General features: G+C 36.3%; 8 protein-coding genes and 3 long non-coding RNA genes across 11 annotated transcripts; 7 read left to right on the forward strand and 4 right to left on the reverse strand.

Annotated features, from left to right (window-relative positions):
* Nucleotides 1-11,460: 11,460 nt before the first annotated feature.
* On the reverse strand, nucleotides 11,461-20,746 carry LOC123870528 (baculoviral IAP repeat-containing protein 7-B). Its single transcript, XM_045913876.1, has 11 exons — nucleotides 20,139-20,746; nucleotides 18,745-18,890; nucleotides 17,850-17,984; nucleotides 17,089-17,293; nucleotides 16,307-16,468; nucleotides 16,097-16,168; nucleotides 15,626-15,728; nucleotides 14,687-14,834; nucleotides 14,251-14,539; nucleotides 13,864-14,010; nucleotides 11,461-13,597 (listed from the first exon to the last, which is right to left on the reverse strand). The coding sequence occupies exons 1-10, from the start codon at nucleotides 20,532-20,534 to the stop codon at nucleotides 13,888-13,890; spliced, it is 1,779 nt and encodes a 592-aa protein (XP_045769832.1). The 5' UTR covers nucleotides 20,535-20,746; the 3' UTR covers nucleotides 11,461-13,597; nucleotides 13,864-13,887.
* Nucleotides 20,747-21,341: 595 nt separating this feature from the next.
* LOC123870533 (3-ketodihydrosphingosine reductase) lies at nucleotides 21,342-37,160 on the forward strand. The gene is given in 6 exon segments (XM_045913880.1): nucleotides 21,342-22,037; nucleotides 22,566-22,807; nucleotides 24,627-24,869; nucleotides 35,369-35,542; nucleotides 36,220-36,375; nucleotides 36,937-37,160. Coding segments are annotated over 6 exon segments (1,458 nt in total). The 5' UTR covers nucleotides 21,342-21,490; the 3' UTR covers nucleotides 37,033-37,160.
* LOC123870531 lies at nucleotides 26,146-32,431 on the reverse strand. Its single transcript, XM_045913878.1, has 8 exons — nucleotides 31,636-32,431; nucleotides 30,801-30,958; nucleotides 30,295-30,403; nucleotides 30,035-30,114; nucleotides 28,085-28,225; nucleotides 27,292-27,391; nucleotides 26,421-26,573; nucleotides 26,146-26,325 (listed from the first exon to the last, which is right to left on the reverse strand). Exons 1-8 carry the CDS (start codon nucleotides 32,240-32,242, stop codon nucleotides 26,225-26,227), a joined length of 1,449 nt encoding a protein of 482 aa, XP_045769834.1. The 5' UTR covers nucleotides 32,243-32,431; the 3' UTR covers nucleotides 26,146-26,224.
* A 1,235-nt stretch (nucleotides 37,161-38,395) lies between the features above and the next one.
* LOC123870532 (protein farnesyltransferase/geranylgeranyltransferase type-1 subunit alpha) lies at nucleotides 38,396-42,886 on the forward strand. Its single transcript, XM_045913879.1, has 5 exons — nucleotides 38,396-38,828; nucleotides 39,866-39,989; nucleotides 40,530-40,620; nucleotides 41,309-41,448; nucleotides 41,888-42,886. The coding sequence occupies exons 1-5, from the start codon at nucleotides 38,699-38,701 to the stop codon at nucleotides 42,390-42,392; spliced, it is 990 nt and encodes a 329-aa protein (XP_045769835.1). The 5' UTR covers nucleotides 38,396-38,698; the 3' UTR covers nucleotides 42,393-42,886.
* Nucleotides 42,887-44,406: 1,520 nt separating this feature from the next.
* LOC123870484 lies at nucleotides 44,407-45,319 on the forward strand. Its single transcript, XM_045913811.1, has 2 exons — nucleotides 44,407-44,424; nucleotides 44,506-45,319. Exons 1-2 carry the CDS (start codon nucleotides 44,407-44,409, stop codon nucleotides 45,169-45,171), a joined length of 684 nt encoding a protein of 227 aa, XP_045769767.1. The 3' UTR covers nucleotides 45,172-45,319.
* A 21-nt stretch (nucleotides 45,320-45,340) lies between these two features.
* Nucleotides 45,341-48,189, reverse strand: LOC123870530 (asparagine synthetase [glutamine-hydrolyzing]). The gene is made up of 2 exons (XM_045913877.1): nucleotides 47,842-48,189; nucleotides 45,341-47,118 (listed from the first exon to the last, which is right to left on the reverse strand). The coding sequence occupies exon 2, from the start codon at nucleotides 47,110-47,112 to the stop codon at nucleotides 45,457-45,459; it is 1,656 nt and encodes a 551-aa protein (XP_045769833.1). The 5' UTR covers nucleotides 47,113-47,118; nucleotides 47,842-48,189; the 3' UTR covers nucleotides 45,341-45,456.
* Nucleotides 48,190-66,964: 18,775 nt separating this feature from the next.
* On the reverse strand, nucleotides 66,965-67,654 carry LOC123870077. Its single transcript, XR_006797000.1, has 2 exons — nucleotides 67,512-67,654; nucleotides 66,965-67,204 (listed from the first exon to the last, which is right to left on the reverse strand). It is a non-coding gene; the product is annotated as an uncharacterized LOC123870077 (long non-coding RNA).
* Nucleotides 67,655-69,117: 1,463 nt separating this feature from the next.
* On the forward strand, nucleotides 69,118-70,566 carry LOC123870076. Its single transcript, XR_006796999.1, has 2 exons — nucleotides 69,118-69,257; nucleotides 70,184-70,566. It is a non-coding gene; the product is annotated as an uncharacterized LOC123870076 (long non-coding RNA).
* Nucleotides 70,567-73,757: 3,191 nt separating this feature from the next.
* LOC123870075 (virescein-like) lies at nucleotides 73,758-80,302 on the forward strand. The gene is made up of 2 exons (XM_045913242.1): nucleotides 73,758-73,919; nucleotides 80,196-80,302. Exons 1-2 carry the CDS (start codon nucleotides 73,803-73,805, stop codon nucleotides 80,274-80,276), a joined length of 198 nt encoding a protein of 65 aa, XP_045769198.1. The 5' UTR covers nucleotides 73,758-73,802; the 3' UTR covers nucleotides 80,277-80,302.
* Nucleotides 80,303-83,292: 2,990 nt separating this feature from the next.
* Nucleotides 83,293-84,285, forward strand: LOC123870078. The gene is made up of 2 exons (XR_006797001.1): nucleotides 83,293-83,781; nucleotides 84,134-84,285. It is a non-coding gene; the product is annotated as an uncharacterized LOC123870078 (long non-coding RNA).
* A 33,802-nt stretch (nucleotides 84,286-118,087) lies between these two features.
* LOC123870023 lies at nucleotides 118,088-127,644 on the forward strand. Its single transcript, XM_045913178.1, has 5 exons — nucleotides 118,088-118,246; nucleotides 122,186-122,312; nucleotides 124,338-124,483; nucleotides 126,729-126,870; nucleotides 127,369-127,644. The coding sequence occupies exons 1-5, from the start codon at nucleotides 118,099-118,101 to the stop codon at nucleotides 127,580-127,582; spliced, it is 777 nt and encodes a 258-aa protein (XP_045769134.1). The 5' UTR covers nucleotides 118,088-118,098; the 3' UTR covers nucleotides 127,583-127,644.
* The last annotated feature ends 16,535 nt before the right edge of the window (nucleotides 127,645-144,179 follow it).

Here is a 144,179-nt window from a genome sequence, read left to right on the forward strand (position 1 = left end):
GCTCAAGTATCATGTTTATATCAGTAGATATTAAAGTAGGTAGATAAGTATTTTTATTTATCGTTCCTTCGGTCGTTCGCCAGCCTTTCCCACCTCGTGTTTGGTTCATCTTTGATTAGCAGTACGCAGGATTCACAAAAGTGGAAATAAAACCGGACAAGTGCGAGTTGGACTTGCACACGAAGGGTCCCGTACAAGATATCACACAATGTGCGTTACTCAATCACATATAGATGGCGCTGTTGTCATTAACTTGCAGTGTTGCATATAAAAATATTAAAATATCTTGTACGATGGTACGGAACCGTCCGTATGCAAATCCGACTCGGTTAACCGGTTTTTTATTATTTGTTGTTATAGCGGCATTAGAAAACACACTGAAAATTTAAACTCTCACTCATTACAGTTCAGGAGATTCAGCCTACTGACAAACAGACGGACGGACAGTGAAGGTAGATAATAGGGTCCCGTTGGCACCCTTCGGCACCCTAATAAGCACAAGGTCTATGCGCTTGCGCAGGACTTCTTTTCAAACCTAAATTATTAGTATCCGCTTCACTCCTTCCCACTTTAGTGGAAATGGGTCCCCTTATCCTGGGCGGTATTTTCATCGTGCATTGTACAATGCATGCGATAGGTACTCCACTACCTGGGTGTATTATTTTACATTCAAGCATTGATGTTATTATAACAAGATCATAGCACATTCCTGACTATATTGAACGCAATGGTGTCATAGGATTCATATTCGAGGCGCGTCGGTGTTGCCATAAGAATGGAATGCGCAAACGATACGGTTATCGGGTGACCCAGCCAGATAGCTGGGAATGCAGATGGCCCTTGCAACAATCGGGTTTCGTTTTACTGAATATGTTTACATTCATTTGAAATCCAAGAGCGAGCTTTTATACCTACGTAGGTGCCTAGGTATAATGTAAAGTAATGATAATTAATCTGTAAGAACCTACCTACTTACCTCTATTATTATATTATGAAGAGGAAAAATTTATTTCTCGATATAGGTACTTACTCTAAAAAAAATTAACTAATTTTAATAATTCTTGCACAATTAGAAAGCTACCTACCTACTATATCCAGAAAGTACCTACCTAACAATAGCTATACCTATATTTTCACCCGGACGAATCACGAATCAGCTGATTGTATGAACAAACAGTTAATTTTGTTCGAGCCTACTCCAGGAAAAATCCTGTAAAAATTTCAAGTCTCTACGGTTACCTATATTTCAAGTCTCTACGGTTATTAGGTAGGTAGTAGGTACGGTTCATGAAATATAGCCCGTTCACAAAAATCGGACGGATCACGGAGGCTTAGCAGGTACCTGTGGTAAGTACCTAATATAATCCTGCTAGCACCCGTCGCGTACGGAACCCTAAAAATTATAAATAGTAAAAGATAAAGGGATTGTAAACGCCGGATTATTATGAACTGATAAAAGTATAGATATCTACCTACCTACCGTATACATTCAATGTACTCTGTGCTACCTACTTCGAAATCCATACAAATATTTAAAATAAACTTTAAAAAAAAAATCATTTGAAAATAGACACAAGTTTCAAAACTGGTCCTTGATATCTCCATAATTACCTACGCTGATTCCTAGTCCCATGGAATTAAGCATGGCACAGACCTTATGGTTGCAAGTTGCAACATTCTTCAAGTCTGCGCAGCCAAGCAGTTTGAGCTGAACTTTGATAGATTAGTCAGGCTGCCAGGGTTGCCTCTGGCTTTTTTTTTAATTTTGTTTAAATAAAAAGCAGCAAAAATTTAATTCGAATTTCGTTTTTCATACCGTTTCTTGTACCAACTAATAAAAACAATAGTAATTCAACTGGTCGATTGTGAAAAAATCATCAATAATATAATTTTTCTTCTCATTCACTCTGCGCCTCTTGCGATCTCCCTCTAAGTCATAGTGACTTCTGTCGGTCTGCATTTTGTCTCTCCTCGGGCCTTCATTAGTTTGTGATCAGCTTTATATCGCGCACACGCCGAGTAGGCTAAGGAGTGTCTGTGACTCATTGCCTGGCGCCCACGCCTAACTTGAGTGCTAAATTCTATTGGGCAGATGGCGCCACTTTGCTTCTAAGCCCTAATATTTCGAGTATGTATCTCTTACTGTATATAGTTATACTCGTACTGTATAATCTGGTAGGGATGCGCATGTGCGTTTGTTTGTTGTTGTCCTTCAATCACGTCGCAAGGAAGGAATGAATCGGCATGGAAAAGTATACATACTAGGAACATTGCAAATTATATTAAGTAATTACTTATAGATAAGATACTGCTTTTAAATAAAGATTTTTAATTAGTAATATTATGAGTTGGCAAATGTATTTTTTATTTCAAGCCCATTTACCCAATTCCTAAATCTAGTCTGTAGACGTACTTCTAAGTAGGTACGTAGCGTCTCGGCGCCAATCCATTAGCAAACTCTCCCATAGGAAGGTACCTATGTCTTCGTAATTGCAAAGTAGGTACGGTCGTGGGCGGACGGCAGTCGGCAGTCGACAGTCATGCCCTTGGTTAAGGATTACCATTAAGAGGTTTGTAAGAAAAATAAATCGTTATTTACACGCCTCAAAGGTGCATAAAGCATTCCTAATGCCAGGTGTCCACTAGCAATGAAACTTGCAGAAGTCAGACCTAGCAAGTCACTTCCACCAGAGTATGCGTGCAGTTGCACTGTACCTATAAATAAAGTACGTATAGGCAACTAAAAACATTCGCGTAAGAAATTGCGCAAGTTGCAATTTCCAATATTCAATTTTAGTAAAATTAGCCATGTTACTTACCTACATTATACCAAATTCAAATTCAAAATATTTTTAATCAATTAGACTTTTACAAGTACTTTTGAATCGTCAAGAGCATCTACCACTGGTACGGAATGCCTTTCCTATCGCGAAGAACCATTAAGAAACTCGGCGGTTGCTCTTTTCGAAGATTTGATATACAATATTATTCCATGTAGGTACCATGTCTAAATCTCCCTTTCCCCTCCAACTAAGCGTACAGCTACAGCTTAATATGTTAAATGTATGTGGGTACGGCAATAATGCAACGGATGGGGTTTGAAAGTTTGAATCGCCGGCCCCGACTGACCTTTCGGATTTCGTTGAGCTATTGAGATTTTGATAAACTGGTGATACGATAAGACACTTGCCAGTTGCCAGTGGAAACTTGGCCTAACACCTATACCTACAGCAAGTCATATCCGTCTCGAAGGATCAAGGTGAGCAGTTCTTGAAGTCGCTTTAGGTACCTACTCAACTCAATAACTGCTACTGGAGTCCTGTTTCTAAAAAGCTGCAACACGTAACTATTCAGTTAGCGCAATTGGTTATCGCTAAAAACGTGAATTTTCAAAAACTGATGTTTATAAAAAAGAATGCTACGCAGGACCGTTATGTAGACGGTACTGGAGTATACATATTATATAACAGAGCGCAGGACCAAGATTTTCAGTCAATTTTTAGTTTGGTCCTGTTTTCGGTTTTTATTTTGGTTTCGGCTAACCGCTCTCAAATAGGACGGCAGATGTGGTTAATTCTGTTGGATACAAAATATCTAAGAGGACATTATGAAAGCGCGTTTAGATCTGTCTTTTAGTTTAGTTTTGTGTCTATCATAGGAATACCTAAGATAAATAACTACTGACTGTTAAGGATGACCGTTGGTGTACCAGGTATTAATTATGTGCCGATGGATAGAACGGAAAAGGCATTCGGAAAAAACGATATAATTTGTCATTTAATGAAGAAACAAAGGAAAACAGGCGCAGGCGCACGTAGTTGTAAAGTGACAGTGCAGCCTTGCAAGGACGTTGCGTCTATGCCGGCAAGTATTAATTAACCCACCTTAACGCTGACTCACCGGTTAAGGCTGAACCGAACAGATCGCGGGGCGGAAACGGCAAGATACTTAAGAAAGAAAACTTTTTTTATTTAATCACTATAACACTACAATGAACATTCCAATAAACCTTAAACTAATTGAATTAATCTACGTATCACACTTATGAGTAAAAATATACTAAATAATAATACGTGTAACCAAATATAGGTCTCCCACTCAGCATCATGCTGCGACAAGCTGCAACGCTGGTTTTCAGACAAAGGTAAATCATGTACGATTTGTGATACGGTTGGTATGTTACCATCTTCATTTCATCTTGCGGATGTCCACTGCCAAATATAGATAGATAGATAGATAAAATCTTTATTGCACACAAAACGTGAAAAATATATTGTAAATAATAATACGTAGGTAAGTCTTTTTCAAAGAGCACCACCATCTCCGGTCTTCAGCCTTCCTCATCCAGCTATTTCACTAAACGCTTACTTGTTTGCTGATGTTGTTTGTGTAGTATGTTACCATATTATACAAAAGAACTCTGAACGATAATAGGGGATTTATGAACCTGCAGCGTGGGAAGAATCACCCACTTCACAGCTTCAAGATAAGTGTTTTTACCTAACGCCAACTGTACAAAGAATTGTATGAAGCACGTCATTGGAGGTCACAATGAAAAGCGTGACGCGGGCAGTGCGTAGTTTCTGGAGTCTTAGTACTGTAATATACTACAAGATTTTACATCTCATCAAGAACTCGAGCATTAAAATCACAGATTTAGGAAATTAGGAGTTCTGTGATTGAAATATTTTAGCGTCAAAGTAAAATGGACTTTAATTGCAATGTTTTAAAGTCTTAGCTCGTCTATACATATATAGTTGACTTTAAATTGAAGTCCTTTATACTGGTCCTTTAGTAAAAGTAAAGTTTTCCTTTATAAAGTTCCGTCAGAGTAAAAGAGACCTCTCTTTTACTCTGACGTTATTATGTTTCTAACGCTGGCATTCTATCATCGTCTTATACTATTGAGGTAGGAGCAATGATGTATGAGCAATCTACCCCTTTAGCCACACAGGACTTATATATGGGAGGCCTCGATTAACAGATTTCCGACGCGTGTTGTTTGTTTCAAGCTTTATTATGGTTAAAATTGCACATTTTATCAGCCCTTGGGTACAACTAGCGACATCTAGCGGACGCTATACGATCCAACAGAAATGGCGGTGCGCAAACCGTTACCTTTTAAAGAAATTACCAATGTTTATGTTAATTGTCTATCTGTTTTTGTAAAACAAAGGAATATTTTCAACTTATATATAAACTAGGTATGTCTTGAGGATTTATATAATTTAAAAGATAAGTGATATTTTATCTCTATGGTATCTAACTGCAAGAATGTAAGTAGGTACCTACAGTTTAAAACTTATGAACCATCTTCCAACCAACTGGACTTCAGTATTGTGCGTAAAATTTATATTAGAGCCTGAAATTTATTATAATTTTAAAATTTACGACGCATCTACCTACTTACATAGTATATACCTCTATTTTTAGACACTTACGTATAGTGATGTTGGTAGGTACCTAGGTATTTTTTTAAAAGGAATTATAGCCAAAATTATTAAATTCGCGGAAAGATTGATTCAACTGTGTAAAAATGAGCGGTAGGTACCTAAGTAGGTAGATTACGTCTTATCTAGATTGCATGCCCATGAATAGATACAGAATGTACCATAAATATCTACAAATCATCCATGTTACAAATAGGTAAGTAACTAGCTACCTTTTATATCGAAGATTCCAGTTCTGGCGATGTTCAAGTCATCGTCACTTCTTTAGTAAAAAAAAATTCTATCGAGCTCAGTCGATTGCCGTTTTGCGATTGTCAGAATGCGAAGTTAAAGTAGGTATGACGTAATGGCATTAATATCCGTCTAGAGTCTAGACGCGAACACACCTACCTACGAGTACCTAGCTATTGTAAAGTAGTACTTTGAACAGGCCCTTCCTTGTTATTATTCTTATCATTTCGCATCGGATCTCCAAACACCCTACGACCCTCGCATTTAAACTATAGCATCGAACGATGCGTCATGTCCTTAGATAGAGGCACAAAGATCATTTTATTGTTATACCAGCTACTTTATTACTAATGCAATAGTAAATAGGTACTTATTCAAATAGGAATATCACTATGAGTCAGCACAGTTTTAGATAATAAGTCATAAATCATTTAATTACCATCATTTTGTGCTCTCTTCGAAATCAAGTCTAGCTGTTATTACCCCAAAAGCTTCTAAATCCGCTTCTTTTAATTTCGAACAGCTATTAGCTAAGTCCTATCCAGTATCCATATGAAGTCCAACCACGTGTTTGGCAGCCTGGAGTTCTCGTGCCTGCAATTCTCCCTTATAACACTAATCTTGGGAATGAGTCTGCGCCACTCTTTGTTTGTGTTCAAAGACAAAGAATATTTGTATTCGATGCGTGAGATGCGCTGAAAATTAGAAATATTTTTTTATCTGACTTTCATTTGATTTTCAGGATATTCTGAAACAAAATAGGAGGCAGACTAACTAAATTCCTAGTCAGGCATAGGATTTTAGTTAGTCGCACTATGAGCTCTCCTACAGATATTGTTCATTTTAAAAACATAATATATATAGTAAGTTTTCCTTAACGTTAAATACAGTACTTAATAAAAACTTATCAGGAAAAGAAAATAACGAAGAGGCTCCTTAAAACCTAGGAACCTCTTCTACGAACCGTGTCTAATGACTAACGTGTAAAGGAAAACAAACTTATCTGCAAAGATAACATATACACTTATCGTTAAAATTCTATATTCATACCATACCCTTATGAAATTGTACCTAGGTAACCAACTATGTACCTATACACATTTCACAACTATCAACATCATTATCATGCTCAACCCATTGCCGGCTCACTACAGAGCACCGGTCTCCTCTAACAGTGAAAAGAGGTTAGGCCATAGTCTACCACGCTGGCCAAGTGCGAACTGGCAGACTTCATACACCTTTGAGAACATTATGGAGAACTCTCAAGCATACAAGTTTCCCGGTGCTTTCCATCACCGTTAAAATGCACATAACTCCGAAAAGTTAGAGTTTCGCGCACGGAATGGAACCCCAGACCTTGCAAATAGGAGGTCGACGTCAAGCTTACCACATTTTATGACGTAGGTACCTATACCTACATAATCAGTTTCCGAATGTTGCTCCTACCGAAGGAACCAGTAAGATCCTGATCATATCTCTCGTTTTCCTTAAAACTTACAACATATTTTGCATATTAATAAAGTTCCAAAAGCGTTCCGTCGGCGTCGGCGGCGTCTACGCTATTTCTGTTCGTTCCCCGGCACTATTCCGGTCCAGACATCGACTTCGGCGCCCCGTTGCATAGCAAAACCGCTCTTCACCTTTACGCCCAAAAAAACCACCTTTGATCTACACACTGATTCGCTTTTGAAGATCGGAGATCTTAAGTGAAGTTGATTTTGTAATAAACTGATTTTTAAACAAACACGCATTTAATTAGCGCTTACAATGTTTGTCCATCTTTTAGTACCTAGTCGTCATACATAACATTCTACTTACTTAGATAGGTATAGGTATTTAATGCGATAAGTCTGCTAAATATTATACTTAGAAAATCTATACTTAAGTAACACTTACCTAGGCCCGTTATCTACCAAAGCGGAAATGGTCGGATGTGTTTGTTCAGCACACATCTTCGCTCCGCTCCGCTTATGTGGTTTTTTTTAATTGTAGTTATAGCAGCAATAGAAATACTAACACATTCTGTGAAAATATTAACTTTCTAACTACTACGGTTCACGAGAGAGTCCGCTGGCAGACAAACGGACGGACGGTGAACCGACAGTGGAAGTAGTCATAGGTCCCGATTCTCGTAGGCATCCTTCGGGTACGGAATTTAAAAACCACGGTCAAGTACGAGTCGGACTTACACACGAAGAGTTCCGTACCATCGTACAAAATATTTTAATATTTTATGTGCAAAAATACTACAAGATAATGACAACAGCGCCATCTATATGCAATTTAGTAAATTAATTTTTTCACTACATTTTACTTTGCTTACTATAACATTATTTTTTTTTTGTGATGTAAGTAACCACAAATTCACGGTTTTCGGATTTATACTATACTATAAGATCTACCACCTGCTTAAATGATTCTAAGTCAACGGGAAGTACCCTATAGGTTTTCTTGACATACACGGACAGACAATAACAAAGTGATCTTATAAGGGTTCCGTTTTTCCGTATGAGGTACGAACTCCTGAATGTTTCAATGCATGCGAAGTAACATACACCTAACAGTTTGGTTAATAAAGACATGAAGGATATTTATGCGTGAAATGCAGTTTGTATGCACAAATAGACGGCAAGTTTACGAGGCTAAAACTAGTGGTGATATCACCGGCTTCAATTGAAAGACGAAACGGGAGATAAACACTAAACAACATTCAAATGACGCAAGCTTTGAGATGATGAGAGAAACGTAAATCATATAGATTTAAAATTAACTTCATTTTCGTTATAGGTACGTACAGGGAACCGGCAATGTGTGAAATCCGTCATTATATACAATTTCTAGGAAACGTGCTAAAATCAGCAGTAAAAATGTGTGAAACTTTCCTATGAATCCTATACATTTCCAAAACAGCAATAGAAAATGCGTTGAATTCGGGATAAAAAAATGTCTCCAGGTACACATATTCGTCTGTATACAAGTGTTGTTTGTTTCGTCTGTATACAAGTATGTTTCGTCATATTCGTCTGTATACAAGTATGTTTGTCTGTCTGTCATCTAGTAATGCTGCGTACAGACCGGCCAAACGAACGCCAACGAACGGGTTTTGTTGACCTTCGTTGCTGCAATCTGGACGGCTTAGCGAATGCCAACGATCGCTCGTTGGCGTGTGCCGGCGATCCGAAGCGTGGCGGTAACATCAAAGAAATCGAGCTATTTGATCGAACTCTGTTTGGACGGTCGCCGAAGGCCAACGAACGAACGCTCAGTTGAAGCAAGAGTGCGTAGCGTGTAGACGTCCAATTTGAAATTTCTCGCCATTTAGATCATGGAGAACCACCATCTTCGCTTACGTTTATTTTTTCTTGTTCTTGCTAACTCGTTTTGGTATATAAAACTAGCAATTATAATGATGTCTTCGTCGTCCACGATTCAATTGCGAATGAAAGAGAAAAGAACCGGAATCAAGTGCCAACGAACGTTCGTTCGAGCACTAAATGTATTTGGACGTATTAACGAACTCCAACGAGCGTGCGGAAGCCAACGCTAGCGAACGATAAATATCCATCGTAGAGCGTTCGTTGGGCCGGTCTGTACGCAGCTTAAGACATGAGGGTCAAATGTGGCCCAGAACGAAATCTGAGCACCCCGACTCCAAAGTCTTATTTGTTCGAACTTTAGCTACCCGCAGTGATTTGTAAAACACGAAGCCAGAAGTGCGTTTTTGGTTTGAATGAAACTCAAGTATCAGTTATTAATAAGTAGGTATATTTTTATTTGATCTGGTATATATCACCATAAACTATTCTAACATTACTTTTCTACAAATCACATAACAGGCTTTTACTACACATAAAAATAGTAACACGACAGTATTCTATTTTCCATAGTTTAAAATATTATGCCCCTCGTATACGATGGGCCAACGTGCTCGGCGAATGTGTTCAGGGCGTATATTATATTCGTCGTTCGTCCAGCGGCCACAAAACAAAGGCGTAGCGTAATTTGCAAATAGGGTCACACGTTGGTCAGCCCTCGTCGAATGCGTTGGTCCTATGTGAACCGGAGGCTTTATACAGCGTGCAAAATATGCTTTGAAAAGAAGCATTTTGCAACATAACTTTGCAAATTGTGGTGAATATAAAAAGATACTCCAAGCGTTTAATTATTACCTACCTAAATACAAATTACCAGTATTGTAAAAAGGCAATAAAACTCACTGACTATATTCTCGAAATCTCCAGATCTTAGATTACCTATAATTAATTCTATTATTTATTACTTTTGTACAATTAATTAACTAAGGAATAGTGTATAGCGATCAACATGATGGATTAAATTATTTAAATTCATGGAACAATAATACACAGACTAAATTAAAAATATAGATGATGCCCCCGACTAAATTAAAAATATAGATGTTGACCCCTTAGCCTACGAGTAAACAACAGTGAAATCAGTTGTATGTGAACTACCAAAGCGCAAGCGTGGAACGCGCGGAGAACGTATTACTAGCTACTTTTTGACACAGTTCTCTTCGGAATTGGGTGTTATTTCTCGGCGGCCTGTTTACAGTCTATTTTAATCTATTATCTGTGGTAATTACACAATAAATATTGAATACAATTTACTATAAATGTGACGTTACATTTCATAATGAACCATGTCCATAAAGTATCATTGGTAGAGAAGTGTCTTTTTTAATTATTCAGTTAAAACTTACTTTATACTGGGGAAAAAGTGGGTATTAACATCTATTTATGTTATTGGATTATGTTATCCTTATAATGTTATTACGTAAACTCGATTAATTAGAACAAAATTCTCATTTTTTCAATGGACTTAGATATTGAATATCAAAAAGAGCCAAGTCTATTGGACTTAGTTTAGTCTGCTGAAATTAACATCGGGACTTAGTGCATTTTGTTTAATCGCAGATTAATGGGACGGATTCAGGCTAAATAACAAGCTTTGTACACTTTTGTAACTTTTTATAAAAAAATATAGTTTTAAAGTTTATAGTCAAAAAATGAATTAACCCTATTAAATTATAAATGTGAAACTTCAATTTGGCTGTTTGGAATAGATATAGCTTATTGCCCATTGCCCAGAACTAACACATAGATCATTTTTATTCCAGAAAATAGCGTTACTAGTTTACAACATAAATGTAACCATTGCTAAATGTCATAAATTAATGTTTAAGAATAAGTGCGCTAAAAATTAAAAAATTAGAACCAAAATGTGTGTATACAAGATATTACATTGTAATATTCAACTATGAATGCGGCCCTGGACGACCGGCACAAACCAACCTATGAACAGCTATTCACTATAACAAACACTTACAGTTTTTCCTTAAATTTCTCACGTTTCTGCTTAGATTTTGGAATCAGTCTTTTGCTAGACTTTTCTGGAGGCACTATTGGTATTCCTTCCATAGCTTTTATCAAAAAATTGATGTTAAAAACAAAATTTATGAGAGACACATAGATCACTAGACAACACTCCGGGAGCAACTGACGACCATCTTAGAATCATATCATGCTGTGATTGGTCAAAATGGATTTGGTTTGTTTTGATGTTACAAAGCACGTGGACTTGGTTCGTTTTGGAAAAATCTACTACTTTTAAGACTAATTTTGATTGAAAATCGCTGGACTTGAGTCACTTTGGTAAAACACGAAATGTATAAATTTAATAGATCTTTCAAAAAATAAAAAAACCTTATATGCCGGTAAAAGTGGACTTGGTTCGTTATGAAATGCAACGTCACAAATATAATAGTTCCAAATACCTAGGTACTCCCGATACCTACGAGTACAAGCCAGATAAAATAGTGTATCATGATATTATAGTGATAGTATTGCACTTTGCGTCAAGTTATCTCGTATTTGGTGTTATATCATTTTTTTGCATTATTATCTGTCACTATTCACTAGTTAATCTAGAAAGTTTAAAACAGTAGTTTCTTCAAATTATTTTTGTGAAATAAACAAACACTAAAATAGATTATAATTTTGGGCGACATAGAATTAATATAAACATGCTTTTTTTTTATTCAGAACCAAGTTAGCCCTGACTGCAGTCTCACCTTGTGGTAAGTGATGATGCAGTCTAAGCGGGCTAACCTGGACGGGGTGACAGTTTTCATTAAACCCATACCCCTTTGATTACACGGCATCGCACCGGGACGCTAAATTGCTAGGCGGTATGGCTTTGCCTGTAGGGTGGTAACTAGCCACGGCCGAACCCTCCCACCAGAGCCAGACCATACCAGAAATTTAGAAATTATAAAATTCCATACCCCTGCCGGAAATTGAACCCGGGACCTCCTATAACAAGACCACAGTGCTTACCACTGCTCCAGGGAGGCCGTCTTATAACAAAATTATCGAATTCGTTTATTTGATTAAAAATAGCTAACATAATATTTTTTAAAAGATAAATTTATTGTTTTTAATATTTTTTAATATAAGTCAACAATACCTATTAATAAATAAACGTTAATCTAATAAATTATTATTTATTATTATTAAGTAAGTAGGTATTAACAGAGCTGTTATATAAAACGAATATAATACATAATTATTGTTTGGACAATAGCTCTATCTAACAAAGATACGCAAAAACGTATTTTTTTTTTAATTTGATAATACCTAATATTCTTATAGTTTGTTTGACAAAACTTCTAAACATTAGGTTTTAATAATAAGTAATTTAATAAAATCACTAGTAGGTACTGTACTTTTGTACAGCAATAAAGTTGCAAAAATGTTTCTTAGGCAAGTGAGCAATGTGAAATGTGAATTAATAAAAGAGAAAATAAATACTTCTCAATTATTATTAGACTCAATTACATCTATAAAAATATTTTTTCATATTTTTATAAATTTTAAAAAGTTTTGAATATGGAATTTATGGAATATCTTAAATATATATGGAAATTATCGTCAGCCTGTTGTAGCACTTTTAGTTTTTAAGTTTATTAATTAAAAGAAAAAGATGGAGATACTCTAAATTTAGTTTACAGAAAAACATCAGAAAGATTTATTTACTTATTGGATTATTAAATTACTTATTTTTTAAATGCTGTATTGTATTCTTAAACAAATGACGAGTTCCTATTTGCCCAAGCGAAACTACGAAGCAAAGCGATTAGTGTTTAGTGCCCGAGTTACACCCCTAGTACGGATATTCACGTCCCGAAAACTATGGGTTTTGTGTTTTCCAAAATTATAATGTCAGAGTTCAAATTCGTCAATGTCTCAAAGCTTAGGACGAAAGTTTTCAAGGAGTGTGTTCTACCTGTGATAAATGTTGACGATGTTTGTAGTGAAAACTAAGACACTAACAGTTTGACAAACCGCTGTGTAGTTTGGCGAGATATAAACTAAAATGTATTTGTTTGTTCATAATATGAATAAATAAATTAAAAAACTTTTCTCTCTCCACAAATTTTTGCCTCTGAGGAATATACCAAGTGGATGCTGGTAAAAGTTCGAAATATAACGATCATATAAGAACAATTCGGACTTTTAAAATTAGGTCTTGATAATTCCTAGTTTATGTTGCAAAATTCAACGATTTTCCATAATTCGAGAGTTTACAATAAAATATATTTGTAATTGGCCACTACATCGAAAACGAATAAAAATATGTATTAGGGATGTAACAGTTAGGAGTGTATTAACGATTTTCAAAATATCACTCATTACTTTTGTTTAAAGTATTATTTAATAGAACAAAAATATTGCATAATATACTTATCGTCTTTCAATAAATCAGACCCTTAATTAGATATAGCGTATTTACTAAGATAATGAATTAACTAGTACACTTCGCTGGACATTGTGTTACGCTGCGTTGGGCGGCATTGAATCAATTCCACGCGAGGCTTGCATTGCAAACATACAACTCTGAAAAGTAAAGAGAATAACATTTCATTAACTTTATTATAATAATAACATTATAATAAGTTCGTAATGATTTCAATATAATCTTAATAATAGAAGTTTCGGATGTGGACTGTAATCACAAACAGTAAAAAGACGAATGGACGAAACGTACCTCCATTGTCTGGGCAACGCGTAACATTGCAAGTATGTATTATGATGATATATGAAAATACAGCTTAAAAGAACATAGTACAGCTTATTTGAAGCGAAGACTGCTTCAGGCTCACCTGCAGTGTCGGCGAGACGGCCGGTCAGGCGAGGTAGGCGCGCACGAGCGCTTTGACGGGCGCGCGGCACAGCGGACACGCACCCAGCGCCGCGCCGCACCCCGCGCACGATACCAGGTGACCGCACGGCAGGAAAACCACGCTCACCTGAACGACAAAGTAACGAATCAATATCACGTGGATATGTTTATTTCAATATCACTTTTTGTTAAAGTAATTTTTTTTAGTAAAAAACTAGCATAAGTGCAATAAAAATTAATTACTTATACTATATCAAAAAGCAAAGAAGAGAGACAAGAAAATGTACAAATACATGAAGAAAGAATATTCAAGAGGCAGCAAATCGCTTAGGTAACTTTACAGGAAGATTTATCATAATTGACTTACTTCGTTATCCATGCACACTTTGCATAATCTTGCTTCTTTCAGCTGCCTGTTTTCCTCTTCTAAGGTAATATTATTCTTGTTTATGACAGGACCGCCATCTGGTTCAGGATTGTTGTCGGTAACGTCGTTGGTCTGGTCGGTCGCGAGTTGGCTGCCGCTGTTTTGTGGTTGGTTGGGCCTGTGTGTAGTTTGTGGTACACTGCTGGGTGTTGGCGTTCGAATTGGGCTGTCCGTTTGTGACGTTTGGCTATCAGATCTCTCTTCTTCTATGTTTGACGCGGGGATTAATCTGTATGAAATAAGAAGTATATTTTTAACGGTAACGTTTAAAATGTTTGAACTGTGAGTTTGCATTGACGAAACATTTTCTCTCTCTACTCTATCCATACTCTCCATTCAGTATTGGGAGACGTAGAATATTTCAATAGTCACTTACCCAGAGCGTGGGGCAAAGTCTCGCAGCGTCTCCGCTAGGATGTCCCTGGCGAGGCGCTGGCTGTGCGGCGACACGGACCACGCCTCTTCGTTCAGCTGCTCATCCAGGACTGCGTCGATGAGAGCTTCCGACGAACTGAATGGGAGACCTAGAATATTAATAAACTATTTCTATCTGTGTGCATAAACAACCATTTCCGTGGATGATAAAAGTTTTTAGGGTCCAATATCTCCAGAGAAAAATAAGAAACCCTTATAGGATCACTTCGTTGTCAGTCTGTCTGACGTCGTCAAGGGAGTCAAAACCTATTAAGGAACTTCGCGTTGACCTAGAAACGTGAAATTTGGCAAGTAGCAATTTCTTATAGGGGTAGACTCGGCCAAACGCCTTCCCATTCTAAGAGGAGACCTGTGCTCTGTAATGGAGCTGGCGATGGGTTGATCATGATAATAATGATGAATGTTTTATAGCACAAGTAAAGAAAAACCCTAAAACCGTGAATATGTGGTTACATCACAAAAAAAAAAATTTAGTGTTATTTCTTGTAAGATGTGGCCCTTCGCGTGCGAGACCGACTCGCATTTTACCCGTTATTTACAATCTGAATTTATTTTAAACCTGGATCATGCCCGCGATTTAATCCGCGTGAAATTAGGTTTTTAAAAATTTTGTGGGAAGTCTTCGATTCTCCAAGGAATATATGTCTCCATGAATATAGATTACTTTTCATCGAAGATTTTTAGTCATCAGCAGTGAAGGGACCGTGGTCAAATCCTGCCGGTTTCGCAATTTTTTATAATATGTATTTAAATATTTATTTGGAATTTCCTTCGAGTGTAGGTAAAACACTTTAAAAAAAACTATTACAAGTTGAACCTAGAACTCCCTTTAGTTATAAAGTAATCCATGAATGAAATAGGTATTTCTGTAAAGTCAAACCTGTAGCTCGCAACCGTCTGACGATGGCGCGACGGACTCGAGCAACGTCCAGGCCCGCGCCTAACGCCGCTAGTGCTGCATTGCTCTCCATACATTCCTCTACCTGGAATTATTATGTATCCTCTATAGTACTACAGATGTTCTACTATTTCACGAAGGCTGTTTGGCTGTTTGTGTGAGTGCACACGTACGCATTATTATAGTGTGCGTGGCGCTCAGTTACAACCGGAACGACGTTACGCACACAAATGCGTTATCGCTTATCGGTATACGCACTACTACAACCAAGGCTGAGTGGTCATCGTGAAATAGAACATCTATACCACTTTTACAACCTGACGCTGAAACCAATATATGGATATGATATGGATAAAATAATATGGATAACGAAAAAGAAAAATCTAAATTTAAAAAAAAAGTCGATGTGTCTGTCTATCTGACTGAATTTATAGATTGTGCGAAAATATTTACCTGACTCTCGGTTATTGGGAAATTCACACCTGGATTTCGGGTTCTTGAACTGAGACCCCTGTCAGCTGAGAACTGAAAATACAAAATGTTTTATAAGTATTTCATGTTTCATTCAGTGCACTTTAGGGGTAAGAGGAGCAATTTTGCGAACGATGGTTGCAGTAGAACCATTTCACCTGGTAATGCGTACATTTGCGTATCTCAACATACCGTGCGTTGCACGGAGGTGCGGTTGCGGCATGAGTCCACGAACTCCTGCCCCTTGACGAGCAGCACGTAGCCGCAGTGCGGGAACCAGTGCGCGTGCTCCGACCACGGCGCGTCGCCCGCCTCCCACTTGCCCAGGCCGCCGTCGCAGTAGAAACATCGCACCTGATCATATTACCACTTTTATTACTGGCCACTTCCAAAACATAACTACTCTAACGTTTAAAGGCCGATTCACACCAATTGCGTACACGTGACACGTGAATAGTGACGCGCGTAAACCCCTAACACACGGGGTTACGCATACGTCCACGCTTTACGCAAGCTGTGTGCCATGTTTCATACAGTTCCATACATTACAACGCAATGGTACACGTTACGTCTACGCTTACGCAACTCTTACGCAGCCTGTAAGAACGGGTTAGCATCGCCTACGCGATGGACCTACAAAATTAAGTCTGCTGTGAGCGGTGTGGTGCACGAGTGTACCAGACTATCGCCGGCAGGGAGCAATGGCGAATGCTCGTGAGGCGCATAACTGCTCCAAAAACGCCACTTCGTGATGACCACGGCCGTTCTACCAAGCGTATTATCACGAAGAAGATAGCTGCGTCTACAAAACCTAGGCAGTCCCGCGAGACTTTGTAATGCGCGGCAGCGTGATCATTGCGGACTCGCTTCGCTGTTTAGCAAACCCACCCACCCAAGTCTGCTAAAGTAAAAACAGCACCTCCTTTCATCCAGCATTTACAGTTAGTTTTGCGTAGTAGCTTTTAGTCAATTACCTGATCATCTATACCCGTATAAAAGAAACCAGCGTCGGCTAAAGTTCTAGGAGCTTGCGCGCGGTCCGCCGGCCAGCGCTCGAACGTCGCCAGCCTCGCAGCGAGCGCGGCTCGGGAGGGATGCCTCGCGCCTCCCCCCACCACTCCCAGAGACCGCCACTCCCCTCCCGCTTCCACTACCCGCGCGTTGTGTTCCGCACCCGACCTAACAAAAACCGGATAACTGCAAGTTGTCTTTTTTAGAGCTCCATACTTCACAAAAGGAAAAACAGAACCCTTATAGGATCACTTTGTTATCTGTCTGTCTCTCTATCTGTTGGTCGTGTCAAGAAAACCTATAGGGTACTTCCCGATGAACTAGAATTATGAAATTTGGCAGGTAGGTAGCTCTTACAGCACAAGTAAAGGAATAAATCCAAAAACCGTGAATTTGTGGTTACATCACAGAAAAAAAATGTGTTTCAATTTTCAAAGTAAGATAACCCTCGGTGCGCGAGTCTGACTCGCACTTGGCCGGTTTTTTTTGTACTTCTACAGTCATTTTTCTGAAATAGAAGTTTCTATGAACCCAAAAAGCAATTTCTTTTGGCAGGTTGTCTATCATGTTGGAACCAAAATACAATTATCTTGATGAATCATATAATTCGCAAGTTTATCTCAAGGATGACAATAATTTTATTTTCGTTTTAATTCCGAATTTTCGGGATCTTTGCCCAGCGTTGCGTTGGACCTTAAATGTCCGAGTAAGTGTGAGTACTTACGATTGGGGTTTATTAACTGTAATTGGGGGCGATTGCAATGGAGGCGTGTAAGAAGGTGATGAGGAGGGCGGGGAGAGCTCGTTATTTCTCCGCTCCAATTCCAAGTTAGCCGCGTGCGCGCAGCGGGGGAAGTACCTGCAATGATAAAATATAAACTAGGTAGGTATATTCTTACTTATTAGAAGATGAATTTTAGTATTTTGTAACAAACATTGTTATAAATAATCCATAATAGCATCCTAAAAACCAAGGTTTCTAAATTGTAGGTGCATAAAATTAAAATAAACCTATATAATTTATAATTTTTACAATAAGAGGAAAATTAATATGAGTCGCTTTGGTTAAAATTAACTATTAATCAGGTCACTCACATGTTTTTTTTTTAAAGTTACAAGCATGTGAGTTAAATAGATAGCAATATTGAAGATATAATTTTAACTATCACATAACTAGTTCAACACAGTTTGTGTAATTTAGTTTATGAATCATTCTTGGGGGAATCACACCTATACCTACAATTTAGAGTAGTTATTGCAGATTAATCTAAAGGATGTCAAATAAATTCTCAGTATTGTTGCCTGTGACTTATAATTTTAAGGCATATTTACTCAATTTTAGAAGCACATTATTTGAAAACTATGTTAATTAAATTAAAAAACTATGTTGTTTTTTAGTGCTTTTTAGACTTCTAAATTCACCATGAAGTAAAAACACGATTAGATATAATTTCTTTGATAGAATTAATAATAAAAACTGCTGAAATATCAAAATTTTAGGAAACGGAAATATAGGTCACAAGTCACCACCTTGTAACAGTCAAAGTATGCTAAGCTAGCAGTTTTATAGGTTTCACCGAGTAAGGTAACGGCAACAGCTTTTTAACAGGTTCACTTACATTCTATGTACTTCTAGTGGGGGGCCGAGAGATCCCAAGCTCCTGAAAGGTGCAAGCTCCCCTCCACACCATGCACAGCGAAGTCTTCCTCCACCAGCATGATAAAACCCTGCGCTTACTAGCTCTTGGCGAGAGACCGAATTATCCTGTATAAGAAATAAGTATTTTTTATTCTTTTAATTTTTTTTAATTCATTATAGGCAAGCGCTTGACCACTATCACACCTGATGAAAAGTGATGATGTGGCATAAGATTAAGTTTATTCATAACTTGCCAGCAATTTTGTGTGGATATAAGTCTTAAAAATCCAGCCAAGCTCTTTGATTTTCCGGCACAAAAAGTAGCCTGTATTAATTCAGGCTATTTACATTCCAACAACAATTTAACAAACATCCTAAATTTCACATCCCATATTATAAATGCAAGTTTGTTTGTTTGTTTGCAAGTTAGGGGTCAAATTTTCAAAAATCTCTTCTTAGCGGATGTCTACAACATAATAGCTATCTGCACGCTTAATTTTAGCCTGATCTATCTAGTAGTTTGAGCTGTGTGTTGCTAGATCAGTCAGTCAGTCAATCAGTCAGTCAGGTTTTCCTTTTATATATTAAGATTTGTTTGAACAGCACTTAGCTATAAATTCATAGCTAAAATCATAGAACAAGGAGCATTATAATTATTTTGTAACCATCACCAATTCAAACTTGTGAACATTAACAAGGTCTTCTAATAGAATTAGTGTTGCATGTAAGGTCAAATAATATAGTAAGTTGTTTACTTTATGCTAAAGGTCAAGTGTTAGGAAACTAAGGCTGAGATCCATAGTGTACTTTGACTTTGGTCAGACTTAAGTTTTATTTAAAATGTCAACGATTCTGTCTCATTTTAGTAGTATCTTAAGTCTGAGCAAAGTCTAAGTATGCTCATATATTTCAGCTTGACATTGTAAGATGATGGTACAAAATAGAAAACCCTGGAGGCAATTATTGCAGACTTATTCTCTAACCAGGGTGCTTTTGGAACCTTTGTAGCTTCAGTTATAAGTTTGTGAAAATAGTTATGAGTTATGACCAACTCTTGAATGATAATAATATTAATTTTTAAGATTCTTGACAATATATTCAGCGACAGATCGTAGAGGCAATTGGGGTATTCCCACCTCATATCCTAATTGCCATCTCAACCTGTTGTGTACTATAGTTTCTAACTTCTTGAATATTATTTCTACATAAAATAGAATCTTTATATTTAATTTGATCATTGCAGAGAAGGGAATAGGCAAATATGAAATTTCGCAGTACTGTTAAGTAGAATTTAAACCCTGTTTGTTAGCTAGAATTTACCAATTAAACAGCTTAATTAATAAAGTAAGTTTGTTGCTATATAAATTTACTCACATCCCAATTGACGAAAGACAATAACCGCAGGGCGTCGCTCTTGTACATATCATCCTCTTCATTGAAACCATAATCCTGAGTATCTGACTCCTGTTGCACATCAGTTGTGGCCCTCTGTCCAGATTGCACGGTACACTCACGGCCTAACACTAGGGGAACATTACCAGAAAGCGTCGGGTTCATGACGAACGCACAAGTGGCATCCAATGTTCTATGTCGCCACATAACCTGATCGCCGTAATTCCACTCCGATATTTTACCTCCACAACTAAAACACTCCACCTCAGTACCCTGGCCTGTGTAGAAAAAACCCGCTTTCGCTAATCTTATAGAATCCACAGGCGCTGAAGCAGGCCAGTTTGTAAAGGTGTTCAATCTATTGGTCTCCAAATTCATTATTGTTTGTTCCGAACTCTATGAACTAACTATTAACACTAATAACTACAAACACGAATAAGGCTCGGTATTTATTATAATACCAGCTCAATTCCATAAAATTGTTTTGGTTTAAAATCTAAGTTTAATATTTTTGTAATAATTTAACAAAACGAATCAAATCAATAGGTATCGCGAATATTAGGAATATTATGTGTAGGGAGGGAGGTACCATAGAGTAGGATGTATTACCAATTGACATTTCTATAATCAGTGCTGCTAACTGCTTTCCAACAAAACGTACTAAACCATGACTAAACTAACCTCTAGTCTAATAATAATTTGCTATCATTGTTTCAACTCTCGCACGAAAAAAGTGAAAAGCAATACGACCTCTTCATTCATCATCTGGGTACTCTCCATTGAAATCGTGGGTAGGTAGGTACGCTATTCTTATTAAGTAATAATGTTTGTTTCAATTGGAAGGCATTCTTAATAAAACAGCTAGATTACGCATTGTAGGCACTAAAATTGAATTTTATGCGGTATGAAGTAAAAAATGGCTAGTTAGTACTAAGTTTATTAAGCTGGCAACATTGTTTATTGTTTGACTTTGACAATTTTTTTTTTCTCTCGTCTGGCTCTACATGGGTTCTACACAGATTAGCCAATGTCACATTCAAAGTACCTCGGGTTCTATTCTAAAGGAACTCACTCACGTCACGGCTCGCAACTCGCGTTGCCCAATCACTTTACTTACCGAGAATGTAGCGATTGCAATACTTTACTCCAATGTGTACAAGATCCACAGACAAGATCCAAGATTCACGGCGAGACGTCGACAAAGTCAATGTCATTTTGTCATTTTAAACTTTGCGCCGCCGGCTGGGCGCTATTTAAACAAGTGGAAAATTATTTAACAAATTATTATAAATTAAAGCGCGAGTTACGGAAGTACAGTCTTATTATAGGTAAAAATGTTCGTTTATATTATTTTGGGGTTAACATTAATAGTGTGCATATTATTAATGGTTTTGCACCAATGTTTGGAGAAGAAGACTGTTTATAGGGACCTTAAAAACAAGCATGTTGTTATCACCGGTGGATCGAGCGGCATCGGTAAAGCTATAGCTTCTGAAGCGGCAAAATTAGGAGCCCACGTTACGATAGTCGGTCGCGACCTCCAAAAACTTATTTTGGCCGTAAGCGATATTAGTGCTCACTGTAAGCCCTATAGCGGTCAGAAAATACAGTACGCCTCCTTAGATGTGACTGCCGACTACAATTCTATTGAGAAATGCTTCTCCAAACTAGAAGTTGATGTTGGCCCAATATTTATGTTAGTAAATTGTGCTGGGATGTGCATTTGCGGGCAGTTTGATAGAATGAAAGTGGAGGATATAAAGCAAATGATAGATCTGAATTATTTCGGCACCGCATATCCCACAAGATATGTCTTGCCAAAGATGAAGGAGCGTGATGAGGGTTTGATTGTGTTTGTTTCTACAGAAGCTGCTTTGTTGGGTATGAAATATATTTATTTGAAAAATAAGCTTTGCTAAAAATTGTATGTATTTATTTAAGTATAAAGGTGCTACTATCTTTATTTATCAATTTTGTATGCTTAGCATAAAAGCTATGCACAAATAAGGTAGTCAGTTAAGATTATTGTTAAAATTCAAACTTATACAATGAAATTAAAAACTCCATTTGAACATAAGAGGGCAGCTACTGATACCAAACAAGTTGTCAGTTTTATCTCAAAACTATATTTTCCATCCATTCACTGTCTGTTTGCTAGCTTTTCACTGCCCATCCATTGGTTAAATGGACATATTTTAACAAAATTTGGTACAGAGATAGCTTGCTTCCTGGGGATGGATATAATTTTTATCCTGCCAAATCAGAGTTCTCACAGGATTTTTAAAAACTCAAATCCATGTGGTCAAAGCCACAGGTATTATCTAGTTTAAAAAAAGAAGAACCTAGTTCAAATTCAATAATGTTTTTAAAAATTATATGAGAACTTACTGGTCTATCTTTTGATTTCAGGTATTTACGGTTACAGTGCATACGGAGCAGCTAAATGGGCAGTTCGAGGTTTAGCAGAATCAATTTTCATGGAGTTAGTTGGTACCAATGTTAGACTGACACTGGCCTTTCCACCAGACACTGACACACCTGGTTTTAAAAATGAAGAGTTGACAAAACCAAAAGAGACAAAACTGATCTCTGGGTCTGGAGGTCTACATTCAGCGGAAGAAGTAGGCAGAAAACTTCTCAGAGATGCATTGGTAAGTAATCCATACCTTCACACTAAGCGGATCTATAAGTAATGAAATGTAATTAAAAAAATTATGATGGAAGTTGACTAGTTTCAAAGAGGTACAGCAGTTTTATTAAAGTCATACCCCTTATTGTGATGCTGGGTATTCTGCACTTGCAAAACACTGAATTGCTTGGCAGCACCACTTTGCTGGTAATGAGCCACAGCAAAAGCCTCCCATCAGACCAAATCAAAGACAATTTAGACGGAATCAAACCTAGTACCTCCCAGAGCAAGACTACAGTGTTCACTACCACACCAGGGAGGTTGATAAAGGTTTATTCAATGATGCTGTGGTGAACATAGAGTCCATTAGGGGGAAATAAAAAATATATTCTTACTCTATGGTTTCCCATTTCGGCAAAGCCCTACATTCTACAGTGTCTGTCTCTTGACCTGTAAATAATTAATTAATATATTATGTACTAGGCCACATTTACTATCAAATGGGTGCTATTTTTGTTCTAAGTACATACATCTTTTACAAAAAATATGCAATGGTCATTGAACACAAATAAAAGTTTGCTCTGTCATTCAATAAAGTCTAATATTTCTTGACGTCATGCCCCAATCAGACATCACAACTGAAATGATTGGTTTCAATGGCACAAATTGAACATACATTTTTATTTGATACTAGAAGATGCCCGCGGCTTCGCCCGCGTGGATTTCGGTTTTTTAAAATCCCGTAGGCACTCTTTGATTTTCCGGGATAAAAAGTAGCCTATGTGCTAATCCAGGATATTATGTATCTCCATTCCAAATTTCAGCCAAATCCATTCAGTAGTTTACTTGAGTAGAGGATGAGGAAGTATGTTGTGCATCCTTATTATGTTTAAAATTTACATTGGCTTAAAAGTAGTAATCCTGAGATTATTCATAGTATTAGGGTGCGTTTCCACTGAAACGGAGCGAAGCGGGGCCGTGTTAGATTATTATAATTACTCCTCCGCCTACTTCTTTGTACTACAATGTTAAAAATTGATTTGTTAAATATATTTCTCTCTAATTTTCAAGCCTTAAGTGTATGTTTAAAACTCCTTGACTACTCTATCAATAGCATCTTTCTATGAACAAAATTGAAGACTCATCATGTGCTCTATGTACAATAAGTACTCAATATATGGAATCAGTATCGATTGACACCAATTACTTTTGTCTTGCAAAAAACCAAATAAATTAACTTCAATATAAGGCGGTTATTAGAATAATAAGCTTATAATGCCATATTGTGGTCTTTAAAATACCTATAATACATCCTTTTAGCAATTCCTTCAGTTTCTGTTTTGTCTTGTTTATTTCATGTTTTGCCTGCAATAAAGTTATCTATCTAGGTTTTTTCTTTATTAGTTACAGGCATATCGCATAACTGAGTAAGTTCTTGCGGTAGTGGCACGGTGCGGCTGTCATTCTTTCCACACCGTTCCACTACCGCCGAGCCTACTCAGTTATGCGCTATACCTATCACACTTCACATCACACTACTATTATAAAAGCGAAAATTTGTGTGTATGTGTGTGTGTGTGTGTTGTGTGTGTGTGTGTTGTGTGTTGTGTGTGTGTGTGTATGTTTGTTACTCCTTCATGCAAAAACCACTAGACGGGTTTGGCTGAAATTTAGAATGGAGATAGATAATATCCTAGATTAGCACATAGGCTACTTTTTATCCCGGAAATTCAAAGAGTTCCTACGGCATTTCGAAAAACCTAAATCCACGCGGACGAAGTCGCGGGCGTCAGCTAGTAATTTAAAAAATATATTCAGCATTGTTTTTGTTATTGTTTCAGAATGGAAAAACATACTCTGTCTTCGGATTTAGTGGGCATCTTCTTTCAATTTTATACTGTGGAACAATAGAAAGCGTGACACAGGTTGTTCTACAAATACTATCTTTGGGCTTCATCCGAGCAATCATGGTTGCAGTACAGCTATCATTTCACAAGATCGTCAGGGAGGGATTGGTAGATAAACAAAATATTGAAGGAGAAAAAGAAAAGACTCAATGATATAAGCACCAAAGGTCATGTCTAGTCTTATTTTTGTATTTTTAGAAACACACTTTTTATCCATAGAAAGTGTATTAAGATTTAGGAATTAATATTATTGTAGGCAATGTTAGCACAATTTGTAAATTGAAACATTTTTTTTAACATGTTAACATTTATTAACATATACCTATTGGTATTTTTGTTTGTTTGTATAGGTTTATTGCTGATTTCTGATAATCTATACTAATAAGAGTTTTTTTTTTTGTTTCTTACTTAGTAATGTTTACATAAAAGGTGGGCAGTAAACTTTATTTTTGTATAGTTTTCATCATTTTAAATTAAAATATAAGAGGATTAAAAAAAGTAAATTATCACATTATAGTACGCGACAAGTCGAGATGGCATGCAAGACATGCAGTTTTATAATTTTGCATTTCTTATCAATTAGGTTCAACAAAGTTTTTGTTGTATTCAAACTTTGTTGTTAAAATAAAAATGTCAAATATCAACTGTCTATTTATTTCATACATTCATGCTGTCTGTACAAACTAATAAGTGATCTCGCTAAAAATTCAAGGATAGCGATAGATGCTATCCTGTATCTGCTATCATAATCCTTGAATTTTTAGCGAGATTTTTTAAGAGACTGGGCGTCTATAGAGATCTGAGGTGCGAATGACTTCTGATCACAAAAGGCTATTTTATAGGGTTCCGTATCTCAAAAGGAAAAACGGAACCCTTATAGGATCACTTTGTTGTCTGTCTGTCAAGAAACCTATAGGGTTCTTCCCGTTTAACTAGAATCATGAAATTTGGCATGGAGGTAGGTCTTATAGCACAAGTACAGGAATAAATCTGAAAACCGCGAATTTGTGGTTAGGTACATCATTAAAAAAATAATTAAAATCTGTTTCAATTTTCAAAGTAAGATAACTATACCAAGTGGGGTATCATATAAAAGGGCTTTACCTGTACATTCTAAAACAGATTTTTATTTATTTTTAAGCATAATAGTTTTTGAATTATCGAACAAAATGTCGGAAAAAATTGCGGAACCCTTGGTGTGCGATTCTGACTCGAACTTGGCCGGGTTTTTTCTATATATATTTATATATTTCTTTGTACTTAATTATATCTTTATTTTTTCGGATGGACAGCGGATTTTATATCTGAATATTTTGCGATCCGAAGTACACACTCATTCTATGATATTTCGAATTTCAGATTGGCTGTATGTGGGGCGCCATAGTTTTTCTTAAGTAGGTACCCTCATATATCTATTTTTTTTATACCTAAAAACTACTTATTAAATAGGTGGCTTAACCTAATTCTTGGTTGTAATTTTATGGTGAAACAATAAAAGATTTATTTATTATTATTATTTATTTATCTTAGTGTTAAGTGGTACAAGAGTTTTGTTGATAGTAAAATCGAAATCCACGTCCGGTATAAACTCCGTCTGATCTGAACCATATCACAATGGGCCCTGCTGCATCATCTGCAATATCAATAATGGGTCATCATCAGTGGCATGCAGCTCATAGAGGTATAGAAGTACTGCCTATCCTACGGAACCCTAACAAGGATTCTTACCTGTTACTGGCGCATCCAAGGAAAAATCCTGAATAACTGAACCATCATTGAGTCGTTCACCGCATAGCCTCAAAGCAGCTATTAATAACCAGTCGCTAGGGCAGTTGAGAATTTCAACTCCTGCTTGCTGGGGTGGTATTACAGGTAAACCATCTGAAAGAGTCATGTGTTCAAAATGATATTGATAACGAACACATTATTTATAGGTACCTACAATATAAGTAGAGGCGTGAACAGGTTTCGAAGTCAGATTAGGTAATAGGTAGGTACCTACTTAGACTACTTAGGGAATAGGAATGTAATTAAAAAGCTATTTTTAATCTAGGGTAAGCAGTGTACTTATGCCTCTGTAGCCTGCACGCCATTGTTATAGGGGTGCGAACCCAACAGTAGGTAGAGTTAGTTGTCTCAACTTTGAGGTCATGCTCATAATATTATTATTTTGATACAACATTTGGATTATTATTGTTATAATAATTATGATGGTGAAACGTTTTTGAAATAGTTAAACTTACATAGGTAGGTACTTTCTTTTAGAATAATTCCTATCCTATGAAAATTAATGGATATATGGGGTCATTTTCAAATGCTAACTGCCGTGGCGTTCTGCTTTGGCGTGGAGCTAGTAGGTAATGATGTAAAATGCTGCTTTGGATATGCGAAGTTGGAAGTTGGAAGCTCCAACCTCTGAGACCCAAGTCTCGTAGCAGAAGGCGCAAAACTGTGCCTGTTAGCAATTTAATAAGGGTCTAGACAAAAAAAAATTATGTTCTTGAGGTCCTATTCTTCTCTTGCTTAGTCTGACATAACTAAACCGGAGTTTATTTACTGGTGCTAATGGAGATTTAAATACTTATAAGTAGGTACTTACCGGTATCATAGTTGACTATTTGCATTTCCCCGACGTTTGTGTATGTAATGCTGCAGGATGCTGTTGCTCTTTCTATGCACATGGCATAATTGAGATTACTCTGAAAAAATAAAAGTAAATAAAAATTTAAATCATCCTCGACATGCGAAATACCCAACCCAGCTTGCCAGAATGCCTGTTAATGTGTTATTTTTAACCGACTTCCAAAAAGGGGGTAATTTTCAATTTGGCTCGCTTTTTTATAGTGCTGATTTCCAGTGACCTTCTTGCTCCATCATGAGACCCTGTTCACAGTACCTACAGGCTTAAATACCTACTTACCTACATTATCTCCCTCCTTAGAATAAAAACCCTCTCCCTCCCCACCTGGGTACCTGATGCACATCGACCACCCGTTGTGCCAGATCCTTTTTTCCACGCACATGCAAACTGGAATCAACTTCCTTCTGCGGTGTTCCCATTTGATTACTTACAACATGAGGTTATTCAAGGGGCGGACCAACAAATTCCTGAAAGCCCGCCAGAGTAACCGCCAATACCAAGTAGTTACCATACTGCAAACGTTCAGGGCGGCGGGCGGCGGTAATCACTTAACATCAGGTGACCCGTCTGCTCCTTCGCTTGCTATTTTTATTACAAAAAAAATATCAAAGAGTACAGATACTCACGAAACTCGTTCATTTTGTAACATATATCAATAGGTATCGTTTTACGAGTAGTAGGTATACGTCGACGCTATTTTAAATCTGACCTTACTTTGACATTTGTGTTAAAAATATGTTTTGAATCTCACAAGATAACTTGGCGTCCTTGCGATTCCAATTTCGGACCTCTCTCGATGGTTAAACGACTCTATATGACCGTGGTCTTCCTTGAAGAATTGCAGACATCCTGTCGGGGCTGCTAAATCGTCGGACGGTGCTAATTGCGTTATCTGTTAAAACAAGGAATATAAAATCACATATGATACTCTTACTCTTTATACCTAACTAGGTCTTACTTGATTAAGTTTTTAAGGTTCCGTGGTACAAAGGAACCTTTGTAGTTTCGCCATGACCGTCTATCTGTCTATCTATCTACCCGTCCGTCCGTCCTTAGCTCCGAGACTATTTAATTAGTATCTACTAGAAAGCTCTAATTTGGCAGGGATATATAATTGTGTACGCATAATATTAATCATGAGGACAAATAAAGTGGTAAAATAAAATCTTACAATTTTTTTTTTGAGGTAGCTTAGGTACCTCCCCTAGGACCTACAGAGGTAGATAAGGTAGAATAATTATAAATACTACTGGGTAACTGCTGAGTTAAGTTTACTTACCCAATTAGCAGTGGGGTCCACTTGATTTGAAGTGGAGGTAATCGTCAGTTCCGTCAGATGATTACCTCCACTTCAAATCAAGTGCACCCCAGATTACCTACTGTTTATTTAATGGCAGGTAATAATAAGAATGATTTAAACTAGGGCATGCAGTGCTTTTATGCCTCTATGATTACGCCATCTGCCAATTGGTGTCCAGTCGTATAGAAATACGGGCATACCTATTTAGTATCGAAATAATAAATCGTTAGGCGGAAGGACCGAAAGGGTGGTAAATATTAGGTCATACGGTTGGTTACCTAGGTACATAAATTTATACTAATCGCAGCTAATAAAGCCTACTCTACCAAACAATATCAAACATAGTCATAGTCCACGGATTTGGAGGTAGCTTTAAGCTTGGGCCGAATTAGGTAACCAATCCAAGGTTCCAAATCTGATTCAACTACGAATCGAACTTTATGCTTCTTCATTGAACAGTGTACGAGTATGCTACTTTGTTGTGACTCATATTTGACGGTAGGAAGGTATTTAATTAACTATAAATAATTAAACAGATGTACGAAGTTTTGTGTCGTCATATTATATACCGCAATCTATTGTTTTATTATTATTTCATATGACATGAGTTACCTACCTCCTTACCACACGCGGATTTAAATAAGAATTAATTAGGTAAAGTTACCAATTTGTCATCGGCCCTATCAATATGTGAGGCATATTATGTAAATTGTGAGTGGTCGATTGCGAAAAAACCGGCCAAGTCCGAGTCAGACTCGCGCACTGAGGGTTCCGTATTCGGGTATTTTTCCGACATTTTGCACTATAAATTAAAAACTACTATCCATAAAAATATATAAAAATCTGTTTTAGAATATACGCGTAAAGATCTTTCATATTATACCCCACTTGGTATTCAATTTTCAAAGTAAGATCGGTTATGTACCACAATGTTTTCGGATTTATTCCTTCACTTGTGAAACCTACAGACCTACCTACCTGCCTTTCATGATTCTAAGTCAACGGGAAGTACCTACCCTATAGATTTTCTTAACAGACACGAGGGACGGACAGACAGACAACAAAGTGATCCTATAAGGGTTCCGTTTTTCATTTTGAGGTACGGAACCCTAAAAGCTGCATCGATCATTGCTACGGTCTCATTTTAAGAAAAGACTAAACTGATTTTCATCAAACAGCTAAAGTCATCATCATCGTCAATCCATCCTCGGCTCACTACCTACTGACTACGGGTTTCCTCTCAGAACGAGAAGGGTTGGGGACTGGGGTTCACGACGCTGGCCAAGTGCGGATTGGCAGACTTCACACATCTTTGAAAAAACTCTCAGGCATGCAAGTTTTCTCACGATGTTTTCCTTCACGTCAAAGCAAAAGTTATTAGGTTAATTCAGTTATACGTACCTTAATCGAAAAGATTCTATTTTCCTCCGTAACAGTCTGCATAGACAAAATTAATGGACCATCTGAAACTTCTATGTACACTGAAAACAAATAACTTCGGGTTAAGATTAACAAATTAACTTGAGGTTAAGATCTGTTCGCATTGAACTGAGTTATCTAACACAAGTATTCTCAACAAACTAATCTTTTTTGACAACTTTTTAGGATTTAGATAAATCCTATGTTGTCCCTACTAAAGGGCTGACTAATTTATGCTTTACCATGTTGTCCTGAATTGATTCCACATAGAATTGGTATAAAATTGTTCACATTCTGTCCCAACACTTGAAATTGATCCAGTTCGCAAAGTCCATCTGTAGGTGGTAAAAGCTTAAAAAAAATAATCGTTATGAACATCATTCATAGTAACAGCCAAGTATTAAATCTTTGACAAGAGCAACCGCCGAGTTTCTTGCTGGTTGTTCTTGGTAGGAAAGGCATTCCAAACCAGTGGTAGATGCATTTGACAGTACAAAAGTATGTACTTAATAAGTAAGTTAAATTGAATAAAAAATATTTTTCATTGTAAGCTAGCAGACAGACAAATTGACACACTTTTGCATTTACAATATTATTGTGGATTTATGTTACTGGAAAGCTTGAAATTGTTCAGCTCACACAAGTTTCTTATAAATAAATTACCAACTCAGTTATTATGAATTTTAGAAGTATGTTAGTAGATATCCAAGAACTACATATAGTGACCTTTAATATTATAGGTACTTACTTCAAAATGTATAAAGTCCAATCGTACTTGCTTAATGTCTGCGGAAAATTTATCCAATGTAAACGTACAGGACAGCCTGTCTGAACTCGGTGATGGGTATCCAGGATTATTAAACCATCCAACCGCTGCTGAAGAGCGGCCTTCGCAATTAAAAAGGGCTGAAAAAGCAGACAAATAATCATGTTTTTACTATCAATAAATTATTATATTAAAATATATTAATCTTTTACCTTCTTTAAAATAAATGACAATCATAATTAATTTATTGCAAATACACGGTTTATAATAATTATAGGATGTACAAAAGTTTTCAGGTCATAGTGTATTTACCACTATATAATGGTATGCAATAATAGGTAGTACATATTTACAATTATATTAATTACTAGCTGATGCCCGCGACTTCGTTCGCGTGGATGTGGGTTTTTTTAAATTCCCTTGGGAACTCTTTGATTTTCAGGGATAAAAAGTGGCCTATGTGCTAATCCAGGGTATAATCTATCTCCATTCTAAATTTCAGCCCAATCCGTCCAGTAGTTTTTGCGTGAAGGAGTAACAAACATACACACACACACACAAACACACACATACAAACTTTCGCCTTTATAATATTAGTGTGATTACATTAAAATCGCTGGCGATAGTTGTTAAAAAACTCCCTTACAGATTATTATTACAATGATCCCTTTTTAAAGTCCTGACTCATCACGTCAACGCCCAGCCCTTCTGAGTTAAAGTAGATTAGCTCTATTTACGTGGGACTGCTTAGGCTATAATAATAATTAGGTACTGCACCATTCCCTACAATCAAACAAAATACACGAATTTTACTTACTCACGCAACAAGTGCCATATCCATCTGCGCACGGTCCCATTGGTGTTCCACCACTCTTCTCACAATCATATTCATGCAAGCAGGTACCATCCAACCCAGTATTCGATTTGCAAGAAACGTGGTCAAATTGGACCACCTCGAACACCTCCAAAAATCGGCCTTCAGCTGTTGTATTTGAATTCAAATGTTTTGGTTTCCTCGTTATTTGTGGACATCGTCTCCGTAAAAAACGTCTTGGTTTGTTTATGTGAACAATATTAGAATTTATAATTTTATTCCTTACTTCCGATGGTTTATAATTAGAGTTAAGGTCATCTACAACATCTTTCGTTTTCTGACCTCTTTTCATTAGATAAGATATTTGCAATGGATCAGACGGCCTGAATTCCTGATCATCTGCAGAGAAATATTTGTATTCTTCTCTTCTATTATGTCTTCGTTCTGTAATCAATGGAATATAGTGTTCTGTGTTATCACTTTCAACGCTGCCTTGAGGTTCCATTTGATTGAGTTTTTGAAAATCACTGTTGTCTTTAACCAAATACCATTTTTTAGCGTCAATACACAAAACATGTAAAACAAAAACTGCTACTTTAGGAAAAATCATCTCATTTATCAAATGCTTGTGTGTCGATGTTAAGTGATAGATTTAAACTAAGTTGTTACCGTGTTTATGGTCGGAAGGATAGCTTGACGTATCTAATTAAAGAAACCGTTATGCGTTACTTTAGATATTTTTGTCCCACTTATCCGCTAGTTTTCTATTTTCTTATCGGGAATTTTCCCTGTCTCAATGAAACTGTTCATCATGTTTGTAACTATTTAAGCTGTAAATTGAATTAGAATATCTAGCTGATAATTTTCAAGAATGTCTTAACTTACCAGTACTTGCCTGTGGAACTTGTTTGTATGCCCATTTTCTTAGACCGGATCTTAAAATGCAGTACACACATGAATGTCGGTATTATTTATTATCAGTAATCTACTTATGTCGGCTTGACGGGTTTAGGTCACGCAATGAATAAAGCCTACAAGACAAAACCGACCGCACCTTTTCTAAATATGAAGGATACCTATTACCTATTGTATCTTTGTGTGGTTAGTGGATTCCTGATACTTCATACTATTGACTTACCAATCTATACTAATCTATACTAATAAATAAAATTGGAGTGTCTGTCTGTAATTTCGAAATAACTACCGCATATTAAGGTCATATGGTTATTTGAACGATACTATAACTGAATCACACGTTTTTAAAATTTTTGTCTGTCTGTCTGTCTGTCTGTCTGTCTGTCTGTCTGTCTGTCTGTCTGTTTGAAAAGGCTAATCTTGGGAACGGCTGAACCGATTTTGACGGGATTTTCAGAGACAAGTAGAGAATTGACCAGGGAGTAACATAGGCTACTTTTTTAACCGACTTTCAAAAAGAGAGTTGTGTTTTTCTACCTATGTACACCGAAATCTCCGAGATTTCTGAACCGATTTGCGTCATTTCTTTTTTAATCGATAGAGGAACTTTGCGACATTGTTTCCTAAAAAATTTGGAGTCCAACTCCTCAATCCTGATGCTGCAGGGGATCTGACCAATCCACGCGGGCGAAGCTGCGGGCATCAGCTAGTTCCAAAATAAATTTTTAATACATATCAAAAATGATTGAGGAATCATTAGGGATTGAACCTGCACTCTTCTGCCATTGCAGCTGACGCAGTCGTGGAGTGCTTTTAGTCCATTAGAACCACTGTCTTTTCAGTTTGAAATCTTCGATACCTAGGTATGTACCTACTATGTAGCCTATGCGACTGGTCCACGGCCACAGGCGCGTTAGCCAGGATGCAGGTGCAATCCTTGGTGACAGTTTGTGATACATTGTTTTCAACTTTTACCTAACCTTAAACAAAACAATATTCGATTGTTGAAAAACAATATTATACACGTAACAGGTCTTATATACAATAATACATCTCCATCCACCATAACTGCGAAGTGTATTATACCTTCCTACGACATTTTGTTTGAAACTTCTGCACATACTAGCTGCGTTGGGGTCTTACTAGTGGGAGGTCTCGGGTTTGATTCCTGACAGGGGAAATTTGAAATTTTATAATTTCTAAATTTTCTCTGCTCTGGTCTGGTGAGAGGCTTTGGTCATGACTAGTTACCGCCCTAGCGCCAAAACCATGCGGTCAAGCGATTCAGCGTTCCAGTACGATGCAGTGTATTAACTAGGAACCATATGGGTATGGGTGTTTAATAAAAACTGCCATACCTACCCCTTCCAGATTAGCCCGCTTCCATCCTAGACTGCATCATCACTTACCACCAGGTGAGATTGCAGTCAAGGGTTAACATGTATTTGAATAAAAAAAACATACTAGTAGACGATACTATGGCCTACATAATGCATGAAGTCATGAGTGCATTATATAGCCAGTACATTGTCACATTATTTATAACTTATATTAATTCTACATTGACCTGCCCCAGATATTCACGGCCAATTATTATATTACTAGAACCGCTTTTTGTTCAATTTCAACCAGTTACCAGAATCACTGGCGATAACGGACGAGAAGAGAATCATGAAGTTAACGTGTAGCATGATGCAATTTTTTTCTAGATTGCCTGACTCCAATCTTAACTTGGGTCATATAATTTGGTGTTTTGTTTCTAACCCCCGACCCAAAAAGAGGGGTGTTATAAGTTTGACGTGTGTATCTGTCTGTGGCATCGTAAACGAATGAGCCGATTTTAATTTAGTTTTTTTATTTGAAAGGTGGCTTGATCGAGTGTGTTCTTATCTATAATCGAAGAAAATCGGTTCAGCCGTTTGAAAGTTATCAGCTCTTTTCTAGTTTTCTTATAGAGATTTTTGTGTCGGAGGTTCTTTAAATTTTGAGTTATGTACCTATTATAAGTAAGTAGATATCTATTTAAAATGAATGAATAGAAATAATAAATGTCCTTGTTTAGCCACACCTCGATAGGCTTTTTCCAAAGCTCTACAAATTATACATCAAGGCTTAGGTATATCTACAATACCTAAAGATTTGTCGTAATATTATGTGTTATCATTTATTATCTCACATGTCCTTTATCATACGTACGTTAATAAGTTGAAGTTGTTCGACGGTACTATAAAAGCTTACCTCAGGCCCTATAGGACAGCATATCGCAAGCAAGCTTAGGAACACCAACAATGATGCTAAAGGTAAGCTGAAATACTTTTTTATAATTTTACAAAACAATATTTAATAGGTACGATAGAAGGCCTTGGTCGGCCTCTTATTCAGAACGTCAGGGGTCAGATTTCGGGCCCCCGACCCAACCTTTAACTTTTTGGAGTTAGATACGCGCGTTTTTTAAATAAATTAAATATCACGGCGAAGGATAACATTATGAGGAAACCTGCATACCTGCATGCCTCCATAATGTTCTCTAAGGTGTGTGAAGTCTGGCAATGTGGTTTGTCCAGCGTGGTGGACTATGAGCAAATGATGATGATGTAGGACGTAGGTAATGAAAACTTTTAACTGTAACAAACATAGCTTGAAAAGACTTGAAATGAAGTAGAATACGTCCATTGCTCAGTGGACTATGGACTGCACTTTTAAGCAGATTGCTGTAATATAAACTTCTTTAGCAGTGTAACTCATACGATAAACTGTATGCTGCAACCCAAGTTTGCGCCTTTTCATTTGACTATAACTTTAATGGCTTACATTTCCACAGTTTATTCTACTGGCGTGTGTAGCTGTGGCTGTCCAGGGAGGTGTTATAGCACCAGCCAGTTACTACGGATCGTATGGGTACAGCGGCTGGAACCCCTACAGCTCCTATCCCGCGCAACCTGCTATTGCCTCACAACATTCTAATATACTGAGATCGCCGTTTAACTTGGGACAGGTTTGTTGTACAAAATATTTGTGCTACTTTACATATATTCATTCTGAGTGGAGAACCGTGCTCTGTAGTGAGCCGGTGGTGGGTCGATCATGATGATGATGAGTCTACCTACATACAAATGACAAACCTTGAAAACTGTACTGAAAAGCGGCGCATGATCGATAAATCATAGGAAACCGATAACTTATATAAAGGCGTATAGGCAGCTCTATGACAGGCAACATAAAAGGATGATGATGATGACTCTACGTACAAAATACATTCCTTGAAAACCGTATTGCCTGCAAAGGGGTTAAATGATCGGTGAATCATAGAAACTGATATGATATTAATAATTATAAAAGGGTGTATCAGCAGCTTTATGCCAGGTAACTTAAAAGAATGACTAAAGCTCCAAACGAGTCCAGCATTTCAAATGCCAAGTTACGTTAAACTAAAAGAGAAAATTAAGTTAGACCCTTTTATTTATTTTTTTGTGTTGAGATGTCGACAAATGAGCCTCGATAGCTCAACGGTTGAGGAGCGGACTGAATTCCGAAAGGTCGGCGGTTCAAACCCCACCCATTGCATTATTGTCGTACCTACTCCTGGCACAAGCTTTACGCTTATTTGGAGGGGAGAGGGGAGAATATTCTTTAAAAAAAATGTATGTAATAAATCTATTGATTTTTAATCAGGTGTCAACGTACTCAAAAGCGATTGACACTCCATTCTCCAGCGTGCGTAAGGCGGACATACGCGTGAGCAACCCAGGAGTGGCCATCGCACCAGCTTACCACGGTCTGGCTGCACCGCTAGTATCACACGTCGCCGCACCGCTTGCGGCTCCAAGGGTAAGTTAAGTAAACTTAATTTCTGGTGGATATTTTGTTTAACCACATAATAGGTACTTATAGTAACTTCGAGATGCCGTAGCGGCCCGACAGGCACTCGACATCGAGACGCACAGAGTCCGTCAGGGCAGTTCGGGCCTAAGCATGCAGTGTGTATTACACGAAACATTTCGCGATGTTTTTACTCCCCCTCAAAATTTTGGTTCGTGTGATGATAATCATACGAAATTTGAAGCTAAGCTCGTGGATTTGGTTTACCCGAAAAAATAGAAGATGGTCTCCATACGAATTTAGCGGTCGATTATGTATTTTAGAATATCCTAGATATTCAAAACAACATAAAATGGATGTTTAACGTACAGAAAACAAAAATGATACAAAATCACCGTGAAAACCCCTGCGTCCATGAACGGATTACGATTCTAAAAGGGCATCAATAATGATTGCTTAGATTGCGAATTTATCATCAAAATCATGATTAACCCATACCGGCCCACTACTGAGTATACAGATTTAGTCTCAAAATGAGATTGGTATCTATAATTAAATAAAATGTTTCAGGTAGCAACTGGCCTCCTAGGTGTGGCATATTCTGCTGCCCCTGCGGTGTCCCACATGACCTACACTAATGGACTCGGCCTGGCTTACGCGTGGTAAACTTTACCACTGTTCGTTATATAATCATGTTTACCGTGTATGAGTAAGATTCCTCTATTTATTGCCTGATAGTTGTAACATAATTTATTTTCACCCTATTTTTTAAATAAAAGTGTATATGAGAAATTGATATTACATTTATTTTATTTTGATCCTTTGGTTCTATTTTTCTCATTTCTGATTTTAAATTACCCGCCAACTTAAGTATTTACTGACTTTTTTTTAGCTGGTTATACGGCTCTGGGTTCTAGCCATATCTTGTTGTTATTTCGCTTTGCTGTGTCGGCATATGCGCCCTCACTCAAGTGCCAAAAGAGCCTTGTCGGACTGACAGACTATTATAAACAACCACAGATGATTATAGGAATAACAGGAATGCTAGGTGTGCCGTATGGGCGAATATCTTGTGAATTTATGCTCTTGTAGCGGTTGCCACATTCGCAAGAAGACGTCGCTTCTAAACTCAATCAATCAACAACGCTCGAAACACAAACCCCAGCCTGATAACTCACGACCTACGCCTAAATGGCAGCACGGGTAGCTTAATTGGAATACAAGGAGAAACACGCAACTTTCAATCGCATGGACAGAGCGTTTACCAAATTGCACTATATATAGAAGTTTCAACGCATACCCGTCGGCCCAGCTGGCGCTACCGAGCACAACACCGCTCGGTTGGGAAATTTCCCTATTGCTACGGTCGAGCACACAGACATACAGCTCCCGTACACTCTAATACAATCTCATAATGAGAGTGATAATCCAGAGCCGTAAAAACAGTTAATAAAAAAAATTAGAGTAATACTCTATAGTCTATGTAAAGTTTTGAATGTCAACGTAATAAACAGAATGTCAATGTCTTTTGTTTCTGGTCGGTGGTCAATGTCACTGTTATAGTGTTCCCAACTTAGGGGTTTTCCCCCAGATTTAGGGGGTAAATAACTGAGTTGGGATTTTTTAGGGGTATTTTCAGGACTTTTTTGACACCGTTCCAATTTCAAACGCGAGTGAGTTACGGAATAGACTATCTATTAAAATGTTGCAAAGCATCATGATGGTCCGATTTACATCAAATCGAAATGGTGATCTTGTACAACATTTAATCCATCCAATAATATGTTAAATTCATTCAATGTCAACATGTATGATTTCAAAAATCTGAATCTTCAGACGAAGACGAAATATTTTATGTATTAAATAACTTAAAATAAAAAACTTTTGAAACATTTTACTGCATATTATTTCCAAATCATTATGAATTTATATTCATATATTTTTTAGGAGGACAACTCAATAATTAAGGCTATTTTAGGGGTTTTTGACACAAACTTTAGGGATAAATATTGTTGAAAGTTGGTAACACTTTATGACAGAATGAAAGATGGGTTTGGGAATACAAATAAATAGGGAATGCGCTAAAATAATTACAATTTCATTTAGCATCAAATAAGATTGTATTAAATTACCTGTACTAAGTGTATAAATAAAGATAGGTGCAAATACTTTAAGACTACCGACCTAGATAGGACATATATTTATAGCGCTCGCTACCTTGTATTTGTACACTTTGTTTGAACAACTATTCGGCGAGGTTTAATACTGGCATCAACCGACCTGTTTTGTAAATCCTTTTAATTCAATTGCAAGAGAGAAAAACAGTGAAAAAATGTCGGACAGTGGTGATAGTGATATATCCTGGGTATTCTATAAAGATAGACCAGACTGGAGCGACATTACACCGGTGCCTGAAGATGATGGCCCTACGCCAGTTGTAGTCATCGCTCATTCAGAAAAATGTAAGTTAGCAAACAACTATAATGTATTTTAGGTTTTAGGGCTTGCAGCTGTCTTCTATATTAAACTTGTTTGCACTTTGTAATGGGAGCTATATCTAAGACTAGCTAATTTTAAAATTCCATGCATTCGTTTACTAAAACAGACTTCAAGTGGCAGAATTTTTTAGCTATAGAGCAGAATGCAAGAAGAAAAGCTTAATTTTTAAGTAAAATAACTACATTAAAATCTTCTATAACAATTCTGTGTCCAGTTCACTGAATACTTAATACATATTTTGGTCCTAAAAAAATAACCTTGTCTGAATGAAGGTTGTATGTTAAATTAAAGGTTATTGGCTGTTGCTACTAGAACATAAGAAAAAAATGTTACACTTTATATTGTATATAAGGAAAAGTCTAGTAATTAACAGTGTTATCTTTAATACATCATTCTGGGCTCCATTGTTCTGTAAATTATTCTGAAATTGTTAATTGAGATACAGAGGACAAATGTATGTAACTTGCAGTAGTTGAAGCCTTGGGATTAAAGACCTAAACGTATTTGCGCTGCGCTGCGCGACGCGGCAACAATAGTATAGCTCAATATATGAGTTTGTATGAAGCAAGGCACACTTGAGTGACGTGGTAGGTAACTACGCGATGCGGTGCGATGCGGATATAGTTTATGTGTGTTTTGTATGGAGCAAGTCATACTAGAACGATTCTGCAGGCAACTGCGCGCCCTGTCATGTCACACAGAGTAGCACAAATGCAATTGGACCTTATCAAAATCTATAATATAAATGTAACTCTGAAACCACTCACTTGTTGACTAATAATTATGAATGAATAATCTCAGGAACTTTAAGGGGTACAAGCTTGAAATTGGGCAGGTAGGTTTCTTATTGGGTGTAGTTATCCAGTATCCAATTACAAAGAAATTTTACAAAAAAAGAATGTTGTATTCCCTGCTTTGCATGGAAAATATCTTGGACTCTGACAAAATCCCTGGCAACTGCTAATTATGTGTAAGAAGTATATATTTTATTATGTTTCAGTTGAAGATGTATATGACTACTTCAGAGCTGTGCTGCAAAAAAATGAAATTTCAGAGAGAGCCTTACATTTGACTAAAGATGCTGTTGAACTTAATCCAGCTAATTACACTGTGTGGCAGTATAGGTGTGTATCAACAAAATATTTACTTGTATCTAAATATATAAAAGGAAAACTGACTGATTGATTTATCAATGCTCAAACTACTGGCGGATCGGGCTGAAATTTGGTATGCAGATAGCTGTTGTGAGATAGACATCCACATAAGAATTTTTAAAATTTAAACCTTTAAGGGGGTAAGTTAGGGGTTTGAAATTTGTGTAGAATGAATGAACATGGACGAAGTTGTGGACATAAGCTAGTTTACAAAATAAAAGTAGTTCGATTGCTGCGCTATATTAAAATCCCGCGTTTTAGCGTTTGGACATGGTATAGAGTTTCCGACAATCAGCTTCCGAAAATGTGGAGTAGAGCGTTCAAAAGCAGTATTGTGTTTTTGAAAAGCAACTTGATCACCGATCGCTGATGCTCTAAACGCACCGTGTCTGATATGACCCTAAGTGTAGCTAATTTGAAACATAATAAAAATACAGAATTTTATTCAGTAAATTGGTTGTGGTAATTTTAAAGCTTTAGCTATAATTACGTTTGTAACATTATTTTCAGGAGAGATTTGCTGAAAGAATTAAATACCAATTTAAGATCTGAACTAGATTACGTGGAATCTGTCATAAAACAATCTCCAAAGAACTATCAAGTGAGTGTGTTTTGTTATCTTATCATATAAATAGAGGTATTAAATAATAATTAAAGTTTTTATAAAAGTTGTATTATTTTATCATTCATTCATAAAGATAAAAGTAAGCCATTAGGCCAACTTATTACTATTATTTTTATCTTGTTGTATGCACTGATATCACACTTTGTTTGTGTGTGTGTGATTTTGTATGCATGTGTGTGTGTGTGTTATTCCTTCACGCAAAAACTACTGGATGGATTGGGCTGAAATTTAGAATGGAGATAGATTATACCCTGGATTAGCACATAGGCTACTTTTTATCCCGGAAAATCAAAGAGTTCCCACGGGAATTTTAAAAAACCTACATCCACGCGAACGAAGTCGCGGGCATCAGCTAGTATTTCAATAAAGACGACTGGGTAAGGTAATAGGTAGAAAGTTGAAATTTTCTTTTGCATCCAAAACTGGGAAGGTTAAAAAAAGGTTTCACATATTATGCTTTAATATTTTCACAGAATGAGTATTTCTATTCCGGCTATAACAAAAATAACAATTTTAAATGGCTGCCTTAAAAAAAAGTGATATTTCTTGTATGCTGGTATAGAACCCTCCGTGTGTGAGTCCGTCTCGCACTTGGTCAGTTTTTGTTAGAATTACACTGAATTGATTGTTATATTTACATAGAATATTGTTGTTTAATTTCTAGGTATGGCATCATAGGAGAGTGCTAGTAGAATGGTTGCAAGACTCATCGTTAGAATTAGAGCTGACTGGCGATGCACTTATTCAGGATCCCAAAAACTATCACGCCTGGCAACACAGGCAGTGGGCTATGAAGACTTTTGGGTAAGATTCATGTTTTACATACATGGAAATTCCAAAATAATTTTTAAAATATATCAAAAATTGCGGAACCGGCAGGGGTTGGACTTGCTTCTTTCTAGCTATCGCTGCTGTGGAGTGCCTTAAGTCTGTTCAGACCACAGTCATTTCACTGCTGATGATGAAATCTTCGATATGTATTTTTTAATAGCCCAAGTGACTGGTAGAGACATAAAACTTAAACTATTCAAAGTAGATACTATTGTACTCCCTATGATGGAATTTGGAATTTTTATTGTATTTGAAAGCCCTACGCGTGTGGTCGTTAGTCGTTATAACTAAATAATAAGACGTTAGTAATTATAGCTAAGTAATAAGGCTAGATTTTTGATACACCAGAATAGACTTCGTAAATGTAGTAGTTAAAATGTATGTGTTTTAAATAAAAATATATTTTTTTCAGACTTTTCGACAACGAAATGGATTTCGTAGACAACCTGATATCCGATGACGTACGCAACAACTCCGCTTGGAACCAGCGCTATTTCGTCATGAACAACCACCACGGCTGGTCAGACCTCAATGTCCAGAGAGAAATCTGTTACACATTGGACAAAATTAAATTCGTCAAAAATAACGAAAGCGCGTGGAATTATCTACGTGGTGTTCTATTGCACGACAAACGTGGATTAGGTGGTAATGCAGTTGTCTTATCCTTCTGCGAGGAATTGTTTAAAAATAGGTGTCGCTCCCCGTACCTACTAGCGTTTATTATCGACATCTGTGACGAAGCCATCAAGAAAGGTGAGACAAACAGTATATATTGTGCCGATCGCGCGATCGAGTTATGCCAAGCCTTGTCCTCTAAGTACGACAAAATCAGATCAAAGTATTGGAATTATTTGAGCGAAAACTTCAAAAAAACACAACATATCGAAAATGGTGCGGCAAATAACATTCATGAATGATTTGTTTGTTACAGTGTATTTTTTTAGATTCACCCTGTTTTCTTCAGAAAAAATTATAAACGAGTAGTTATGTTTGACCATTTATTGAATAGAAATGTAAAATCACAATCTGTTTAATATCAATTCCGAATCCTTAGTGTCTATTCAGACGGACCACGCTGCGGTGGCAAAAATATTGCTAGGCAGTGGCCAGTCACAAACTATATTAAAGTTACTCACGGCGGTTGCGATCTGGGCGACCGCTGCGCTTGCGTGCGAGTGGTAGAGTTCTTGGCTGGCAATGTTTTTGGTATTGATCGTTCGTTCGCGACAGCCGTTGAAAGCGACTAAGTCGTAACGTGTAAATGGAACTACGCGACTAAGTCGACACGTGTAAACGGAACTACGCGCTTTCATACAATATTGTGCCTGGCGACATTTTTGCCGCTGCACGTCTGAAGGAACTTTAATATATTTATATCGCTTTGTTATACAATGAAATATACTTTAATTATATCAAATGGCCTTAGTTTTATTCTGTATCTTTAGAGGTTCGTGCATGCCCGTGTATATCAAGATTCTTGTGTACGTTTGAACGGACGGCTCGTGCCATTTTTTCACAGTTGCATTCCTCATCATTTTTCATGACGTCTAATAAACTTGGCCTTCTAACTTCGCGAAGTGTGCATTTGCTTGCAGTTTTAGGTTTCAAATCCGTAGATAATTTCTTTTTAGCCTCCGGAACAAGTTTAACTGTTTTAATATCTGGTATATCGATCACTTGTCTGATATCTGGACAAGTTTCACAATTACATCGTCGTCTGCAATCGCAAAATGGCTAAAAAAAAATATTTCCTCGTGATATCATTTCAATATTAACGGAATATGTATTACAGGTATATTTTAACCATGGACGTATTATAATTATACCTCTATGATTTTAACTACTTAATTAATATTTAAGGGTACCAACCTAGTTTGGTATTCTGTCAACCAATAATATTCTTACTTCCTTACTATTACTATAAATGTGGGAGTGTGTACCTACCTACGAGTTTTTCACGGCCCATCCGTTTAACTGATTTACTGGGAATGGACACTGGTACCGATTCTGTTGGCAACTAAATCGAGTATTCGCATCCTTTTCTTACTAATGCAATATGAAAAGGACAGACTCAGTTGAAAAGAGAGAAACAATACAGGCGATGGGAAGACGACATAAGAAAAGTAGGAGGAGTAATATGGAAAAGGATAGCGCGTGACAGGCAAAGGTGGAAGTTGCTGGATGTGTCAACAGGACACGCTGATAGTTGAAAATATTCAACTATCAGCAATAAAGGCTATAATAAAAATATAGGTAAGTTTTAGTAAGTAAATCTTTTCCGAAGTAATATAATAAGTCTATTATCTTTTCATGATTTGTTTGATACATTTTTTCATTTAATAATAACAAATTTTCATACAAAGATAAACTATCTAGGTAACCTACTTTTGATGTTGGGTTTGCGGGCTTTTGTCCTTTATTGGCTTTAGCTTTTTTCATATTTTATATTTGTGCATAAGCATCATTCATGCAATATTGGTAAATGATAGGTATTATTATACAATTACTAAGCGACCTCCATACTCGTTTGGGTTGATAACCCCTATCTATTATATCATTGGATAAACCCCAAACCCTATGAAGATTGGACCTTTTAATTCCATTTTTATGATCTTTTATATAAATTATCCAGTTCTCTTTTTAAATTTTTAAAATTATCCTGAAAGAACAAGTGTTTTTCACTTTTACATTTGTATATTTTACTAGTTTTAAGTGCTTTACTCATAAATATATTATTATTAGATGTTTTTTAACATATTTTTTTTTGGATTCTAATCAGTAATGACGGCACACTGACGGCACAGCCCTTATAAATGCCTTATAATATCTCTATGGTTGCCTGTAATTCGATGATTTGAAACCATTTTGACACGTAATAATATAGGCAAAAAAAATATATGATACAAAATGAAATGAAATGAAATAGAAAAAATGATGACCGACCCATTGGTATCGATCACGCAATAAAATGATAAAATGCATTTGCTTATCGACATGTAAGTACGTACCTAATGGAAAGCACTTAGTTAGAATGCTCTTGACACCAAGATGTGGAAAATAATACCTGATGATACCACTGAGCCGGCCGAACTGCGAGAATTGAAACTGGAACTAGCCAATAACACATGCAAATGTAAATTATGTGCTATTCATAATAATTCATTGCTGGATATTGGTTTCGGGTGCTACGACAAGGAAGTTCAGGTGAAAAACAGCAAAAGTTTTAAAGACCGATTCCCTCAGACTCTGTTTGGTACTAAATCTCTTACAAATGATCTTACTTTTCGCAAAGATACCTTCTGTCCCGATTGCCACATCGCCATGGTTATGAATTTATTATCAAGCAAAGAAGCAAGAGTATTGAAAGATGAAGAGTCTGAAACCAAATCGGAAATGTTTAGTTGTGATAAATCAACCGAAAGAGCCGTTGTATTTGCTGAAAAAACTACGTCTACAAAAGAGGAACTGAAAGGTCATTCCGAATTATCCCTATGCGACATGATGAGTGAATATTCTACGGATATGTCAACTTACTTTACTCGAAATCGAAAACGAAACAATGAAAAGGTGACTTTTGAAGAAATTCCTATACAAAAACCGAAAGTCCCGGTAATATCGCGGAACTGCCTTTGCTTGGAGAACTTTGTTAATTCTATTAGGCCGCCATTGGCTTATGGCGTCATGCGTTTTAAGTAGCTGGAATAATTTCCACATAAAAATCCGTCTTGATAATACAAAAATATCCTACCTACTGCTTAAAGTTATGCTTGGGTATATGAAGCATCAGCTGGTGTCATTTAGTAATTTGTCTGGTTACTAGTAGTATAAAAAAAAATCAAGGTAAATCAGAAATAAATTTTCAACAAATATAAAATATTTTTATTTTCGTCTTATTTTAACGTGTTATTTAAAGACAATTTTACAAATAAATACTAAATTATCATCGGAGAAAATACACACAATTTTGTTATTAAAATAAATTTATGAAGCAGCGTAATGTTTGATAAATCTGGCTGAGGGGTCGGAGACTTGCACCCATTTTGGCATCCAGTAGTATGGAGTGAAGTTATACTGGCCAGGGAAGGATTTCTCAAACACGTACCGGTAATATTTAGACTCGGCAGTACTCGGTTGCAGTCCAGGGAAACGTAAGTTGTTTTCAGGCAACCTTTCTTTAATCACTTCTTCTATTATTGTAAATAATGATTTTTTTACTGAAGCTACACCATCGCTGAATGCCTCTTTATGTCTGTATAAAATCGAATCTGGCAATAGACCACTTTTGGCGAAACTTTTCCGCAGCAAATGCTTTTCGACTCCGTTCTGAGGTTGGCGGAAGGTAGGTTCTATACTTAGATAGTGGCTTGTAAATTGAATGTCTAAAAATGGTACTCTAAGTTCTAAACTAAACGCACTAGTCGTTCGATCTGCTCTTAATCCATCGTACAAGTAAATATCTGAAAGCAATCTTATGCTTTCCTCGTGTGCAGCTGTTTCGTTTGGAGCATCTCGGAAATAAATATAGCCTTGCGCTAACTCATCGGCACCCTCCCCACTGAACACAACAGTGGTATCGGTGTTCTCCTTTATATATTTCGAGAGAAGATACATCGGCAAACTCGCACGTATTGTTGTAATGTCAAACGATTCTAAATGATAAATTACGTTGTCTAACGCTTCTCTAACATCATTTTCGTCAAATTTGACTTCATGGTGTTCTGTCCCGAGGTAGTCGGCGACCGTGCGAGCGGCAATCAGATCAGGCGAATCTCCCATTCCGATTGCAAACGTTTGTATTTTATATGGCAATTTATGTACCTTAGCTAGCTTCACAACTAAAGCGGTAATAAGTGAAGAGTCTAGTCCTCCACTAAGAAGGCAGCCAATACGTCTATCCGACATTAGTCTCTTTTTGCAAGCTGCCTCCAATAGATGGGCAGTTTTCTCGTACACATTGAATTTGGAAAGTTCATTTTCTGACACAAATGGGATGAATCGCGGCGGCATCCCTGGTTTGAAATATTGCTCCGTATGATTATGTTTTACTTTTCCATCTTCTAAAATGTCCCATTCCTCGAAATGGCCAGGTGGGAACTGTCCCAAAGTAGATTTTTCGCCCGCTTTCTGTTTAATTCCAATAAGACCTTTAGCTTCCGAACAGATTGCCATGATTCCTTTTTCGTCATCTTGTAGTTTAAACAGAGGTCTTACACCGTATGGATCTCTTGCGATATAAACTTTTCTCTTCTCGCCGTCAACTAGACAAAAAGCAAAAACTCCATCGAGTCGTTTTACAGCGTCGGCGATTCCAAAATTCTCATAGTTGTGAATGATGGCTTCTACATCGCAGTTAGTTTCATATGGATAGTGGTATTGTTCGCGTAATCTATTAAAGTTGTAGATTTCGCCGTTGCAGATGAGAGTGATGCGAGGATAGCGATGTAGCCGCATGGGTTGCATGCCGTGTAGCCCGTCCACGATGGCCAGCCTCTGGAAGCCCAGTATGGCGAGAGGCTCCCTCGCGTCTTGTTCAATGCGCCATGCGTCTGGTCCTCGATGGTTGATCGCGGTAAAACATTTGAGACACGTCGCGGTCAAGCCGCCTTCAACTCCAAACGTTGCCCAAATTCCGCACATGATGTCCTGAAATAAAACGAAGAAGGTAAAAATTAGTAAACTGTCTACGTAGTGGTACGTATTATTAATATTTTTAATACTAATTATTATTACTAACGAGGTTATAACACAACGTTTAAAAAACACAGAAAACATAATACCTACCCAGTTATAGAAAATAAATGTGTTTTCTAAAACCTATTGTCGAACGAATTGTGATGAATTAAAATACATAATCATCCAAATTGAAAACGTAGACTCACTTTTATGCTTAGAGGTCAAATTGAATATCTAAAAGTTACCCAGACTTAGAATTTAAATTTGAATTGAGTACCTAAGCTTTATTCGAGCTGAGCAATAAATTATAACAAAAAAACCAACTCGTCGAATAAAATTCTCAGCTTCCGTCTGTGAATTTTAATTATATGCCCACGACCCACGTGTTATGACTACATTATAACCAAGCTAAGCGGACTTCGCCAGATTAATATATTCTTATCTAAGTAAAGTACATTATAAAAAGAAAACAAAGTGGAAATATCTTTTTCTGTTGTAAAGTTGTTACCTACCTACCCATAATTTAATTAAGTAGGTACTATAAAATATTTTAATAGCACACAACAGCCACCCTCGCAATCAAATTCTAGGCAGGTAGGTATATGGTGCAGTGGTTTTTAATAATTTTGTGTGTGACCTATAATAAAAGCCCGGTAAAAATATCAAGATAGAAAAAAAAAATATAACCCTTACCTTTCTATAAATGCAATTTATATTTTGTGCACTTCATAAAAACTTCTCTAAAAATATAGTTCCTATCGTGGCAGAAATATTTCGCCGACTGGGAGCTGTCAGAGTCTCGTGGTCGTATATGTTTCCGCGTATTCTGAATCTAATTCGATTTTAATGGAAATATCACTTAACTAATTTCATTACTAGTTTATAAATATTAGGATACGGAGACACTATTCACGAATTAAATTGTAATAACACTATTCTCATATTCTGTGATGATTTAGGCGTATCGATTGAAGCGGTGCAGAAAACCTTGCATGACGATTTACGCCGACTGTCTCCGAGTGTGTGCTAAGGAAGTCTTTACTCTTTTGAACCAGTATACAAAACACAGATGCGATAGCATGAGTTCGTTACTAACACGAAGGAGAGAGACAGCCTCATATCATTATCAGCTCAATTTATACCGATGAATGCCATAGTAACGCATTGTTGCATCATTCAATAGAACCGCTGATAATAATACTGCCTGCTCAGTATGTTGCCACTGCTATGAACTCCATAGGATTCGTATACGTCTGGTTATCGGTAAAATTTTAAATAAGTATGTATTATTTTTGAAAAATCTTATATAGTAATATAGGTAGATAGGATGGTCGAAATAGGTACTACTTCGACCTTATTCGACCATCCTCAAATAGTGAATTACCACCTTAATAGTTAAATAAAATAAAAATTGGTTGGGCTTTACCGTTTACCTAACTGCAGTATTATGTGATCGATTTTAAATTTGTTTATGCATTTAGTTGTGTTTTATGAGAATTTGCGATAATAATTAATGCTCATTGGTAACTAATTTGCTAACATAATAATTCAGGGGTCTTTTCCCAAAAGTTCGTTTGCCCTAGGTAAATACCTAATTTCCTAATAATTGCTTATCTAGGTAGGTACTTCGGCTAAGTTGCGGCGCCGACGATCTGTGTTAGAAGAAACCCAGTCTCATAAAGATAGGTAGGTCTATTAAAAAACATTGGTTTGATAAAACTATACCGATTTAAAAACGGTAGACGTATCTACATACTGAACACTATCTTAACGTTGGTAAGTAGTCAATATTTAAACAGCTGTTTGAGATATCCAACTCTGATCACGTAAAACCGGATAAGGCCAAGGATGAATAATTTTGGTAACTAAAAGTCAAGGTGATTACAATGTTAATGGTAACCAGATAAAAATATTTATGGCGACCAGATGAACCAGGTTCATTAGGTGTATACTGCATGTTTCAAATTCTTCGTCATGACGGGTTGCAGAGGGAACTAGGCCGCTCCGGCCGTCGTGGCCGTTATTCGTAGGATACGATGCTCTATGATAGATAACTTATGCATCTGTGTTGTTACGATCGACTTGCACATTTCAATGCACATGGTATTTGCTGCGGATCTTCTAATAGGTAGGTAAGGAAGCTTATGCGATCGTGCTCATGAATGACTAGCTCTTGTGGGATGCCTGCGCAATCGATGTCAGCAATAACGCCCATTTGAAAATTTGCATAGATACCTAACCAATTCATTTTATGCACGAACAATGAATGCGTTAAACATAATTCAAACTCCAATAATAATAATTATTATTTCAACTAGAAGATGCCGGCTTTTCAATTTTCCGGGATAAAATCCCTATACTAGTCTCAGAGATGCAAGTTATCCCTGATGTACCCCCTTACCTTTGTCAAAATCGGTTAAACGGATGGGCCTTTAAAAATCTCGTGGGAACTCCTTGATTTTCCAGGATTAAAAGTATACTGTCTAAGTCTATGTCTATCTCAGGAACGCAGGAACGCAAGATATCTCGGTTCTTTTTGTCAAAATCGGTTAAATGAATGGACCGTACAAAGGTAACAGGCAGACAGACACATTTTCGTATTTATTATATGAATATGGATGTGGACAAAATAGCTATGCTTTATGATTATGACTAACTTTTAATGACAAGCGACATTATGTTATCTGTTACAATCGTCTGATAATAATAATACTATGTCTAACTTTCTAAGTGCCCTTAATGTCTTCTTGATTGTATATTGTACCGAAATATTAAACCGCTTTGTGGTGTGATAGTGGTGATAATGCCGTTAGCACGGTAATATTATCTATCCGTTAGATCCGCTTGAATTTGATTACCCTTAGCTTGTCAGACTTAAAAGCACCCGAAGGGTGCCAACGGTACTCTATTATTAAGCCTCTGTTGTCCGTCCGTCCGTCCATCCGTGTCCGTTCATCCGTCTGTCCGTGCATCCGTCTGTCCGTCCGTCTGTCTGTCAGCGGGCTGTATCTCGTGAACTATAATAGGTAGAGACTTGAAACTTTCACAGAATGTGTTTTTCTATTACTAGTTTAACAATAAATTAAATAAAAATTTTGAAATGGCCATCATGAAAATTAAAAAAAAAATTTAAAAGTGCAATTCCTAAACAAGCGTTTATTGAGTTCTGACAAATAAAAATTAATTTTAACTTAACGAAATTACTCTATCGAAAATAATATGTACCAGTGTACCTACCTATTACTATTATCGTACATAACACAACAAACAAAGGTAGAATAATATTTTATACAATAAATAAAATAATTATAAGTTAGGTAGTAATAACGTGTTTCTAGTTTCTGTTGTGGACATGTTCGTATATCTCGTGGCCTGTTCCAATAGCGCCTACGGCACCCAATCCGTGTTTCTGCAATAATGAAAAATGTATTAAGTATTTTAGAGATAATTGATAAAAGAAATATTTTGTTGTATAACTGACATTGAGACTAAACCAGACCAAATTGGTTGGCTTGGACATCAAGAGAGGATTGGTAGGGAAACACCCTGGACGCGTTAGGTAGGTATCGTTGGATGGACAAACACAACGACCTGACTCTTTAAACCGATCGACTTGAAGAGTCAGGTGACAAGACAGGCATCAGTGGCAGCTTCCAATGTAGAAGGCCAAGGTAGAGAGACAGGCCAGCGAAGTAATTAAATAGTAGGTAATTTTGAAGACAAAGTTGTATGGAAGCACTCTGCTTAGCATTCAGCTGTCCACAAGCTGATATCATCATAGATAGATAGATAGATAGATGAAATCTTTATTGCACACAATAACATGAAAAGGAACACAACACAAAAAGAAGGAAACAGAAGAAGCAATTGTGTTCCTTGCCCATTACCATTTCAGCTTCGCAAACCACTAAGCTATTTCGGTTAATGTTTCTGATTTGGTAACGTAGAGAAACTTTAAGCATAACACTCTCCATGGCCCGCTGAGTGACTGAGATTTATTATGAGGCCCATTGTTAGGTTTCGGATCCATATTATGTCTTCATTGGCAACACGCACTGTTCAAAGATGGTCTTCAAGCATTTGAATTTCCTATGAATTAAGTGATCCAATAATCACTTACAATAATTTTACCGCCCTTTTTGATAACGCTGCCGGCACCGCCTTTTGGATTTGCTTGTATCCCACTGAAGAATGCCATCATTGAGAAAATAATCACAAATAAGTTTAAAACCTTCATTTCAGATTTGACCGATTTAGAAAATAAAATCTAAGTTACAGCTATAATCACAGAAACCAAACAGAGGAATGATGTGCATTTACAATACATTCGGAATATATATTGCTTGCTGACGAGTTTGTACGTGCTTGTAGTTTACATTTGCATCCCAAGTAGTTAGTAGGTAGGTATATGTAAGCTGTGTTTGTAAGCTTCCATTCGTACATATGATGCCGTAACACCCGTAGTTTACCCACTAGCGTCATAGTTTGTGACTAACGTATTAATGCATTCTATCGCCTTACAATCATCATTGAAAAAAAAAATGTTACACACTACGCGACTTGATTGCAAACATGAAGTTGTAAAAAAATAATGTTATGTAAAGGAATTCCCTTATCTACATATACTTAAGTATCGGGAAGTGGGGCACACCTTCAAGTAGCTTTGACGCACGGGTTTTCCAAAATAGAAATTCATTTTTTTTAGGAAACCGTGAAAACATAATATTTATTACTTATACTAATAAATAATATATTGAAGTTAAACAGTACTAAAACCGATAGATATAAGTGGTAACATTGTTTTTCTGTCGCTTGGTGTATTTTAACATTGTATACGATATTTATATCTATGAACTCAAAAATTTTTTCTCTTTCATTTTGATATCCCACTCGATACAATAGCAAAAATGTCCGTTAGGTAGATTTTTTCGTATAAAATTAAGCCTACGTCACAAGGACCATAATAAGGAATCGATTGACACGTCATTAATCAAAATCGGCTCGGTAGTTTAGGCGCTACGGTGGAACATGAAATACAAACCTACATAAGTACATACATACATGGTACATACATACATAGATTGCTAAAATCATAACCCTTCCTTTTGGTTTTGCCTTAGTCGGGTAAACACGTTCTGATAGAATCTATCTACAACTCTGCGAGATTAGCTATAAGATTTTTCTGCAGTCAAAGCGGCACATATTAGGTTGATGCACCTTTTAGTTTCTATTGTGAACAAGATTGTGGACGAGAACCTCGTCATAGTTGAGATAAGCAGGTAGGTCCTTAAGAATCTTTGGCTGACTATTTTCCATTTAAATTGTGCCCCTTTATTCCCTTTGTATTAAAATGCTTTTCTCAAAAATCCCCTTGATTGTTTAGTCAGAATTTTCTACGTTAAAAAAAATTTTCAAAAGAAAAATAAAACCCAATTCAAAAACCAAAAACACTAAAAAGTAGAAAATAATTTTTGTTTAGCTACACATGTAATGTACCTAGGTATGAAGTCGAGCGAGCATATTAAAACAAAATTAGAAATCCAAGAGTGAAGCTCGCCCGACTTCATACCTAGGTACATTACATGTGTAGCTAAACAAAAATTATTTTCTACTTTTTAGTGTTTTTGGTTTTTGAAGTCGGTTTTATTTTTCTTTTGAAATTTTTTTATTTCACAATTTTTAGTGGCCCACTGTACTATAATATGCTATGCCCAGTTAAAACCCTACTGTTTACTAAGCTATTACAGTGATCGCGAGCAATTTGCTCCTATCTATTGAGGAGTTCTGTTCTCCATCTCCGAAGATATTCATCAGATCTTCACCAAATTTATATGGGACCAACTGCACAGTATACTCTTTCAAACAAAAAAAAAAATTCCAAATCGGCCCAGGGGTCTTTGAGTAATCGGGGAACATACATAAAAAAAAAAAAAAATAGAAAAGAAGCGCAGAGAAATTCTATGAATACGAAATATTTCAAAGTTATCAATTTATTTCCATATTTTCAAAGGTACTTACGTAGGTACTCTTACATGAATAAGTGTGATTAAGGACATCCTAATAAATACACATTATTATAACATGGGTAATGATAAGGATAGTGATATATCAAACCTTTGTTTATTAACTTGGGCATTACTTAATAGTACTAATTAATGTGGTATTATTACAGACTACCTAGGTTCATGCATCTATATGATAGAATACCAAAAAAAAGTAGGTACTTTTCTACTATAAGTAAGCTATAGAAATCTCTCTTCGCAAAATTAACACCGATTCGAGATTTTCCTTTGACGTATTTCAATTCCAATACCTACTTATTCCTTTGTCTGTAATTTTGCTAATTTGGTCACGTAGCTTTAACAGAGGATAAGATAATCGAATGAGGGGTTTCCTCAAGGTAAAGTAGACGTTTAAAATACTGCTATTGTTCAGCCCCAGTGTAAATATTTCTAGATTTAGCCCGCCCCGGTTTCACCCGGATGGGCTTACCTGTTATATTGATAAATGAAATATATTATCTACAATACATAAAAGTCTCATGAAAGTGAAACCCATAAATTGCGAGGTATCTAAGAACCATTTTTTTTTTTACCGAAACCGAGCCTGCTGAGGAATAGGGAATAAAAATGTATGTGAGTGTTTCTTATAAATTATGGTTAAAAATCTAATTTTTGTTAAGTTACACACTGATCGCCATCGATTTGCTGTTACCCGCGGCTAACAAGTTCCAGTTCAGAAATTCTGAAGCATTCAGTAAACTAAATAAAATAAGTATTTTTTTTAAGTTAAACGGTTTCATGGGATAAAAAGAATAATGATGCAGATAATGTAGGTACCAGGTACCTACTAAAAGCTAAAGAAATAATTAGGTAGGTGCCAGTGGAGAGCATATTTTATCAGACTAAAATAAAATCGCGGGGCGCGTCGAATTTCTATTTATTTATGTAATATAGGTAATATTATCATAGGTAGACCAATCCGTGCATAAACCACTGCGTACAGTGATAAATGGATTAGATACCTATATTGTTAAAGAAAAGTATCCTCTAACAATACGTGTGCACTCTGAGAAAATGCTTATTCAAATTTCTAACGAGAGAGAAAATAAAATGACGGCAAAGTAAGACGGCGAGACAGGTGGAAGAAAATGTTATATAGGTACTTAGAATATGACATTATTTTTAATGCCAGTAAATATTTTTTTTTATAACAGGGCCACCGAGAAAAAACAATACTAGAATATTTCCCTAAAAACAAGCTTTGGTTTCAGGGTAGTGCTTAAATATCTACCTACTCGTTGGAAAAATAACTGCTTGAGTGAAAATCTAAACAGCCAAACTCCGAACTTATAAAAATACAACCTCGGTCTGAATATTTACGAGTAAATCTCGGAACGGAGTGAGGTATTTTTTTAAGTTTTGGTGGTTTCATATTTTCATGATGAGTTAGTTCTCTTTGTTGTTAAAATTTTAGTTTAAAAGTTTCATCGATATATTCTAAATCAAGGTGGTATATTACTTTTTGTCAGTTGTTGCGCAATGCGCTTAGGTACTCGTAGGTATAGGTACCTACTGTTTTTTGGTTATTTCCAGGTTGGGAAGTTTATCGCAAATGTAAATAAAATTTAAATAATCACACTAATATTATAAAGGCTAAAGTTTGTGTGTATGTGTGTGTGTGTATGTTTATTACTCCTCCACGCAAAAACTACTAGACGGATTTGGCTGATATTTGGTATGGAGATAGATAAGATTAGCACATAGGCTAATTTTTATCCAGGGAAATCAAAGAGTTCGCACGGGATTTTGAAAAACCTAAATCCGCGCGGGCGAAGTCGTAGTCTATACTAATATTATAAAGAGGAAACCTTTGTATTTTTGTATGTTTGTATTGAATAGGAATCAAAAACTACTGGACTGATTTCAAAATTTCTTTTACCATTACTTAGAGGGATTCTTCCGAATCCGTATAGGCTATATTTTATCCCGGAAAATAGATAGGATCTTTCGTGGTAGTGTCCACCCGTGCGAAGCCGGGGCGGGTCGCTAGTTTAATATAAACTGTTAGGAGCTAGAGAATTTCTGAGAATTTTGTTTACTTGTATGTGCTTTGATAAAGTCGAGATGTTTTGTTCGATAATGGAATCTTGGGTATTCTTTGAAAATATGTAATGATGAAGAAAGTTTCTTACCAGCTTTTGTAGCATTGACTTTTAAATTAATTAACGTAGGTTTAGGTACATTGGGAGAATGAACCGGCTGATATGTCTTTCACAGTCTCAAAGAAAGATCTTTTATAGGAAGAATAATTAGATTTCAGTTGTTGAGGCTGTTGGAGCTTTTATTGAATTTCAACGTTCTTACTACAGTGATTAAATTATAATAAACTTGTTATTTCATATAACAGATAACGGCAGAATAGCTCATTGTTATTCAAGTGACATGGGAAGCGAGGTCACGGAATTTCTGATGTCATATTAACGTTTCACCGAGTCGTCACACTTGATGACAATCCGTTTTCTTTCAGGGGTTTTCTCTAGATAATATCTTAGCCCTTAATTAAGTACCAATATGATATTTTTGGATGATAGCCCAGTACCTAGTTAACAAATTAATTGACACCTTATTCATCAAAATCGGCCCAGTAGTTTAGGCGCTACGGTGGAACACACAGAATCTGGATACAAAAAAACATACGTATACATAAATAAGTACATAACCTTTCTTTTGGTTTTGCCGCAGTAGGGTAAAATACAAATAACAATCAAAAAGTATTCTATTTACTAGTCATCATGTTTATAAAATATACTTTTAGCCTCTCCGGTAAGATCCAATAGAAATACCTAATGTATTTCTCACGCATTCTCGTAATACTGAGCACTATAATTACCTACGGAAATTTTATATATGTACAATACTTAGAAAATATATAAATATCACGTAACAAAAGTTTTGGGTAAGGTCTGACGAAATCACAAACACAATCTTTATGATAAATTATTACACTTTTATTTCATATTTAAATTTATTAACTTTTACATTTGTGTCAAATAAATGTTGTTCCTCTTACGTTAGTATATTTTTGAATGTCGTCGTTTTAAAACCACTCTTACAGGTAACCTCTCCACGTTTATTAGCCACTCCCCTTTTTATCTTATCGTTATCGGCCAATCCAAATTGTACAATGAATAAACTTAGTGACTAATATACAAATCATCAAGCTCGTTTCACAAATCATCTAAGTAATAAAGATGTTTTCATCTTATATATTGATTACAAATATTATCCTTTATTATGCTACAATTCATCAACTAAAAACTATAAGAATTTTATATACAGTACGTTTATCGATCAGATGTTGAACAACTTCAGCCAATCAATGACGCCTTCTAATATGATGTTATGATTTGAGTGGCGCCAACTATGTTTTATAGATAATTAATATGGGCCAAGCTTACAGCTCGGCCATCCTGTTTTAAGCGAGTCTCATCGCTTTTAAAAAAAAATTAAAACTTAAGTAACATGTAAACTTCACAACCAAAATGACAAAGACTTAGTTCAACAAAACAAAAAAAAAATTAAGATAGTAATTAATTAAATTAATATTCTTGCTAACTTAACTAGAAGGAATATACAGTTTTATTGATACATTGGTATTGATTATGATTGCAACTTAATTTTAGAGCACTCGCAGCACCCCTTTCCATCCGATATAATTAGAAAATAGCAGATAAACTCAATTCAATTCCAAACTATTTACCCTCGCAACTTTACCTGCCAGTCTACAGTAGCACTCAAATTTAGCCTTTAATCTAAAATTCATTTTTCTGTTCTCTTCCGCTAATATTAAAATAAAAAGATGCAGACACTCTAAATTTATAAATAATTTTTCAAAAATCATAAAGATATCAAAAATTGCGAGACCAGTAGCAACTAAAGGAGGCCTCAATTTAATCAAAGAAGGTAGGTATATGCATAAAGTCCGAAGCATCAATTATAACTCACAAGCCAATATTTTACAGGAACACTCAATAGAGATTTGGGGATGAGCATGTAAAACTAATTACTAAAAACTACTTTAAAGGGTTTCAAGTATCTCAAAATAAATTGTTAAAAGTTCTGTTCCAACTAGACTCTCCTTCCCACTAAAGAATTATATAAGAAAACTGATGAACTATATTATATAAGTCAATTATACAAATTCAAAATATGTCTATTTGTTAGGAAAATACTATTAAAGTCCGTACATACACGCATCACTTTAAAGCTAAATCTCATAAATATGGTACACAAAACGAACATACCTATTATGCTACAATTACATAAAGCTAGGACTAATTATGGTATGTAAACTACCTAGCTCTACTACATAATGTACTTGCCGAAACTCATACTGGAGGAAAAATCTTTTACAAAGTTTAAAGTTTAATCAAACAGTGTCAAACACCATAGATATCTTAGCTAGATGTAGGTATAGTTTGTTAACGAATATAACGTGTTTTGACTTTTTATATTATTGTATAGTCACCATACCTTTAAAGATTATGTTTTCTTCTATATTTATATTTAGAATCGGGAGCGATTCTTAATATGAATATGTGTAAGTGAACTTCTTGTCCTTTTGATAAAATAAACTCTCTAAACTTAAAGTTAATCGCCGCCAGTTCTCGATTTAAATCACAAAACATTTTCATACACTTTCAACGCAATAGTTTTACGCACATATTTTCTTCTTCCCTTCTTATTGGAAAATCGCGGATTCCGAGCCTTGGCGCGTCTCTCTTCTACCGGGATACATATGTGATTGTCCTTATTTCCCTCCAGATCCAAATTTTTAATGACCCTTATCCTAGGGTTCTTTCCCTCCAGATCCAAATTTTTAATGACCCTTATCCTAGGGTCTACCTCCTTCCTCCTATAGGACTTTTTGTCCATAGCCCGTAACCTCGGGGCTTTCCTTCCTTGGGACTTTGTGTCCCTGACCCATACCTAGTTTTGGGTCTTTCTTTTCCTCATTTATTCATTTCCAACATCCTTGGATCCTGCAAACATAAAACACTTTGAGTAGACCGTTCATTTAATTTTGTTTCATAAGCATCCATCATAATACAATCCGACCTAAGAGAAGTAATTTTACTTGGTAACCTAGAAAACCTATTATCATTATTATAATTTAGTTTTCTCCAGTTCCGTACCCCTCGAAGGGTGCCTACGAGACCCTATTTTCTAAACCTCTGCTCTCCGTCCGTCTGTCCGTCTGCACGTGCGTCACGGCCTGAACCGTGAACGGCGTATCGTGAACCGTGATAGTTAGAGAGTTGAAAGGAACGTGATTACGGATGTATGAAAATCCTATGCCTGGTTGCTTCCAATTCAAACTTTTTCTTTTAATGCAGATTACGCTTCCCATATTTCTTACAATTACCTATTGTTTTTTTTTTTTTTTTTTCCTAGCAAAATCCACATTCTGAAGTACTAATGGACAATGTTAAACAAACGCCAGGGTACAGTAGTTGCGTCACTTGTGCCTCTTAACCATATAATATCTACATGCAAAAAGAATCTTTGATTTATAATTTCACATGATACTTATATATTTTATTTTAGCCATAATATGCACCATATGGCGTACTTTGTCGTTTCGAGTAACATAAGCAGAACTACCAAATTCGACCCTGGGAACGACACAGTCGCGACTCGCCGCCGAATGATACCTATTAGTTTATCATTAATTCCTTTTCATAGAGAAAAGCGATATCAACATAATAGCAGGAAAAAAAATGAAATAAATATTCCGTTCGATACATCTCTATTCTCTACGACATCAAGATCTCTATCACAAGCTGATCGATCATAAAGATTAGAAGAAAGTAGGTACCTTATACATTATTTTATATGTTAACCGTAATGACCCGCATCTGTTCGATTTTCCTTTATTCGTTTCGTAAAAGATTCGTCCTCGTACGTCCATCATCATCATCATCGTCATCTACATCGTCATCATCATAAGGTCACTGTTGAACATAAACCTTCCCTAGTAAGCACCACACGTACTGTCCTCAGCCTTCCTCATTCAACCCCTGGTTCCTATTGATACAAACCACTAAACCCCCCCCCCATCAAATGTGTACCTATCTACATCCATCCATCATACCCAAATGCCGTGCTGGTTGATGTGACGAGCGACAAAGTGTTAACCTCTTCAATACCTCATGGAACTGTAGGAATAGCCATGGAAGACCTCCAAACCGAACGTTGATATTTTGTGTAAGTGGTCCCACGAGTCAAAAAAAAATATTCTTGTCCATAAAGGAACAAGCCACGATATAGATTCTTCTATCGGAACTTAAATATTCCAATCACTGCATGTATTCCAACTAATCAGTTTGCTACTGTATATTTGAAGTTGATAATAAATAAAAATGTTAGCTTAATTAAATTCCTATGATAATTCGATTTTTGGTGCATCAACCAGCTTCACCTATTATGTAAAATTAAATATATATATTTTTTTTAAATTACCGGCTGTACATTTTAAACTAACCTAATCAAAATATACTTTCTTACTAATAACTTAATCTTAAAAATTTTCCAGAGGATCCTTCCGCCTCAAATTAACTCAATGATAAAAATGAACAGGAAACTTTAAATGTTGTAAAATCCAGCCAATGCTTCGTACCTTGCCTTATTAATCCAATAGGTACTTCTTTGGATTTTGTCAAAACAAAATACTTTTACTTGTTGAGTGTATAATAAATAAATAATGTAATAAATCAATTAACTGTTAAAGCTAATAACTTTTACAGAAAGCGAACCTCATGATATCTCTTATGAGTTTTAAGCGTAAAATTACCACGCCGAAAACAAAACATGAGCTGACAGTATTCTTATTTGATATACATAATCCAGTAATACTATATCTATCTACATAATTCGTAAATATGTATGTATAGTTTGTAAGTTACTATTTCACTTTATGCTGTTTCAATGCTTTAAGTTATTATTTTTATCTTTGTCTCATTTTTTTAGTTTAGCCTCATTCTATTTTTAAACTTACTATTTCGCTATAATATTTACAAGTAACCTCATCGAAGACTACACGGTCTTCTGATAACCCAACAAGCATTTATCCAACAGCTATCGCTTTCACCCGAACGGAGGTTCCCTGAAATATACTGAGATAACAATACCTAGTTGACACATGGATGTACAAGAGCGGCAACAAGCTATGACCCCCTCTAGTCATAACTATATCTTTATGATTGTAACATTTCAAACAGTGAAAGTATGTATAAACGATTTCGTCCATAGGACATGCGCTCTAAAGAATGTTAATATAATTATCAGCAACTAAAAGCTTGAAGAAACTAATAGGTACAACTTGTCTTTGAAGTATGAAAATATGCACATTTATCAAGTATACCAGTTCATCAAACATTAAAGTACGCATTTATAAAATGATAACTCACTTATTAATCAAGATAACTACCTGTTTATCAAACCTACCCTACCAAATATAAATAACTACTCACCAAATGTAATACTTTATAACTTAAGTAAAAATATGAAACAAATGTGCATCAACCACATACATACACTCTTCAAATTCATCCATTTATCAAAATGTTATATAATATAACCATTCACCAAATCCATTATATACTTTGTTCATTAAATAGCTTAGTCAAACTTTACTCCACTTGCCACGATTGCAAATTTTCCAAAATAGTCAGCCGCAAACATTGCAGCTCATCTCACTTGATAATGCATCCCTCCCTCAGAAAAACAGGCATTAGGAATGTCTTTCCAAGACGCGCGAGAGACAGCCACCGTGGCTTTTCGCGAGATTTAATCCAAATTGAACTAATGCCTAAATAAATGTTTTAATTAGAGGGCGATTGCTTTTGCAACCTCTAACCGTCCAATCAAACACCGAAAGTATTCAATAATCCGAGACGTAAATAAAAAACCCGTCAGAACACCGTATTTATAAAAACAGAGACAAGAAAAAGATTCCTCCTCGCAATAGATCGCGTGACATCCAACAAGTGAATTATCGACTTTATTACACAACTTATCCTCAACATGTTTTACATCATTTCCTACAATTGAAATCTTTCTATTTTAAATACCCTAACTACAACTTCATAATCCAACCAAAAATCACACTAGATTTATCCCTCGGTCCCACATCTTTAATGCTTTTTTTTTCTGTTTCGGTAACTAAAACAAAAAAAATATATATATACTCATGTTATAAAACGTTGTCAAAGCTTTCCTGAACGCGCTAAATAAGCAAAAACATAAAATCAGGCGAAATGCCAGACCAGCCGAAAAACCTTCAATGCTTAATCAGCCTAAAAAAAAAATTATGATCACTATTCATATTATCATGAGATACTACCGGCGCTCCTAAGCGAAATTTATAAGGCACCGCATTTCGATTTTATCAAACAGACTGATCAATTTCGAGAGCACAACAAACGTGGTTTCCTGAGAGTTTCGTTAACTAAATGCATATCGAAACTGAACTATCGCGAAGCGAGTCAAGCGAGCGTGAAAATTTTTTTAAATATATTTCTGGGATAATGTCATGCCACAAACGCGAGCGTAGTGCAAAGATATTTGCCTAAAATTTCTTTCGTACAACAAAGAAAATAGTATTTTGGTAGTAGGTACTTATAATCGCGCCCTGCCCTAAGGGCAGTACTGTAGGTATATTACCATTAAAAAAAAACTTACTCTAATTTTAATAGAACATTTGCCAGGAATTTAACCCGCCAAGCGATGTTAATCCAATAAAAACAAAATCATATTGCATTTAAATGCGGCAGTACACAGTTAATTGCGTGAATACAGGTAAACAAAAAAAAAAAAACCCCGCTGCCCATATACTATACCTACCTGCTACTCGTAGTACTCAAATTATTGTGCCAGTATTAAAAGTAAATTAGCTGTTATCTAGCGTGGTAGACTACGGCCTAAACCCTTCTCATTCTGTGAGGAGACACTTGTTGCTCAGTAGTGGGCCGGCCATGGGTTGTTCATGGTGAGCTGTTATCAGCAAAGTTATGTTTGAAACTCAAACATTACGCGTTTCAAGTGGTAAAAATAGATAAATGAAAACATTTCTCCTCACTTTTGTAAAAAAAAAAAACACTTATTTATGCACCCCGTATTTTAAAACTATCTGACTACCTACCTACCATAATTTTAAATTTAGTTAAAGAATAACCAGATAAGATAAACCTACTTTTACACCCATTTTAGGATTTATATTTCTCAAAATGCTCAATTTATTAACCCTGGTCACTATTACTTTATTACAACGGATCACCTTCATTTTTATCAATTAACATTTTATATCCCCAATCACTTAGTAACCATTACAAGTAGAGACGGATTATTTCACTGGCAGGCGTAAAACGAAAAGCTATTTCATGTAACTTTTTCTACCTTATCCCAAAGCGGTTTACAAAAAATAATAATTTCACAAAACAACATTCAAGATGCCCAATGAGTGCTGTGTGATAATATCGCGTCACTGTGTGCTAGAAAAAGGAAAACATCTATCTATACAATGAGTGCAGCAAACGATTGAACCTAAATCCAGAACCTACCTTCCGTAAAACAAAACCACTATGTGAAAATAAATCCCTATCGTAACTCTTAACCAAACTAATTCGGCACACGATTACAAGTGTGAAGATTGAAATACCACGTTCCGTGAGATATTCACCTGTGAAATCATTTAATGAGAAATAAAACCCCGGCAGGACATAGTAGATACATCCTGAAAACTATTTAAAAGTAACAATAACGCCCATCATTAAGTAAACCACACTTTTTATATTGTTTAACACTATGTTCACTATCTATTCCATTGTACCCACGATACAGGATAACCTAGTGCGGGTACCACCACACAGACACAGGAAAATTGTACAAGACTGTATTTTGTAAATAAACATTTTTCATTTTTCATTGTAAAATAAGCCTTCTAAATACCTCAATGTTATTTAAACCACAATTTGAAGGTCGATCGCATTTGTATAACCAATATACAAGATGAATTATAAACATGTGGGTAATTCTAGGTATCATAACGTTATATAATTTCCATTCCAACTCGGAGCAAAGCTTTCTAACAAAATGATAACTAAATGTAGAACAAACAAAACGAAAACCCACACAAATAAAAAAAAATTACCATTAATAGGTATCAATAAAAATAAAATCATGGAAAGATCCTACCCGTTTATCCAGAAATCCTTTGATGCCATGACTAGGTACTTTGATATATTGAGGCCCAAATATTGGCCTTGTGCTCCAAAATGTCTGTGGTCTACTAGACCTCCACTTCTTTCTCGTTCCTCTGTATATTTCCACTTGTTTCTCTGAGTCGTGAGCGTGACAAGAAAATATTATATTTTCTTGATGTCCCTCTTCTGACCTTTTGGGTAAGGTCTGACGAAATCACAAACACAATCTTTATGATAAATTATTACACTTTTATTTCATATTTAAATTTATTAACTTTTACATTTGTGTCAAATAAATGTTGTTCCTCTTACGTTAGTATATTTTTGAATGTCGTCGTTTTAAAACCACTCTTACAGGTAACCTCTCCACGTTTATTAGCCACTCCCCTTTTTATCTTATCGTTATCGGCCAATCCAAATTGTACAATGAATAAACTTAGTGACTAATATACAAATCATCAAGCTCGTTTCACAAATCATCTAAGTAATAAAGATGTTTTCATCTTATATATTGATTACAAATATTATCCTTTATTATGCTACAATTCATCAACTAAAAACTATAAGAATTTTATATACAGTACGTTTATCGATCAGATGTTGAACAACTTCAGCCAATCAATGACGCCTTCTAATATGATGTTATGATTTGAGTGGCGCCAACTATGTTTTATAGATAATTAATATGGGCCAAGCTTACAAAAGGAAATAAAATTGAGTAATTTTATCACGATATAGTCGTAAATCTAAGTACATCTTGAAGTGGGTTTCATTTGTCATGGAAGGGCCCCGTGGCGATCTTTTTAGGAGGAAAACATTATGTAAATTGATTTTAAAGCATTTAAATTGTGGCTGATAGTACTGTACAGGTACATTGTTGTTCAGATTTGAAGCCTATAATATACTGAACTGGATTTTGCTACAAAAATATTAAAAAAGCTCAAAATAATGAAATTGTTCGCTATTTTCATTTTTGTCATGGCTGTATTTGCTCTGTTTTTTGGGTACAGCGACGCGGCTCCAAAAGTCAACGTGAACGCTATTAAAAAAGGAGGTAGAATTATTGTAAGTAAAAACAGTAGTTAGAATTATAGGAAAAAAACCGACAAGTGCGAGTCAGACTCGCGCACTTAGGGTTCTGTACTCGGGTAATTTTTCGACATTTTGGACGATAAATCAAAAACTATTATGCATAAAAATAAATAAAAATCTGTTTTAGAATGTACAGGTAAACCTCTTTCATAATATGATACCCCACTTGGTATAGTTATCTTACTTTGAAAACTGAAACACGTTTTTTTTTCCTGTGACGTAACCACAAATTCACGGTTTTCAGATTTATTCCATACCTTATAGGTTTCTTGACAGACACTGACGGGTGGACGGACAGACAGACAACAAAGTGATCCTATAAGTATTCCGTTTTTCCTTTTGAGGTACGGAACCCTAATAACATTAAGTTACTTACAAGTTATAGATAATAATTAAGTAAACCATATTATAATTGTTTCAGCAAAAGGGCCTTGAAGTGATAGAAGCTGTTGGGACGGTTCACACAATCTACAGTGACATCCGAGACAGACGCAAGGGATAAACTGTAGGGCTCGTTGAATTACCTACGAAAGCTCAAGGCATATTGCGGCAGAATCGAATATACAATAGGGATGATGACTACTAGTCAAATCAGTGACTTTTTATCAAACGTCAAAACACTCGCTTAGTAAGGGAGCTTGTATGAAATTCACAGATGTGACGTCATAATATTTGACCTAATTTGACGTACTTCTTTTAGTTTAAATAGATAATTTAAGAGGGCTCTCTCCGTCACTCGTTTCCACTCGTTTCATACAATCGTAGTTCCAATTTCATTTGAATATTAAGCAACCAAAGTCCATGAAATTTTGCAGACATATTCTAGAAACTAATATCTATGTCTGTGGTTTTCCAGATTTCTGTTAAAATATTCGGTTTCAAAGTTACGCGGTCTTGAAAATTTCATACAAATCTTTGAGCCCCTGTAATTTTAAAATTACATATTTTTAGAAAAATCTAAAATACCACAGACACAGATATTAGTTTCTAGATTATGTCTGCAAAATTTCATGGACTTTGGTTGATTAATATTCAAATGAAATTGGAACTACGATTGTATGAAACGAGTGACGGAGAGAGCCCTGTTAAAACGGTTAGCAAACTTAAACTAGCATCTAATGTGGATTTTACGAATTTTGGAAGACACTCTATTTAATTATTACCAAGAAATAAATTATTTTTGACATAAGCATCATCCCCATTATCTAATTGCCTGCGTGTGTAGTATAATTATTATAGTAGAAAGCGCCATATACGCGATGGAGCGTACGAAACATCTAACAGAATTACCACACGCTCTTTCATCTCACGCGCGATTTTTCGCTTGCGGAATTCCATGTGCAATTTTCCGCTTGCGGAATTTCGCTCGATTTGTTCCCGGACTTAAAGTTCACTTTACTTTGCAACATTTTAGAAAATACTTTTCGCTTTGTCTTTCTATAATGTGCCTTGAAGCTTAAAATGATGCACATCAGTAATTGATTTATAGGTACCTACTGGTGTATATAACATATACTATTGATAAAAACTGTAAATAAAGAATCACAGCCAATGATCCAATATTTTCATTTGATTTTTGCCCTTTCCTCTATCGGGATGACCGATTTGTCGGTTTGTTGATATAATTGATGTTGAAAATTGATATAGAAGGTATCTATACCAAGTAAAGACTTTATCGTTGACCTAACCCTGATGCTGTAGGAATCCTAAATCCTGGTGATCCCTGGGGTTTTTAAAGGATCATCCGTTTAAGTTTTCTACGTGGTACAGAAACACGTTGCATCCCGAGGACGGGCTATTCAAATAGGCTACTATCGTCCTCGGAAATCAAAAGTTTCCACGGGATTTTTAGAAACCTAAATCCACGCGGGTGAAGCTGCGGCCATCAGCTAGTAGAAAATAAATCTTTTGAATGTTTCAGTTTACATAAGCAAAGCCCTTTCATAATATGATACCCCGCTTGGTAAAGTTATCTTATTTTGAAAATTGAAAATACTACTTAATTTTATTTGTTCATGAACACAATTTTTTGTGATGTAAACAACACCTTCACGGTTTTCAGATTTTTTCCTTTACTTTTGCTATAAGACCTACCTATCTACCAAACATGATTCTAGGTCAACGGGCAGTACCTACCCTATAGGTTTTCTTGACAGACACGACAGACCGACAGACGGATAGACAGACTGACAAAAAAGTGGTTCCTTTTTTCCTTTTGAGGTAAGGAACTCTAAAAGTCGTGTTTTATAAAGTTGTCATAATCATCATAACACTGGACATCTACTGGACATCAAGTTGTACCGATTGTAAGCAAAGACGAGTTGCAGGCTGCGGCTCGCAAAATTTTTTGTTCGGAATGTTCTGATAGAGGTCGTTGCTTGCCATATCGTAAAATAGATGATTAAAAAATCGTTCACAAATAAATGGAAGGTAGGAAAACAAAAATAATAAAATAAAGAGTAGCTTTCTAATTACATTTTATTAAGTCCTTAATCAATGTTTTGGCAGTTAACATAAAACGAGGTAATTTATTATTAATAAATGGTTGCAGTGATAACTGATAATAATAATACATTAATTATTAATATTAATTAATAACGAAAAGTTTTCTAAACTTAATTTTCAGTTATGCCTGTTCCGAACTTGAGAATAAATTTCGTGAGCTGTCCCCGCTGCGCCGATCGCTCCAAGACCCTTTTTCTGAAAAAAAAAAATTAGAAATATTATTATTCTATTAAGATTCTAATATATCTAATAATGATATCACACTTAATATTATAAAGGAGAAAGTTTGTATGTGTGTGTGTGTGTATGTTTGTTACTCCTTCACGCAAAAACTACTGGACAGATTGGGCTGAAATTTAAAATAGAGATAGATTATACCATGGATTAGCACATAGGCTACTTTTTATCCCGGAAAATCAAAAAAATTCCCACGGGAATTTTACAAAACCTACAACCACGCGAACGAAGTCGCGGGTATCAGCTAGTAATTTATAAAACTTACAATAATTTTGCCGCCTTTCTTGATTGCACCTACGTTGACTTTTGGGGCAGCTTCGCTGTGACCCATTAGCAAAGCCAGCACTGCCATTATAAACACAAAAAGAGTTGACAGTTTCATTTTTATTTAGATTTTAACTATTAGCTTTACTTGCTATGAACGCTTCAAGCAAGAAAATGATACTTCCACTTTATTGTACTGTCTATTTAAATGCTTTTGCGTTTTCCTCTTGAATTCTAAATTCTTGGCATTCACGAATTACTACGCAGTGGTAACTCTTGGGTTCTCCCACATATTAATGTTACATTACATTGATATACAACATCTATGCCTTATACAGTCTTAATAGGTACTTCTAATAAACTATTTTTAAACAAAAAGGCAAGCTTAGGGTTTTTCTCGTTTTTCTTTGTCTGGAAAAACTTTGATCTGCTCAGGTTGTGAAGCTCACAAAAATTTTAAAAGTTTCAAAGCTCTGTTTTATTTGTTTTCAAAATTCACATAGAGTAAGAATTTATATTTTAAAATATTTGAACAAAATTGTTGCGAAGGACGTGGTTATCGCGTAATATGAATAATGCAAAACCGAATCGAGCAAATGGATTTTTTTTGTGGGCTTTCAGAACTGGGTGCGTTTGGAAGCTTAATTTGACGGTAATAATAATTATGGGTCTGGCTATAAATAATAATTAGATAGGCATCAAAATAATCTATGAAAACGTTCAGGAAAAACTGTCTTTTTCTTTTAAAATGAGTGAGATAATGAAAGTGAAAATGCGTTTTTCCGTATAAAGTTTTTTCAGAATCATACGTATAGGCGCAAACTTATGTGCTATAAATCGTGTCTGTTTCTTCCTTTATGGTAGGAAGATACAGCAAATTATAGGTATTATATTACATTTTAAAATCTCTCAATTTATATTCATATTGTAAGTAGGCCTATATCATGATTGTATCGCTTTACAAAACGTACAATCTTATAATATGGCCTAACTTAAAATATTTGTGCTTTATAAATCTTTAATTTAAAAAATCTTAAATATCAATTCATCCATACTTACTTTTTAATATTATAAATACGAAAGTGTGTCTGTCTGTCTGTCTGCTAGCTTTTCACGGCCCAACAGTTTAACCGATTTTGATGTTTGGTACAGAGTTAGCTTATATCCCGGGGACGGACATAATGCTACTTTTTATCCCGGGAAATTAAAGAGTTCCCACGAGATTCATATCTCTTATCCGTTGAAAGGTACAGAGTAACCTTGCGTCCCGGAAATTGACATAGGCAACTTTTCATCGCGGAAAAGCAAAGAGTTCCCACGGGATATTTTAAAAACCTAAATCCACGCGGACGAATTTGGGGGCATCATCTTGTTTAAGAATATAGCAATCAATGTACTTATTTAAAAATATACTATTAAAAACACATTAACAAATGTGCAGCCTCAATGTATTTGGTATTCAATGGGAGAACCCCAGAATCGTTATAGAGCCTTACGACGACGTACCGCGAGGAAAATGTAAAGGCATTTAAATAGCGGGTACGATAAAGAATCTAACATTGTCTTGAACGTAAGCTTGCAGTGTACGATCTGTAATTTTGTTAAAAATAAAATAAAATAATAAATAATAATGAAACTGTCAGCCATCTTTGTTTTCATAATGGCAGTGTTTGCGCTATTCGTCGGCCAAAGCGAAGCGGCTCCAAAAGTTAATGTAAACGCTATTAAGAAAGGAGGCAAAATTATTGTAAGTTTTACAGTAAATTTTATTAAAGTGTCCATAATATCATCTCGCAAAAACCTTTGGACCGTGGACCGATTAAAATCTTTTTCAATTTCAAAGCATTCAGACTTACCTAATCACTTCAGTCTTTACTACTGTTTCAAAAATCAAAATAATATTCTAGATACGAGTGCCTTGATCTAACCTTCATACGACAAAACCGAAAGCTACTCACGAAACACCTTCAAAATGATCACATTTAAATAGTTAACTTTTAAAATTTTTATTGTTTATCGCTTCTTCTCTCGGTAAAAGTTTTTTTCAATTTATGTAAAAGTTTTTTTATGGATTATTATTATATTTTTATGTTTATTTTTGTTTGCTTGCATTCCTCTTTTGGTGTACAATATTTCATTCATTCATTATAAAAAGAATTACCAAAACGCTAGCAAAAACTAAGACAGCTGATAGTATGTATTAGTGATTACTGATAAGGTACCACAAAAAACACGATTAAAAAAAATCCTGCATTTTTAAAAGTTCACAATATATTGCATATAAAACATCTGTCTGACGCTACAGGTTAGCGAACGTTCCGTAAATAGGTCACTCGGAGTCAATGCCGTGTCGTAGGTGGGGCATTAACCCAAGCTTTGCACGCTATACATTGTGGGTTTAAAAAATACTGAATCACTAAAACTGCAAAATAAGGCAAACGGTTATTGGTAGGTATAGGATTGTATTTCGGTAGTGTAATAATAATCCTAAGCTTTTGCTAGCGTTATGGTTACACCTTGTATAATTATGCGCCACCACTCTGCTGACTCTGTCCGGTGTAATAGAACTCATGTAAAAACATGTTCATCAGTGGACTTTTTTTTTAATATGGACCACAGGTTTTTTTTAATATAATGATGAGATTAAATTAATGTCTTATTGTTTTTTTTCAGAGAAAGGGTTTTGGAGTAGCTGGCGCTGCAGGGACAGCTCACGAAATATACTCTCATATCCGCAACAGACACAACTGATATTATTTTTAATTTACTTATAGTTAGTTGGTACTTAGTCTTCTTTGTCATTATATAATTTTTATTGGCTGAAATCAATCTGTAATTTATTTTAATTTTGGATAGTTATCTTATAAAGGAATCAAAGGAATAAATGTTTCAATAAAAAAACCTGTTAAAAAAGTAGTTTTATTTTTTTCGATGCTTTAAACTGTAATTTATTTTAATTTTGGATAGGTATGTTATAAAAAAATTAAAGCATGGTTGGAAAACCATGTTGGAAAGTGATAAATAAATGTATCAATAAAAAAACCTGTTAAAAATAATTGTGTTTTTATTTTTTTTCGATGCTTTAAAGTTCTCTTTCTTTTACTTTTTTTGGTAGCTAATTACCTATTTAAGAAAAAAATATTTAAAAAATTTTTTTTAGTAATGATCATTCTATTCTTCATATCTATGTACGATGGCAATTTATAAAGTTAAAATAAAACTTCTATTAATATAATATGCAAGTGATTGTACCTAACTGCCTCAGATTTTTATTTATTTTTATGCATCATAGTCATGATTTAATATACTTAGTGCAAAAAGTCTAAAAAAATACTATCGGCCTATTAAACGCTTTTGCGTTTTCCCTTTGAGCTACGCATTACCTACTATAAGATATCTTCTTACGCAGTAGTGGATTGCCCACTACATGATAAATTCATTAGTAAATAGATGTACTTATATAGAACTGTCATAGAATCATATTGGGTCCCATTGAAATAGACTTCAATGGGTAGTCCACTTAATTAATTTAACGTACTTACATCTATTTCTGTAGTATGTATTAGCCGAATACTGAAACCTCTGAAGCAAATGTGTATTTCTATTGCCGTTATAACAACAAATAATAAAAATTTCAAAATGGCTGACATGAAAAAAAAAACAAAAAAGTCATGTTATTTCTTGTTTGATGGTACGGAACCCTTCGTGTGCGAGTTGGGCTTGCACTTGACCCATTTTATTATTTTTTTAGTTTGTAGTGCGAGGTAAAATTTTTCATGCACGAATTGCGATATTGTGTATTGACTGCGACCACATTATAAACATGCTCGAGACACCGAAAAATCGGTCAAGTGCGAGTCCAACTTGCCCGTCGTACTTGCCCGTACGGAACCCTTCCTATGTGAAGGGTTCCGTACCATAATACAAGAAATAATGCTCTTTTTTATTTTTATTTCATGACGGCCATTTTGAAATTTTTATTATTTGTTATTATAACGGCAATAAAAATACACATTCTGTGAAAATTTCAACTTTCTACCTATTACGGTTCATGAGATACAGCACGCTTACAGACAGACGGACAGACGGGCAAGCAAACGGATGACAGCGGAGGCTTAGTAATAAGGTCTCATGGGCATCTTTTGGGTTTAAAACCCAAAAAAAAGGCTCATATGCACGTGAGATCGAAACTGCGATGCAGTATATTTACTCTTATCTCGAGCAGAATTCTGAAGAGTGTTAGTATTCTCTGGTCAAACTGATGGCTTAAATTGAAGGTGACTACCGGCTCCTTGAGATACCATAAAAAAAAATCACGCCACTCACTCTACCACATGGTGGGGTGGAAATGAGTTATTTAGCCAAAACGAGTGCTGGAGTGGGCTTTGTGGCGCTCGTACGCTGAAACTATTGAGTCTACAAAAAAAAATGACTACACAAATTGTAGGAAATTGTCTCTAGTTTAATTGTTACATAGCCATTTTTATCGTAAAATGAGTGGGAAAGAAGTTATCGTGAAAAAACTGTTTTTGGGCGCCATTTTTCCAAGATGGCGGCGCGAGCGGCAAAGGTACGAGGTGGCAAAATAAAAATTCGGAAAGAGCACATCGAAATCTATAAAACCACCAATTTGCATAACATTCTGAAAACTTTCCATCTCATATTACAGAATTACTGGACTAGTCCTAATACCTATCAACGAGAGAAAAGCTGAAGACTGTCTGATCTATCAATATTATGATGTGGACTCCGCTAAGAAAGGATTTTTGAAAAATCAACCCATAAAGCTGTAAAATAGGGGGTTGAAATTTGTGTAGTCCACGTGGACCGTGGACGAAGTCGCGGGCATAAGTTGGTAAATAATAATAGTTATCAATGTATCCGTCGTAATTTACTTACGGCCGATCAAAGATTTCTATACCTATTAAAAGAAAGGTTAAGTGCATGGGTTGTTAAAGGGTAACAGACCGACGCACTTACGAATTTATATTATTAGTGTGCATTATAGCTGTTAGTTAAAAGATATTAGATTGAAGTCAAAGTTGTGTATTAATTATTCATTCATTGATCAACGATCTAGGCTGTGATTGATCTACTCTCGTCAATGTTAAGTGTTAACGAGCTTTTGCTAATACAATTCGTCACTATTGCCTGTGCTATTACTACAGTAGGTATGTAGTGTAACTGTCTCGTTGGTCTAGTGGTCAGCATGTTCGACTATGTAGCAGATAACATGTCCTGGGTTCGACTCGGGCCAAAAAATTAATTAGGCATGGGATTTTTCTGTTAAAAAATTCTCAGTACCTAGCAGCCCAGAGTTAGGAAGTTGGCGGTGTTGCAGCCCAGCCCCGTGCCTCGGAGAGCACGTAAAGCTGTCGGTCCTACGCCTGATCCCTCTCCGAAGTCCGGTCGTGTCGGATTTCCGTCCCATCGGACTATGAGAGTGAGGGAATGGAGAGTGCACGTGTGTTTGCGCACACATTTATGCACTATAATAATATCTCACGCGCAGTTGGCTAATCTCTATGGAGATTGGCCGCCGTAGTACATAGGACATGTAGTATTTAGTAAGTACAATATAATTTAAAACCCTATAGGATCATATACGCCCTATCTATCGTTAACAAGCTGGTGTCCATGACTTCGTCCACGTGGATAGATAGATATAAAACTTTATCGCACACAAAACATGAAATAATCAAGACAAAACAGAGAAACTAAAACCTAAAAATAATTGTACGCAAAGGTGGCCTTATTGCTTAGAGCAATCTTCCCGGCATTAAACTTATCCTCTCTCCTGTAGCTGTGCTTAGACTGGTGGACAAGTTTTATCCCCTGTCAGTGGATATAATCGGTGGATAAATCCTCTCCTGCCCATGCTAAGGGGTACGGATCTTTAAACTCACGTCAATCAATGTGCTCCGTTGTGGCGTGATTGGAAAACAAACAAACATTTATAATAATATGGGTAGTGGATGATCGAGGGACTCAAATCTTAGGTACCTACCTAGGTATATTCGGAAAGGTCATTTACCCATTAATTGTTTAACTAATAAGGTAATAAATTATGATGGCTTATTAATTACCTTTTAAGTAAAAATTTTTTTAAAATTAGTAATCTCTGGGGTACATCTAGGCAGGAGTGCCCCAGAGCAATTTGTAAGGTTCGTAAAAACCCCGATGTAAATAAATGCCATTTAAATGCTGGGCAGTCATCAGCATTTATCATTTACTTGGCTGCACGCCTATAGAAGAGTGATTGACCCTTTTACAAGATTTAAAACAACTTATAATGAAACTCACAGCTATATTTGTTTTTATAATGGCCGTGCTTGCGTTGTTTGTCGGCCACAGTGAAGCAGACCCAAAAGTCAATGTAAAGTCTATCAAGAAAGGGGGCAAAATTATTGTAAGTGCTTAGATTTAGTGACAATTCTAGTATGAACCTACGTTCACGCAGTGGCCCAATATTGTAGGACTCTTTTTTAGGGTTCCGTACGTCCGAATGAAAAAACCTAACCTAACCCTTCTAGAATCACTCTTGTGTCTGTCTGCCTGTAAATGTAAATAAATTATTTTTGAATATGGGGATCATTTTTGAGGGGCAAATTAGAAAATTATAGGTCTATAAAGTTTTACAAACGATACCCTGGGTGGTAGGTATATCAAATGAAAGGGCTTATTGTAAGAGTCTCAAATATTTATTGAGACTACAGGAACTACTGAGCCTAACTTTTTTTTAAATTACAGAAAAACCTCTAAGAAGTCTAAATTGTTTTAAAATAACATGATAAATCAAAATTATTGTCTCAACGCGATTTTAGTTCGCCTTTGTCCGGTTTTTTTGATCGTTTACAAACACATTCGACACGCTAGAAATGGTAGAAACAATAAACATGAACGATGGGTGAAGGTAAACACCACACTACGGATTGTCGCAAAATATGGACGGTCGATTTACATTTTGGTTCAATATTAGCATGATATATCGTATCGTGAAATAGAGATTATGATGGCCTATCAAGCAACTGAATACTGATGATATTGGTTCAACCATGTTATTACGCTGGTATTGATTGCACACCACTTGCACACTAACCATGCAGCCTGCAGGCACATGAGTAGATATTATATCCCTATGTGATGTAGGTACGAGTAATGTAAACTGTAGGTACGAATAAGGTAAATTATATCTATAAATAACTATCGATTTTATTATAAGTAGGTAGACAACGTAAATCGGCGCACCACTCTCATATACATACCACCACCGACTCTCACCAGTCTCCAGTCATGTCGGATCGCTAACCTATTGGACTATGAGAGTGAAGGAGATCTCGAGAAGTCCGGTATTTTTCAAAAGTTCGCAATGTATTGCAAATAAAACATTTGATTAACGCTAGAGGTCAATGAACGTTGTGTAGGTTACCTATATGAATAGGGACCAATGCCGCCTCCTCGAGTTTTAGCTATACGTGGCTATACATTGCTGGTGTAAAAAATACGAGGCTAAGCCAAATGGTTATTGGTATTGAATTGTTTTTATGTAGTATAATAATATTATCGCTAAGTTTTTGCATTACACCGGTATATGTAATGAAATTGCCTAGTTTCCGCTGAGATTCACTGCCGTGGCTAAAATTTGGTCAAGAGGCCTCATTGTAATTATTTTTTACCTTTCAGAAAAAGGGGTTTGGAATAATCAGCGCGGCTGGGACAGCTCAAGAGATATACAAAAAAATTCATCACAAAAAACACAATGGCTAAAAATTCATATCTTTTATAATATTAACGGTACCTATCTATACAAAACTACATAATAAGTTTCTGAAATAAACTAATCATAAAAATTCACTTCAGAATAAATATTTTCCTTGCAGTATTCTTAGTTTAGAATGTAATATCTCATAGAGCTATAGAAACGAGCAGGGGAATATAAGCTACTTTCATGTTAATAACGCAACTTGGAAACCAATATCTGACACCGGCTTCAACATTCTCTTGCAAAAGTCTACACAAGTACACAGCCCTATATAATGGCAGACAGACGAACAATATTGTTAATTTTGGCGGTGACAGTAGCTAGTTATGTAGGTAACATGTTGGTTTTATTAGAACAAATACTAAGTTCATTTATTGACAGGGGTGTTATAAGTTTGACGTGTGTATCTGTGTATCTGTCTGTGGCATCGTAGCTCCTAAACTAATGAACCGATTTTAATTTAGTTTTTTTTTGTTTGAAAGGTGGCTTGATCGAGAGTGTTCTTAGCTATAATCCAAGAAAATCGATTCAGCCGTTTGAAAGTTATCAGCTCTTTTCTAGTTACTGTAACTTTCACTTGTCGGGGGTGTTATAAATTTTTAATTTATACTTGTAAAAATTGAATAACTCAAATTTTAAAAACCCCTACACAAAAACCTCTATAAGAAAACTAGAAAAGAGCTGATAACTTTCAAACAGCTGAACCGATTTTCTTCGATTATATAGCTAAGAACACTCTCGACCAAGCCACCTTTCAAACAAAAAAGACAAAACTAAAATCGGTTCATTCGTTTAGGAGCTACGATGCCACAGACTGGCATGGAATCCTCGAATCTTTCACTTTACTAATAGGTCACTCGTATGATGTACCTAGGCACCGATGACTTTTTACTAGGGATGTTATGGATATATAATTTCGGATCCGGATATGGATATGGATATTGGTAAAAAATAATATCGGTTTCGGTTACGGTTATGGATATTAAATTATTTCGGATTATCCGATAGTTTCGGTTACGGATATTAATTTTTTAAGGAACTGTAAAATGTGAACTGATGAAGGTGTCGCATTCCAGCGGAGTGCACAGTTAATTCGTACGAGTGTAGTATTTAGTTAGACTCCGCCCTATCCGAAACTATCCAAAACTTTTATTACGGATTCAGTTACGGTTACGGATATTTTTTTATTTCAGATATCCGATAGTTTCGGTTACGGATATGGATATCCATAACAACACTACTTTTTACCATCGTAGGGCCGTTTGTATTTGTCCTAGCTCTAGCTTGTGCTCCAGCCGTTTCCAGCGACTCGCTTGAGACCTTTCGATCTTACCCATACGCACGGTCGACTAGTCGCCTGGCAACTTAGTGCGTAATTGGTGAGATTTATAGAGCGCACGTTGACTTTGCTCAGACTCAGATTGGGTTAAAACGAGATAGATTTATGTGAGAGATATATATCTGTCTCTTTTTATTTTATAAGTCTAAACAAAGTCAGAGTGCGCTCTATAGGTTTCACCCTTAGGATCGCAACGTCTATTGGTTCTTCAAACTTGGCCACTTCAGCTCCGCTACTAGAGCTGGGCCAGTCCCTCTAGTATATCTTCTTATTTGGCCAAGTAAAGCAAAGATCTCTCAATTGACTGCTTTCACTTGAGTTCATACTAACTTTTAACTTTTTACTAACTTTTTGAAAAATGTTTAAAAAAAATCCAGAAATGAGACCAAGAATTAAAACTTACCAACATAGAGGATTACTTATTTACTTAGGTAATAAAATACTTGTTTCTTTTGTTTCTATTCTATAACCAATTAGACCAAAAGTGGCATCGGAAAGAATGTAGAGGAAAGAGGAATAATAAAATAAGGTTTATTACTGGGAACCTGTCGGTCTACTCATTGAAAATCGAACAACAATGGGTAACTTAATGTTGAATTTAATTTGCTATAACAGCTGCTTAGGGTAGTAGGCTACAATTAACAGTTACACTAGCGGCACGCTATGATGGCCGGTTTGACACATTACAATAGTGATGTGGAATGTCAATTTATTCTCGAACAAAAAACAATTAAGTTTTGTTTTTGTACCTGATTAAATAGGTTTAATAAAACAAAAATGTATATGTTTATTTAATTTATTTGAACGAACTGAATATTTGAACGAAAATGAATATACATACTTTATATGCACACAAGAAACATATTAAAACGTCAATTCGAAACTGCTTTGTTTTGCATTGAGCATTGACGCGAGTTTGCCGGAGGTAGTAGTTGTGCTAGCCAGCGATCCTATGTGACGATCGTATTAGATTCCATTTTAAAAAATTTATTGATATTTTTTTGCGATTTCAGAGGTTTGTCCACATAGTGAAAATTGTTCATATTCACAAGTACATTCACCCCTTAAATGGTGCAAACTGATTTTTCTACACTTGTATACATTTAAGAAATCAATTTAATAAATAAATTTTGAGTCCTAAACCTAAAACTACATTCGATAAAATTTATGAATCTCTGCACATCACTATCGTCAATAAAGTAATACAATTATTTCCTTCAAAGTCGTTATCAATTAATACGGAACTTCATGAGCGGACAAACGTCAAACCGGCCATCATAGCGTGCCGCTAGTTTAATTAATAGTATTTAGCCTATAAAAGGTTTCCCCACTATTCTGATTAATTTTAATATCAATCAACCTTTGTTTCATAATTAAATGCAGTTGGGAAATACCTGATGCAGTTGGGAAATATCAAATGCACATACCTACCTACTGTTGGTAGAGTTATCTAGCTACATATTAAGTCATTATAGGCTACAAAGTATGTATCTATTTGTAATCTACACTAAGATTATTATAAAATCGTTCGTCTCGTCTGCTAGGTTTTCACGGTCCACCTGTTAAACCATTTTTTGTTTGTAGACAGAGATAGCTTAGATATATTCCAGGCTACTTTTTGTCACGGAAAATCAATGAGTTCCCAGGGGATTTATAAAGAACCTAAATCCAAGTGGACGAATATTTAGTACAGATATAGCTTGCATGCTGGAGACGGGCATATGCTACTATTTATTCCGGATCCGGAAAATCAAAGAATTTCCTCGGGGTTTCCGGCTTCCGTTTTTCCCGCTAGCTACAATATTGGTACCTCCTTGATACCTTCAAAAGATAGGGAACAGGCTCTTTCTGGGCAGGCGCGCTTCACCAGGCTGCGTCATCTCCTGTTTGGTGTGATGTCAAGTGCAGTTTATACCTAGTTTAAAAAAAATTAGATTAAAATGAGCTATCTACACTACACTACTTACAACATTGTGTACGTATATAAAGTCAATTATTATTATTTTTGACCAAGACGAAGATATTTTTTGGGTTCCGTACCTCAAAAGGAAAAACGGAACCCTTATAGGATCACTTTGTTGTCTGTCTGTCTGTGTGTCTGTCCGTCTGTCCATCCGTCCGTCCGTCCGTCCTTCCGTCGTGTCTGTCAAGAAAACCTATCTAGGGTACTTCCCGTTGACCTAGAATCATGATCATCAGGAATAAATCTGAAAACCGTGAATTTATTGTTAGGTAGGTACATCATTAAAAATAAAAATAAAAGGTGTTTAAATTTTCAAAATAAGATAACTATACCAAGTGTATAGTTATCTTAGTAGTATATGAAAGGGGTTTACCTGTACATTCTAAAACAGATTTTTATTTATTTTTATGCATAGGTAATAGTTTTTGTTTATCGTCTAAAATGATGAAAAAAATACCAGTACGGAACCCTCAGTGCGCGAGTCCGACTCGCACTTGGCCGGTTTTTTATTGTATACAAGCTAACTGCCTTAAAAAGTAGGTACGTACATCTAATATGGTCCTAACCTAACGATAGACAATTGATCTATCATTATCATAGATAGATAAAGAAGCGTATGAACTTAATGTTTCAATGTGAATACGGTCAAGTTTAATTTGTTACTAATATAATATTATATTACGTCATAAACTAAGAATCACGATTGCTTAGTAAGTTAACAGACTCTCAGGGCACGGGAGAGTCCCCGTTTGAATTCACGTTCAAAGAATCTCTTTCTTATCAGCCACACGACTAATATAAGAAGCCATTATGCTAATTTGTACATACTTACAATTGTATCTCGAAGAAGTTCAGTTAAGTGACTAAATCCGTAAAAATGAATTTTACTTCTCTGTTTGTATTAATTTTGGGTGTATTATCCTTATTTATCGGTGCCAATGAAGCAAGGCCAAAAATACCTATCGGTGCTATCAAGAAAGGGGCCAAAGCTGTTGTAAGTAAATACCTATGTATCTACCTAATAATGTATAAACATCAAATGCTTTATATAGTCTGACTCTAGACCTACCTATAGATTTATTCTTCGAGTCGAGGTATTCTTTCAATTTGAACCCGCGAACTCTAAATTAATAAAGAGCTAATAATAATTGTAGGAAGGTATGACATAATAATATGATACCATCCTACAATTAAATAAAAAAAAATTGTCAAGTGTAATCTACAATCTCGTGCATTTAAAACCTTATAGTTTAGTGCACTGCAGTAAGTAAGCCACATCACATAGTCAATCAAGCCCTTCATGGAATAATAAAAAGTAATCTACATATATCTATAAAGATGAGCTATCTCTGAACCAAATAAGTGAGGCCGGCAACTGCGTCCTTATCTGTGGTCATTATGGATTTAAGTTGTATAAAAATTCCGTGGGAACTCTTTGATTTTCTCTGCACTTCTCGTCAAAATCGGTAAAACGGATGGACGGTGCAAAGCCAGCAGACAGACAGACGCAGACAGACAGACACACTTTTGCATGCATGGATGGTATCGGTAGAAATAGCAATAAATAAAATTTATGTTAGGAAGTGAAAGTTCCTGACTTAATCGTGTTTATTATTTGCAGGGTCACGGGCTACGGGCTATCAACATCGCAAGCACAGCGCATGATATTGCGAGCATGTTCCGCAGAAAACGGAAGCACTAGAGTATAGAGATTTCATTATATTATTATCTATACTAATAAATAAAATTGGAGTGTCTGTCTGTAATTTCGAAATAACTACCTCATATTAAGCTCATATGGTTATTTGAACGATACCAACACTGAATCACACGTTTTTAAAATTTTTGTCTGTCTGTCTGTCTGTCTGTCTGTCTGTCTGTCTGTCTGTCTGTCTGTCTGTCTGTCTGTTTGAAAAGGCTAATCTTTGGAACGGCTGAACCGATTTTGACGGGATTTTCACAGACAAGTAGAGGATTGACCAGGGCGTAAAATAGGCTACTTTTTTAACCGACTTTCGAAAAGGGAGTTGTGTTTTTCTACCTATGTACACCGAAATCTCCGAGATTTCTGAACCGATTTGCGTAATTTTTTTTTTAATCGATAGAGGAACTTTGTGACATTGTTTCATAAAAAAATTGGATTCCAACTCCTCAATCCTGATGCTGCAGGGGATCTGGCCAATCCACGCGGGCGAAGCTGCGGGCATCAGCTAGTAAAAAATAAAGATTGTGTTCTGATACTAAATTTAAGTTCATAAACGTATATACACAAATTTAACAATACCTACAACAAGTGTAAATTAAAAATTATTAAAACACCCCCGACAAGTGAAGGTTACAATAACTAGAAAAGAGCTGATAACTTTCAAACGGCTGAACCGATTTTCTTGTACGAGTATTATAGCTAAGAACACTCTCGATCAAGCACGTTTCAAATAAAAAAAACTAAATTAAAATCGGTTCATTAGTTTAGGCGCTACGGTGCCACAGACAGATACACAGACACACAGATACACACGTCAAACTTATAACACCCCTCTTTTTGGTTCGGGGGTTAAAAATATGATCTATGGTCATTAATGTGTAATGGGTACAGTGTCCAATACACAGGTATTATTGCCTCGCTGAATGGCTAAGTAGGCTTAGTCTTTGACCTAAATAAGCGCTTGCTTTCAGGTACTTCAGGCATGTATCAGCTTTTGGGACTCGACTTTAAATAAAAATTGCCCGATGACCATGGGTCAAATCTCAAACAAGCGCTGCAAATACGTAGTCTAATTATAGCAAAAGGAAAAACTGACTGATTGACTGACTGACTTGCTATAGCAACGCACAGCTCAAACTGCTGGATGAATCGGGCTGAAATATGGCAGATATAGCTATTATGACGTAGACATCCGCTAAAAAAAGATTTTTGAAAATTAAACCCCTAAAGGGGTAAAATAGGGACTTCAAGTGAAGTCCACGCGGACAAAGTCATGAGCGCTGGATATAAATAAATAAATAATACTTTGTTTGCAGGTAATAGTAATCTGCGTATGTAGGCATATTATGTATAGGTAGTATTTATTGCAAAATTTTCCTGTTCATATTTTTTATTAGTACACATAACCAAAAGATATCTTAAAACTCTTTTTTAATAATAATGTATAAACATCAATTGTAAATGACCGAAAATTCTTTCCTAATTCGAACCGCTAGGATATGGAACGCCCTTCCGGCGTCAGTTTTCCCTTCCACCTATAATATGGGTACATTCAAGTCAAGAGTGAATAGGCAACTTCTAGGTAAGCGCGCTCCATCTTAGGCTGTATCATCACTTGCTAGCAGGTCTGATTGCAGCCAAGCGCTAGTCTATATAATTAAAAAAAAAAAAAACTGAAAAAATTCTTTGCTTGTGATGTCAATATTGTATGGAGCGTTCGTGTAGGTATACGAGTACCTCAAACAATAACGTTCTAATTAACGTGAACAATGAACATTCTAGAAAATAAGTATTCTTTTTTCTGTGAAATTACATTTTTTTGTATTTTCTGTTAGTCTATTTACAGTCAGTGCTTGCATATTATAATGATGAGCAAGATCATAAGTAGGTGATTGTAGTTAGTACTTAAGGAATGTGTTGTAGCCAGTTAAGAAATCATTACAATAAAGACGTTTAAGTACATTTGTCATTACATTATTTTCTTCACATATCCACCTAATAAATATATACTAGATGGTATAGTAGCAAAAATTAATAGACTAGATGGTAGTAGCAATAAAGCTGCCATTATACGAATGGAGCTTTATGGTAGAAAAATATCCACCTGCCCACCGTGGATCTTATTGCAACTTCACTGGTTCTGGGATCAAAAGAGGATCTTGTCTGTCGACACAAAGCTGCTACTGTTGTCTGTTCGGCACCGCTTCATGCCAAGCGGCTCTACCAGGTTTTTGATATGCTTCAGTTATGATGGTACCTACCTATGCCTATTTTTTGGTTAATGGGGAAAAATCCTCATAAGATTTAGGGATACCCGTCATATGGAATTTTTACCCTCATTTTCATCCTCAGCGTATATTCCGGAAGTCAGCGGAAGTTCCGAGATATGGTATAAATGCATCAGAGCCTCCCTTGCCCGATGCCCTTTGAGCTTGTTCTGGAGGAAACTATTCTCCGCCCTCACGTACCTCGCTTTGAAACACGGCTAAGTATCCCTAGGGCATCCAACTTACTTAGGTACCTAATAAAACATTAATTTTCTAATTAAGACTCACTTAACCATGTTGGAAAGTATTTTAGTATTAACGATTTTGGATCATTCTTTCAATTAAAATATCCAAATTTACCCCTCCAATGTCCAAATTTACTCCTCCAAAGTAAATGAAGAGAAAAAGTTTCCTTTCTTAATTAAAAAACTGTAGACATAGGTAGCGTCGTGTTTCAATTATATTATAACTAGATGATGCCCGCGACTTCGTCGTATGGATTTACGTTTTTAAAAATCCAGTGCGATTTCTCTGATTTTCCTGTATAAAAAGTAGTCTAAGTCGGAGGTCCATCTCCAGAATGCAAACTATCTCTGTACCAAGTAAATGTGCCAACACCTTCATGCATGTGGAATGAGGTTTTTAAAAATCTGTGGGAATTCTTTGATTTTCCAAGACTAATTAGCTTACCTATCCCCAGGGTGCAAGCTATTTCTGTATCAAGTTTCGCTAAAATCGGTTAAACCATTAGTTCAATGCCACGAAAGCAGCAGACAGACAGACACGCTTACGAATTCATAAATTATGAATATGGATTTAGTTCCAAACCTGTATTGAATTTGCAAGTGCCTAAATTTGTATGCGCAACACGCGTAAAATAAATCAACTGAAACCGTCGCTTTGCTTTGTGTAAGACTAAAGGCAGTAGGGTTTTTTGGAGCAGAAACGTATCTAAGTATTTAACTCATGTACTTTCCTTATGTCGGAATGTGTGAGGGGTTTACAAGACGACGTAGGTATTTTTCCTCGGTCCTTATTGTATAAAAGACTCATCAAGTCTACAAAGGATTTAATTTCCACTAACACTTGTAAGAAGCGAGTGCTGCATGATGAAGGTTTTATTTATTTTCGTTTTCATTACGCTATGCATTCAAATTGTGTTCAGCAGTACTATTCCCGTGTCAGGGACTACGACTACGCCAAAACCTTGGACTCAAAAAGTTAAAGACGGTCTGGTTGGTACACATTATTATCTATCCTTATCATGAAAATTTGCCAACATTTTTTTATTTAAGTCCCGCGAAAAAATAGACTGAACGTAGTTGCTTTGGAAAAAATGATTGATGACTGTTTGGTTTGGAAAAGGTCCAATAAGGACTGCCAAGAATGAACTGTGTGTCAAGTAGGCATAACTTAGGAAAACTTATCTTACGTAGACAGTTTAATAACTCTGGCTCTGGCATGGAATAGTTCTCATAACTGGAGCTATTATCTTTTGACGCGGTCAAGAGTTTCCCCAAGTTCCTGAGAGGTTATGAGTTTTTCTCGTATAGTATAATATTAATAAGTCATGCCTTTTCATTTCAGGGTAAATTCTTTCATGGTGCAGCAATAATAAGTAGCGTACAACAAGCCTTACACAATCGTAATGGCCCGCATGGCGGCCACCACAAGACATTACCAACAACAAAACCTAAACTTTAATTTAGTTAGGAAATTAATAAAGAATTAATTTAGTCGTAATAGGTTGTATCAATTACGTCCCTACTGTTTGACAAGCTTCCTAGATGGCGTAGTGGTGACTGATGTGGTCTATACGCTATCAATCAAACAATCAGCCTGTTTGCGTCCACGGCTGACATAGGCCTTTCCAAGAGCGGGCTACCACACACGATCCACCCCCTTCTCATCCACCCACTTCCAGCTATCTTTTTGAGTTCATCAGTTCAGCGGTTCGGAGGTCGTCCCATACTGCGCTTGCTGATACGTGGTTTCCACTGAAGAACACTGCGGCAGACATGGCCTACCCACTGTCACTTGAGCTGGCTGATTTGTTGAGCTATGTCAGTCACTCTGGTTCGCCTACGGATTTCCTCGTTACGGATTTTGTTCCTCATAGAGATCCCTAACATAGCCCGCTCCATAGCACATTGAGCGACTTTGAACTTGTGGACAAGGCCAACTGTCAGTGTCCACGTTTTAAAAGAAGAACTACATAGGTACAGTATGAAAAAAGTTTCACTCAAAAATCTCAACCATGAAGGTTCTATGTCAATTCGAAGTACCTATTACAATAAAACGGCAATTTCATACTTTAACCCCTATTATAAGATAGACTATTTTTTGTTAAAGAGAAAACCCAAATCCATGTGGCCGACGCACGTCGCAAGCAAATAGCACCTAGGTACCCACTTTTCCGTAAAGTTAGTAGAAGCAATTTCCTCGTTACAACCATTAGGTATTTCACCTGGTCCGGAGTCCGGGCAAGTAACAAATATCACTTAGTGTTAACTGGTAGCGTTCGGGTAACGGCATTTTGCATAACTTTGGCCCAGTACCTAGAGTTGCTGCTTTAGATTGAACTTCCTGATTAAATGAAAACTGTGCAAAGTGATTCTCTCTGTTCACGTTTTCCTATCTTATTACGAGTTTCGTAGATTGCAGATTAAATACAGCCCGCTGACAGACAGACGAACCGATGGATGGCCGGACAGCGGAGTCTTAACAATAGGGTTCCGTTAGCACCCTTCTGGTACGGAACCCTGAAAAATTAATAAAAATCTGTTTTAGACTCTACAGGTAAAGCCCTTTCATATGATACCCCACTTGGTATAGTTATCTTACTTTGAAAATTTAAACACATATTAATTTTTTTTTAATGATGTAACCACAAATTCACGGTTTTCAGATTTATTCCTTTACTGCCAAATTTCATGATTCTAGATCAACGGGAAGTACCCTATAGGTTTTCTTGACAGACACGACGGACAGACAGACAGACAGACAGGCAACAAAGTGAAAGTGATTTTCCTTTTGAGGTACGAAACCCTAAAAAACGCCAAATATGTTCTGTATATCAAGTTGGAGACCCTAATAAAAAAGTTAAATAAAAAAAAGATGAGAATACAACATCTTCGCTGGTATTTATATTTCACTATTTCATGGATTGGTCTGAGAGTCAAATCCACGAAAAATAAATGTTCGTTTAGTGATAGCTACAACCGCAGGCTAACGACGACGAGCTTAATCCACCGTTACCTATAAATTTAATTATTATAAAACGTCTATTTATGTGTTTCCTTTGTCATCATGGTCATCCTATCGTTGACTCACGGGTTTCCTCTCAGAGGACCAAGTACGGATTCGCAGACTTCACACACATTTGAGGACATTATTGAGAACTCTCAGGCATGCAGGTTTCCTCACGATATTTTCCTTCACCATTAAATCAAGTGATAAGAACTCCGGGCCCTGCGACTAGGGGGCCAACGTCTATTCCTATTCTCTCCACTATTTCCTGCTTGTTTATGTAGGTATATGATATTTGAATTTAGTCAACAGTCGCCCGAGCACAGCAACAGCAACAACACAACAAAAACAACAACAGTCAACAACAGAGCAACAGTCGGGTACAGCAATACCCGAGTATTCACATTTAGTACTTAGAACATTCTTAATTTTCCCAAAACATTCTTCAGATATACGCTGAGTTATTCGAAACAAATCCAAAAATTTAAGAAGAGATCGAACTAATTTTAATCACAACAATTCTATGGAGTCTCAGGATCCTCAGGATGAAATTAGTTTAATCTGGAGATTTCTCTGGGATGAGTTGTTCGAGACAACTCAACGTGAGTGTCATCGAAAAGTTAGTAGTCGTAAAAGTAGCGTTTATGGTGAAAAGTTTGATTTAATCTTTAATCTGCGCTACCCCAGACTGCTCATAAATATTACGAAGGTCTATTTTATGGATGAGCGAGTACTTATTCGCTGAAATTTTGTGCTTGTTCATTTAACGCCACATTACGGTTAAAAAAATCCTAAGACGAATTTACTCGAAAATGCCTGCAAAATTGTAAACAATGTGGAGCCACGACCTTTTTGTAACGTAGAGTTGAATTTTCGTGAAGAATATAAATTCCTTTTGAAATAATATTATGATGTGAGAAAGCGCTTAATAATAGGCATTGATAGACTTCATTAAACAATATAACTAAAATATAACTTTTTATATGGCATAGAATAATGGTATAGAATGGAATCTATTTGCGAAAAAAAAAAAAATGTTTTTCTTTAGTCCGTTTTTTAAATCGCGGTTAAAAAGATGCCTCTATTGTAGGTACCTACTTGTATGTGCTATATGTATTTATTATTCTTCTATTGTACTCAGATTGAGCTGTTTCTATACAAAATAGAAGTGTCTGTGATTGTTGTGTTGTTTAGAAGTGTGAGTGGTTGATCATGATGATGATGACTTGGTCAGTCTTAGAAAATGATTTTTGTTAGGCAATTTATCATGCGACTGTTTGTGGCAATTACGATATCGGCAAACGGACGTTTGAGATTGAGATTAATAGTTACAGAAACGCGTGGCATGAACACCTGGTCCTAAACCAACACGTACTTACTTACGTTCTCAAACTACGGAGATATAATATAATATATAAATATCGCTCACCCTACTTTTAAATGTCACTCTTCACACTTAGATTTAACAGGGCTCTCTCCGTCACTCGTTTCATACAATCGTAGTTCCAATTTCATTTGAATATTAAGCAACCAAAGTCCATGAAATTTTGCAGACATATTCTAGAAACTAATATCTGTGTCTGTGGTGTTTTAGATTTTTCTAAAAATATGTAGTTTTAAAATTACAGGGGCTCAGAGATTTGTATGAAAATATTTAAGACCGCGTAACTTTGAAACCGAATATTTTAACAGAAATCTGGAAAACCACAGACATAGATATTAGTTTCTAGAATATGCCTGCAAAATTTCATGGACTTTGGTTGCTTAATATTCAAATGAAATTGGAACTACGATTGTATGAAACGAGTGACGGAGAGAGCCCTCTTTAAAAGTAGGGTGAGCGATATTTTTTTATATTTTATACATATATTATAATATATTCCGTAGTTTGAAATCAACTTTATTATTTTTTCACTTTTTAGAGATTTTAGTGTCGGGGGTTTTTTAAACTTTTAATTTAATTTTAGCTAAGCATTTTAGTGCTTGATATAAATATTATAATTCACTAGCCGATGCCCGCGACTTCACCCGCGTGGATTTAGGTTTTTTGAAATCCCGTGGGAACTCTTTGATTTTCTGGGATAAAAAGTAGCCTATGTGCTAATCCAGGATACTATCTATCTCCATTCCAAATTTCAGCCAAATCCGTCCAGTAGTTTTTGCGTGAAGGAGTAACAAACATACACACACACACACACACACACACACATACAAACTTTCGCCTTTATAATATTAAGTGTGATAGTAGGTAAGTAGAGATATGTTGTAACAGTATCAAAATGCCAAGCTAGTATTGTCTCATTTCTAATAAGTACCTTTGGCTGTAGTCCAGTTCATAGTAACCCGTTTCCTATATTAACAGTCGTTTAATACCGAATGAACTATAACGGCTTTATGTTGAGAACTAGATACAATATGCATTATGCATAATATGTCCGCAATTGTTAATGGTGTCCTGGATACAAAATATTTTAGTTAATCTTCTGGAACCATTCGACCTTGTCCTTCTTTATTATGTAGGTACACGATTGCCCAAACAAAGGAGTGTACTACTGTTTTCAGGGTCTATGTATTTATGTATGTGAGTTTCTTTATACCACCATCATTTCTAAATGCCTGAGCAGATTTGGATATAATCGCCAATAGAGTACCTATTGTTACAATTCTTAAATCATTCCGTGACACTAGCTATGTATAATTCTTTGGAAAAAAAAACAACTTTCAACTGTGTCCGTCCATCCGTCCGTCCGTCGTGTCTGTCAAGAAAACCTATAGGGTACTTCCCGTTGACCTAGAATCATGAAATAGAGCATGTAGGTAGGTCTTATAGCACAAGAACAGGAATAAATCTGAAAACCGCGAATTAGTGGTTACATCATTAAAAAAAAATTATAATGTGTATCAATTTTCAAAGTAAGATAACTATACCAAGTGGGGTATCATATAAAATGGCTTTACCTGTACATTTTAAAACAGATTTTTATTTATTTTTATAACTAATAGTTTTTGATTTATCGTGCAAAATGTTGGAAAAAATATTTACCCGAGTACGGAACCCTCAGTGCGCGAGTCTGACTTGCACTTGGCCGGTTTTTGTCATTATACAATACCTACAAATATGTTTCCTTTTGAGGTTAGGCAAGCGCCGCCAGCCTCCAGGCCGGTACCGCTGCAAACGCAATGTCCCTTTTTTTTTGAAATCTATACATATAATAAAATTGTAGAAAAGTGGTGTCTGTACAATGGAAATTAGCAGGGGTTGTTATTATATCGATGCCGAACCCGAAATTGTAATTAATTTTTTTTGTCTGTTTGTCTGTGTGTTTGTGCATGCTAATATCAGAAACGGCTTATTCGATTTAGATACGGTTTTCACTAATATATTGTAGTAAGCTTCACTTAACATTTAGTGTTTATTTCATGTCAATCGGTTCATAAATAAAAAAGTTAAGAATCACGGCGAACATTTTTAACTTACAGAGTACCGTACTACACGCCTCGCGCCTGAGCGTCCGTGGCTATATAAAGCGCGGTCACTATTCCACGCGAACGAAGTCGCGGGCACAGCTAGTCTGTCTGTAATATATTTGAAAATATTCATTTAAATTACATGCTGTAAAGGGCCATATTACATGTACAATGATTAATTAAGGCACTAAATTGGATAAGGATTAATGCTATATTGCATAAAGTCGCTTTGTAAATAAGCCATTTACCTATAGGTACATATAAACCTTCATCTCGAACACTATATCTATGTATTAAAAAAACCGCATCAAAATCCGTTGCGAGTTTTGAAGATCTAAGCATACATAGGGACATACAGCGGGAAGCGATTTTGTTTTATACTATGTAGTGATGATGAGTAATGGCCGGGGCACATATTATGGCGGAGCGCAACGCAGAGCATTTTTCACAGTTAAAATATTATCGACATTATCCTTCATTGACATAATATCTTAGAAAATCAATTTATTGTGCATCCGTGCGGATACTCGCGCATCCGCGCGCAGTCTCGCGTGTGCTCGCGCATTATCTGGTACAAAACGCGATTAGAAAACTTCACGGGCATGCTCTGCGCTGCGCTCCGCCATAATAATATGTGCGCCGTCCCTAATGCATGTCTGCTCCTAAACTTTGTTCCCAAATGAAATTCTAAGTGAAAACTGTCGTTAAATAATATCACCTAACCTAAAGTAATAGATTTTATTTCTAGTAGGTAAGTTAGTTGAAAAAAGTTCCAAGGACGCTACTTCGCTTTAGCGTTTTATACTCAAGTAGGTATCACCGTTTACTACCCACTGGTTTGGAATGCTGTTGTTACGGAGGAGTAGGTATACTTACTTCTTATTTACCTTGGTATAGGATTTATAGTTTTAAAATTAAATCTTTCAATCCTTTTCATCCTATTTTTATATGTATATTTTGTTACTAATCCGTCTGGGTGTCCGTACCTACCTTTCAAATGGTGAACGGAAGTTTCAAATAGGTGCAGTGGTTTCGGACATTGTCCTCCACATATAGGTACACCTACACTTACCTACTCACAAAATTTGAATAGGGCTAGAAAGAATCGTTTCAACACGCTTATGAAACGAAAGCGTCGATAAATAAATTAATTAATATACAACAAGTGTAAATTAAAAATTTATAACACCCCCGACAAGTGATGGTTACAGTAACTAGATAGAAAAGAACTGATAACTTTCAAACGGCTGAAGTGATTTTCTTGGATTTATAGCTAAGAACACTCTCGATCAAGCCACCTTTAAAAAAAACTAAATTAAAATCGGTTCATTAGTTTAGGACCTCGATGCCACAGACAGATACAAAGAAACACAGATACACACGTCAAACTTATAACACCCCTCTTTTTGGGTTGGGGGTTAAAAAGCAATAAACAAGTTCAATGGATAGGGCCGTGTTATGTCACAGCAATCTAGCCTACAATAAACTATGCTTAGCACCTCACAGGTAATAAAGAAACCATTTGAGCGATGATTGCCGCTTCATCACCTGCGGAGCTCTGTAGTCTGTAGTATAAATTACACCCTCCAATAACAATATATTATTATCTTACGGGTTTTCTTGACTTTTTCATTTTCAGATACAGCTACATGGGGAAATAGCTAAGTAGGCACCTACTTATCTTATGATACATTTATATCAGAGTGAACAGAATTGTGCTGCTAAAGTGTTATATCAGTGTAAAGCAGCGCTTGTTTCACGTTTAAAGACATGTTCTTACCAAGAGATGTACTGATTCCAGTTAACAATACGATCCAATGACGGTCTCTCATTGGAATACTAACCAATCATCCTGAATGGAATTTTGTAGAAATGTTCCGGGAACTAATAGCAAGGCACAGATATTCATAGTTTCTAGAATATGTCTGCAAAATTTCATGGACATTGGTTGCTTAATATTCAAATGAAATTGGGGCTACGATTGTATGGAGTAAGTGACGGAGAGAGCCCTGTTAATGAAGATTGAGAAACCCATTCCAGTACGGCATTGTAACTTGTACCTACTATTCTTAATGTTGTGTTTTGTTCAAGTATTTGAAAGAAAACCGAGAAAATCGTTAATTTCAGACTTTTACTAGCATTCACTCGATAAATTCTAGGGTTTCATTCCGAATAATAACTTAAAAAAGTTTGTAGTCGGCGTTTAGTGTTTTTAGGGTTCCGTACCTCAAAACGAAAAACGGAACCCTTATAGGATCACTTTGTTGTCTGTCTGTCCGTCCGTCCGTCCGTCGTGTCTGTAAAAAAACCTACAGGGTACTTTCCGTTGACCTAAAATCACGAAATTTGGTAGGTAGGTGGGTCTTATATCACAAGTAATAAATAAAGGAATAAATTTGAAAACAGAGAATTTATTGAACATCACAAAAAATAAATTAAAATGTTTTTGTGGTGTCTTCTCGACAAACTAAAGTCTATCGGGGTACGGGCCTCGAGGCCGAGCCTCCATTGCCCGGGCGTGTCCTCACTCCTCACAGGTTTTTGCTACCTGGATAATTAATTTCAGCCCTTCCTAATGGGCTGAGGACGTCGGCCTTGAGGCATCTGGATTTTCTCTGTCGGCTCTCTCTCTTGGTAGTGCCATATCCGGTGGGTGGGTTATCGTATCCGGTGGTTGGGGTGTCATGTCCGATGCATCTTCGTCTTCGTCGTCACCGATGCCTACGTTGGGAGGCACCATTGATACGGGACGTGGAAGCTCACGGGGCAGTGGACGCCTGCCCGGTGGTCTTGTTTGTAGTGGGGCTATTTAAATTAAATTAAAAATTATTTAAATTAAATTGAAATCCCGCAGCAGCAAATTGAAATGTGTTCACGAACAAATTAATTTACTAAATCACATATAGATGGCGCTGTTGTCATTAACTTGCTGTTTTGCACATAAAATATTAAAATATCTTGTACGGCACCCTTCGTATTCGAATCCGACTCGCATTTGAGCAGTTTGTATAAATGAGCTGCACCAGAAGGCTCTCCCCGTCACCCCTTCATTCAACTTTACCTCCTCGACCCTCTTTGTTTTGCTACGAAGGTCATCTTCGCGAACTTCGCTGCGCGCTTTACAAAAGCATCTTTAAGGGGTAAAGCAAACAAGACTGCGTGGAGTCGGAGTGCTCGGATTTCGTTTAGGATTTATTTATTATTCCGACTCTCAGCAGATTTAAGACGTTCGGGTAAAATTATAGGATTTACCGATAGAATGCTGATAAAAGTCCAAAACTAACGATTACTTATACTAGTAAAATTTAATGTCAGTGTAAATCTAAGGTTCTATTAAACATCCTATTCACCGTAGTTCGGACTTTGCGATAGAATACATACATAAAGTACAATTCGTGTAAGTTAAAAATTTATAACACCCCAACAATTGAAAGTTACAGTAACTAGAAAAGAGCTGATAACTTTCAAACGGCCGAACCGATTTTCTTGGATTATAGCTAAAAATACTCTCGATCAAGCCAACATTCAAACAAAAAAATCTAAATTAAAATCAGCTCATTAGTTTAGGAGCTACGATGCCACAGACAGATACACAGATACACACGTCAAACTTATAACACCCCTCTTTTTGGGTCGGGGGTTAGTAAATAGAATATTCATTTCCTCCATTTCAATGGAACGTGCCGAATGCCGATGCACCGACGACTGGCTATTCACGTCGTTCAAATATGTACAGAAATTCTTTGCATATTGAACACTTGTTGGACATGTTTTACAATAGGAACATTTCCATTTTAAATTCACATGTATTGTTGGTTTGTGATTGATTACGATTTCAGATGATCATTTTTGAAGTGTGAAGGTGACATAGACTTGCAACGAATAGTATATTCGGCAGTATACCGAATACCGAATATTCGGCGAGGCCCCTGACCGAATAGCCGAATATTCGGCAAAAGTATTCGGCTGGATTTTTTTATTAAATTGGATTAAATTATGTACCTGTTTTATGTACCAATGACTACTTAATAAATAATTATAAAAGAAATAAGAACCTTGCCCTTCTAAATTTTGATTACCACAATAATTATTCAAATACATAGAATCCTCCATTTTTCCAATTCAGAAGATGATTATGTACCTGTGTGATGCACCAATGACTACTTAAATGATTATAACAGAAATGAAAATATGAATATATACGTAATCAATCGATTTTAATTTTTCATTTTACCAATTATTTCTCTATGACAAAATATATTATTTAAGTATTCGGTATTCGGCCGAATAATATGTAGATATTCGGTATTCGGCCGAATATAATAAAACCAGCCGAATAGGCCGAATACCGAATAGTAACCGAATATTCATTGCAAGTCACTGACAACCGGTTGAGATGGCTGCAGATCATCTCCTGACAGTTCCTGCCGATGTTCATCTCTGGTCCCGGGACTAAATGCGTGAGTATAGCCCTAACAAGCTATCCTTATAATGGAAATCACTCACGATAGTTTATAAAATTAAATATTACTTGCTTTAACAGCGAAGGAAAAAATCGTGAGATAATATGCATGCCTGAGAGTTCTTAAGGACTTTATCTGTGTTGGTGTTAGCTGGCGGGCGTGCTCTGCCTTTTTGGAGTGTTTTTTTTTTGTTAAAACTGACTCGAAAGCGCTCTAAGGGGGTGCCGTGCGTGTGTCGGCGAGCGCCGGCACAGACGGGGTCCATACTTGTATAGTTTAACTAACTGATGCCTATAACACGAGTGTACAACTTATTTTAGGCATCAGTGGTTTAACCTAAATCAAAAAAAAAATCAAAAAAAAAACTTGTGTTGGCAACAACTCGTTCTCACGTTCGGTGTTGCTTGGTGTTGGTGGTTATGCTGTGGTCGTGACGTCAGAGCCCCCTCCATCGAGACGAAAAAGATGGCGCTAGGGCGAGGACGTGGCGTGCAACGACAAGCTTCAGTTGCTGTTTGCGTTCCAACCGATTCACATTGCATTATACGGGTTGATTTTACTATCTAAGACTTTAATTGTTTACATCAGAAGTGTGTAGTAACTTACGCTTTGAGGAAAAATCGGTCGAAACGCAAACGTACTTTTCTACCTAGAGGTCTTCAAGTGCCAGGACACCGTCGGCCGCGATGGAAACGTAATAAGGTATCTCGTAAAGATACCGAAACTGTGAGTACTTTGAATAATTATTAAAGATTAAGTGAATATGGTTTAAATTACTAAATCGTATTCTCAAACTTTTGTATAGTCAGGTGAGATAATTCGTTACTAAACTAAGTTGAAGGTATCAGCTAAAAGTCTGACACGATTTAATATTGCGTACAGTCTTCTAGTGGTCTTCTATGATGTTTGGAACTTGAAGGTGAACTTGGTACACTTAAGTGAGCGAAATATTCTTTAAGTGCAAGTGGTCTTGACCAACTTGCTGCATTTAAGTGAGCGAAACGCTCTTTAAGTGCGGTTGGTTTTCAACTACGACAAATCTGGTCCCCTAAGTGTGGCAAAGTCCCTTTAGATGCGGTTGTTTTGTTCTTTAAATTGAAAGCTGTTGTTGTGATGAGTGATAACGAATGGACAATATTCCCGGATCTTACGAGTACATAGTGGAGGTATCTTGTTAAGTTGCGAGCTGTCGTATGATTGTTAAGTGATAAGTGACAATGAATGGGCAATATTCCTTAGGAAGTTAGGAAGGATCCTTACAAGTAGGTAATGTGAATCAGGTGTTAACGGTTGTTTATTTTGCAGTAATTTTATCCCGACTCGTGGGGTGCCCGGGGCGGGCACCATGCAGCATGGCCGTGTTGGCAACAACTCGTTCTCACGTTCGGTGTTGCTTGGTGTTGGTGGTTATGCTGTGGTCGTGACGTCAGAGCCCCCTCCATCGAGACGAAAAAGATGGCGCTAGGGCGAGGACGTGGCGTGCAACGACAAGCTTCAGTTGCTGTTTGCGTTCCAACCGATTCACATTGCATTATACGGGTTGATTTTACTATCTAAGACTTTAATTGTTTACACTTGTTACAAATAACTACAAACTTGACATTGGCTAATCTTTGTAAAGCCAGAAGAGAGAGAGAGAGTTCTCAATAAGGTTCTCAAGATGTCGTGTGTGAAGTCTGCCAATTGGGAAGATGACTACGTCAAAAATAAATTATTTCTTAGGAATTTTTAAATATAGGGTCTTCTAAAATTTGTAAAATCCACGTCCGCTGTTAGTTTTGAGTTTGCTAACCATTTTTAATTATAGATTTAACTAAAAAAGTACGTCAAATATGTCAAACATTTATGACGTTACATCTGTGAATTTCATACAAGCTTCCTCACTAAGCAAGCGTTTTGACGTTTGATAAGAAGTTACTAATTTGACCAGTAGTCATTATCACTATTCGTCGTGTCTGACTTTTGAAACAATCTTTGAAGAAGCTCTATCTAGCTCGACTTCGTAACAATGAAATTTATTAGTAATTAAAACTTAGTTTCAACTGCTTTCAACTGAAAACATGAAATGTCTCACCAACTTTAATGAAACCTCATACTAATTTGAAGCGATGTCCATTTTAAATAGGTAGGTATTAGGTAAGTACCTATAATAAATTTCAATTGCTGTTTATTTCACTAAAAACTGAATGAAACATCGATGTTTATAAAAACAAATCTGAATGACCAATGAAATTCACTGTATTGTCTAAGCGAAAATAATAAAACTATGGTAAGGGGGAGAACGTAAAAGCTTTATCAAATAAAAGAAAATTTATGTACGCAAATTACCTTTACCTTACCTTTTACGAAATTAATTACCTTTTACGAAAGAGTTGATACCTACTAGGTAAGTTTGAATTCAATGGTTTTAACATTTACTTGAAATATTATATACCTATCTAGTATCAAAACAATTCAAATTTTATTTATTGTTTTCATAAATCGATACAAAAGAAGCGATTTTTGTGACCTAAACCAGGTCTAAAGTAATGCTACCCGTGACATAATAAATCACGTAGTTATTTTTTACACTTTGCAAAAATGTTTCACTGAACAGTGTAAAGATGGTCTACTTATTAGAGCATGACGTGGGTTTAGGTCACACGAGCTATAAAATAATATACCTACTCATATGATACCTACAAAGCCTCGTGACTTGAGCAAGTCTAACGGCTTTCGCAGATGAGGGACTATTGTCCACGGAGGACAAAAATTAATCACTAAGAAATATATCACATAATGCACAAATGGCACAAAGTACGAATATATTCTGTGCCAGTGGGCTATGGTAAAACACTGTAGTAAAAGATGAGGCACTTTCTGTCCTCTGCTGAGGACAATTATCTCGTCTACGCAGGGTTAGGGCCTGTTACCAGGTTAGGTCTATCATTTTACGGCGTAGGTATATAGGCAAATATAGTAAATAGTATACTGTGCAATTATGGACTACGTTCCATGTATCGTAAAATATGACTATGTTTAAAAACAGATGACACACTAGTAACCAATTCTTATTTGTAAACTGTACAATTGTATTACCTACAATTCAATATATCGCTGTTTCTATATTTTCTTTGTATTTTTAGCTACATACATTATACTAGAGCGATGGTAAATGTGATTGTATTTAATGTGGCCAAGTTTAATCATTTGTGTTTCAATTCATATACATTTCATACGATAATAAAATTAACATAAGGTCTTTCAAGTGAGTGAACTTTATGTACCGTGAAGAGACATTATGATGTAGAATTGTAGAACATGAAGTGACTTCTAAAGTTATATTTCCATAACACAAATGTGTAATATATTATGATAAAACGGGCTTTAATATACGCGCATGAACTTTTGGCCATATTGCAAAGGAAAAGTCACAGAATATCAGTTGAACTGAAACGAGCGTAAAATTATTCAAGCTTACTCGTTGGTAGGTATGGAAGAAAAGCAACATTAGTAGGTTGTATAACATTTTAACAGACTTCAAAAAACTAATAGGTACTTTATTTGTTATATTTATGGAGAAGAATTGAATCACCAAAATAAAATTTTGGGAAAGCAAAAGCGAACCTATGTTGCCGGTAAAAGGACAATTCGTATGATCTCATCAACTTTGATGTGTTACGTGCTTCAGGACGGCTGAAAATAAAACAGATAGACAGCAAAAAATTTCCTCGTCTGTTATACGTGTGAAAAATTTTATATTTTTGTCAAATAGGTAGATTATTAGGGTTCCGTACCTCAAAGTACGTAAAGGAAAAAGGAACATTTTGATGTCTGTCTGTCGTGTCTGTCAAGAAACCCATACAGTACTTCCCTCTGACCTAGAATTATGTAATTTGGCAGGTAGGTACATCACAAGTAAAGGGGAAAATCCGAAAACCGTGAATATTTGCCTACATCACAAAAAATATAGATGTTTCTACGATGGTACGGAACCCTTAGTGTGCGAGACTGAGTCGCACTTGACCGGTTTTTTTATTCTACAATAAGTTAGCTCTAAACTGCGACTTGTAATTTGATGGTACGTGACGATGCATGATGGAAGCGCGTTGTAATACTCTAATCGGTTTCTACACGGATTCGTATGGGTACGCTAAAACTTAATCGGGGTTGCTGAACACCGTACAGCTTTGCCGATAGGGTAACAATTTTGATCCGGGAAAAAGGCCTGGTTTCCACCTAAGCGGAGCGGAGAGGACCACTTCTTAGTAGAGGATGCAAAAAGTTATCACGTCATCTTTTAAAAGTCCGATTGGTCGACTGAACACATCTCTCCGCTCCGCTCCGCTAAAGTGGAGATCGGCCTTTAACTCAGAACTTCCGTGCGGCTACAAGAATATAAAGTACCTAGATGTTGCTCGCGAATTTAAGTTTCTGAAAATCCCGTGGAAACTCTTTGATTTTCTGGGATAAAAAGTAGCCTATGCCCATTCTCAGGTTGCAAGCTATATAGCTCATTACCTGCCGTCAAAATTATTGGTAAAACGGATGGGTCTTGAAAAAGGAGCCGACAAACAAACACAATTCCAGAAGTAGGTATGTTATGGATATAGTTATGGATTGACTCAGACTCTTTTACTTTACTTTTATAAATTACCTTATCTGGGAAAATATTCCGAGACCTCTTGCGTGGTTTACAAACTTACAAAGCTGATAGACTATTTGGTCTATTCAACGCACCGTTCATATTTTCCACGTTACTAATTTGCGACATAACATGTTGTGAAATGCTTTGTCAAATTACATTAGCATATGATATGATAACATTGTGCTGTTTAGCATATTTCAATATACGCCTTTATTGCGGCCAGAATATGTGGTTTAAAAAGGGTACGAAAAGCTAGCTACGAAAGTAGACTACGATCTCACCTGGGGGTACGTGAAGATGCAATCTAAGTAGATTTAAATTAAGGCGCGCTAATTAGGGCTTGAACTCTGGAATTCCGGTTTTGGCGTAAATCCGGAGCTTCGAAAGATCACAAATTCGTTTGTAAAACCGGAGCTTTGATTTTCATATTTTTTTTAAAGTCGAGTTTTTCAGCGGTTAGATACATATTATACAGTCTGTACATAGTGTTCATAAATTGTACACATGAATAGGGTGAAACTCAATCAATTTTGTCGATAGAAAACCTTATAAATAAATAAATCTGAAAATGAATTTTACTAATTTATTTTACCTGGTGAAAAATAAAGTTTCCTTTTCATTTTTCTAACTAATTTGTTTTATTTCTTACTTAACTGACTTGAATATTCATTTAAGCGCAAGAAATATTTAAATCAAACCCATTATTTAAATAATCATTTTTTCATATCAATTTTTTTTAATAAAGCTTCCAAACTCCGGACTTGTAACACTCAGCATCAAAGTCCGACTCCGGAGCTGAAAATTAGTCCAATTTTTAAGCTAATATAAAAAAGGTAAGCAGGTACATTATTTCTATTACTCGCATAGTAGCGGGCATTTCTTAGTGAAAGCATTAAAACTACTTAGGTATACTGACTAAATAATTTATTAGGAAAATAAAATGATTAAGTATGTATGAGCGCAGAGTGTAACTTTCTTAGAAAGTGTCCTCGTGAGCTTTCAATGAAAATGAGAATAGTTTCGTTCTAACAAAGAGTGCTCTCGCCACTCTCGCATTATAAATTTTAATGTGCTCGGCATTATACGTCGATGTAGCATTATTCAGCTTCAAGCTCCTAGTTAGTGCAATGACTACAAAAGAAAAAATCTTTTCCAATGATCTTTTCATTTCTTTTATGGCTCGGGAGACGTGCTGCCCGTGTTCGGTCTTGAGTCTGGACTCTGGACCCAGATCACAGTGAACTAGATCCAGAATATGGACCGTACTAACATTTTCTGAGATTCTGTCTCTTCTTTAAATGTATTGTTAATTACAGCAGGCCAACACGTTGTAGACACGACATCACATGGCAACACGACATCACCACGGGCCGCGATGCGATGTTAAGGTGCCCACGCACTCAAACTGAACTACAGCTGAACTGCGCGTCGCGGCAGCGCCCCGCACGATATTCTAGAGAATATGATAAGAATATAATTTATGATAAATGTTTTGACTTACGCTACCCTATATTATGTACTTATAGATAACAGTTTCCCTACTCAGTGGTGGCTATCAAACTAAGGCGCTATGCATGATTACGTACTTAGATAGATCTTCAATCAATGTGGTTCAATTCTGTTCAATTATTATTCAAGAATTTATAGCAACTGAGTGTAATTATTTATATTTGGATTTATAACTCGCTATTTGTACTTTATTATTCGTTCTTTTGATGTAGGAACAGAGTATCTATTACCATAGCTATAACTCAGTTGCCATTCATTTATAATAATAGTACCTACTTAAATACATCACAAGGTACTTTAGTTATAAAGGCAATATAAAAAGCAGTTTGCTAAATAGATACTCCTAATTGTTATGAAACAAATTTATTTTCGCATAAGTGCCCGTAAAGGGTCGTCGTTTAGGTGAAATGGATGTTTGTAGAAAATAGAGGTTATTGTAGAAAGGTTTTATGGGCCTACGTCCTTGCTAAGCGATTAAATACAATGAAAGCAACAGGGTTAGTCATTAAGATGGTTATTATGATGCGTCACAACGGAGTTTAGATAAAAATGGTATCTGCACATAACGAGAAATAGTTTAGGAGCCTAGGAGCAATACCTACTACTTCGAGTTATTAATATTATAATAGGGACTTCGAGTATTCCCGAGAGCGTTGATGCAATCATTGCTTCTCATTTAACAGGGCTCTCTCCGTCACTCGTTTCCACTCGTTTCATACAATCGTAGTTCCAATTTCATTTGAATGTTAAGCAACCAAAGTCCATGAAATTTTGCAGACATATTCTAGAAACTAATATCTGTGTCTGTGGTATTTTAGATTTTTCTAAAAATATGTAGTTTTAAAATTACAGGGGCTCAAAGATTTGTATAAAAAAATTTAAGACCGCGTAACTTTGAAACCGAATATTTTAACAGAAATCTGGAAAACCACAGACATAGATATTAGTTTCTAGAATATATGTGCAAAATTTCATGGACTTTGGTTGCTTAATATTCAAATGAAATTGGAACTACGATTGTATGAAACGAGTGGAAACGAGTGACGGAGAGAGCCCTCTTAAATATTAACTGATCAAACTCAATATACCCGTAAAATATCTAGTTTTAAAACATAAGGCAACATTCCTTGGACATGATAAAATAATTTATAGGGTCAATATATAGGGCTAAAATAATTTTGCAAAAATCCGCTCTTTCTCGAATACTATAGGAGTGACTTTCTACCTGGAATTTATCCACTATTAGGGATTCTGTGGTTCTATTATTAAGTTTTGCCAAAGGCAAAGTAGGTACTTGGAAGCGATCGTATAAGGGACTAAAATTCCGACTAGATTGATAGGCAGATACATGAAATCTTTATTGCACACAATAACATGAAAAGGAACACAACACAAAAGGAAGAAAACAGAAAAAAAACCAATTGTGTGCTTAGAGCAATCTCTTAGAGAAGCTTGTGTTAGTGTTGGATAGTACTAAGTCGCAAAGAATTATTCGAAATTGTGTATATTATACACAGGGCGTTTTAATTAGTAGATATATAATGACGACACGTACCCATGCTACTTTGATCTGATAAATACAATGCTGAAGTATAATGACGAAATAAAATTATAAAAAAATCCACACAAAATTAATTTTTTTTTTTTAAATACAGGATAGTTTCAATTTTTTTCGTAGTTTTTTTATGGTACCTTAACAGTAATCATCAGTACTATCACCTGTCTTCGTTTTGCTAGCGTTCTGGTTGCACCATTATACGCAGAGAATATTCTTGTGGGTATGTGGGTCTTATATGTAGTAAGTACCTAAGTACCTACTCGAAGTAAATGTTAATCAATCAGCTAAGCGCTAAGGAGCTGAGTCACCAGCATAAATAATTGGCTAAGTTTAATTAATTATGCGCATATTGAAAGCTAACTTTAGCTAAGTTGCAAACACGCAAAGAATGATCGATGCCTATATTGTTGCAAATATTGTATCCGAGCAGGTATACTGAGTTAAGGGTATCTGACACCTGCAGTGGATCGATGGGAATTATTGATAGATTCAAATTGGAAACTTCTCAATGAACACTTCTTCGTCCCTATTCATAGGATCTTAAGGCTCCTCAGCCCAGGATATATCATACCAGTATAATATTTTACATAAACATGTTTTTTAATAAAACAAGAAATGTTTCTCTTTAATAACTGCTCATAATAAAAGCACAAAATAAAATTTATTGGTTCACAAATTCACATAAAATAATTTTAAAGAAAATTCGCAACGTAACAGCTTTTAAAGCTTTTTCAGAATGTCTTGAATAAAATAACGGTAGCTTGGATACTTTACCTTCGTCATTAGTTTTTGAATTCAGGATGGCGAATTTACATTTTTTACCTTTATGTTTAACTCCTTTCCCATTTAGGTATATCTACTGGATAAGCACATCCTTTGTCTATAAGCAATACCTAAGTTTTTAATAAAACAGGAACGTCTATTTGATATCAGTGTCGCAGGTATACCTATTGTCTAAGCCGTGATATTATAATCTCACTAGTGATATTATAATTAAACGGTACATTGTCAATCGACTTCATTTCGTACAATTTAACGGTCTGATTTTACTGCCGTACTACAGTGATATTGTAAGGCAATGATATTTTGACAATTTCACTGGTCGTTAGATTATGAGGCCGCCTCTGATTGGTCCGTTTCCAATGTTGAAAACCATGGTTGAAAAAGATTTGACCAATCAGAACGCTTGACTTCTTCCACTGCCAACTTCACTCATAATATACCTAGATTTTTTATTATGTCACTATACCTAATGATCCCGTGACATTACAATGTCACTAAAACTAGACCGATAAATTGTAAGAAATGAAGTCAATTGACAATCTACCGTTTAATTATAATATCACTAGTGAGATTGTAATATCACGGCTTTGACAATATACCTGCGACATCAGCATGAGTAACTCATCGCCGGCCCTCTACTAAGTAGCAGGGTCTCCTTTTGGGTTCAGGTCATAGTTCGTCACGCTGGCCCAGTGCGGATTGGTATACGTCACACATTTTTGAGAACCTTATAAAGAACTCTTAAGTCTGCAGGTTTACTCACGATTTTCCTTCACCGTTAAAGCAAGTGATATTTTATTGCTTACCTATTTCCGAAAACTTCATGCCCAAGATCAAACCTCCGCCCGACCTCAGGAATAGAAGCCCGACTTCGTAACCACTGGGCTATCACCATTTATCACTTTCACTTTGTTATACAACGGTGTACCCACCTAATTGTAAACAAAATTTTAATTTTACACGTATACATTTTATTTTACCACATCGAGGTCCACCTTACGTCTTGCGCTTCCCATATTTTATGCAAAATATTTAATTAAATTTCCTCCAGTATTTATTATTAATAATGTTGCATTACAAACTAGCGGTAGCTCCATCTACTAATCACACTAATATTATAAAGGAGAAAGTTTTTATGTGTGTGTGTGTGTGTGTGTGTGTGTGTATGTTTGTTACTCCTTCACGCAAAAACTACTGGACGGATCGAGCTAAAATTTAGAATGGAGATAGATTATACCCTGGATTAGCACATAGGCTGCTTTTTATCCCGGAAAATCAAAGAGTTCCTACGGAAATTTTAAAAAACCTACATCCACGCGAACGAAGTCGCGGGCATCAGCTAGTAATATATAATACCATAAACTTCGTCCATGTGGAGTGATTTTTCCCCAGGGAATGTTTCGATATAAAATATCGCCCCGACAAGTTTTTGTGAAAATCTCAATCTACGTGTAATTATGAAAGTTTTGTTAAAAATTAATTAAGCCGTTTGTCCGTTTGGATGATAAATAAACAGACAAATAAAAATTGAAGAAATGGGTGCTTTCCCTTTGACAACGATAGATAAACCAGACGGTTATTTCGAAGGTATAGATGGACATGATGGTTGGTAAGTACATATTATATAGAATCTGTAGAATTACTTATTATGTAAGCAACCAAACCTAGAGCTCAGCATAGAATAAACTAAGTATGTTATATAGTTAGGTACATAACCATAGAGTTTAATATAGAAAATAAAATATATACAGAATGCATGAGAATGGAAAGCTGATATATTTTTGTGGTATAAAATTTATTAAAACGGCTTTCATTATACTTAATTAAGTATGCCCGGTTTATAAAATGGAGCGTGAAGTTGTTAAAATGGATTTATAACAAACATGTTAAATTAAATGGATATTCAGCGTTAAATATATTTATGTCCTAAAAATAGGTCAAATGCGAATCATAAGGTTCATAGTCATGTTAGTTGCTTACATCATCAGTTGTCATAACTCTTTGATTTCCCGGGTTAAAAAGTAGCCTATATGCTAATCCAGGATATTATTTATCTCCATTCCCAGCCAAATCCGTCGAGTAGTTATTGCGTGAAGGAGTAACAAACATACACACACATACCTACACATACACACATTCAGACAAACTTTCACCTTTATAATATTAGTGTGATGATTAAAAAAAAGTACCTGTGTAGTTCATAATAATTATAAAATTTTCATTTATTTTGAACTCACAGTGTTTTCACAGTTTTTCATAACATAACGTAACCTTTACGAGTTTGTGCACATATGCCTATGATAAAAATGCTTGCCGTACCTATATTACAAAAGTACTTTAGTAGCCGTCGTAAAAATCTCAGCCATGAACCCCAAAGTGCTCAAACTTTTGCACTCTGTGTCAGCTGTTGCTCTTACAGATACAATAATATGTTCATAGCAGATCCCTTATATTAAAATCTTTTACAAACGACATACTCGTATCATGAAAAACCACGTGTCATATAATATGTTTGCATTACATAATAACATGTGGTAATATAATTTACGTATACCTATTACCTACCTACTTATTAGGGCCGAACCTGACTCATATCTACTGATTTATCTTATTATCCTTTCCTAAGGAATTGTTGACTTACAAAATCAAGACAAATAATTTCATTTTTGTAAGCATTTCAAAGCGCTTTTTAACCACTTCTAAAAAAGGGGGAGGTTCTTAATTCATGACCCTCCTTGAAAAAATCTTATATATTAATGAAGTATGAAGTTACGAGTATAACTAAATTATTACGACTATTATTCTAGTCATATTATACCTAGTAGTATAATAGACCAAGTCAATGTGTACCCAGACAGTGCAGTGTAATTTTACGGTGATTTTAAACAAAAATAACTTTGTTTCTGATTATTCTTCTTTTACGCTTACGGTAAAACGTTTTTAGGGTTCCGAACCTTAATAGGAAAAACTGAACCCTTATAGGATCACTTTGTGGTCTGTCCGTCGGTCGTGTCTGTCAAGAAAACCTGTAGGGTACTTCCTGTTGAACTAGAACCATGAAATTTGACAGGTAGATAGGTCCTCTAGTATAACTAAAGTAAAAATCCGAACACTGAATTTGTGGTTACATCATAAAAAATTAAATCATTACAGTAAAATAAGATACATATAAATATTTGGTGATTGGTTAATCAAAATTAATCGAGTTAGACTATAATTATACCTATCGGTCAGCTAAATTGAGAGCAGCGAGCGAGCGGCCCACGGCGAATATTGAGATTACAAGCACTACAATTAGGGTGCATTCAAACAAGCCGCGTTGGTCGCCTACCCGATACACTGCGGCTAATTTGAATGCACGTTCAGTATCTTTTCACTAGGTATCTATCCGTCGATAATTTATCTTATAGAGACTTTATCCAAGTGGAATTTGAAGTTTGAAGTATTTTTTGGTGAAATAGTAGTTTCTATTGTCCAGCATAAGATCACAATGCCAATGCGATTTAATTTTTTTTTTAATTATTGCTATTTTTTATGGATATTTTAGGATACTTAATTTTTTTTAAATCAAGTTAAATATCGCAAGTATATATGTATAAGTGTAATTAATATATAAGTGTTGTGGTGATTAAAAATTAGTGGTGTAGGTACTAAATGAATGGGTTATAGCTTCGGAATTCATTCGTTATCTAAATCATCGTGCACTTTCTACTTTGCAAAAAAAACTGGCCAAGTGCGAGTCATACTCGCGCTCCGAGGGTTCCTTGCGCGGATCTTTTCCTATATTTTGCACGATAAATCAAAAATAGGTATCTTACTTTGAAATTGAAAACACTATTTATTATTTGTTCATGACATTTTAATTTTTTTTTGTGATATAACCACAAATTCACGGTTCTCGGATTTTTTCCTTTACTTGTGCTATAAGACCTACCTACCTGTCTTTCATGATTCTAGGTCAACGGAAAGTACCCTAAAGGTTTTCTTGACAGACACGACAGACGAACAGACGGACAGACAGACAACAAAGTGATCCTATAAGGGTTCCGTTTTCCTTTTGACGTACGGAATCCTAAAAATTGTTTCATTTCCATATTTTAAAACATATTATACATAATGAATCACATACAGCATTATAATATCAAACATTTTTAGTAAGTAAAATGCAAAACACTGAGGCATGCATTTTAATGCTAGCACACGAAAAGAGCATTATGTCAGTTTTTTTTGTATATTTTACGAGGACGAGTGTTGTTATACACCTACTAGCTTATGCCCGCGACTTTACCTGCGTGGACTAAAATCAAACCCGTATTTTACTCCTCAGCGGTTGAATTTTCAAAAATCCTTTCTTAGCGGATGTCTACGTCATAATTATTATCTTCTAGCTGACGCCCGCGACTTCGTCCGCGTGGATTTAGGTTTTTCAAAATCCCGTGGGAACTCTTTGATTTTCCGGGATAAAAGCAGCCTATGTGCTAATCCAGGATATGATCTATCTCCATTCCGAATTTCAGCCAAATCCGTCTAGTGGTTTTTGCGTGAAGGAGTAACAAACATACACACACACACATATACACAAACTTTCGCCCTTACAATATTACATAGGCTGCACTAAAAGTATCGGGAATGGAATATTTCCACTGTCCCTGTCATATTAAAATCTTTTTAATTGGAAACTCCTTGGTTTTAAAAATCGAATACCATTTATTTATTTAAAAAAAGATTCTCGGTCTTTTCACAAGGTCTTGTCGAACTTGTTTAGTCGTTGAGAAAATGGAATTGACTCGAGAAAATTCTAGAGCGATGATTTATTATGACTTTCGAAGTGGTTTAACACAAAAACAGTGTGTTGACCGGATGATTTCTGCATTTGGTGATGAAGCCCCATCTAAAACCACATGTTATCGCTGGTTTGCTGAATTTCAACGTGGACGTGTCAAGCTCAGTGATGATCCCCGTCAAGGTCGTCCAAAAACTGCAGTCACCCAAGAAAACGTTGATGCTGTGCGTAAGCTGATTGAAGAAGATCGACATGTGACATACCGCGAAATTCAGGCAACTTTAGACATTGGCATGAGTCAAATACAAATAATCTTGCATGAACAATTAGGTGTAAAAAAGTTGTTTTCCCGAAGGATACCGCATTTGCTCTGTGAAGAGCAAAAAGCGGCTCGCGTTACTTGGTGCGTCAGAACTCTCGAAAGATTCCACGCAGGATCCTCAAATGCTGTATACAACATCGTATCAGGTGACGAATCCTGGATATACGCGTACGAACCCGAAACAAAAAACCAGTCACGAGTTTGGGTATTCGAAAATGAGTTAAAGCCAACAAAAATTGTTCGTTCACGAAGTGTTGCAAAAAAAATGGTGGCCATGTTTGTCTCCAAAACCGGCCATGTTGCAACTATTCCTCTTGAGGGACAAAGAACGGTTAATGCAGAATGGTATGCTAGCATTTGTTTGCCACAGGTCGTTTCTGAACTCCGTAAAGAGAACTGCAACCGCCGCATCATCCTCCATCACGACAATGCGAGTTCTCACACCGCGCACACAACAAAAGAGTTTTTAGAGCAAGAAAACATAGAATTATTAGACCATCCGCCGCACAGCCCCGACCTAAGCCCTAATGATTTCTGTACTTTCCCTAAAATAAAGAATACATTGCGTGGTCAGAGATTTTCATCACCTGAAGAAGCGTGGACGCCTACAAAACGGCCATTTTGAAGACCCCAACATCCGAATTGAATGGTTGCTTCAATGATTGGTTCCATCGTATGGAAAATGTGTCAAATTTCGCGGAGAATACTTCGAAAAGCAATAAATACATTTTTAAATAGTAATGTTGTGTCACTTCCTTGATTCCCGAAATTTTCAGTGCCGCCCTCGTAGTGTGATTAGTGTGATCTGTAGTTGATAGATCAGTGCGAGTGGCCAGTGCTTTAGTCGGCAATTAGGTAGGTACATAATAAATTAAACCGCTATTATTATTTGGTTGAGATCTGATTACGATTCGGTAGATTGTGGAAGAGGTATCACTACCTACCCATATTACGAGTATAAATGCGAATGTGTTTTGCTGAACAGACACCATACCATCGAACAAGCTTTGTTCGTTGGTTTTGTTGGTTTATTAGTTTGTCTTTCAAACACGTCGCTATGGGCATGAGGGGCAAAACTGCCGGAAACAAAAGCTCCGATCGAAGGAAAATGTCACGATTTCATACTCGTACCTAACGGGAATATAAGTGCCACCACTCCGCTTGACGACAGGTAAACGGAAATGAAATGTGTCTGTCTATCTAAAGGAAGAAAATAATATTGGTACCTACTTCAATATTTATTCTTACTATATTTATCTATCCTTCTTTATTCCTATTCATATTTGGCTAACTTTGACAGCGTCTTCAACCCCGTTCAAAAAAGAAACACTTGTTTCTGGACAAAGAGTAGCCACGATGACTTTACCTACTTACTTGCAGAAATCTCATCGAAATGGGTTCAGCAAATTTCGTGATTCTAGGTCAACGGGAAGTACCCTATAGGTTTTCTTGACAGACACGAAGGACGGACGGACGGACAGAGGGACGCACAGACAGACAGACAACAAAGTGATCCTATAAGGGTTCCGTTTTTCCTTTCGAGGTACGGAACCCTATAAAGAATTTTATAGGTAAGTTCCTAGTACAATTTGTTTCCGAGTCACAAATACACAAAACAAATAGTCAGTTCCTTTTGCCGAAGACGTTAATGTGTGTAAAAAGCTTACTCAGTGACAACTGAAATGAGATACGATCAACTGTTGGACTAAAGCCAAAATCATGAGGCGCCGCGAAAATAGGGTGCATTGTGTATATATTTGAAATAACACTCATAACAATTGTATTAACTTAACATTATTGAATCAGTGTGTGTTTTTGGTACCAAAAGCACATGAGTATCAATAGTAAACGATAGAGCAAGAACATTCAATTAAACCTAAAACGAGAATCAGAATAGTCAATGAAAGCTTGGATCTTTAAATCACAGGAAAATATTATAAATAAAACCCTGATTGAGAAGGAAATTAATTCAATGATTTCGTTCTTTCTTCTTTGAGACAAGTAAGTAGGTACGTCTTGTATTATGACGAGAGCTATATTTACAATAATTAATCAAATTGTTTTCAAGAGCTAAGAGCTTGAACATGAAGAGATTGCTTTGAGTGTTTTTCTTTATTAATAAAATTGATTAACAGAGAGGTGCCATATACCTAGAGGCGGAGATGTCCCATAAAACAGTATCAAGGAATCCGTCGTGTTATAAATATCGTTTGGTAGACGAATTGGCATTGTACCCACCTGATTAGGGCGTCCGAGTAGCAAACTGCACGCGAACTACCTGTGTTCACATTTTTCGAGAATAGAACGGAGCTGCCGACCGCTCTACAACCCCGGTCCCCGACCTACTACGGGGTCAAAGTAAAAGGCGGAATATTATATTTTGAAATTTTTTTCGCTTTTCCGATAGTGTTCGTAAAATTAAGGAAAAGTTTTCATGGTGAAGTCAGTATTCTTTGTTCGTTTTAGAATCTACCCAGTACTTATATGCTAAAATCATAACCCTTCCTTTTGGCTTTGGCGCAGTTGGGTAAAAAGAGGGTAGTGCATTCCTTCCTTAAAAATATATCGACACGATGCATGGTAGAAGATATACTTATTTACGCAAAGCAAACACACCGAACGTTTTAATTAAACAAATACAAGATCTGCGTCCCGAATTTTCCCTAATATACCATATACATTATACATAGTAGGTATATTGTTGATATATGAAAACAGGAAGGTTAGATCTCGACTACTGTAGAGTGTCTGTTAATTAATGTATTTTAGTTGTTTTCGTCTTCTGATCCCTAAATTTAAGGCTTCTGTTGGTTCAAATTAATTTTATGTTGTTTAACTTCGTTATTCTCTTGGTACCTAACGTAGGTACTTAATTAAAACAGTGTCGGTTTGAAAATCTGTATTAATTATTTTTGAACAGGATAAAATAACGGCTTGTTAAACAGTAATATATTTATTTTTGACAAGATAATTCTATGGATCTATCATTCCTAAAAAGTTATACATCATCATCATCATCATCATCATCAGCCTGTGGACGTCCACTGTTGGACATAGGCCTTCCCTATAGAGCGCCACCACACCCGGTCCTCAGCCTTCCTGATCCAGCCACTTCCCGCCAGCCGCTTTATATCGTAGGTCCATCGTGCTGGAGGGCGTCCCACACTACGTTTGGTCTCCACTCAAGGACTTTCCGGCTCCAACGGCCATCGCCTCTACGACAGGCATGGCCTGCCCACTGCCACTTCAGCTTGCTAATAGTTTGGGCTATGTCAGTGACCTTGGTTCTCCTGCGGATCTCCTCATTTCGGATCTTATCCCTCAGGGAAACTCCTAACATAGCCCTCTCCATAGCTCGCTGAGCAACTTTGAATTTGTGAACAAGGCCATTTGTCAGTGTCCACGTTTCAGCACCATAGGTGAGGACGGGAAGGACACACTGGTTGAAGACTTTTGTTTTCAGGCATTGAGGAATTGACGATGAGAAGACTTGACTTAATTTTCCAAAAGCTGCCCAGCCTAGCCGAATTCTTCTGTTGGCTTCCTCATCGAAATTGCTTCTGCCTAGTTGAATTATTTGGCCAAGGTAGTTGTATTGTGAAACAATTTCGATGCCAACACTTTCGACGCGAACTGGTGTCGGGACAACGTGCTGATTGAGCATTATCTTTGTTTTGTCCATGTTTATCCCGAGACCGACACGTCTGGAAGAGCGGCTTAGGCTACACAGCATCTCCTCGAGATCTTGCGGAGATTCTGCTAAGATAACCACGTCGTCAGCGAACCGTAGGTGTGAGATGTACTCGCCATTTATGTTTAGTCCTCGTCCTTTCCAGTCCAGCGTTTTGAAGAGGTCTTCCAGTGCACTGTTAAACAGTTTTGGAGATATTACGTCCCCCTGTCTAACACCCCTTCGCAAGCTGATAGGTTGATAAGCTGATAGGAAAAAGTTATTCAATTACGGTTTTTTCTACTTTGCTTTTGCCTACTGTACATACAGATGGATTCAGGTAAAAAGAACTCTGAACAGCAGTAGATGTTTTTTAATCTTTTTACCGATTAATTTTGTTTTTACAGACAGAAGGACGGATGGGCCTAAGTGATCATACATGGGCATGGGGATGAAGACGCTAGAGTTATTGTATTGCCTGTATGAATTGCTAGCCGTGACGCTAAATAAGTAATTTGCAAAGTGGAGCAAACCGAAGTCCTGTGATCATGGGCTCAACCGCTCAAAGCCTCGAGACCCAAACGCCGTAATTATATGTACCATAGTCTTCAATTAATGACTATTTTAACCCCCGACCCAAAAAGAAGACCCGATTTTAATTTAGTTTTTTTTTGTTTGAAAGATGGCTTGATCGAGAGTTTTCTTATCCAAGAAAATCGGTTCAGCCGTTTGAAAGTTATCAGCTTTTTTCTAGTTACTGTAACCTTCACTTGTCGGGGGAGTCATAAATTTTTAAATTACTAGATGATACCTGCGACTTTGTTCCCATGGATTTAGGTTTTTAAAAATACTATGAGCACTGTTAAATTTTTCTTGACAAAAAGTAGCCCATGTTTTCATTCAGGATATATTATAATATAACTCTGCGTCAAAATCGGTTAAATGAATGGCCTTTAAAATCTCGTGGGAATTCTTTGATTATCCGACATTGAAATTGATTTTTCAATGTCGTGAAAGCGTCCAACACGTTTCATCCTCCGTGAGCCAGCCAATTCACGGAGGATGAAATAAACGTAACTTTCTTTTTCAAAGATCACATAAAATCAAGGATATTTAAAAGCTGCTTACAAGAAGTGCTGGCACGTTCCTTATTTTCCTTTTACAATTTTTAAGCTCTACGGAATCTGAACATAATATATAAATAAGCTCGGCTAGTAGTTTTAGTTCTAGACTGTGTATTAAGTGTGAAAAGCTAAATCATTTTCAGTTGAAGATATAAGATTATGGAACTTCTTACCACTTCGCGCAATCCATTGCAATATTTAAAAGGTTTGTTTAAGCAAATATTTTTTAACCCCCGACCCAAAAAGAGGGGTGTTATATTGATGTGTGTATCTGTGTATCTGTCTGTGGCATCGTAGCTCCTAAGCTAATGAACCGATTTTAATTTAGTTTTCCCCCCTGAATATGTATATGGGATATATTTTATAGTATATTTGTTTATACATGTATATTTATATGTAAATAACAATATTATGTACCTTGTTAACAGCTTACGTATACCCTTTTGCCCTTTCTCAATAGTCATTTTATCCTAACGTGGTCGCCTGATAGAGATCACTTCAAAGCGATCAGGCTGCCAAATTACACAAGTAATAAGTAGTACACTTACTATTTTTGCTGTGTAATGTTCCATTTTAATGTTTCTTTTTATGATGGTGCAGTAAAGCATATTCCAATTCAATTCAAATACTAGACAGTACTTCAAATAACAGATTTTTATTTATTTTTATGCATAATAGTTTTTGATTTATCGTGCAAAATGTTGAAAAAAACACCCGAGTACGGAACCCTCAGTGCGCGAATCTGACTTGCACTTGTCCGGTTTTTTGATATTTGATAAACCTCTACAACAAATAACAGATTTTTATTTATTTTTATGCATAATAGTTTTTGATTTATCGTGCAAAATGTTGAAAAAAACACCCGAGTACGGAACCCTCAGTGCGCGAATCTGACTTGCACTTGTCCGGTTTTTTGATATTTGATAAACCTCTACAACAAATAACAGATTTTTATTTATTTTTATGCATAATAGTTTTTGATTTATCGTGCAAAATGTTGAAAAAAACACCCGAGTACGGAACCCTCAGTGCGCGAATCTGACTTGCACTTGTCCGGTTTTTTGATATTTGATAAACCTCTACAAGAAACAAAGTTATTGCTTGTAGAGGTTTTTCGTTAATGTTTTTGTGGTTCGTTGACAAAAGTGATTCTAACCGTACTTCCTACCTTCCTTTTACCTACTTCTTCTATAGTACGGAATCCTCTGTGCGAGTCTGACTCGCACTCCGGTCCTAACTATTTATTTTACAGCCGATATCCATTACGGAATCAACCCTAATTTCTGTAGGCGGCGTAGGTATCTACAAGGTGTTTTCCCGCCCAAGCCTAATTTGACCAAATTGTTGCCCATTTCAGTTTTAATTAAGATAAGGGAATGCGAAATGTTTCAATCAGGTTACTTCCTACGGGGGTATTTAGTTAAGTAGGTATTTATAGACGCGCACTCTACGTTTTCCCTGGCGACATTTCAAATGAAATAAAAAAAAATCAAAAGAAAAATAAAACCGACTTCAAAAACCAAAAACACTAAAAAGTAGAAAATAATTTTTGTTTAGCTACACATGTAATGTACCTAGGTATGAAGTCGAGCGAGCAAATTAAAACAAAATTAGAAATCCAAGAGTGAAGCTCGCCCGACTTCATACCTAGGTACATTACATGTGTAGTTAAACAAAAATTATTTTCTACTTTTTAGTGTTTTTGGTTTTTGAAGTCGGTTTTATTTTTCTTTTGAAAATTTTTTATTTCACAATTTTTAGTGGCCCCACTGTACTATAATATGCTATGCCCAGTTAAAACCCTACTGTTTACTAAGCTATTACAGTGATCGCGAGCAATTTGCTCTTATCCATTGAGGAGTTCTGTTCTCCATCTCCAAAGATATTCATCAGATCTTCACCAAATTTATATGGGACCACCTGCACAGTATACCCTTTCAAACAAAAAAAATTTTCCAAATCGGTCCAGGGGTCTTTGAGTAATCGGGGAACATAAAAAAAAAAAAGATCCCGACGAATTGAGAACCTCCTCCTTTTTTGGAAGTCGGTTAAAAAAGATTTACTTGTTTGTTTGCCCCTAGCATGTTCCTAAACCATTTATCCGATTGCGATGATACTTTGTACATTTGTTGTAAAGACTAGCGGAAAGGTTTCTGACATAGTACCTATTATAAAACGGTAAAAACGGTGGCGTGCTAGACGTTCATACAACGAATGTTTAATTGTTTGTCCCGTATGCGTTTCCACACTTTAATACTTTGTACAGTTGTTCTTTGAACTTGCCGGATGGTTTTTAACGTAGAACCACCAACGCAATTATAATTAGCTAAGGTATGCCCGCAACTTCGTCCGCGTGGATTACACAAATTTCAAACCTCTTTTTTACACACCCTTAGGGTTAGATTTCAAAAATCCTTTTTAGCGGATGTCTACGTCTGCGTGCCATCAATCTAGTAGGTAATTAATTAGTCGAGTAATCTAGTAATAGGTAATTTAAGCTGTGCGTTGAGAGATCACTCAGTCAGTCAGTCAGTCGCCTTTTCCTTTCCTATATTTAAATGAGTGAGTAGGTGGTACAGGAGTTGTTCATACAAAAGGGCACTGCGAGTTGCGACGCATACCGGGAATTATGCAGTAGGTACCTACACAGATAAAAATGTCGTCGTGAAATAAGTCAATAGAAATCACAACACACCAAGAAAATTATTATATATATTGAACAAAAAATTGTATGCTAGAAGGACTTGTAATTACCGATAACGTTTCCAAAGTTATATTTCTGGAAACTTTTAATTAAGCGTTCTGGTTCGTTTATTTGAATTAAGTATTGACGTACCTACGAATCTTCTAATTTCTTGATTTTCAGCAAACCTAAAAAATGAAGGTTATGAATGTATGTATTTATGCATATACTTAATAGCTGAGATTATCTCAAAAAAAAGAACCTATTTTGATAATTTTTCCAATATCGTAATTAACATCCTACCAACTTTCAGGACAAATAAATGTACACTTATGTCACCATTATTTTTAATATCAATTTCAGAACCGATAGGAACCGATTTGATTTTTTTTACATGTCGGTGACGCGACCTCATTCCAAAATCGCCCAACGTGCCTAGAAATTTTCACTTTAATAATAATAATCGTGGACCCAAAATAATGTATGTAGGTACCTATAGGTCACAGATGTATATCATTCATCCATGGTGATGAGGGTCGAAATAACTTAGGGCTGTCATAATATCAGACTATCATATTAATACATTACTCAACCTTTGTGAGATAATAATATAGGTACCTATGTCCTATTGATATTACATACGAAAGTCTACGATGTTATTATTTGGGTTGGAGCTCTAATATATTTATGAGATTTTCTCATTACAAGCCAAAAATTATAAGATAAATAAAATGTATATTAAGATTGTTAGGGTTCCGTACCAAAAGGGTTCCAACGGGACCCTATCACTAAGCCTCCGCTCTCCGTCCAGACGGACTGTCTGTCAGCGGGCTATATTTCATGAAACACAGTTGAAATTTTTACAGAATGTGTGTTTATATTGCTGCTAAGTTGGCCAATTTCAAAATGGCCTCCTTGTAAATTAAAAATAAATGAATAGTAGGTAGGTACATATTGTTATATCTTGTACGATGGTATACGGATCATTCGTGTGCGAATCCGGTTTTTATATAATTATGTAAAGTCAGGTAAAAGGACATAAGTAATTTTTTAGATTAATATTCCTATCAAGCACACAGAAAGGCTGACTAATTTATGTTCAAGATAAGACACTCCCCAGAAAGTTTTCTGCAAGTGCTGTCATGTTAAATGCTTTTTTGATTTAAGTAAGAATAAATTATTTTAATGGAATTTTAGGGTAAATTTCCATACTTGGTAGATAAAACAAGTTTCAGAATTATCAATAATCCTAATTGTACGATTCTAAACGTCCACAGATTTTCATAATATTTTCTATTATGTGTAAATATTGTAATTTTGAGTAAATTTTTACTGTAAATTTTTAAGTAATAAAAAGTTTATTCGTAATGGTGCCCACGCACTTGAACTGAACTGCGCGTCGCGGCAGCGCCCCGCACGATATTCTCTCCAGCCGCGTCGCGCAGTTCAGCTGCAGTTCTGTTCGAGTGCGTGGGCACCTTAAGAATATTTTTTTTCCAATATTTCTTCCATATTCTTAGCTTGGATCACAATCTCTAGAAAAATTGCGTCTCTTGCGCCCCATTTTACGCTCGCTATTATGCTCGCAGGTCATTGTTAGTTGAATATTAAAGGATGACTTCGTAGCGTTCGAGTTAAATCTATCTCTCCAAAGAGGTGATTTTCCGGCAGGAATATCGTTTTCTTTTTAAAAATCTACTTAAGCTACGGTAAACATAATATTCTCCTTTCTCTTCCACCTAAGCATAAAAGTTGTGGTACAAGCGCTGCTTTTAAAATATCTTTTTTTTGCTGCTTTAAATATATCATCACTACTTACATAGTATAAAACAAAGTCGCTTCCCGCTGTCTGCCCGTATGTATGATTATATCCTTAAAACTACGGATTTTGATGCGTTTTTTTCAATAGATAGAGTGATTCAAGAAGAAGGTTTGTATGCATAATACATGCATAATAAAGCAGTGAAATACTAATGATTTTAGAGGTTTCTAATGTAATGTTGTAATTAACACATTTTTTAGATAGTAGATACCTTTCTTTTACCGAAATTGAATCTGTTACTAATAGGGAAGAAAATATGAAATGTTTTATTGTGTTGAATTTATTATATGATGGTTAAGAGTCCACTTTTTACTAAGCTGCTGCCTGCACTCATCTCGATTGATTTTCTGTTATAAACTTTCCCTGTATTCGCCCTCAAAATGTTTAGGTAAGTAATTAAAAAGTAATGATGTATATTTTTCAAGGCTTTCCTCCAAAGTTGAAACAATTGTATTAAAGTCATGCGTAATCTACCTTTCCTACAACTTAAAGGATAAAATGGATAAGTAGAGCTCATGAAGCGAGGGAAATTTCATGTCGAAATATCATAATATTATAAGATAAGTACACGATATCACGCATCGTTAGCATCCGTTCCAATTTTCCAAAACGACAACGTTAAGATTGCCCGATTTATACAAAATTTTCGTAAACGCTTGTTTCGTAAACTTGTTACGTAGATGAGAGTATCTTAAAAGGGATTTTGTTTTTACAACGCGGTGCATTGTTGCAACCGTCATAATGATAAAATCAAAACGGCACAATCCGGTTTATAGGAAAGAAGAAGTAAAACGTTAAGAATCACTTTTGTTAAGGAATCGCAAAACTGACTTTGATGTAGAGGTTTATTGTTAATTAAAGATATCGATTGAAAAATGACGGACTGTAATAGAAATCATCCTCTATTTTACCCCCTCGGTGGTATAATTTTCGAAAAACGTGAAAATTTTATCCTCTTAGCTGAAATGAAAGAGTGTAAAGTTCTTTCTCAACGGATACCTTAGCTAGTCATAATAACTATCCTGCATGCCTTTCAGCCCGATTCATCCAGTGGTCCGAGCTGTGCGTTGACATAATATTATCAGTCAGTCATCTTTTCTTTTGATATTTTCAGCAAAATTTTTAGTTATAGATAGATATTCCAAAACTTCTAAACGTTCGACTAAGTTCTATATTTTAAACTTAGAACGACAAATTAACTACCACAGTGAAATTAGAATTCCAGTGCAGTGCAGCAGTGTAAGTGCATTATGAAACGGTTCATTGGTAGTTCAAGGTTAAGTTCATCAGACGATTTAAAAATAAAGGAAAGTTAGACTTAAGAAATAAGTGTGGAAAAGTAAAAAATTATGAACTAGGTAGATATATAATCTTTCATTTATTTTATAACGGTAGTGAATTATTTATTAACATCTGCAAAAGCTATTTCCCTTAGCTTCCCAGTTCCCAAGTTCCATCTCAACGGTAGTGTATAGGGAGAATCGCTCTTGTATGGACGTTGCTACATCCCATTTTGAGCGTACATTCCAAGTTGCGTTGAAGTTACGAATACGATGTGCTTGTGTTTACGTTTTTAAAGGTGCTACTTATAGGACGAACAAAATGTTTTTCTTAATAATTGCAGTTGTATTTATTGCAAGTAAGCATGCTTATTTTTATATCGGCTACTATTGAATTTATAAAGGGTCATCATTTATTTTAATAAGAAAAATAATTAAGTACTTATCAGTACATAATGTTCTCTTGTTTTTAATTGTTATTTAATTAGTTAATCAAGAATTTTTAGCAAGTCTTTTGTGACACAGCGAACAACTACAAAGGTCCACAATGTATAGTATCATTCCGTCTTATTTAAAAGCAACACGACAGTAACATTTAGTTCAAAATGGGAATCGCTACAATTTGCTAATGAAATACCATCTTAACTTATATTTTAAGTTAACCCTAGTAAGTTCTTTTCATAACTTAACTATTTTTCAGGCGAGGAATCACATTCGCGCTAGTGCGCTCACCGCATTAGTTGTCTTTGATACTTAAAAATAAACTAAATTCTTGCGAATTTTAAGTGCACAATGCATTAAAAATTAGCGAAGATTTAGATTAATTAAGTTTTGTTGATAAGTAAAAAGTTTTTTTACTTATTTTAGTATCTTAAGCACAGCAATGCCGGTCGGACCCATTGGTAAGCCGACGGCAAACAAGTAACCAATGCCTGTCTTTGGTGTGTAAAGGAGAAGTTTTTGTAAGGTGTTTTTTAATGATAACCAAAGTCCGAGGACCATATTGTTTTTGAGTTACATTTTATTTTTTACACTAGCCGATGCCCGCGACTTCGCCCGCGTGCATTTAGGTTTTTAGAAATCCCATGGGAACTCTTTGATTTTCCGGGATAAAAAGTAGCCTTTGTGCTAATCCAGGATATTATCTATCTCCATTCTAAATTTCAGCCAAATCCGTCCAGTAGTTTTTGCGTGAAGGAGTAACAAACATACACACACACACACACACACACACACACACACACACACACATACAAACTTTCGCCTTTATAATATTAGTGTGATTTTACACGACAGTTCGGTAGTGCAAAATTACCTACGGCAGTTAAATGCAATCAACCAAGTCGTCACATCGTAAGTACCAGATGATTGGCGACAACTTTCATCAATGCAATGTGTAGGCAACAATCTGCAATAATCTTTCTAGTCAAGTCTTTTTGCTTTGTAGATGTTGAAAAGTGGATGGATGTAGGAAATAATAATAAAGGTCTTTGGCCACTCCTATTCAGCCTGTAATTTACTCATTATGATGTCAAAGAGTAAATGCTTTATAAAAATTGTCATGGCCTATTTGGATTTTTTATTTGCATAAAAGAAATTGATGGTGAGATATACCTACCTTGTTTTTAAAATAAACTAAAAAGTATATAAAATAGTTTTAAATCACATTAGTGTTTTCAGAGCAATAAACAATTTTATATTTACATGAAGTCAGTTTCACAAACATGGTATGTCAAAATTCTTTATTTTAAACAATTTTCTAAAAGAGTCAATGACAAGGCGATGCCCGCGACTACGTTCACGTGGATTTAGAGGTTATTTAAAGTCCCGCGGGAACTCTTTGATAATTTATTCATCCGGGACAAAAAGTAGTCCATGTCACTCTCCAGGTTTTAAGCAATCCCCATGCAAAAAATCAGGTCATACCCTTCCTCCGTTACAACGTTATTGAAGGACAAACCACTTACTTTTACTTGGTTATGTACCTAACGATACTAACCAAAATTGAAACGGCCTAACTAGGAACAGGCACAGTTTCAAATATACAAATTGCGAATTCGCGGTCAAAAGCTATAGGTAAATAAAATTTATTTCACTGAAACCATTATCCACCATTTAGATAGAACTGAAAAGATGTTTTTTCAGTTATGCCGAAAACCATAATCCTTGTCTTTTGTGACATCGCGACACAATTACTAGCTAGTAAAATATCAGACGGAAAATAACATTTTAGTGAACAAATTCTATTTGTATAAAAATATTTAAGTATGTACGCGTAGATTACTATTTAGCCCTAATTCGCACGAGCGTTAAAAAAGCGTTGCCGTGTAAACAGATACTTGGGAATGCATTTGTTCTATTTAAAAAATACCTAAAACAATATTAGTATATGTATCATGTACTATTAAGTAAGAAATCCCAATTTCATACTCTCGCAACGCAATACGGATCTCGGATCGGGCGGCTATATGTTTATTGGTTTATGTCTGCAATGACAATTATTTTCTTCAAGTGCCATTCAAGCATATTGTATGTAAAATAATATATATTTTGTTAGGGTAGATCCCTCCCACATCAATGTTTTTTGTCATGGAATCCGTATATTTGCTCACTATATTTTGCTCAAATGAAACCCCTAATGCCTTTATCTAATCTTGTTATTACATTACCAACAATAGAGGATCAGGTGACCAAAAACTTGTGAATGGAAACCTTGACGGCCAGACGAAAACTTTTTCAATTATTATGAGACCGAAGGGTCAAGTTTCCAAGATTTTCGTGATTGAACTATATGTATTACATACCTATCTGGTATTACGTGGTAGTAGATATAAGCGACTGCAAAAAAAGAAAAACGTTGGTTATGGAGTTATGGTCTTTTTATTTTCACTTTTTTATGGTGATTTTAGGCTTATTATTATAATATTACTATTATTGATTAGATAATTTCAAATTTAATTTCGGTAGTAAAAAGTGGTAGAAACCCTTCTCTTATTCTGAGAGGAGACCCCGCGCTCAGTAGTGAGTCGGCTATTGGTTGATGATGATGATGAAGATTCCAGTCCGACCGTTATTCATGCAACTGGCATGGAAAATAATGAAATAGCCCTGACGGGAATGTTCTTACAGGAATGTGTAGGTATGACCTGAGTTATGCTACGACCTTGCTACGAAGTTTTCCTTTATGCGTATTCATATTGCTCAGGCTACATTAACGGGAAACGCCGTTTATAAACACGTTGATGGCCATTAACCGTAGTTGTAGCCATAACCTAATGCGATAATTTTACAAAAGCATTCACATTGCCGTTTGGCGTTAGACGATTTTTAACCCCAATTCAATTGGCGCTAGACAAATGCGTTCAAATGTGGCCACTCAGTTTAACGCATTGATTATATCGGCGGAATTATGGCGTCTTTTTGCATTGACGTTAATCTTAATGTAGACGGAAAGTATCACCGGATTGGAGTCCATCTCTCGGTCGCATTTTTCATTTCTGAGGGTCTTGAATCCTTTTCATTAATCATATAATGGTAGGAGTTTTTTGGTATAATAATGCTTTGGGCTTCCAGATTCATTCGCATACAACTCGACTAAGAGAATGAAATTATGGCTCTTAGGGTTTTATCAGATGTTAGTGATAACCGGGTCCGAGTGGTTTAACGCACTCTCCGAGATACAGAGGTAATAAAAACGCCAAATTCGAACCTCCAAAGTCTTAAAAGTACAACTACCCATTTGGGTCAAAGTTACTTTACAATCGAAATCGATTGTTATGCATTGTCACAAATAGACCACACGTTTCTCGGCTTGCTGTTTTAAAACTTTCTATACTAGACTTTGCAAAATACCTAAGTACCTATGGTTCATCTATATAAGGTCTAAATGATACGGCGTCTATACTCATTCTACGATGATCATAATCATGATCAACCCATCGCCGACTCACTACAGAGCACGAGTCTCCTCTGCGAATGAGAAGGGTTACACTGAAGCTGTGATAGGCGATGGCCTAATGGATACGGCATCCGTCTCCTAGTCGGAGGTGAAAAGTTTGATCCCGGGCATGCATGTCTAACTTTTCGAGGTTGTGTGCGTTTTGAGAAATTAAAATATCACTTACTTTAACGTTGAAGAAAAACATCGTGAGGAAACCTACATGCCTGAGAGTTCTCCAAAATGTTCTCAAATGTGTGCGAAATTTGCCAATCCGCACTCGGCCAGCGTGGTAGACTATGGCCAAAAATCATGATGATACTTTGTGCAAAATATCAATAACTTGTATTTTCATCACTAGATGGAGGTGGTGCTCAACTAAGCGAAGATAATTGCGATGCGAGCCAGCTGAAGATATGCGTGGAATCCACACCACGAACACCTGTCGGATTACCGCGCACTAAGCAAGAACTCGATGCTCACTGCCTGTAAGTTATAGTCCTTTTGAACCATCTGTCTGTCTATCTGTCTGTGATCGATCTATATCTCATGGACCGTAATAGGTACAGGGTTGAAATTTTTACAGAGTATCTATTTCTATTGCCACTATAACATCAAATAAAATAAACATCAAAATGGCCGCCATGTTCAATGCAAATTAAAAAAATTGAAAAATGTTATTTCTTTAACGATGACACGGAATTCTTCGTGTGCGAGTCCAACTCGCACATGACTGGTTTAAAAAAAACCGGCCAAGTGCGAGTCAGACACGCGCACTGAGGGTTCCGTACTCTGGTATTTTTTCCAACATTTTGCACAATAAATCAAAAACTATTTTAAATAAAAATAAATAAATATCTGTTTTAGAATGTACAAGTAAAACCCTTTCATATAATACCCCACTTGATATAGTTATCTTACTTTGAAAATTGAAACACATTTTAATTTTTTTTAAATGATGTATGTACCACAAATTCGCGGTTTTCAGATTTATTCCTTTACTTCCTATTTATAAGACCTACCTACCTACCAAATTTCATGATTCTAGGTCAACGGGAAGTACCCTATAGGTTTCTTGACAGACGCGACGGACGGACGGACGGACGGACGGACAGACTGACAACAAAGTGATACTATAAGGGTTCCGTTTTTCCTTTTGAGGTACGGAACCTTAAAAATATCAAAGTCTTGCAGTGGGCAGATTATGCGCCGCGATACGCTCACGCTTCACATGAGTTGACAGAACTCTTTAAGGCATTCATGTACTGTGCACGCAGTATCTGCGCTGCTGCTTTGCACTTTGCTATACATTTACATATTACTAGCCGATGCCCGCGACTTCGTCCGCGTGGATTTAGGTTTTTTGAAATATCTCCATTCCAAATTTCAGCCAAATCCGTTCAGTAGTTTTTGCGTGAAGGAGTAACAAACATACACACACACACACACACACATACAAACTTTCGCCTTTATAATATTAGTGTGATAACTGTACCTAAGTGTGTAAAGGAGGTGGGTAAAGATCAGCCTTTTTTCGCTCATTGTCCAATTCCTAATGTACTTTTATCTTTATTATTAAAGGTAGCATCCAGTTAAAATGAAAATGCGAAATATTTTAAGAGTTCAAGGTTTGCCATTACCATTACCATTTCAAATAGTCCACTTTGATCTTACAGGGTTTCCCTTGACGCCACGTTTTATAAAAGAGGTAAATGCCAGCAAAGGCACTGTTTACAAATTGAATAATTACATAACGCCGCGCGGGCGGTCAGTCGTAACTCGTAGCGCGTCTACGTCGCTACGACTCTACGTTTAATGATATCTGCCAGTGGGGTTGCCAGGATACTAAATGTCTGGCAATGCATGACTTGATTTCTAATACTATTCCGAAGAAAATGTAAACAAGTGTAAATTAAAAAATTATAAAAGAGCTGATAACTTTCAAACGGCTGAACCGATTTTCTTGGATTATAGCTAAGAACACTCTCGATCAAGCCACCTTTCAAACAAAAAAAACTAAATTAAAATCGGTTCATTAGCTTAGGCGCTACGGTGCCACAGACAGATACACAGACACACAGATACACACGTCAAACTTATAACACCCCTCTTTTTGGGTCGGGGGTTAAAAAAGAATTTACACTTTAACGTAAGATTTTATACTTTCTCGTGGGAACAAGTGTAAATTAAAAATTTATAACACCCCCGACAAGTGAAGTTACTAGAAAATAGCTGATAACTTTCAAACGGCTGAACCGATTTTCTTGGATTATAGCTAATAACACTCTCGATCAAGCCACCTTTCAAACAAAAAAAACTAAATTAAAATCGGTTCATTCGTTTAGGCGCTACGATGCCACAGACAGATACACAGATACACACGTCAAACTTATAAAACCCCTCTTTTTGGGTCGGGGGTTAAAAATACTCGAGTACGGAACCCTCAGTGCGCGAGTCTGACTCGGATTTGGCCAGTTTTTTCACAAGGAACTTAATGATATTTTTGCATTCAGAGCATACCAAACCGGCATGGCGTGTATGGATGCCTGGATCAAGCGATGTTTGCCCACCGATGGGCAAAAGCTTGTGCAGCAGCAGATCGGAGGCGCGAGGGCACTCATGCGTTACCTCTGTACCAACGATACGGCTTTACGTAGAGGTCTGTTAAAGCTTTGTATAGTACACACTAAACTAAGTAAGTGTCAAATCTGAAAATGCTACATGGCGGTTTACGTAGGTCACAGACTAAGGATTAAAAGTACATGTGCCCAGTTGGAGGGGTGTATTTACCATGGGGGATTGCCACTAGAGTAAATACACAATAGGGGACATTTTCCCGCCCGGGGCGGCAGACTGCGAGGGGCGGCGAGTTTTTAATTATTATTATTTAATCTTTTATTTTATACGTTAGACGTTGTGCGTCTGTTGCGCGCCTGTTGCACGTGTGCTGCGCGTGTGTTGCACATCTGTTGGCCGTGTGTTGCACGTGTATTGCGCATGTGTTGTGCGTCTGTTGCGCGTGTGTTGCGCGTCTGTTTTGCGTGTGTTGTGCGTGATTTGCGCGCCTGTTGCGCGTGTGTGTCACGTGTGTTCAACGTCTGTTGCATGTATGTTGCTCGTGTGCTATACGTGTGTTGCGCGTCTGTTGCATGTCTGTTGTGCGTCTGTTGCACGTTTGCTGCGCGTCTGTTGTGCGTGTGTTGTGCGTGTGTTACGAATCTGTTGTGTGTGTGTGTGTTGCGCAGGTGTGGTGCGTGTGGCGATCCACGCAGGCGAGTCGCGCGCATCAGCTAGTATCATAAATATTATCCTTTCCTGATGTGTACATTCAGTCGGCGGCTCAGTTGGGAGCGGCTGATCCTGCGGGATTGCTAGTGGTTGCATTTCACGATTTTATTATTTTCTGCTCATTTTAAAATCTATTAAACATTAAAAAATTATAAATGTATGAGTTAGCATATCAATGCCGATGTTTTATTCGCTTTCTGTATGAGTGGTATTATTACTGTGAAATTAAAATAAACTCGTCAAATAAACAATAAATAACTTATGATATGATATGAACAGTTGAAACGATATCTTAGAGTACAAATATTTCTATTCTAATCTATTCACCACTAAGAACTGATTTTCCCCGCTACTCCGCGTATATAAATAAACCGTATTCTTGAATTACTGATGAAAACCACATTAAAATGTTCCGTTCCGTTATTTAAAGACCTAAGCGTACAGAGGAACAGACAGCGGGAAGCGACTTTGTTTTATACTATGTAGGGATACGTTAGTTCTATGTACTTATTTTATATATTCTGTGTTAGAGAAGTTACATACACTAAATAAAAGTTTTTACTGTAATAATATATTGCAACAATGCGGGTTCCCGCATTATTTTAGCTGACCCAAAACATATTTCAATTTATAACAGATACGTTTTAACTGGCGCAATTCCAAGAGCATATTTTCTTTTCATCTACGGTTTTTAATGTGTTCAAAAACTTAGAAAAGCTCATTGTCGATTCAAATATGTAGTACCTAGGCTATGAAAAGCGTACCTTATACTTTGCCAAATTACTCATTGCTGGAGGTTGCGATCCCTTCCGTTAATACATAGGTACATAGTGGTAGGGATTTTCTTGCTTGGTTCTTTGTTATTTCTTATAATGTGGTATGGTTTCTTACGTTTTGCAAGTTTAATTTTATTAAGTAACGTATTGTCAATTACCTCACAGTTGCTAGATTAATTAATTAGCAAAAAAATCTTTCTAATAGTCCTAAGTATAACATACGTCATTTAGTAAGATTTCTTTTCCGCAAATGGGCATATACGCCAAACTGCTCACTAATGAACGGTAGAAGATATCGATACGTTGATTAGACAGATCGATAGAGCTTCAAAAGTACATTATTAGGATATTTTTAGTGCAGTTTCGTCAAAATTGTCAGATAGGTCACTTCGTAAGAAAAGCGATGATATATTATGTGGTGGATGCACAGGTACAGGATATTTTTTAGACGAACATAATAGAATTATGCGCCAAAGTTACTATTACAAAATACGCAAACAAGATTCCAAATTGCATTTAAACGAAATAAATGCAAGCAAATTGTAGTTAATTTTTTTTGTATATTTTTTTAAACACACTATCCGCCTGTGCAGTGTGTTTTTTCAGTCCAACTTTCAAAATGTGCTAGGTATGTAGTAAAATAATGTGTATGATTTACTTTGTTATTTGAGTTTTTATATTTTACTTTTGAAAGTGATTTTAACTTCGATTACGAGTTCTTTGTATTGAAATATATGGATAGAAGGTTTTATTAGCCTTTTGAGGCTAAAGGTGCAAACTTAGCGCGACCGAATCATATTGTTCCATAACGCTGTCCAATTACGACTTGTTTTTGTCTAGACTTTCTGAAGGAGCCAACGTGCTGGGCAGTGGTGTCGCCGGACTGGTCGCGCTGCGTGGACGAGCTGCAGCTGGCTGTGCGGGACATTTCCGAGCGCTCGCACCAAATTGTTTACTTCAATAAGAATACCGAATTGTGCTGGTAAGTATCTACCTATTTTTTTTGGGAAGTAGCTTATGCCCGCATCTTCGAACCTCTATTTTATCCCCGTTAGGGATGAATTTTCAAAAATCTTTCTTAAGTCTATGTCTAAGGCAAAATAGCTATCTGCATGCCAAACAGCTCGAACCAACCAGTAGGTTAAGCTGTGCGTCGATAATATATCAATCATTTAGTAATCGCCTTTTATATATTTAGACTACCTTATAATATGCCCACGACTTCGTCCGCGTGGACTACATAAATTTCAAACCCATATTTTATCCCCTCAAGGAATGAATTTTCAAAAATCTTTTTTAAACGGATGTCTTCGTCAAAATAGCGGTCTGCATGACAAACAGTTAGCGACTTTTTCCTTTTATGTATTTTTCTAGAAGATTACAAGTTAGCCGTTGACTGCAACTTCACCTGGTGGTAAGTGATGAGTGTAATAAATTAAGCTAATGTTTTTTAAATTCCTGTTGTTATGTTTGTCTGCAGTGCTCGTGACGAATTTGTGTCGTGCGTGGCGTTGGCTGGGCGCGCTTGCTCCAAGGCGGCGGGCAACCTGCTGCGAAGCATGGCGTGGGTGCTGGCGCAGGACGTGGCGGCGTGCAGCACGCAGCCGAGGGTACACTGCGCGGCACCCCTTCCACCTTTCGCAGCACCAATTCTGATCATGCTCTCCGGTGCTTTACCTTATCCTTTGCGATAAGTATAAAACTTCCCAGCTACCTTTTTATCCGACTACGGCATAACCGAAAGGAAGGGTTATGATTTTAGCAGTCTATGTATGTATTTATGTATTTATGTGTGTTCCACCGTAGCGCCTAAACTACTAAACCGATTTTGATGAGTTAGATGTCAATCGATTCGTTATGTAATTTATGTGACATAGGCTACAATTTATATGAATAAAATCAACATGGCGGATGTAACATTAAAAAAGTGTAGGTCCCCTGTAATTTTTTTGCTAACGTATTGAATGGGATGTCAAATGAAAGAGGAGAATGTTTCAGTTCAAAAATATAAATATATTTCGTGCAATATTAAAGTATACTAAGCGACAGAAAAACAATTTGGCCTTTTAGCTTTTATTAAGTTAATAGTCGGGTTTTAGTTTTGAACTTTATCTTGAACCAATCTCTGAATGGATCAATTTGGTAATCATGTTAATACTCATTCCATACCTAATATTATCATAAATTCGGATATATAACTGTCTGTCATTAACTATTTTAAACGATTTTTGAACTGAGCTTGGTTGCATCCCGGAGAAGTACATAGGCAATAATTTATTCCGGAAATTCAAAAAGTTCCCACGGGATTATCAAATGCCTCCTTCTTTCAATTAACGTGGACGAAGAACATCATATATAGTGACTGATATTATTTTTAACACACAAAAATACAACATACTTAATTGATTTTTTTTTGGTCTAGAAGATGTACAAATCTCTGAATTAAATGTACCCAAGTTATCTTACAACAACAAACTCTATAAACAGGAAGTTATAAGGAACAAATCTTAACGGTGCATTTTACGAGCAAGAAAGCAAAGCATTTTGCGTGCTACGTCCAGCGACCATTGGTTAGATAATAATTTTGTAAATAATTATAAACGTATTTAAATTAATTCTTTAAGAAAAACGTTAATTAATTATTTACGCATTTTGTTTTATTGTAGTTACAAGAAAACCTGACTAATATTAGAATTATGTTTATAAGGTATCTAATGAAATTATTATGAGAATAATTATATTCTATAGTTAGAAATAGATAGCATTTAACATAAGTTTTAGCAACGTCTCAAAACCACGCCGTTTTTGTCACTTTCAACTGAAATTAAACATACTTATTTGAAAGTATTGTATCGTAGACTTGTATCGGGCATGTAGTTATATGTAGTTGAACCCCTTGTGCAGTATGTACTAATGGACACAAAATATAATATATTAAGTAATAGGTTTCCATACAAACGTAGTTTGGTTCTTATTTGAATATTAACCGATCTTAACTCAATGAAATTTGTAGATAGGTACGTTCTAAAGACGAATATCTGTCTGTCATGTGTTTGTGATTTTTACCTACTCATGTATATTTTGGAGCCCGTGCAACTTTAAAACTAAACACTTTTATAGAAATCAGGAATACCGCTGACTTCTGTTCTTATGTTTAATTTGAAGTATTTTTGGTGTTTCATCCATTCATAGATGTAACAAATGTCAAAGAGTCAATATTTAAGATTCCTGTAAGCACTAACAGGTAAATACATAGAAGAGAGCACTAACTAGGCAGAAATGATATAGCAAGTGGGTATAGAAATGTCCAGACATCACCATTGTACGTCTAAAACCATGTGGTTGTTAGTAGAAAAATTATGAGATGGTTCACGATAATACCTTTAGCACTCTTAAAATCAAAGTCACACTAATATTATAAAGGCGAAAGTTTGTGTGTATGTATGTGCGTGTGTATGTTTGTTACTCTTTCACGCAAAAACTACTGAACGGATTTGGCTGTTTGAAATAGAAATAGATAACATTCTCGATTAGCACATAGGCTACTTTTTATCCCGGAAAATCAAAGAGTTCCCACGGGATTTTGAAAAACCTAAATCCACGCGGACGAAGTTGCAGGTATCAGCTAGTAAAGTAATAATGCGAGAATTACAAACGCACCCTAATAGAATTGAAAAGCAGCCCACAACAAACTCAGCCGGGTTTTCTTTTAACACCATCACAGATACTATATTAATTTCCAGAACGTGTTAACAAAATTTCATTGAATTTTTGGTTAATATTCAAAAGAGAATCAAATTATGTATTATGTTTGATTGCAGCGCGTCACGAACTTGGAACGTATTTTTCTCTCGTCGTGTTTATATTTATGAAAAAATATTAAAAGGGATTGAAAATATACTTATTGTAATTTAAAAAATATATTTGTTTTAACTAAATATTACCTATTTTATGTATGTAAACCAATAAGAAATAAATGTTTGTACTAGAGCTTCATAGTTTACTTTCCATCTAGGTACTTACCTACTGATTTAATGTTGGGGAGAGTAGGGTAATTACGGGAGAACTGTAATAAAACTAAATTTGATAAAGTCACAAATTAAAACGATTGCTTAGAGTTTACAAAAGTTGAGTTTTCCCGTACAAGTGCCAGTTCAATACAAATTCTGAAACTGAAGAAGTCGGGCGAGTTTCAAACTTGGATTTCTAATTTTGTTTTATTATGCTCGCTCGACTTCATACCTAGGTCCATTACACGTGTAGCTAAACAAAAATTATTTTTAATTTTTAGTGTTTGTGGTTTTTGAAGTCGGTTTTATTTTTCTTTTGAAAATTTTTTATTTCACAATTTTTAGTGGCCCCACTGTACCCAGCTAAAACCCTATAGTAGGGTTTTAACTGTTTACTAAGCTATTACACTGATCGCGAGCAATTTGCTCTTATCCATTGAGAAGTTCTTTTCTCTATCTCCGAAGATACTCATCAGATATTCACCAAATTTATATGGGACCCTTAAAAAAAACCAAATCGGTCCAGGGATCATTGAGTACCTAATCGGGGAACATACATTAAAAACGAATTGAGAACCTTCTCCTTTTTTGAAGTTGGTTAAAAAGCAGTCTGGCTGGTCCACAAATTGGCTAAGCAAGTTATGGAGAAATTGTTCGTATCGAGTATTGTCACTGTTGAGAACTCGGGACCTCACGCTCACCACTCTTCTATAGACATATAATTGTATACCTATGTATATACGAGTACGTACAAAGTATACATCGATGGTACAAAGGACACGCATAATCCGCTCTTTTCATTGTACATGACATCTATTATTAAATATAATTATTACAACAGTTAATCATTTATCAGATATAATTTAATGAAATTTAATATTACTGTTCTATAAAATGAAATAACTAATTAAATCCAGGTTTCTCGCTTTGATATTTGTTAATAAATGATAACAATGCCTAGAATTTGAACAAACAGAATGGAATTGTCTCTCTTTTAAGTGATTAATGACCAGACACAATTGAAAATAAATCTTAAATGAGCACTTAGTTTTAAAATTCATAAGTCCATAATATTTGCAATACAAACACAAAATATGCAACAGTGCAGGAACTGATTTCAAAGGCTGAAACAATTCACGCGATTGTTCAGGGCGAAAACCACTACGAACCAGATATGTCAAAAGTCAGCAGATATTTTTTATTATCTCTTTATTTATTGTAACGGCTATTACACAATATGATGTACATGACAGTAGATTGATTAGAAATTAATGAAATCAAATTTTATATAGGCATTAGTAACATTTTACTTAACTATAGGTAAGTAACTAATATTTATAGATAATAATTATTAATCCATCCATACTATAATATTATAAATGTGGAAATGTGTCTGTCTGTCTGTCTGCTACCTTTTTACAGCCCAACAGTTTAACCTATTCTGACGTTTGGTACAGGGTTAACTTATATCCTGGGGACGGACATAGGCTACTTTTTATCCCGGATAATCAAAAAGTTCCCACGGGATTCCTGAAGACTCATCTGCTTAACCGTGTTTCGTATATGGTACCGTGGTAGCTTAGGTCCCTGTAATTGATATAGGCAACTTTTTTCCCGGAAAATCAAACAGTTCCCACGGAATCTTTGAAAACCTTAAATCCACGCGAACGAAGTCGCGGGCATCCTCTAGTATCTTATAACGTCGGTCTTGTTGGAACGTTTCGTTCAGTCACGCTAGCATACCTATTATGCGCCTCCATAATGCGTGCATGCACATTTTGTCAGCCATATAAAAATTTTCTGCGCGTCGTGTGATTTCGACCTTATACGGTCTACGTGCTTATACGTGCTTATACTTCAAAGCGCGCTTTGTAGGTCCGTGTGTACATACCACGCTCGTACAGTCGCACCATATAGGTGCTTTTTAGCTTGTGTATATGTGTTAGCTTGTGCGTGTGTTGTTGTATGTGGGTGAATTTCAACAAAGCCGTTTTTCTTGAATTTCGGTGGACTTTAAGTTTTTTCAAATTTGAACAGGTTTATAATTTTTGTTCTTCTTGTTATTGTTATGTACATACATTGTACGATAATATACGGTTTCTATGATAATATAATAAGACTCTCTGAAAATCACTGAGGTAGCTATCTCACAACCTGTGTACATCTTGCCTTGTGTTCTATGTGAATAGAGACTGAGTGAGTAATACACACAACATGACGCTATTGTAATAGGGGGATCTATTTTAACCCTTGACCCAAAAAGAGGGGTGTTATAAGTTTGACGTGTGTATCTGTGTATCTGTCTGTGGTATCGTAGCTCGTAAACTAATGAACCGATTTTAATTTAGTTTTTTTTTTGTTTGAAAGGTGGCGTGATCGAGAGTGTTCTTAGCTATAATCCAAGAAAATCGGTTCAGACATTTGAAAGTTATCAGCTCTTTTCTAGTTACTGTAACCTTCACTTGTCAGGGGGTGTTATAAATTTTTAATTTACACTTGTAACATACCTACATCTCTGTACCGAATGACAAACTGAAATCTCAAACTCGTGAAAAAACAATTTAATTTTTATATTATGGTTCAGTACTAGATGTTGCCCGCGATTTCGTCCGCATGGATTTAGGTTTCTTTTGAAATCCCTTGGGAACTTATTGATTTTCCCAGATAAACATAGCCCTACATGACAAACAGACACTTTGCCATTTATAATATTAAAGTATGGATTAGTCAAATTATTTGTTCTTGGACCTAACTACTTGTTGATATACTTAATTTAGGTATAAGTACGTAGTTAATATCTTTTCTTACACAATCAGCTAATTATAAAAATACGCACACAAGGCAAGCAAAGTCACAAAAGAATTGAAGATTTCCTTTGTGTTTGGCTTCGTTCATCCCTTTTGTAAGGATTAATTACAAAAAAATAAAATAAAATGGAGTTCGTTCTGGAACGAGCCAAACTAAATTCTTGCCAAAAATCTACGAAATTTAATGATTCCTTTGAAATCGACTACAATAAAGGAGTGGATACAGAAATTTTGTATTTCGAAAGATTTTCATATTTTTTGCAGATTTTTGTTTGAACCGCGTGAATCTTTTTGAAAGAAAATCATATGACTAACCACAAGATTACATTTAAATAGGTACATTTCACGCGTGGTTACACAGTAAAATTATCTGTAGTAGTATGAACCTCTTACCGTTCGTATGAAAAAGCAACGCCAAAATTGAAATTGGGGCATTTTGCGATAATGGAAAATTACTACGCAAAACACCAAACATCGCCAAAAACGCCAAATGCCAACTTTAAAATATTTGGAGATACCAAACCTACTAGGTATTTATTTCAACTAGGTAGGTACTATTGCTACAGCTACTAGTTGAAGCTAAAGATCATGCAAGCGTAAATATCACGTTCATGTAAGTCAAAACCTTTCTTAACCAGGTATGAACTCGCTGAACCGCGAACAAACTTTTCGTATAAGTTATAATTTCCCAGAAGCTGCGTACTCGTAATTATTATTTACAGGATTTCCTCAACGAAACGTAAAACAACATATTGGAGTAGACAGCGTAACTTTACGTAACAAAATTTCTTAGTTTAATTTTGTTCTAAACTTAATCACACACATCGATGATCATACTTACAGGTATAGGTACCTACTTCCATTGATGTAGAAGGAATTTAAATATTATTTCTTGTTGGTTGTGGTTAAATGATGTGGCAACCTTCACATTACAGAATACCACCTACTGTATACCTACCTATATAATAGGTATTTCAGATTTTAAAGAAGAATACATTTTGTTTAGAGAGAGAAGAAAGTGAGGCGGTGAATGCTTGCGACGGCTTCGTCTTCGGCTTCGATGCTTGCTGGCGACCTCGTACCGGAAAGCACATCGTTTGAACCACTCAGTAGGTGGGCATACGATATCAAGGGAGCCGCTGAATCCAGGCGGCGCGCGGCGCAAGACCGTAGCGTGTGGAAGTCAAGAGAGCTATGTCCAGCGGTGGATGTCTATCGGTTGATGATAATGATGATGATTGAGGACATCTGGGGTTCGATACCGAAAACGCACATACTCTGCAAGTGCAAAGTGAGAGGAACCTTTCAGAGTATGTGCGTTTTGAGCAATTAGGTGAACGGTGCTTTACAACAACCCGGCGATAGGTTAATAAAATGATAATGATGAGACAGGAAAATTATTTCAGAACTTTTTTCGTCAGGATCTAGAGTCTAGACAACAATAATTATTTTTATCTTCATAAATGAAACCAGGTACCTACATGGAATACAGTCACTTTCGAATTGCTATAAAATACATAGGCTCCTTTTATTCGGAAATAATCTAAGAGAATATTAGAATATTATTAAATAGTGTTTAGCATTTAGAAATATGACTGAGGGAGAGAGATCCTCGAAAGTTTATCTAACAATATTTAGATAGGTAATATTTAGGTAGGTATATAGGGACATGGTAGATTACTCCGCGGTGACACGCGTAACTTGTTTACCAATGTCGTTTCAGTGAAGTTTAGTAATATTAGTAAGTATAGAGTCATTAGGGGTAAAAGCACGCACGGTTGCCTTTTTAGTTCCGTACCTCAAAAGGAAAAACGGAACCCTTATCGGATCACTTTCTTGTCTGTCTGTCTGTCCGTCTGTCGTATCTGTCAAGAAAACCTATAGGGTACTTCCCGTTGACCTAGAATCACGAAATTCGGTAGGTAGGTAGGTCTTATAGAACAAGTAAAGTAATAAATCGAAAACAGAGAATTTGTGGTTATATCACAAAAAAAAATGTTCAGGAAAAAAATAATTTACTAAATCACATATAGATGGCGCTAATGTCATTAACTTGTAGTGTTGCACATAAAAATATCAAAATAACTTGAACGATGGTACGGAACCCTTCGAATGCGAGTCCGACTCGCACTTGGCCGGTTTTTCTTTTAATTAGCAGCACAGACCACAATTCTCTGTGATAAGCAGAAACTACTAAGTATGAAGTTAGTTTTTAATTCTCAGTTATTTTATTATGGAACACAAAATATCATGTCCGCATGAAATCTAGAAAGTTACTAGAATGCTAAGAGTACCTGCATTTCCGCAGTGACTCTCGTTAATTACCATTAAAGGCGGAAATATACTTTTGAAACGTGACGCTACGCGACGTGACATAGGAATTTCGTAAAACAGATAATATTTTTAGTTAGTTTTTGGTCGATTTTGTTCTAAATTAAAGTTAAATTGCACAAGTTAACCCTTATTTTTCTGTGATTATACCTAGTCTAAATCATTATTCCTTGCTTAGTCCCCTACTGTCATTAAAAATCTGTACGACTGATTTGAAGATAGGCCTGAATCGATAAAAATTCGTATTTGACTTTTAAATAAAGTGTAAATAACCATATTTACCTACTAATGTACATAAAATACTTACTATATTAGGTAAATACTTACCTATACTGTAATTCACACTATAACAATAATTAATAAAAATATTATAAATCCGTAGGTAATCTTGTCTGGTCTGTATGTTTGTTACCTTTTCACGGATCAACTGTAGCACCGACCTTGCACAAAGGCATAGAGATAGAAAATATATAAAAATAGAAAAATGTATATTCCAGGCATCAGTATTTCAGTATATAGAGATACTGGAGATGGGCAGAGGGTAGGTACTATTCCGGTAGATCAAAGAGTTCCTACGGACTTTTTGGAAAGTCTAAATCCGACAAAATATGCGTGGACATTGGTAATTGGTGAGTTCAGAAAAGGCAGTTACGTCAGAATCAAAAACGGGCATTTCAATTTAGAAGTCCAATTAGCAGATAGCCGTAATTTACCATCACGTTCGCGTGGATTTTTACTACGTTTTTTATCAAACACTCTCTCAACGCCATTTTTGTAGGCCTTTTTTCATTAACGCGGGGGAAATCGTTTTAGGCTACCCAAAGTCCTGGGAAAGATATCGGGCTATGTAGGATTTTTACCTATTTCTCGGTCACCTTCAGCCATCATCGATGCCTTCAGCGCATACCTAATGGAAGTTTCAAGAATCTTTGTTGACCTATAGTCAACGTTAGAAAGTGTTCCAAAATTCTTGAAAACTCAGAAGAGTAGGTAGGTACAGCAGTAAAACCTAAGTAGATAAAATGAATTTTGCGAACTGTACGTAGAAGAAAATTAATTATGTAACATTTAGTTGGAACTAGCTGATGCCCGCAGCTTCGCCCGCGTGGATTGGTCAGATCCCCTGCAGCATCAGGATTGAGGAGTTGGAATCCAAATTTTTTATAAAACAATGTCGCAAAGTTCCTCTATCGATTAAAAAAGAAACGACGCAAATCGGTTCAGAAATCTCGGAGATTTCGGTGTACATAGGTAGAAAAACACAACTCCCTTTTTGAAAGTCGGTTAAAAAAGTAGCCTATGTTACACCCTGGTCAATCCTCTACTTGTCTGTGAAAATCCCGTCAAAATCGGTTCAGCCGTTCCAAAGATTAGCCTTTTCAAACAGACAGACAGACAGACAGACAGACAGACAGACAGACAGACAAAAATTTATAAACGTGTGATTCAGTGTTGGTATCGTTCAAATAACCATATGAGCTTAATATGAGGTAGTTATTTCGAAATTACAGACAGACACTCCAATTTTATTTATTAGTATAGATTATGCAAATTTTAACCTAGATATTAACCACTCTATTGTCTTAAGAACGAAGAAATAACACCAAAGTTTAAGTTAACTGCAAGTAAACATCACAGAATATATCTAATAGCTAATAGTATCTCCCAGCAGGGTTATGCTGTATCTCAGTGGCACACTAATTTCGTGAAAATTTCTAATAATTAAATGTCAAACTCAAATTTTCTATTCGCTAACGTCAGTTTTTAACCAAGATGACGTCATAGACAATGACTCTCGATCATAGCCATTAATGGGATGGAATAGAAACCGGAAATGCTTTTTCACGTATGTTTTCGTATCGATAGTTTTTAAAACTCTATTCACTAAGCAAAAATGACAGTTTGTAGTTAGAAACTTTATTAGGTGGCTACGATCGTTTTAACAACTAGTCGGGACCAGCAGGGCTATTCAGTATCTTTGAAAGTTTTCGTTAGACACTGAGTCCAGTTAGAAATCCATGAAATTTAGGTCACGTGTTTTTCTATTCCGTATCGAATGCGTGGCTAACTAATTACGAGTATCTAACACTTGGCAGTTGGCCAACATTAACATAGTAGCGTATTTTATCGACTTTATATGGCCAAATTAAATATCTCTGCCTGACAGGTAGCGTAGTAGAAATGTAAGACTTTTTAAATTGTACGACTTCGACTAGTTTTTAATTATTATCTATGGACATTTGACATTGACATTACATCAGTTTGAACTTTGACTTGAATTTAAACGGTTTTGTGTTTTGCATAGATTAGTGTTTTGTAGTACCTAACTTTGAATTATGACTATAGAATGACTATAGAATTACAGTATTCTTGAGTGCTTTTATTGTGTACCTACCTAATTATTCCTTCAGCACACAATTTGAACGAAATCATGAAGCATATTTTGTCTATTTAGATGCCTCCAAGAAGAAAAGTCTCTGTGCGCCAATTCGAACTCTTGGTCGAGTTTGCAGAGACCCATCGCGATATTGCGATGGGTCGATACGCTGGAGGGCCTCTAGGAAACCAGGCTGCACGATGTGATGTCCCCATTGGGCGCTGATATGTACCCGTGGCATAAAAATGCAGAGCTGCTAGGATCTGCAATAAATATAAAATCCAATTTTTGTGTTAAATTAATCTCAATATTTTCTTCCTCAATATAAATATCAGAATTTTATTTTTATTTGTTATTTTATTTTGTACCAGAAAGTTGTAACAATTAAGAGACAAAGAAAGTAAAAGTGGACAGGGAAGCACTTATCTCTCTATAAGAGATCTCTACCAGTGACCCTTGGCAGTGCGAGAGGTTGTAAAGGGAGTAGAAAAGGTACAAAGATAGGAAATAGGTACTTTAGTTCGCATTGAACTTAAGGTAAGTCTCATGTAGGTAACATGAGACTTACATTAAGTTCAATGCGAACAGCTGTCCTTCGTCGAGCGGCTTGGAGGTGAGGCCCGAGTTCCTCTAACACCTGCTGGTAGCCAGCCTTGCTCAAACGAAAGTTCGCAATGAACTCTGTTTCTGGCAGCTCCATTGGGTTATACATATCGCGCAGCCTGCGCCTGTGGACCCGTAGCGCCTTTTGTTGGCGCTGCTCTTCAGCATGCCCCATCAATACGGCACGAGCCATATTTTTTTTAAATTATTATCTTGCTTACAAAATAACAATAATTTAACTCCGACGAACCAACCTTACTTTATATTACTTACCTTTTTACAACTAATAGGTAAGTACCTAGGTACTAGGTATCAATTTTTTATTATAATATATTTTTCTGAAAAACCGAGCGGAATTCAGCCGATTTGTAATTAATAAAAATCCTTCGAAATTAAAACATCTCTACATTCGTTGAGATTGCTATAAAATTATTACCTCTATAAAACGGACGGATTATAGTGGCGAGTCGCAAAACACTGGTCCCGACTAGTTGTTAAAACGATCGTAGCCACCTAATAAAGTTTCTAACTACAAACTGTCATTTTTGCTTAGTGAATAGTGTTTTAAAAACTATCGATACGAAAACATACGTGAAAAAGCATTTCCGGTTTCTATTCCATCCCATTAATGGCTATGATCGAGAGTCATTGTCTATGACGTCATCTTGGTTAAAAACTGACGTTAGCGAATAGAAAATTTGAGTTTGACATTTAATTATTAGAAATTTTCACGAAATTAGTGTGCCACTGAGATACAGCATAACCCTGCTGTGTTTTGCGACTCGCCACTATAATCCGTCCGTTTTATAGAGGTAATAATTTTATAGCAATCTCAACGAATGTAGAGATGTTTTAATTTCGAAGGATTTTTATTAATTACAAATCGGCTGAATTCCGCTCGGTTTTTCAGAAAAATATATTATAATAAAAAATTGATACCTAGTACCTAGGTACTTACCTATTAGTTGTAAAAAGGTAAGTAATATAAAGTAAGGTTGGTTCGTCGGAGTTAAATTATTGTTATTTTGTAAGCAAGATAATAATTTAAAAAAAATATGGCTCGTGCCGTATTGATGGGGCATGCTGAAGAGCAGCGCCAACAAAAGGCGCTACGGGTCCACAGGCGCAGGCTGCGCGATATGTATAACCCAATGGAGCTGCCAGAAACAGAGTTCATTGCGAACTTTCGTTTGAGCAAGGCTGGCTACCAGCAGGTGTTAGAGGAACTCGGGCCTCACCTCCAAGCCGCTCGACGAAGGACAGCTGTTCGCATTGAACTTAATGTAAGTCTCATGTTACCTACATGAGACTTACCTTAAGTTCAATGCGAACTAAAGTACCTATTTCCTATCTTTGTACCTTTTCTACTCCCTTTACAACCTCTCGCACTGCCAAGGGTCACTGGTAGAGATCTCTTATAGAGAGATAAGTGCTTCCCTGTCCACTTTTACTTTCTTTGTCTCTTAATTGTTACAACTTTCTGGTACAAAATAAAATAACAAATAAAAATAAAATTCTGATATTTATATTGAGGAAGAAAATATTGAGATTAATTTAACACAAAAATTGGATTTTATATTTATTGCAGATCCTAGCAGCTCTGCATTTTTATGCCACGGGTACATATCAGCGCCCAATGGGGACATCACATCGTGCAGCCTGGTTTCCTAGAGGCCCTCCAGCGTATCGACCCATCGCAATATCGCGATGGGTCTCTGCAAACTCGACCAAGAGTTCGAATTGGCGCACAGAGACTTTTCTTCTTGGAGGCATCTAAATAGACAAAATATGCTTCATGATTTCGTTCAAATTGTGTGCTGAAGGAATAATTAGGTAGGTACACAATAAAAGCACTCAAGAATACTGTAATTCTATAGTCATTCTATAGTCATAATTCAAAGTTAGGTACTACAAAACACTAATCTATGCAAAACACAAAACCGTTTAAATTCAAGTCAAAGTTCAAACTGATGTAATGTCAATGTCAAATGTCCATAGATAATAATTAAAAACTAGTCGAAGTCGTACAATTTAAAAAGTCTTACATTTCTACTACGCTACCTGTCAGGCAGAGATATTTAATTTGGCCATATAAAGTCGATAAAATACGCTACTATGTTAATGTTGGCCAACTGCCAAGTGTTAGATACTCGTAATTAGTTAGCCACGCATTCGATACGGAATAGAAAAACACGTGACCTAAATTTCATGGATTTCTAACTGGACTCAGTGTCTAACGAAAACTTTCAAAGATACTGAATAGCCCTGCAGGTAAAGCTGATATTTGGTAACTAAAATATGTATGTACGAGTATGTGTAGTGATAGGTTTTGTTCTGATTAACCTTTTCTAAGAAGACTAGTCAAGTACGTGTCACCCTATTTATATGTCTTCAATACATACTTATTTAAATGCAATATTTTTAATACGCCTCTGTGGTAATCACACTATCACACTAATAATATTATAAAGGAGAAAGTTTGTATGTGTGTGTGTGTGTGTGTATGTTTGTTACTCCTTCACGCAAAAACTACTCGACGGATTGGGCTGAAATTTAGAATGAAGATTGATTATACCCTGGATTATCACATAGGCTACTTTTTATCCCGGAAAAACAAAGAGTTCCCACGGAAATTTTAAAAAACCTACATCCACGCGAACGAAGTCGCGGGTATCAGCTAGTAGGTTTCTATAACTTTACTTATAGTCTATTTTAAAATGGTTGTGTCATGTCATACAGACAGGCTGACATAATATTGTGATAACCGGACCCTAAAAACCCTAAAAAGTCAGCAAAAAGTTCATCCTACCTCCACATTCATTGCTTTGTGTTATGCCCAAAGAGTATGTAATCACTACGTTATGTTATGCCGAAGTAACAACAAGCAATGATGCAGCATGCTACAAATATAATCTATTATGGCCCTGAGCAGCATGCGGCTAAGCACAGCGCATTCTGGTAAATCGGCGTTTTTGATAACAACTCAAATTATTAATTTTAGCATTTTAAGGCCCGACTCACACCAATTGCGTACACGTGACACGTGCGTGACAAGCGTAAACCCCTAACACACTGGGTTATGCATACGTCTACGCTTTACGCAAGCGGTGTGCCATGTTTCATACAGTTCCATACATTTCAACGCAATGGTACGCACTACGTCTACGCTTACGCAGCCTGTGTGAACGAGCTATTGTGCTAAGACAACACCAGTATCTTTGGAGCAGGAATGTATAAGCAGTGACGAAGAGATGCTCGGACGGGTTCGAAACTAAGTAGTCAGGCATACTCCGACAAGCACGTAACTCTCGATTCTCAATAGTTATAGCTCAAACTTAGCTTTATTTACTTAATAGTGTTTGCAGCGGGCGAACTCCGTTTGTTTTCAGTACGCCACTCCTTTGTTTACGGTGGCCTTTTAGATCCTTTGCCCACGGTTGTTTAAACGCATCGTTGACGCGCGTTTTTAGCGATACAGTCGCGATACGCACGCAAGTCAGACACAGCCTGTAGACCTTTGCACACCTGTATAATTTCTAACACGCATTTGAATCGATACAGACGCACGTGCGTAGCGATACAGACGCGCCGGTGTCGCACGTTTGAATCGATACAAACGCGATGCTAACGCACGTGTGTATCGATACAAACGATAACAAATTACTCTGTAGGATAAAAGCGCACTGTCGACACACGTTTCTAAAACGCGCATCAACGGCGCGTCAGACGCGCGTGTGTAGCGATACAGACGCGCCGGTGTCACGCGTTTGAATCGATTCAAACGCGATGCTAACGCGCGTGTGTGTATCGATACAAACGACAACAAACTGCTCAACGGCGCGTTTAAAAAACGCGGTGTGCGGTGTGCCCTTAGATAAATCGCAGACATGTAGCACGGGTAGAGAATGTATCGGTTTTCACGCACATATAACATTCACGGTCGAGTAGATATACCACATATGGTGCAAAATGTAATCCACGCAAGTTGCGCACTTTGTGTGTGTTTGTGCCCGCACTTTGTGTGGACATACACCGACCGTGTATGTAAGTATAATGCATATATAACGGGCAATCCTAGATGAACGGTTTACCTGGATTATGTTTAGCGCTACCCAATTAAGTTTGAGTTCGGTGTACCGTGTTAACATAGTTGTTCCTAACCAGCCATGCCATTGTCATTTTTAGCAGAGTAGCGTTTAAATTTTAAGTAATATAAACAAAGTTACGACTCAACCACGACGCGTTTGCGAGCTGAGTTTCTGTGAAAAGAGTCCGGATGGGTTCGAAGCTAGTCAGACTTGGTGTGTGATGTGTGTGTGGACTCAAAGGTGTATGAAGTCTGCCAATCTGCACTTGGCCCGCGTGGTGGACAGTGGCCAAACTCTTTCATTTCATTTCACTCTTCTGTGTCTAAGAGAAGACATGTGTTTAGTAGTGAGCCGGCGATGGATTGATAATGATGATGAAGTTACCGATATTTCTAACATTACATAATATTAACATGTACTCGTAGGTTCAAGAATGCAGAATACCGAGCAGAAGATGGTAGGTATTTAGGTAAGTAGATACCTACAATAGGATCCGTAGAAGCTACAAATCCAAATCAAGAATTGTTCGCGCTTACGGAACAGTTTGTAAGTGCACGGAGATTTATTATTCCCTATCCCCAATAGCGGTGGTTGCAGTTTTACTAACTTGCACGGGAGATTGATTTTATTGTCGAAGTTGCGGTTGAAGCTTGTATCTCACTCTCAAACCTAAGGTATCTAGATCATATTATAGGTAAGCATAACTACCTCTAGGCATAATGTGGGTTGGGACCTCCCAAGTCCCAACCCATATTATAAATGCGAAAGTGTGTTTGTTTGTTGATTTGTTCGTTTATTGGTTTGTTGGTTTGTCCTTCAATCACGTTGCAACGTCGAAACGAACGGACCTGATTCTTTGCATGCGTATAGTTAAAGACCCAAATAGTGTTGTTGACAATATTAGGCTATGGGCGACGTTAAATCAAAGAAAAATAGGCGATTCATAGGTTACCTAGCGTCAAATGAAGGAAAATTTGACGACCACCAGTGACGTCAAGCCTCGGCGTTTTGTTACAAGTTCCCATGTCGTGAACTGTGCTAATAGTTTCTGAGCTAAGCCACCCACGACGCACGGACCAACAAACGGACATGTCGCAACTATAAAGGTTCTTTGTTTCCTACGGGACCCTAAAAAGTAACCTGATTATTGCAGTGATTCGGTTTTCAAAGAAAAAGGCATTTCGTAAAATACGAGCAGTAGGTAGCCTTGCATTGGCAGCTCCAGCGATATATGGAAGCTCCTTTTAACACTATTGCCATCGCTTATCGACGCGGGACAATATAAATTAACCTTTACAGATTGCTTCCGCTGCGCCTCGAGCTTTAATAATGTTGATTGTGTTTTAATCTGTGAACTTACGTTAGAATTTGTATCTATTTGGTAGCTGTTCTCGTCTGGTTATGTTTAATAATTTTATTTTACTCTACTCATAAATTATTTAAATTGAGTTACAAAGTATTTAGGTACTACATAATAATATTATTAATTAATTATTTATCAATTACTTAGGAGATGGCGAACAAAACGGTTTAGTTACTTACATTTCGTATCAAAGTATTTAGGTACTGTTCTTAGGGTTCTGTATTCTTTAATCTGCACTATATTGGCCCACTTAACAGGGCACTCTCCGTCACTTACTCCATACAATCGTAGTTCCCATTTCATTTGAATATTAAGCAACCAAAGTCCATGAAATTTTGCAGACATAGTCTAGAAACTAATATCTGTGTCTGTGGTGTTTTAGATTTTTCTAAAAATATGTAGTTTTAAAATTACAGGGGCTCAAAGATTTGTATTTTTCTTTAAAAAAAGGCGTAACTTTGTGCTCGTTTTTCTAGACAACGAAGCAATTTAATGAAATTTGGAAAAACCACAGACCTAGAAAATTTAATGAATATTATGCAGTAAAAAAATTATCGTTATATATTTTATATTGTTATAATTATGTTGTAACTACGAAAAGCAGAAATTACACCCAGAAATCTTGAAAATTTCGTGCTGTCTCGATTTGTGCAAGCGGGGTGGTGAAGTGCGGGGGACGACACGTGAAACTGACAGAAACTGACAGTCTAAA

Source organism: Maniola jurtina, chromosome 12, assembly GCF_905333055.1.
Source record: "Maniola jurtina chromosome 12, ilManJurt1.1, whole genome shotgun sequence".
Lineage (NCBI taxonomy): Eukaryota > Metazoa > Arthropoda > Insecta > Lepidoptera > Nymphalidae > Maniola > Maniola jurtina.

What these genes read in the sequence shown, in the direction of transcription:
- LOC123870528 (XM_045913876.1), bottom strand. Translation starts at nt 20,534, where the DNA reads ATGAATTTGGAGACCAATAGATTGAACACCTTTACAAACTGGCCTGCT. An exon ending in CCACTAGAAGTACATAGAAT is followed by an intron (nt 17,985 to 18,744) that starts GTAAGTGAACCT and finishes TTATCATTGCAG; the next exon opens with GTACTTCCCCCGCTGCGCGC. An exon ending in GACTTTGCCCCACGCTCTGG is followed by an intron (nt 14,540 to 14,686) that starts GTAAGTGACTAT and finishes TATTTCATACAG; the next exon opens with ATTAATCCCCGCGTCAAACA.
- LOC123870531 (XM_045913878.1), bottom strand. Translation starts at nt 32,242, where the DNA reads ATGATTTTTCCTAAAGTAGCAGTTTTTGTTTTACATGTTTTGTGTATT. An exon ending in ATATGGCACTTGTTGCGTGA is followed by an intron (nt 30,959 to 31,635) that starts GTAAGTAAAATT and finishes CTGCTTTTTCAG; the next exon opens with CCCTTTTTAATTGCGAAGGC. An exon ending in AATCAATTCAGGACAACATG is followed by an intron (nt 30,115 to 30,294) that starts GTAAAGCATAAA and finishes ATTTGTTTTCAG; the next exon opens with TGTACATAGAAGTTTCAGAT.
- LOC123870075 (XM_045913242.1), top strand. Translation starts at nt 73,803, where the DNA reads ATGAAACTCACAGCTATATTTGTTTTTATAATGGCCGTGCTTGCGTTG. An exon ending in AGAAAGGGGGCAAAATTATT is followed by an intron (nt 73,920 to 80,195) that starts GTAAGTGCTTAG and finishes TATTATTTGCAG; the next exon opens with GGTCACGGGCTACGGGCTAT.
- LOC123870532 (XM_045913879.1), top strand. Translation starts at nt 38,699, where the DNA reads ATGTCGGACAGTGGTGATAGTGATATATCCTGGGTATTCTATAAAGAT. An exon ending in CATCGCTCATTCAGAAAAAT is followed by an intron (nt 38,829 to 39,865) that starts GTAAGTTAGCAA and finishes ATTATGTTTCAG; the next exon opens with TTGAAGATGTATATGACTAC. An exon ending in TGGGCTATGAAGACTTTTGG is followed by an intron (nt 41,449 to 41,887) that starts GTAAGATTCATG and finishes TATTTTTTTCAG; the next exon opens with ACTTTTCGACAACGAAATGG.
- LOC123870023 (XM_045913178.1), top strand. Translation starts at nt 118,099, where the DNA reads ATGGACGTTGCTACATCCCATTTTGAGCGTACATTCCAAGTTGCGTTG. An exon ending in TGCAGTTGTATTTATTGCAA is followed by an intron (nt 118,247 to 122,185) that starts GTAAGCATGCTT and finishes TTTCATCACTAG; the next exon opens with ATGGAGGTGGTGCTCAACTA. An exon ending in GAACTCGATGCTCACTGCCT is followed by an intron (nt 122,313 to 124,337) that starts GTAAGTTATAGT and finishes TTTTGCATTCAG; the next exon opens with AGCATACCAAACCGGCATGG.
- LOC123870530 (XM_045913877.1), bottom strand. Translation starts at nt 47,112, where the DNA reads ATGTGCGGAATTTGGGCAACGTTTGGAGTTGAAGGCGGCTTGACCGCG.